We start from the raw sequence: 144,179 nt of genomic DNA, 5'->3' as shown, positions 1-144,179 counted from the left end.
CTTCCTCCCTGTACTGGGTCCCTTCATTTCTTCACTGCAGGCTGCTCTTTAACTCTCTCCTCTCTGTTTTTATGCTGCAGTCTGATGTGACAGGAGAGAGCACAGAGGAGTCCTAGTCCCACCCTCACTTACTGGACTTTGTTCATGCCTATGCTTCAGCTGGGACAAAGATGATGCTGCATCCAGACAGAATTAAGTTTTTGCCCTTTTTATGTTCACTGATTTCTATAAAAAGGTGATAACGATTTTTGTTAAAGGGGTACTACAGCCCTAAGACATCTTATCCCCTATCCTTAGGGGATAAGATGTCTGATCGCGGGGGTCCCGCCGCTGGGGACCCCTGCAATCTCGCATGCAGCTTGCACCTATTTCTGCTGGATAGAGCGATGATCGTGACGTCACGACACTCCAGCCCTGTAGTCATGACCCTTTAGACATGGAGCCATCATCGCTTTGTGCAGCCGAAATAGGTGGGTGCTGCATGCAAGATTGCGGGGGTCCCCAGCGGCAGGACCCGCGCGATAAGACATCTTATCCCCTTTGAATAGGGGATAAGATGTCTTAGGGCCGGAGTACCCCTTTATGCATATTAAAAAAAAGGTTAATGTTTTACCAAGATGTTAAAACATATAAACATTTTTTGAATCTGACAGTACACATTTAAGTAGCAGCTCCCTAAGTCAGTATCATCAAGGGAGGGATGCAGTTACACTATAGATTAAAGTTTTTACATCAGCCTTCTGCTTTTTACTTCTGGGTATAGAATATAGATTTGGTGCAGATGGTACAGATTTTTTCTGTAGCGATTTGTATGTCTCATCTACTTTGCTTCTCCTGTAAATTTTGCAGATCCACAACATGTGGCTGTACCCCTAAATAGATATCGTGATTCCTAATAGTAAGTACAGTACAATTTTATTGCATAAGTCCATATATGTGTCACAAAGAGTAGAGAAATGTGTGAGGAGCTTATGCCATATCATAAATTTAGAAGGAAAACAGAGTTTCCCATCTGAATTTTTCTCTGAAATCACAATGTGACAAATCAGTTCTGTCTTTCTGATTGAATTTGCCTTTGGCTGATAATACATTATAGGAATAGTATGTATGCAACAAGGGACAGCAGCAGACCCCCATCATCTTCTGTGATATTCCATTGTCACTAAGATCTCTCATTCACTTTATTTCCCCTATAGACACAACTGATGTTGTCAAGTTCATTGTGCATTGTTCTGTACCGCCATGTTCCTGATGCTGGAGAATGAGCACCAAGCCAACTGGTCATTTGTAAGCAGTTACGGAAACAGCCATTCAATACAGTAGTAGCAGGCTTATTGTAGGTTGTAGGTTTTTCTAAACAGATCAGGTTGATTTTGTAGGTCTTGATCAGTGGTGTACCAAGGGGGGGGCAGCCTGCCATGGGTGCCCCTCACAAGGGGGGTGCCAGGGGCGGACTGACCTGCCGCCGCAACTACCGAGGATTTGGGGCACTCGTCCCAGATCCCCAGCAGACAGCGGTGCCTTCTCCTGTATGCGTGATACATGCACATACTGCAGCTACACAGAGGAGACGTGACCTTCGCCCCCCACGCAGCACACAGTACAGACGCCGGTGATGTCACTCATCCGGCGCCTGTACCGTGGAGGGGAGAAGACGTGGGCCCTGCAGCTGAGGAGATCGCTGCGTGGGATATCAGGTGAGCATCCTTTTTTTTTTTTTTTTTTTAACCCTGCCTATACCTACAGGGAAGGGGGGGTGCTCTGCATATACCTATAGGAAAGGGAGGGAGAGGGGGGGTGCTCTGCATATACCTATGGGAAAGGGAGGGAGAGGGGGGGTGCTCTACATATACCTATGGGAAAGGGAGGGAGAGGGGGGTGCTCGGCATATACCTATGGGAAAGGGAGAGAGGGGGAGCTCTGCATATACCTATGGGAAAAGGAGGGAGAGGGGGGTGCTCTGCATATACCTATGGGAAAGGGAAGGAGAGGGGGGACGCTCTGCATATACCTATGGGAAAGGGAGGGAGAGGGGGTGCTCTGCATATACCTATGGGAAAGGGAGGGAGAGGGGGGGTGCTCTGCATATACCTATGGGAAAGGGAGGGAGAGAGGGGTGTAGCCCTGCATATACCTTTGGGGAAGAGGGGGGGATGTAGCTCTGCATATACCTATGGGAAAGAGGGGGGGTGTAGCTCCGCATATACCTATGGGGAAGAGGGGGGTGTAGCTCTGCATATACCTATGGGGAAGGGGGGGTATAGCTCTGCATATACCTATGGGGAAGGGGGGTGTAGCTCCGCATATACATATGGGAAAGAGGGGGGTGTAGCTCTCTGCATATACCTATGGGAAAGGGGGGGGTAGCTCTACATATACCTATGGGAAAGAGGGGGGGTCACCCTGCATATACCTATGGGAAAGATGGGGGTTGTAGCTCTGCATATACCTATGGGAAAGAGGGGGGGTGTAACTCTGCATATACCTATGGGAAAGAGGGGGTTACCTGGCTACCTACCTACCTGCCCTTTTACTGTGCAGGACACCAAGTAGAGCATTATTACAGTTTGTGGGCCTATAGATGGGAAGATTGTGTAGAGGAGGGGAGGGCACAGAAAAAATGCAGATTCTGACATGTTTTTCCTGCAGATGTTAAGAGATCCACATGGCGGTCTTATCCGGACGGAGAAGAAAAGGAAAGAGGACACCACTGATCAGAAAATACGTAATTGTGAGTCCCAAAATGTAACTGTAATCACTTATATGGTATACACATCCTGTGTGCAGCTGATATCTACTGCCATATGGTCCTGTATATAATCACTTATATTGTATACAGATTCTTTATAGTATACTGGTCTGTATATAGTGGTTTTATTCAGTACATTATGGCGGTATTATCCAGTTATTGTGTGGTGGTATATATTTGTTCCTTGTATACCAGTATTATTGGTCATGGAAATTTACCTACGTTAAAGTGTTTCTTACATATATAAATTTTAATTTATTGTGTGTGGGATTTGGGTGGAATAGGAGCGTGGCACAAGGTTGACGAGCTGCAGGGCCTAGCAGGGGCCCTTGCCTTTTTGTTGTCAGTCCGCCCCTGGGGGGAGGGTAGGGAGGGGGTGTAATTAAGGGGGGTGCGTGTGTGTGTTTTTTTTTGGGGGGGGGGGGGGGCAAACAAAGGGTCCACCCCGGGTGCCAAATGCTCTAGGTACGCCCCTGAAGACGGTGGGTGAGAGCCAAATATGTCGGAATAGTGGGTTCCAGTGTATGGGGGAAGCATTAAAGAAATTTTGGAGAGGGTTTTAGGATGTGCGAATGAGGGGAGAGCATAAACTAAAGTCAGGTTGTGGATGGCCTTGTATGTTATGGTTAACAGTCTAAACTTAATTTGTTGGGCAATAGGTAGCCAGAGAAGGGGTTGGCAGAAGCAGAGAAGGAGCTTTGAAGACGTGGATTAGTAGTGCTGCAGAGCTGAGGATGGATTGAAGGGGAGAAAAAGTATTTGATGGATGGCCACAGAGGAGGATGTCCCAGTGGTCCAAGTAGGAGATAATGACGTGTACCCGTAGTTTAGTTGAGAAATGAGAGGGGAGGTAATAGAGGTTTCCAGGAATAGAAAATGCATTTTTTCCCCCAAAATCAGCACCTCCCCTGTCCACAGGTTTTGTCTGGTATGGCAGCTCAGCTCCACTGAAGTGAATGGGACTCAGCTGTTGTACATCTTGGCAAAATATTAACCTTTCTAATATACGTCATAAGAAAATGTTATTTTCTTTTTATAGAAATCATGGCTTAAAAAATCATGTCTTGGTCCAAGCTGAAGCACAGGAATGGACAAAGTCCAGTAAGTTAGGGTGGGCTAGCACTCCTCCGTGCTCTCTCCTGTCTAATAGCACTCCTCTATGCTCTCTCCTGTCTGATAGGACTCCTCTGTAGTCTCTCCTATCTGATGGTACTCCTCTGTGCTCTCTCCTGTCTAATAATACTCCTCTGTGCTCTGTACTGTATGACAGTTCTCCTCTGTGCTCTCTCCTGTCTTATAGTACTCCTCTGTGCTCTCTCCTGTCTGATAGTACTCCTCTGTGATCTCTCCTGTCTGATAGGACTCCTCTGTGCTCTCTTCTGCCTGATAGGACTCCTCTGTGCCCTCTCCTAGCTGATCCATCCCCTCTGTGCTCTCTCCTTTATTATAGCACTCCTCTGTGCTCTCTCCTGTCTGATAGGACTCCTCTTTGATCTCTCCTGCCTGATAGTATTCCTCTGTGCTCTCTCCTGTCTGATAGTACTCCTCTGTGCTCTATCCTGTCTGATAGTACCCCTCTGTGCTCTCTCCTGTCTGATAGTACTCCTCTGTGCTCTATCCTGTCTGATAGTACCCCTCTGTGCTCTCTCCTGTCTGATAGTACTCCTCTGTGCTCTCTCCTGTCTGATAGGACTCCTCTGTTCTCTCTCCTGTCTGATAGGACTCCTCTGTGTTCTCTCCTGTCTGATAGCACTCCTCTGTGCTCTCTCCTGTCTGATAGGACTCCTCTGTGCTCTCTCCTGTCTGATAGCACTCCTCTGTGCTGTCTCCTGTCTGATAGGACTCCTCTTTGATCTCTCCTGCCTGATAGTATTCCTCTATGCTCTCTCCTGTCTGATAGTACTCCTCTGTGCTCTATCCTGTCTGATAGTACCCCTCAGTGCTCTCTCCTGTCTGATAGTACTCCTCTGTGCTCTCTCCTGTCTGATAGGACTCCTGTGTTCTCTCTCCTGTCTGATAGGACTCCTCTGTGCTCTCTCCTGTCTGATAGCACTCCTCTGTGCTCTCTCCTGTCTGATAGGACTCCTCTGTGCTCTCTCCTGTCTGATAGCACTCCTCTGTGCTCTCTCCTGTCTGATAGGACTCCTCTTTGATCTCTCCTGCCTGATAGTATTCCTCTGTGCTCTATCCTGTCTGATAGTACTCCTCTGTGCTCTATCCTGTCTAATAGTACTCCTCTGTGCTCTCTCCTGTATGATAGCACTCCTGTGTGCTCTCTCCTGTCTGATAGCACTCCTCTGTGCTCTCTCCTGTCTGATAGGACTCCTCTGTGCTCTCTACTGTCTGATAGGACTCCTCTGTGATCTCTCCTGTCTGATAGGACTCCTCTGTGCTCTCTCTCCTATCTCACAGGACTCCTCTGTGCTCTCTCCTGTCTGATAGTACCCCTCTGTGCTCTCTCCTGTCTGATAGTACTCCTCTGAGATCTCTCCTGTCTGATAGTACTCCTCTGTTCTCTCTCCTGTCTGATAGCACTCTTCTGTGCTCTCTCCTGTCTGATATCACTCCCATGTGCCCTCTTCTGTCTGATTAGAGCATAGCATAGAGTATTGATAGCCAACGCTCACTTATTGGACTTTGTCCATGCCTGTGCTTCAGCTTGGACAAAGCCATGATTTTATAAGCCATGATTTTATAAGCCATGATTTCTATAAAAAGGAAATAAAACTTTCTTATGACGTATATCAAAAAGGTTAATGTTTTGCCAAGACGTACAACATATAAAAAGTTTTTGCGATTCCTGCGGTACTTGGATAATGCGATGCTCGGATAATACGCGGCTGCTCCCGGCTGCTGATCGCAGCCAGGGACCCGCCGGTAATGGCCGACATCCACAATCACGTGGATGTCTGCCATTGAACCCTCAGATGCCGTGATCAATACAGATCATGGCATCTGCAGGAATGCAGTCAGAAATATGGATGATCGGATCGCCCGCAGCACTGCCGTGGCCATCTGATCATCCAGAACGCCGCACAGAGGTCCCCTCACCTGCCTCTACTGCCTTCTACGGGTCTTCTGCTCTGGTCTGAGATCGTGCAGACCAGAGCAGAAGATGACCGATAACACTGATCAGTGCTATGCCCTATGCATAGCACTGAACAGTATTAGCAATCAAAGGATTGCTATAAATTGTCCCCTATGGGGACTATTAAAGTGTAAAATTAAAAGTTTAAAAAAAGTTTTAAAAAATGGGAAAAATCCCCTCCCCCAATAAAAATGTAAAATGTCCTTTTTTCCCATTTTACCCCCATAATGTGTAAAAAAAAATGATAATAATTAATACACATATTTGGTATCGCCGCGTGTGCATAAATGTCCGAACTATTAAAATAAAATGTTATTGATCTACCATAGGATATGGTAGAGAGTGGCAAAAGAGAGTCTGAGAGTGTGTGAATGTCAAGATGTGTAAGGTTCCTATGAGGGTTGGCTAGGTTCTAGAGTCGGGAAGACATTAAAGAGAAGAGAGAATGTATAAAGTTATAGTCAGATGTATGGAGAAATGTGTTTGATTGCTTAGATATGGAACAGATTAGAGTCAAAATAGGGTCAAGTGTATGACCATCTTTGTGTGCGGCCATGGAAGCCCACTGTAAGAGGCCAAAGGCAGAGGTTAGAGATAGAAGTTTAGAGGTTAATATCTGGGATGTGTTGACAGAGATGTTGAGGTCACCAATGAAGATAGTGTGGATGTCCTTTTACCACCCAGTACTACATGCCACATGGGTTATATAGTCATGGATTGTCTCCAGTAATATGATAGATAGTTTTCATTGCTTCCCTGGCTTTAACAGTCCACAGACCATAATCCTATAGAGCAACTCTGGGATGGTATGTTCAGAACATATCAGCTAATTCATCTTATTTGTAACCGTTCCAAAAGCTCTCCTATCTGCATGGTCAATTTTCCCACAGAAACATTTCAGTGCCTAGTGGAATCCATGACATGATGAATTTATGTATATCTGAAGGCCAAACCAGGTCCGATGTACTAGTAGATAGCTGTCTCTAATAAAGTGGCCAGCATTCATGAAGCTGTGTAGTCGAACACAAATCTTTTGCTTAACCACTTCAAGACCAGGCCAAAATAAGGTCTTATCCCCGTAAGGACCCCATTTTTTTTTTCATTTTTGCAGTTTAGTTTATTCCCTCCTCAACTTCTAATAATCATAACGCTTTCAATTTTCCACCTACAGACCCTTATGAGGGCTTGTTTATTGCGCCACCAATTTTACTTTGTAATGACATCAATAATTTAACCACAAAATCTATAGCGAAACCAGAAAAAAAAAATTGTGGGGCTAAAATGAAAAAAAAAAAAAAAAAAACAGAATTTTGTAAATTTAGGGGCTTCCGTTTCTACACAGTTCACTTTTCGTAAAAATGACACCTTATCTTTATTCTGTAGGTCCATACAATTAAAATGATACCCAACTTATATAGGTTTGATTTTGTTTTACTTTTGTTAAAAAATTATAACTTTATGCATGAGAATTAGTAGGTTCAAAATGTCCTCTTTTGACCCCTATAACTTTTTCATTTTTCCATATATGAGAAATAGTGTTGAGCAGCATAGGCCATATTCGAATTCGCGAATATATGGACGAATATTCGTCATATATTCGCGGATATTCGCATATTCGTAATATCCTCGTTTTATTTTCGCATACACGAAAAAGTCCCGCATGCGAAAATTAGCATAAACAAAAATTTGCATATGCGAAACTTTGCATATGCTAATTTTTGCATATGCGAAACTTCGCACGCCAGTCTCACACAGTAGTATTAGAGCCTTCTTTACACCACACAAGCTGGAAGCAGAGAGGGATGATCACTGTGATGTGTACTGTGAAAAAAAAACTGAAAAAAAACCCGAATATTCGTAATTACAAATATATAGTGCTATATTTGCGAATATTCGCGAATTTGCGAATATGCGATATTCGCGAATAAAATTAGCTTTGCGAATATTCGCGAGCAACACTAATGAGAAAGTGTGAGGGCTCATTTTTTGCACCATGATGTGAAGTTTTCATTTGTTTTGATGGGACTTTTTGGTGGGTTTTTATACATTTTTTTAGGGAATACAAAGTGACCAAAAAGTGACCAATTTTGGACTTTGGTATTTTTTTACGTGTAAGCCATTGACCGTGCGGTTTCATTAGCCTCATATTTTTATAGGTCGGACATTTACGCACGCGGCGATAGCACATATGTTTATTTTTATTATTCCATCAAGGAGAAAAAGTCCACGCCATCGGGTGTTCCCACTCAAGTAAAATCTTCTTTATTAGAGCATTGCGGACAAACAGGGAGGTGGAACAAGGCACCAACGTCGGCCCCTTGTTCCACTTCTCTGTTTGTCCCGCAATTTTACTTGCATCAGAACGCCTGATGCCGTAGACTTTTTCATCTTGATGGAATATTGATGTTAGAAATGTAATGTTAATTTAACCCCTTAAGGACCGGGGGTTTTTCCGTTTTTGCATTTTCGTTTTTTGCTCCTTGCCTTTAAAAAATCATAACTCTTTCAATTTTGCACCTAAAAATCCATATGATGGCTTATTTTTTGCGCCACCAATTCTACTTTGTAATGACGTCAGTCATTTTGCTCAAAAATCTACGGTGAAACGGGAAAAAAATCATTGTGCGACAAAATTGAAAAAAAAAACGCTGTTTTGTAACTTTTGGGGGCTTTCGTTTCTACGTAGTACGTTTTTCGGTAAAAATGACACCTGATGATTAGCCGCGGCTATCCCGAACAGCCCGACTGAGCTAGCCGGGAACTTTCACTTTTAGCCGCGCGGCTCAGCTCAGAGCGCGGCTAAAGGGTTAATAACGCGCGGCGCCGCGATCGGCGCTGCGCGCTATTAGAGGTGGGTCCCGGCTTCACTATGACGCCTGGCCCGCCGTGATATGACGCGGGGTTACTGTGTAACCCCGCGTTATATCAGAAGAACTGGACAAAGGATGTACCTGTACGTCCTTGGTCCTTAAGGGGTTAAGAAAACATTCCTTATCTACGGTGGAGAATTATCATCCAGGCTTTTTATAAAAAATTTAATATTTATTAACTATTGACTAAATATTAGTCATTTTTGTTTTGATCAGACTTTTTGATCACTTTTTATTCATTTTTTATGGTATAAAAAGTGACCAAAAATACGCTATTTTGGACTTTGGTTTAATTATTGATATATTTTTATATTTCAGACATTTACGCACACGGCGATACCACATATGTTTATTTTTTATTTACACAGTTTGTTTTTTTAAATGGGAAAAGGGGGTGATTCAAACTTTTATTAGTTAGGGAAGGGGTTAAATCACATTTATTAACCCCTTTTTTTTTCTTTGCAATGTTATAGCCCCCATAGGGGACAATAACATTACACACACTTATTCCCTACACTGATCACTGCCATGCAATAGCATTACATTGATCAGTGTTATCACCGCTCAACTGCTCCTGCCTGGATCTCATTTGATCGTTTTAGACACGGCGATCAAGTTTTTATCACTACGTCTAAAGGTTTAATGCTGGACATCATCCCGATCGGCGATGTCCGACATTAGCCGTGGGTCCTGGTTGCCTATAGCAACCGGGACCCACCGGGTATGATGCACGCTCACCTGCTGAGCGCACATCAAAACTCCGGAGCGGCAGATGGATGTTAATGAACGTCCATTTGTGGCAAGAGGTTAAGCATATTATTTTACAATTAACCCCTAAAGGACCAAGCATTTTTCAGTTTTTGCACTTTTGTTTTTTCCTCCTCACCTTTTAAAAATCACAACCCTTTCAATTTTGCACCTAAAAATCCATATGAGGGCTTATTTTTTGCGCCACCAATTCTACTTTGTAATGAAATCAGTCATTTTACCCCAAAATCTACGGCAAATTGGTCAAAAAATAATTATGCGACAAAATTGAAGAAAAAACACCATTTTGTGCATTTTGGGGTCTTCCGTTTCTACGCAGTAAATTTTTCGGTAAAAATGAAACTTTATATTTATTCTGTAGGTCCATATGATTAAAGTGATACCCTACTTATATAGGTTTGATTTTTTTGTAATTTTGCGAAAAATCATAACTACATGCACAAAAATTTGTACATTTAAAATTGTCCTCTTCTGACCCCTATAAAAAATATATATTTTTACGGGTACAGGTTAGTATGAGGGCAAATTTTTTGCACCATGATCTGAAGCTTTAATCAGTACCATTTTTGTTTTATTCGGACTTTTTGATCGCTTTTTATTCCTTTTTTTATGGTATAAAAAGTGACCAAAAATAAGCTATTTTGCAGTTTGTAATTTTTTTGCGTGTACGCCATTGACCAAGCGGTTTAATTAACAATATATTTTTATAGTTCAGACATTTACACACCTGGCAATACCACATATGTTTATTTTTATTATGTTTATATATTTTTTATATGGAATTTGGGAAAAGGGGGGTGATTTAAACTTTTAATAAGGGAGGAATTAATGTGTGTGTTTTTAAACTTTATTTTTTATTTTTTTTTACACTTTTAGTCCCCTTATGGGACGTTTAAGAGGAATCATTTCATTCCTCATACATATCAATGGGGTTCCATAGATCCCATTGATCTGTGTGCTCTACGCTCGATTGATAAAGCCTGGTCCTGCCAGGCTTTATCATTCACAGCACAGCAGACGCAGTGGAAGGAGAGGATCACCCCCCCCCCCCCCCCCGCACCCCACTGGACCACCAGAGAGCAGTTAAAGGTACCTTTAGACGCCGCCGTCAGCTTTGACAGCGGCAATCTAAAGGGTTAATAGCCAGCCACGGCGATCAACGCATGTTGGCTATTAATGCTGACCCCGATTCAAGTCGGGAGCCCGCACCATACCTGCTTAACAGCACATGGACGTGTATACACATCCATGGTCGTTAAGGGGTAAAAGGGGTACTCCACCCCTAGACATCTTATCCCCTATCTAAAGGATAGGGGATAAGATGTCTGATCGTGGGGGTCCCGCCACTGGGGACCCCTGCAAAATTGCATGCGGCACCCACCTGTGGCGGCAGCATGAGGAGAACATATAGTGGCTGAATGACACAGCCTGGAGTTGGCGGCAACATGAGGAGACCACGTAGTGGCTGAATGACACATCGTGGAGGTGTTGGCAGCATAAGGAGAACATATAGTGGGTGAAAGACACAGTGTGGAGGTGGCAGCAGTATGAGGACACCATATAGTGGCTGAATGACACAGCGTGGAGGTGCCGGCAGCTTGAGGAGACCATATAGTGGATGAATGGCACAGCGTGGAGGTGTTGGCAGCATAAGGAGAGCATATAGTGGGTGAATGACACAGTGTGGAGGTGGCAGCAGTATGAGGAGACCATATAGTGGCTGAATGACATAGCCTGGAGTTGGCGGCAGCATGAGAAGAACATACAATGTCTGAATTACACAGCGTGGAGGTCGTAGCAGCATGAGAAGAACATATAGTGGCAGAATGAGACAGCCTGGAGATGGCAGCAGAAGCATCTGGAGTCCTGAAAGTGACCCGGTGACAGAGTGGTGCGGTGGGTGGCAATACCAATACCCGGTGACGAAGGTGAGTGAAAAGAGGAGAACTTGGCATCAGATGTGTGGCATCAGGCGGATGCAGGATCAGAATAATAGCTGAGGCAGGTAGGCAGAAGAAAATGGTCTCTTTTGTAAGTGATAGTGTACACAAGTAAGTATTGAGGATGTGCATTACGTAAAACGTAACTTTTAATAATAAGCTTACGATAAAATATTTGGCCCCCAAATTTTTTGTCAAACCAAAGGAAAGGTGTGCAAAAAACATCATGTGCCACCTACACCACCAAGTATTGATGTGATGTGGAAGGGAACAACATATGGTCCATTTTCCCCTGTAAGGCCCTACTCTCGCATTACTAATTCCCTTCTTGACAAGTGCTACTCGCCTTAAAGGGGTACTTCAGTGGAAAACTTTTTTTTTTTAAATCAACTGGTGCCAGAAAGTTAAACTGATTTGAAAATTAGGAAATATTAGAGAGGCTCTTATCTCCCAGACAACCTGCCCAAATAACACCTGTACCCAAGGCACCAAAAATTATACAAAATATATAGAAAAATTGGGGCTCAGAGTCATGAATATTAGATACAAATTAATTTATTGATAAGATTTTTGTTTTATTCGGACTTTTTGATCGCTTTTTATTCCTTTTTTATGGTATAAAAAGTGACCAAAAATAAGCTATTTTGCAGTTTGTAATTTTTTTGCGTGTACGCCATTGACCAAGCGGTTTAATTAACAATATATTTTTATAGTTCAGACATTTACACACCTGGCAATACCACATATGTTTATTTTTATTATGTTTATATATTTTTTATATGGAATTTGGGAAAAGGGGGGTGATTTAAACTTTTAATAAGGGAGGGATTAATGTGTGTGTTTTTAAACTTTATTTTTTATTTTTTTTTACACTTTTAGTCCCCTTATGGGATGTTAAAGAGGAATCATTTGATTCCTCATACATATCAATGGGGTTCCATAGATCCCATTGATCTGTGTGCTCTACGCTCGATTGATAAAGCCTGGTCCTGCCAGGCTTTATCATTCACAGCACAGCAGACGCAGTGGAAGGAGAAGATCACCCCCCCCCCGCACCCCACTGGACCACCAGAGAGCAGTTAAAGGTACCTTTAGATGCCACCATCAGCTTTGACAGCGGCAATCTAAAGGGTTAATAGCCAGCCACGGCGATCAACGCATGTTGGCTATTAATGCTGACCCCGATTCAAGTCGGGAGCCCGCACCATACCTGCTTAACAGCACATGGACGTGTATACACATCCATGGTCGTTAAGGGGTAAAAGGGGTACTCCACCCCTAGACATCTTATCCCCTATCTAAAGGATAGGGGATAAGATGTCTGATCGTGGGGGTCCCGCCACTGGGGACCCCTGCAAAATTGCATGCGGCACCCACCTGTTTCTTGTCCGGAAGCGCTGGAGGGTCTGGGTCGCGACCATGGGAACGGAAGTCTGTGACATCATGACTCCGCCCCTGTGTGACGTCATGCCCCGTCCCCTCAATGCAAGTCTATGGGAGGGGGCGTGACGGCCGTTTCTATGTTATGTTTCTATGAGGAGACCATATAGTGGCTGAATGACACAGCCTGGAGTTGGCAGCAGCATATAGTGGCTGAATGACACAGCCTGGAGTTGGTGGCAGCATATAGTGGCTGAATGACACAGCTTGGAGTTGGTGGCAGCATATAGTGGCTGAATGACACAGCCTGGAGTTGGTGGCAGCATATAGTGGCTGAATGACACAGCTTGGAGTTGGTGGCAGCAAAGAAATCTTCTACAATGTGAAGCCAGATGGATAACAAAACTGAAAGCATTAGGACCACTACCTAAATGATAGGTATGATTACAGTTCATTTTTATAATGTTTTGTATGTTTTGCTATTATGTTCTACTTCCATATCACTAAGGTGAAGACAATGCTGATTGCAGCACCTGTAGTGGTATGCTGATATTCTCCGCCTCCATGCTCATTCAGTGAGCGTTGGCTAGACGAAGTACACCTGTTGCACGAAACGGACACCGTCCCATGGAGGCGCCCCCGCGTCTGAATCTCCTGTACCTGCCGTGCATGTTTCGAAAAAGAACTCTGAGCTGATGTGGTGAGTGTGATCTCCTATATTCTATATTTCTATATAGTGGCTGAATGACACAGCGTGGAGGTGGCAGCAGCATGAGGAGAACATATAGTGGCTGAATGACACAGCCTGGAGTTGGCGGCAACATGAGGAGACCACGTAGTGGCTGAATGACACATCGTGGAGGTGTTGGCAGCATAAGGAGAACATATAGTGGGTGAATGACACAGTGTGGAGGTGGCAGCAGTATGAGGACACCATATAGTGGCTGAATGACACAGCGTGGAGGTGCCGGCAGCTTGAGGAGACCATATAGTGGATGAATGGCACAGCGTGGAGGTGTTGGCAGCATAAGGAGAACATATAGTGGGTGAATGACACAGTGTGGAGGTGGCAGCAGTATGAGGAGACCATATAGTGGCTGAATGACATAGCCTGGAGTTGGCGGCAGCATGAGAAGAACATACAATGTCTGAATTACACAGCGTGGAGGTCGTAGCAGCATGAGAAGAACATATAGTGGCAGAATGAGACAGCCTGGAGATGGCAGCAGAAGCATCTGGAGTCCTGAAAGTGACCCGGTGACAGAGTGGTGCGGTGGGTGGCAATACCAATACCCGGTGACGAAGGTGAGTGAAAAGAGGAGAACTTGGCATCAGATGTGTGGCATCAGGCGGATGCAGGATCAGAATAATAGCTGAGGCAGGTAGGCAGAAGAAAATGGTCTCTTTTGTAAGTGATAGTGTACACAAGTAAGTATTGAGGATGTGCATTACGTAAAACGTAACTTTTAATAATAAGCTTACGATAAAATATTTGGCCCCCAAATTTTTTGTCAAACCAAAGGAAAGGTGTGCAAAAAACATCATGTGCCACCTACACCACCAAGTATTGATGTGATGTGGAAGGGAACAACATATGGTCCATTTTCCCCTGTAAGGCCCTACTCTCGCATTACTAATTCCCTTCATGACAAGTGCTACTCGCCTTAAAGGGGTACTTCAGTGGAAAACTTTTTTTTTTAAATCAACTGGTGCCAGAAAGTTAAACTGATTTGAAAATTAGGAAATATTAGAGAGGCTCTTATCTCCCAGACAACCTGCCCAAATAACACCTGTACCCAAGGCACCAAAAATTATACAAAATATATAGAAAAATTGGGGCTCAGAGTCATGAATATTAGATACAAATTAATTTATTGATAAGATATTCGTAATATTTGTGTCTTTTGACCCACAGGGCCCTTGTGGGTCAGCAGAAATACACTGATATATTAAACAGTCTATACATAAAATATTCAATGCATAAAATTTGGCAAATATTATTTAAAACGAATAAAATGCATAAAATGAAAAAACGTTAAAATTATTCGCTAAGTGTCCACACAGTCTGTAGAAATAATGCAGGTAGATTATGTGAATAAATATCTCAGTTGCGGCAATAAATCCAGATGATTTAACTTCAATTATGGTGTCTGTAGATATTGTCTCTAACCGATACAGCGATTGATACAATAGTAACTGGGCAACAGATGAAACAATTTGCAACCTTATATGAGGTTGTGATTTGCCATATTTTATGCATTGAATATTTTATGTATAGACTGTTTAATATTTCAGTGTATTTCTGTTGACCCACAAGGGCCCTGTGGGTCAAAAGACACAAATATTACGAATATCTTATTACCAATAAATTAATTTGTATCTTATATTCATGATTCTGAGCCCCAATTTTTCTATAGATTGTAAATTACTTCTATTAAAAAATCTTAATCCTTCCAGTACTTATTAGCTGCTGAATACTACAGAGGAAATTATTTTATTTTTGGAACACAGAGCTCTCTTCTGAATCACTGGAACAGTGCTCTCTACTGACATCTCTGTCCATTTTAACAACTGTCCAGAGTAGGAGAATACTAGCAAACAGCAAACATATGCTGCTCTGGACAGTTCCTAAAATGAACAGAGATGTCAGCAGAGAGCACTGTGCTCGTGATGTCAGCAGAGAGCTCTGTGTTCCAAAAAGAAAAACATTTTCTCTGTAGTATTTAGTAGCTAATAAGTACTGGAAGGATTAAGATTTTGTTTTAATAGAAGTTATTTACAAATCTGTTTAACTTTCTGGAACCAGTTGATTTAAAAAAAAAAAAAAAAAAAAAGTTTTCCACCGGAGTACCCTTTAAAAAGGGCAGCCCCACTCAGGAACCACCTCCCTATTTCCACCTAGAAACACTGCCATTTTCCAGGGTTTTTAGGTGGAAATAGGAATTGGTTCCTGTGTGGGGCCGCCCTTTTTAAGACGAGTAACACTCTCCTTGAAAAGGTGCAAGGGTACAACTTATTGTGCATTGTAGCAGGTGGAGGTAAAAACTTCCCCTTTAAGGCCCTACTTTCGCCCTATTAATTCCCTTCTTGGCAAGTGTTAGGCTAGGTTCACACTACGGAATTTCTGGACAGAATTTCTGCCAGAGATTTAGCCGGTGGCACTAAGACCGCATGGACTGCATTGCCGTCCCCATAGACGGCAATGCATTTCTGGGTGGAGATTTTGGGAGATCTGCTCAGAAATGCATTGACATCTATGTGGACGGCAATGCAGTCCACGCGGTCCTTGTGCCGCCGGCTTGATCTCCGGCAGAAATTCTGCCCAGAAATTCCACAGTGTGAACCCAGGCTTACTCACCCTAAAAAGGGCAGCCCCACACAGGAAACTCTCTATTTCCACCTAAAAACCCTGGGAAATGGCAGTGTTTGTCGGGGGAAATAGGGAGAGGTTCCTGTGTGGGGCCGCCCTTTTAGGGCGAGTAACACTACCAAAGAAGGGAATTAATAATGTGAGAGTAGGGGCTTACAGGGGAAGTTTTTACCCCCACCGGTTACAATGGACCATAGGTTGTTCCCTTCCTTCATTTAGAGGTCTTTGCATCACATCAATACTTGGTGGTGTAGGTGGCACATGGTGTTTTTTGGACACCTTTCCTTTTGAATGATTTCAAAAAAATTTGGAGTACATATATTTTATGCAAAGAAAAGTTAAGCTAATGCATATCCTCAATATTTACTTGTGGTCTGATGGCGAGGAATGTCTGTAATTGGGGAGCAGCACCTTAAACATGTTTTGCACTATACATATTTGTGAAGTGTTGGTGTAGCACCATGGTCAATGCATCAGGCATTGGTGGGTGGAAATCTTGGCTGATCCATGCCTGATTCATCTTCACAAAAGGTCAGTCTCTCCACATTTTTGTTGGACAGATGAGTTCTTCTTGGGGTTACTGTGGCCCCTGCCACACCCCACACCGGCTCTGATGGTACACTACTGGCCGAGCAGGACACATTTTTCAGGGCAAACTCTGCTAGTTGCAGCCACAAATCAAGTTTGGCTGCCCAGAAGTCCAGCAGATCTTCAAGGTGTGTAGTCATGGTCATGTCAAGGTGTGCCACCACCTTCTGGTTCAGGTCCTGCTCCAGATCTACTTGCTACTGATGAGTTGCTTCACTATGCGGGTGAATAAATCTACTCATCAGCGACTGTAGACTCAGGCTGCTGCTAATGGAGCTGGTATTGCTCCTGCTGCCACCCCACCCCTCCCCAGCAGCAATGGCAGTGGAGGGTGAGCGCAGAGGGACCCACAAGTCAAACCTGCGAGAGCATGGACGATGGCGCAGATAGGCATCGGCCATCTGACTACGTAGTATGTCTCTGTAGTAAGTCAGTTTGTCCTCCCTCTCAGTGGGTGTGAAAAAGGCCCCCATTTTGTGCCGGTAGCGAGGGTCAAATAAGGTGGAGAGCCAGAAGTCATCCTGCTGCCGAATGGTGACAATTCGCAAGCAAGTGAGCAAGCATTGTACCATTTGTGCAAGTGATTTGGAGGGACTCCCTGCCTCCGTCTCCACTGCATACTGCCATTCTGTGTCTGGGTCCTGTGCCTCACCTTCCTCATAACCCTCTAGCTCATCTAGCTGCTCCTCCTCTCCTGTCAGATGACTAGAAAAACCGCCCATCTCGCAAAACCTAAACTGTGCTCACTGTGCCCCTCCTCCTTCTCCTCCAGTTCAGCCCCCACAGGGCTCATTTGGCCATGAGATGTAGGCGCCATGTCTCCAGTGCCCTGACCAGCCATCGTTTCCAACACTTGTTGTAGTAGATAAAACAGTGGAATGATGTAGTTTATCCTGTAATCCTGGCGACTGACTAATAATGTTGCTTCCTCAAAGGGCCTGAGCAAACGGCAGGTGTCACGTCACAGGGGAGTCCCCCTATCCACTTGAATCCTCAAGAAATCGGTGACGGCTTTTCTCTGTTCGTATAGTCGGTCCAACATATGGAGGGTGGAATTCCAACGTGTGGAAACATCGCATATCAGACTATGTTGAAGGATGCCGTTCTGACGCTGCAGCTCAAGGATTGTGTGCTTTGTGGTGTACGAGTGACTGAAGTGCATGCAAAGTTACCTTCCCATTGTTAGGATGTCTTGGAGAGGGAGCACTTCAGAAACTGCTTGACAACCAGCCATGCAGAGCGCATATCTCCGGCCTCCTTGTTGCAGCGCAGACAAGATGTTTTTCCCGTTGTCAGTCACCATGGTTCCCATTTTCAGTTTACATGGAGTAAGCCATGATTCGATTTCTTGATGAATGACTTTTAGCAGTTCCTCCCCTGCGTGACTACGTTCGCCAAGGCAAACCATGTGAAGAACAGCCGCCGTGCCCTGCACATATGATATGCTGGAGGGGCACTGAGACTTGTCTGTGCAGTGGAGGCTGAGGACACGGTGGAGGATGAGAAGGTGGAGTTGCACACTGTCACAAGACCAATAGCCTGAGAGCGTGGAGGCAGAAGCGGCGTGACCTGTCCAAGTTGCGGTTGTTGTGGCTGTGTAGGAATCACATTCACCCAGTGGGCTCTAAAGGACATGTATTGTCCCTGACTGTAGTTACAGCTCAACACGTCGGCACTGCCATGCACTTTGGTACACACCGACAGGCTCAAGTACTGGCCCACCTTCTGTTCCACAAAATTATGCAGGTCTGGTACTGCCTCCTTCACAAAGATGATGTCTTGGGAATCTCCAACTCGGCTCAGCTTCAGGTGCAGAGTCCACAACTTGAAAAGGGAGGAATTGCAGCACCAGCAACTTGGACAGGAACACATTCAGCTTCTGCGACGTTGGATGAGTGGGCGCATACTGTTGTCTTTTGAACATGGCTTCGCCGATGGATTGCTGGCGGAATGACTGACTCGAAGTAGGAGGAGCAGGAGCCTCTGGAGTGAAATAAGATGGGTATGACACACAGCTACCTTCGGTTGAGGTGGTGGAGTCTTGGCTGGCTGAAACAGGGAGTGGCCTGCCATTGGGTGATGCAGCAGGCTGGACCACCACATCGGAGACACGGTTCTTCCCCTTTATGGTGACGCTGCATATGTTGACGCAGGGCCGTGTTGCCAACATTGGAACCCTGGCAACGCTTCACCTTCTGCCGACACATTTTGCATGTGGCCAGGTTAACCTCCTCCGAATGCTTGATGAAAAACTGCCACACCGCCGAGTAGCTGATTTTGCCACCAACAGTCCGCACTGATTGACTGCTACTGCCGCCGACTTTAGAAACCCGTTTCACCACCTCCCGGGAAGGTAGACTGCCGTGAAGCAGGTGGTCTACCCCAGGCCCGTTTGGCTCCAGACTTTCCAACTCTAACACCATGCTGATTGCCAGCCATGCTACCACCTTGCTGGCTCAGCTGCTGCCTCACGGGCAACCTGCAACCCTCTTCTCCTGATGATGAGGAAGCCCTTTCTGCACCCGGCTCCCAAGTTTGATCGGCTTCATCATCATCATCGAGTTGTGTCTGCACATCACTGATGTCTTCCTCAAGTTCCTCAACAGTGTCTGCTTCAGGAGCCTGAATGCTCGCAACACCACCTCCCACGCCACTCTCCTCATCACTACTTGCAGTAGCTGCTGACTGTCCTCTAAATTGTCCTCACTTAATAGTGGAGCTGAACCCACAGCGTCAGATACTTCTGTGGGGGAGGGAACACCATAGGACAGAGGCAATGGGAGGACAGGGACTGCTCGCGGGCCATGCCAACTGAGGGTTGTGTCTGAGGAACCCACCGATTGTTGACTGGGGGTGTCAGATGTCACTTGTGATGAAGTGGATGACCATGTTAACCAATCGATGACGGCAGGTGGGTTGCTGGTCGAGACACAACCGCTAGCCGATACCGGGAGCTCAGGCCTCTCGCTGCGACTCCTGCTGCCACTCGCCCCTAGTCTGCTGCGACCTCTGCCTGATAAATTTAGGCCTCTGCCACTCCCCTGTGCACGTCCTGGCACTTTTCTGCCTGACATACTTAGTGCGTATATGAGAGGAGTACAATACGCTACAGTATGCTTAACCTCTTAAGGGCCCATGACGTACCCGTATGTCATGAGTCTGCTCCCATTCTATAACGCGGGGCCACAGCACTGATCACGGTGCTGCGCGCTATTAACCCTTTAGATGCGGCATTCAAAGTTGAACGACGCATCTAAAGTGAAAGTATGAGAAACCATTTTCCTATGAGAAACCATTGATCAATGTAAAAGATCAGTGTGTGCAGTGTTATAGCCCCCTATGGGAGCTATAACATTGCAAAAAAAAAAAGTTAAAAAAAAAAGAGTTATTAAAGATCATTTAACCCCTTCCCTAATAAAAGTCTGAATCACCCCCCTTTTCCCATAAAAAAAAAAAAAACTATGAAAATAAAATTAAACATATAAGGTATCGCCGCGTGCGGATATGTCCAAATTATAAAAATATATAATTAATTTAACTGCACGGTCAATTGGAACAAAAAAATTCCAAAGTCCAAAATAGTGTATTTTTGGTCACTTTTTATATAAGGAAAAAATTTATAAAAAGCGATCAATAAGTCCGATCAATACAATAATGGTAGCGCTAAAAATCATATGTTGCAAAATTAAAAGAGTTATGAATTTTTAAAAGTAAGGAGGAAAAAACTAAAGTGCAAAAACGGAAAAACCCTGGTTCCTTAAGGGGTTAAAAAAGTATTTGTGTACAACACCAGCCGGAGAGTACTTTTGTCTGGCTTTTCACAGTATCTAGGCCCTTGAAATTTTAACAGGTACAAAATAGTACACCACTTAGACATGTGTATGTGGTATGCACTTATGAGGGGAGAAAAATGCCCTACAGTACACTTAAAAATGTATTAGTGTACAACACCAGCCGGTGAGTACTTTTGCTTGGCCTTTCCCAGTATCTAGGCCTTGAGAGTATAACAGGTACAAAATAGTACACCACTTAGATGTACGTATGCAGTATGTATTTGTGAGAGGAGAAAAATGTGCTACGGTAAGCTTAAAAAAGTATTTGTGTACAACACTAGCCGGTGAGTACTTTTGCCTGGCCTTTATGAGTATCTAGTCCCTTGAGCATTTAATAGGTAGAAAATAGTACACAACTTAGATGTACGTATGTGGTATGCACTTATAAGGGGAGAAAAATGCGCTACAGTATGCTTAAAAAGGTATTTGTGTACAATACCAGCCATTGAGTACTTTTGCCTGGCCTTTATGAGGATCTAGTCCCTTGAGCGTTTAATAGGTACAAAATAGTACACCACTTAGATATACCTATGTGGTATGCACTTATGGGGGGGGGGGGAAATGTGCTACAGTACGCTTAAAAAAGTATTTGTGCACAACACCAACAGTCCCCACCAGTGCTGCAGCACACAGTCACTGTGTACTACAACCAAAATTGCACTCTCTCTCTCAATCTCACTCCCTTCCCTAACAGTGCTTCTAGGCAGTAGGGATCGACCGATTATCGGTATGGCCGATATTATCGGCCGATAATCGCGATTTTGGGCATTATCGGTATCGGCAATTATCTTGCCGATAAGCCGATAATGCCCGCCCCCCGTACCGCCCCCACCGCACCGCGACCGCCACCCCCTCGACCCGCCGCACCGCACCGCCGACCCACCGCACCCCCCACCGTGATGCTAGGCGGTATACCGGTATGGATTTTTTCCCATACCGCTATACCGGTCGGGCCCCTCCCCCACCCTCCCAGTCAATAAAAAAATTAAACTTACCCGTAATGGGGGTGGTCCGGGCCATCCATCCATCGTTCCTGTAGTGTCCTGTGGGCGTTCCGGGTGGAAGGTGGTCCGGTCCGGGCTGTCCTTCTTCTCCCACGGTCTTCTTCTCCACTCCGGGCAGGCTCCGGCCTAGTACGCTGCATAGACGCCGCTACGCCGTGACGTCAGGTGCGTCGCTGCGCACGGGCGTCACTGCGCAGCGACGTCTATGCAGCGTACTAGGCCGGAGCCTGCCCGGAGTGGAGAAGAGGCCCTCCGGAGAAGAAGGACAGCCCAGACCGGACCACCCTCCACCCGGAACGCCCCCGGACACTACAGGAATGATGGATGGATGGCCCGGAACACCCTGACAGGTAGGGGGAGAGAAGCGCGTGGTGGCGGCGGCGGCCTATGGCCCCGCAAAAGCCACTGCAGATCATTGATTTTTTTTTAAAGCGCCTGCTTTAAATCCATGATCTGCAGCGGTGTCGCAGGGGGTTAAATAGCCGATAACTTATACCGGAATATCGGTATAAGATATCGGCTATCGGCCCTAACCTGCACCGATTATCGGTATCGGCCCTAAAAAAACGATATCGGTCGATCCCTACTAGGCAGGATTTGTGCTTGAGCTGAATCAATGCTGTTCTGTGAAAGACACTGTGCAACACACTGCTCTCTGTCTTCTCTCTGTGCAAAAGAACGATGACTTGACTAGGAGGTGAATCACTGCTGGAAAAAAGCTTTTCTGTGCAACACACAGCGCTGTCTGTCCCTATTTATCTCTTTTCAGTGAAAGGCTGAAGTGACTGGCCGCAATATGGCTGCCGATTATATAGGGCTGTGACATCACAGGGGTGACTCGCTGGTGATAGGCTCCATGCTGCATGTGATTAAGGGTCATCCCGCCTACCCAGGATTCCTTGCCCTATGTCCTCACATGTGGATCTGCCATTTTAGATGCCCTGGAGCCTGGACCGCAGTAAATTAATGTGATTGATTTATTACTTGGGCTATTACGGACCAGGCAATACCAAATATGTGTATATAATTTTTAGGGGGGGGGGATAAAAAAAATTCAGAATAGGGGGAAGGAATTGTGTTTATTTATTTATATTTATTTTTTTAATTCACATTTATTTATTCACTTTGTTACTGTCCCACTAGGGGACTTGACTCTTATAATACACTGCAGTACAGATCTGTACTGCAAAGTATTATGCCAGGCAGCTGTCAGTGTTTCACTGATGCACATAGCAGACCAGACTCTGCCTCGGCAGAGCCTGATCGGCTTCCGTAGCCAGGTAACCAGAGGCCGTTCGGGGGTCTCTGGTTGCCATGGCTACCAATGAGACCCCGCAAACGCATTGCGGGGTCTCACTGGAGAACAGAGGGAGCTCGCTCCCTCTGTCACCAGCGATCGGTGCTGCAGTCACATTTAACTGTCAGGATCTGAGCGCAGCTCCACTCTCGACAGTTGCGGCGGATTCCTGGTGATATGTATTTGCCGGCTCCCGCCGCCAATCACCGCCCGCACATCCGCGGCACGTGATCATGAATGGACGTGATTGAACATCCATTTGTGGGAAGCCAGAGGAAAAATGAACGTACAATTACATCCATTTGCGGGAAGAGGTTAAAGTGATATGAAGAGATGAAAATCAGCCGACAAGCAATTGATTGGTCATCCAACTGTACTGTTAGCCAATTTCAATACAAACATTTACAACCACACACAAAAACAGCATAGTATGGCAAAAGAATGGCAAAAAAAATCCAATAACGCAGACCACAAATTTGACAAGATTGATATAGGCTATTTCCATGCAGCCCAAAGTCAGGAAGATGGCTGACATATCTTCATTATATGTGCCATTAGCATTCCATGGATAAGCAGCGTTGTTTGCACTCCTGCCTTGCACCTGAAATAACATTGTAGCTCATATCACTTGTACTTTCCTTAGTGAATACATTTAAAAAAAAAGAATTTGCTTGAATTCCATGTTCCAACGCGTTTCATCTTTTCAGCTCTTACTGGGGTTAAGCCAGGTTCTTCTCTCTTCTTCCATCAGATTGATAGGAGCAAGCACATGCAGGTAGTTTCCAGGCAAAGTGCCAGGAGTAATATTTTCCCAAGGATGATCTGTATTTGTAACGTAATATAAGAAAATAAAAATGGCATACCCTGCATTCTTAGGACAGACAGTCTCTCCTACTAATTTCTGCTCCCTGATCCCAACACTACCTCTCTGATCCCAACACACCTGGTGGGCATGGAGTATTCATTTAACAAATGACCAACTGTGTCTCCTAGGCCGGTATTCAGACTCAGGACTGGAATACAATACAGAATCTGTAGAATAAAAAAGAAAAAAAAGAAAGTTACTGTCTTCAGCACAAAGCTCCTTCCATTTCCTTTGCCTGGCAGCGTTATCAAGTCTGAGATGCAGCAGGAAGAAACCTCGAGGCAGTCAGTGTGTGTGAACGAATTGCTAACATTGGAATAGGATACATTTTTTGTGCCCAGTGGGTACAAAAGAGGTGCCACCTGGCTCTAGACTTGGCCTTTTGAGAATAAAATGGACAAAAAAAAATAATACAAAAACAGGAATAAGGGAACATGCCTTATTAAATTATATTTTTATTACCATTTTTTATGACTGTCTGCCATGTTTATATGAATAGACAAAAACATGATTATTTTGTGCATCTGTCATAAAGCGGAACAGTCTAGTAAAAACTGGGCTCATGCACATGGTAGAACTCTGTTTACGTAGCCTGTGGGTGATATCAGCTCCATAGAATTTTGTCTTTGTATAAGATAAATGAAACCCAGTGCCATAAAATCCCTTTATGCTGGGCCTTGCCCTGGATGTGGGTGCTGTGGTGACTGAGCAAGAAGCTCTATCTCCTAATGCACAGCTACGAGAGGCGAAGTGTGGGAACAGCAGCACCTACATTAAGGTATTTAGGTGCCATAATCAAAAGTAAGGTAATTTAGAAAAATGACAATTTTAAAGGCCCACTTTACCCATAGCTCCCAACTGTCTTAGATCCGGAGGGATATTTACTCTTTTGGGGTGATGTCCCGCTGTCCTGGAATGGCACCCAAATGTCCTGCATATACCTTTAAATGCCTCCTAAGGAGGCACCTGCAGTTAAATGTGATGCTCAATGGGATGTTTGACAGGGGGAAGAGCCATTGGCTCCTTACCCTGTCAATCACTCATTTGACTGTGGCTGCATTAAACCAGCAGACACAAGAGGTCGGACTTTTCCTCTGCGCTCCGGCGCACAAGTGACATCATCAGACGTTGGAGCACAGAGGAAGAGGAAATGAGAGACCACAAAAGCTATGGGGAAAACCAGCAGGAGGGGAGGGGAGGAGAGGGGAGGGGGGAACTGCCACCTACTATGGGGGAACTGCCACCTACTATGGGGGAACTGCTACCTACTAATGGGGGGGGGGGTCTTCTGCCTACTATAGGGGAACTGCTGCCTACTATGAAGAAACTGTTGCCTACTGGGGGGGGGATCTGCTTCCTACTATGGAAGAACTGCTGCCTACTATGGAGAAACTGCTGCCTACTTTTGGGGACATCTGCTTACAACTATGGAGGAAAGTGCCACTAACTATGGAGGAAACTGCTGTCTACAATGGGGGAATATGCCGTCTACTATGGGGGGAATCGTCTGCCTATTATGGGGGAAATCCGCTGTGCCTACCAAATGTAGGGGACATCTGCTGCCTACCTAATGTGGGGGGTATGTACTACGTTCCTTCCTAGCTAATATGGGAGGCTATCTACTGCCTACAAGCTATTATGGAGACTAACTACCAAGTTAATGGGGGGGGGCTACAAACATAGCTTATACAGTATGAGGTTTTTTAATACTGGGGACAGGTCTCTGGGGGATTTACCTACAGTGGTCACCTATGTGATAGGGGAAACTACTTGTATTGTGTTGGAAAAAAAATTTGTATTGTGTTGGAAAAAATCCTCTCTGAAATGAATTGCTGTCTATTGAGGCGGTGTATCTTTGAGCGGTATTAATGGCGGCTTGTTTTGTTGGCGCCCGCTCCAGACGTTGCATGAATAAACCCCTAGGCACTGCATGTGCAAAGATATCAGGTCCTGGCTACCATGACATTTCATCAGTACCTCGTGATAACGCTGCAGGTGGGGGAGATTGGGTAACAGAGGAAACTCCCACTAATCATTTAAATGCTGCAGACTGTAGAATCTAAGGGGTTAAACAGCCATTATCTGAATGGGTTTCTGAAAATGGTCATTGCAACAAAAAATAATTGTTGTAATACACAACTGACTGGGCTCAGCTCCTGAGTCCATTGCATCCCAGTACTATGAGTATATGGATTTAAAAGGATATTCCAATCTAAATATAAAAATAATAAAATAAAGCATACTCACTGGGTCAAGTGTAGCACAGATGCTCCGGTGCTCCCCGCTGCCTCTGTTTACTTACCTCATAACTCTGCAAACACAATGCAGCCTCAGTGATTGGACGATGTGGGGATGGAATGTATACAGAGGCAGTGGGGTGCTTCAGTGATGGACTCAACAAGGTGAGTTATGTCCCCGCTGGCACCAAAACATTAGCAGGAGATCCTTGATTCTGTAAGTTGTGATCTCCATGGATCAGACTTCTTTTCACTTCACATCCCACAGATGTACAACAGGGTTAAGATAAAGGGAATGTGGAGACCAAGTCAACACTTTGGTCTCCTTGGCCCAGATTGTCCCATAACAACCAATCACAGCTTTCATGTTACCAGAGCTTGTTAAGATATGAAAGCTGAGCTGTGATTGGTTGTTATGGGCAAAACCAGACAGTTTGGGTTTCAGACAGATTGATAAACCTGGGCCATTGTCTTGCTTCATTCCTTGATACATTTTTGCAGGTAAAAATTGGCCGCTACCATCAGGGAATATTGTTGCCATGGAAGGACTTGGCCTACAACAATATATGTGTGAAACCAAAATCCACATACATATCAGGATCAAAAGTTTCCAAGCAGAACATTGTCCAGAGCACACGTCCACTGGCTTGTCTATTTTACCTAGTGCACTCTGGTGCCATTTCTTCCAAGGTAAGTGGTGCACACCCGGGTGTCTACATATTGTGGTACTTAAGGGGAGGATAGGTGGGAGAAGTAGTCCTTTGGTAGTAAAATATGGTGATATCACATGGCAGGGTTGGCTTGCTAACCTGATGATCCCCTGTGAAAAGTCATATGCAAATCCGCAAAAATTTCTAAGTCTGTGCACCACCACACTCAACCTTCTCACACCTTTTCATTTTGTATTGTATTGTATCCTGAAGAAGCGCATATGCGCGACATGGTCCGTAGCCTGGATTCTTTCTCTGTGAGTCCGCTCCCCTGCATGTTTTGTACCCACAACTGGAATAAAGCTTTTCCTAATCTGAAGATTACATGGTCAGTGCTCTGCTTTTCTTCTCTCTTGACATGAACTTATATCCTTTTGTCATATGGTTTATGCCGTGATGGGAAGTGCAGGAATAAGAATTCCGGACACTATTACTTGACATCCTGTGCAGAACCAAGCAAAGTATAATCTCTTCAGCACAGAGTGGTAGGTTACAGATTTTAAAGAAGTACTGAGGGATAAGAAAACATGTCCCCTATCCTAAGAATAGGGTATACATTTTAGATCGTGGGGGTCCAACCGCTGGGCCCTCTCCACAATCTCCCATGCGGGGGCCCCAGCAGTCAGCGGCCAGGGGGCGTATCTGACCACCACATGACGTGGCAGCCGACACGCCTCCTCAATGCATCTCTATGGGAGAGTCAGAGCGCTGCATTTGGCAGCCTCCCCCTCTACCATAGAAATGTATTGAGGGGCTGTTTCGGTCACCGCGTCATGCGGTGGTCAAAACGCGCTATTTCGGCAGAACCAAGAGCCCACGTACAGGGGATCGCGGGGGGGGCCCAGATCTGATAAGTTTTGTATCCCAGAGTACTCCTTTAAGCAGATGAGTGAAGTGTTGAAGAACCAGGAAGTAATACAGATTTGTAAATGACTTCTATTTAAAAAAAATCTTAAGCCTTCCAGTATCAGCTGCTGTATGCTGCTCCAGAGGAAGTTGTGTAGTTCATTCTGATCTGATCACAGTGCTCTCTGCTGTCACCTCTGTCCATGTCAGGAACTGTCTGGAGCAGGAGAGGTTTGCTATAGAAACTTACTCATGCTCTGTACAGTTCCTGGATTTTGTTGCAGATCTCACCAGTATGCCTAGAACATATATAATTCACAAATACACAATATACTGCCTTCACCCTCCGCCCATATAAAATAAGACATCAGCATGCAAGACCTTGGTTCACCAGTTGTCTTTTCTTGAATGCCTTTTAACATGTAATATCCACTGCGTACCGTGAAAACCACCTGGGATCACCGAAGAGAAGCCGCCTGAGACACCGCAATGACTTATTGTTCAAAAAACATAAAAGTGATGACAGGTTTCCTTTAAGAATTTCCCCCTTTACTTTGCAACCTATAGACATGGTTCCAATACTGTAACCATAATAACAGTTTACCCTGCAGTAGGACTCAGTATAGTACCTAATATACAAAGTCACAGACATGGGCATACATGTGCTATGTATAAACATACAGTTAGTACACAAACATGAATAGGTTAACACACACATGTGCTCGCATACAAACAACATACACACTTGTGCACATACATGTTTGCACACCTTCCCTGCACCAGCCTGGCTCTCTCCCTCTTAGGCTAGCTTCAGACTACGGAATCTCCAGGCAGAAAATTTCTGCCCGGAGATTCCGAGTGCGGCCAGTGCCGGCTGAATCAGTCGGCGCTAGGACCGCGCGGACACTGCAGTCTCCAATAGACTGCAATGTGTTCCGTGCGGATTTCCGCCTGAAGAAAGAGCACCGCCTTGCTTCAGGCGGAAATTTCTAAGCGGATTTTCTAAGCAGATTTTCCACTTCACAAATTCCGAAGTGTGAATTTGCGAACGGAAACCCATTCACTACACTAGACATTTTAGCAAGCAGAATTTCGGACGGAAATTTTACGACTGAATTTCTGTTGGAAATTCCGTAGTCTGAACCTAGCCTTACAGCGTGGTTGGAAATGGTAGGGGCCGTAGACAACAATTTTGAGCGGGTGCCCAGACTATTGCAAGAGAGTATTTAAAACTGAAGAGTTTACAAATAGATTTCTTAAAGTGATGTATTCCTTTGGAAAGCCCCGTTAAACAGAGCCATGGATAATAGTAAAGGAACAAGTGTGCGCATACCTTTACTTGTTGATTTCATAAATAGTTTTAGATTGGATTCAACACAGTCCTAGTCAGTCTGCCAGGTGAGCGTGTCTAGACAAGCGGCCTGCTCTCCCTCCCTGCAGAAACCTAGAAACCATTCCATAAATCCTCATTTTCTTCTCTTGTCTTCTATGTTGCTAGGAGTAAACTTGCTGGGTCTGTAGGGAGGGAGAGGCTTAATATAGGACAATTGAAGACATTTGAGCAAACAAGTATTAGAATTTTTCATGCTATCACCATCTAGTTACAAACTACAGAGAAATCACATCAAAGAAAGAGAGCCGAAAAACACGTAAAACCCCTGGTTACAATTCTGGAATACCCACACTTAGTGGATGGTCACCCAGTTATTTTTAACTTCATAAAATATACACAAATGACTATTATTACACAAAATGATGTTGGTTTGATAGCTGAACATTTTGGCTTCATGACTTATACCTTTTACAAAATAAAGATTATTTTAAATGTATGGCATAGCAGACAAAGATTATGGAATCACTCAATATTGAGGGGAAAAAAATTTGAATCACCTTTCAGTTGTAGTTAGAAAGGAAAGTGCATGTAGACTTTACAGATCTGTGGAACTTGGCTAATTAAAAGGAAAAAGAGAGCTCAGGTCAAACAATGGAGTATAGCAAAAGATGTAGGTTGCTCCCAGTCAGCTGTGTGCAACATTAATAGAAGTATAAACAAAATGAGAAAAGTTATCAAATAAAAAAAATATACAGGTAGACCAAGGAAGACATCGAAGGGGTGCAGTTGCCCATATCAACCAGATTGTATTTGTCACAGGCCTCTTTAAAAATGAAAGATGCGATCTGATTGGTTGCTATGGGCAACTGCACCACACTTCCTCTGAACAGGTTTTGATAAATGTCCCCCTAAGGCTAAGTTTCCACTTTTTTTTTTCTCTGGCAGTTTTTGTAATACTGGAATACTCATTTTTTAAGCCATAGCCAGAAGTGTATTCAAAAGGAATAGGACATATAAATGAAGGACTTACACTTCTCCTCCCTTATGGATCCATTTCTGACTTTGGCTCAAAAACTGCAATGGCAGTATTCCAAAAACTACCAGAGAAAAAAAAAGTGGAAACTTAGCCTAAGTAATATGCCCTAAAAAGCTCAACTAAATAAATGGGCAGAAACTAGAGTAAATTGTTAGAATAAAATTGGCACTGCAGACAAAAAAAGCCAAACAAAAATCAGCACCAACACCTAAACAGAAGAAAATAAGGTTACAGTGGGCTAAAGGAAAGCAAAACAGGTAGGTCATATGAAATCACCAATTCAATAGCCCACCTGTGAACAGGATCTTTCTTGTCACCTCATTCATGGGTAAAAGGTCTTGACCTACCATCTATGGTTACTACTAGAGATGAGCAAACTTACAGTAAATTCGATTCATCACAAACTTCTCGGCTCGGCAGTTGATGACTTTAGCCTGCATAAATTAGTTTAGCTTTCAGGTGCTCCGGTGGGCTGGAAAAGGTGGATACAGTCCTAGGAAAGAGTCTCCTAGGACTGTATCCACCTTTTCCAGCCCACGGGAGCACCTGAAAGCTGAAATAATTTATGCAGGCTAAAGCCATCAACTGCCGAGAAGTTCGTGACGAATCGAATTTACTGTAGGTTCGCTCATCTCTAGTTACTACCCTGTGTCTCACGATTAAGACATGCTCCATAGACTTACATTCACACAGAGCCAGGAGAGAATGCGATGAGGGTGGACTTTTCCCAGCTCGCTCTCCTGATCGGTGGAGGTCTGAATACTCCAACCTCCACAGATCAAAACTTTTGACGTGTCTCTAGGACATGTCAAAAGTTTTTCCTAGTGACAGTGCCCATTTATATAATACAAAAAGGGGGGCTCTACCACAGGAATAAAGATAGTTGGGAGCTACTTGCAGTGAAAGAAACAAGACTAACTACACTGGGGAATAGGCTAACACTGAGAAAAGTGCACAGCACAATACTTCATAAATCCAACTGAAATAATTTATTGCACAAATGTATTACATAAATACACATAAATGCATCTACAATCCAAGGAGGACATATAAAATCACTTAAAACTGCTCACAAGGAGCATGACACAACCCTGGAGGGAAACAATGAACCGCCCCCGCCCCCCCCCCCCCCCCCCCTCCTCTAGTAGATGACCCCGTTCAAATCACAAACTGATACCTTCTCACCAGTGGTGCAAACAGTACTGTAAATATCTCACAATGTCCATACATGGTACTATCTGATAATGAATGAATAAATGAATGCCACAATATACCAATGCAAGTGTAAGATAGATACTTAGGCAAGGAGGGAAAGATAGTGGACCAGACTGGTGGAAGCACCCCTGAGGAAGTCGCTTGGCGACAGAAAGCGTGGGGCTCCTGCGTGGCCCCATTCACTGTTATACCTTGCATTGCTTCCACCAGTCTGGTCCACCATCTTTCCCTCCTTGCCTAAGTATCTATTTTACACTTGCATTGGTATATTGTGGCATTCATTTATTCATTCATTATCAGATAGTACCATGTATGGACATTGAGAGACATTTACAGTACTGTTTGCACCACTGGTGAGAAGGAATCAGTTTGATATTTGAATGGGGTCATTTTCTGGAGGATGGGGTTCATGGCTCCCCTCCAGGCTTGTGTCGTGCTCCTAGTGAGCAGTTTAAAGTGATTTTATATGTTCTCCTTGTATTGTAGATGCATTTCTGTGTATTTTTGTAATATATTTGTGCAATAAATTATTTCAGTTGGATTTATGAAGTATTGTGCTGTGCACTTTTCTCAGTTAGCCTATTCTCCAGTGTAATTAGTGCCCATTTATAGACATAACAACTTATTGACATGGCCAGCAAACAGTCCACATCTCAGTCCAATTCAAGGCTCCATTTTGCAAAGCTGATCTGTCACCGTTCTATGAAAAAATTTGCACAAGTTTGCACAGACTATTTACTATGGGGGACATGTATCTATGTTGGTGAAGATAGATGTTTTTTGTAGATCATTTTGGTTGGTCTAAATTTGGTGCAATTGCACCAAACTTACTATACTTGTGCAAGGCACATGTTAAATTCCGTGAAAAGTTCTACATTTCTACACAGTTCTATTTCTAGAAAATACAAAAGAGAAAAGGGTGTGCGCCCCTGGATGGAACCTGATGGATGAGATAGTGAAGAGCCCAATCAAAACGCACTTACCTATGCAAGTTGTGCGAATGGAGGCACAACACTCAATGCGCTTGATCAAGAATCCTGTAATCGCGGCTGCTGCGGCTCCCAGCGTCCAGGCGCAAATGTAAATAAAAGGAGATCCAAGAAAATGGAGATGAATCGCGCTGCCACAAGAAGTATATATGGGTAGATTTATTGCACACAAAGGATCCACGCAACGCATTTCAAAGCCGTGCCGGCTTTTTTGTCAGGCCTGACGAAAAAGCCGGAACGGCTTTGAAACGCATTGCGTGGATCCTTTGTGTGCAATAAATTTACCCATATATACTTCTTGTGGCAGCGCTATTCATCTCCCTTTTCTTGGATCTCCTTTTATCTACACAGTTCTATTTGTACACCTGATCTACACATCACAGTAAAAGTGGACACAGGTATTTTGTTCTATTGCTTTGAGGCTCAGATTCCATTGAGGTTTTTTGTCCACCAGCAAAAACTCCAGAAAAACTGTCACAGCTTTTCCTGCGTTTTGTCAGTTTTTCTTGCTTTTTTTTCTTGCATTTTTTGCTCGTGTGTGGAAACAATCATTTTTGTACCCTTTGGTGACTTTTTTCACTGCCTTCAGGTACCGCTCTGTGGGTCAGATGCAGAGCGCCCGGTCCACTGAGTGTAAGGATGTAATGAGTGATGCATAGTATATACATATACAGGGTGGAGAGCATCACTACTTATCTCCGCCGGCTGTATAGTATACAGGGGTGCATAGTGTACCCATGTATACTATACAGGAGCCCAGCAAGGAAAGCATTAACCAATGTTGCTGCTGAGCAGTTCTGGGTTAAGTCTTTGTGCGCTATCCTGTAAATACACCCATCTATAGATGACTGTATATACAGGATACAGTAAGCAGACGTCAACAATTGGAGGCTCCCTGTTACACTGCAGTATGTGCGCACTCTTCAGGGGAGAGCAACAAAAATGTACTAACCTTTTTTTTTCTTTTCTTCTCATTTCAGATACGTGAATGTGGAGGACTACGTCAGATTCGGTGGATTGCGACAATGACCAGCGATTTTTTTATGTCAATAAAAAGATTATTGAGGGCTGTGGGGTAGTGATTTTTTAAATAAAACTTTTTTTCAATGTGTCATGTTTTTTATAATTGAATTTTCAGGCTTAGTAGTGGAAGCCATCTTGTAGACGGAATTCATTACTAAGCCAGGGCTTAGTGTTAGATACATACCGGCTAGTGCTAACCACCAATTATTACCCCGGTACCCACCGCCAAAGGGGTGCCGGGAAGAGTCGGTACCAACAAGCCCGGAGCATCAACAATAGCGCTCCTGTACCTAGGTAGTAACAGGCTGGCGTTATTTAGGCTGGGGAGGGTCAGTAGCAATGGTCCTCACCGACTCTGGTAACGTTAAGCTGTTGCTGCTTGGTTGGTATCTGGCTGACACTGAAAATATGGGGAACCCTATGCGTTTAATTTATTTATTTAAAAAATAAATAAATAAAGCATAGGGTTCCCCATATTTTCATTCTCAGCCAGATACCAACCAAGCAGCAACAGCCTGACATTACCAGGGTGGGCGAGTATCATTGTATCTGGCCCTCCCCAGCCTAAATAACGCCAGCCTATTACCACCTAGGCCCAGGAACGCCATGTTTGACGCTCCAGGCTTCCACTACTAAGCCTGAATATTATATTACAAAAAAGATGACACATTGAAAAAAATAATGTATTTAAAAAATCACTCCCCCACAGCCCTTGTTAACCCTTTTATTGACAGACAAAAACCTCTGGTCATCGTCGCAGTCCACCGAATCTGACGTAGTCTTCCGCATTCACGTACCTGAAATGAGACAAACACAAAAAATTGGTTAGTAAATTTTTTGCGCTTTCCCCTGGGGAGAGTGCACATAATGCAGTGCGTTTCTAAATAGGGAGCTTCCAATTGTTGTTAAACTACAACTCCCATCATGGAGGCTTTAGTTAAACAACAGCTGGAGTTTCCTTGTTTGAGAACACACTGCCAGAAAGGCTCTGTTCCCATTATGCAAAACGCATAATGAGAACAGACCCATACTTACCACCTTGGCTTCAGGCCTGGACTGTGTGGCTCCGTCCCCTAATGATGTCATCACTAGGGGCGGAGTAGTAAAGGTCGCAGGGGGTCTCAGGAGTGAGACCCAGTGCGATCTGTCCTTCTGCCAATCTGTCCCTTGGACTACTACTCTCATCATGGGACATTCTGTGTCCGATGATGGGAGTATTTGTAGCCCCGCATTGCTGAGGGACGGCTCTTGCACATCCCCCGTCTCTATTGTGACTGTTAGGACTACTACTCCCATCATGGACAGACTCCGTCCATGATGGGAGTTGTAGTCAAGGGGCTGAGGTGCAGATCGCAGCAGGTCATTCTCCAGAGACCCACTGCAATCCGCATTTATTAAAGGGGTACTCCCTGAAAAACATTTTTTCTTAAATCAACTAGTGCCAGAAAGAAACAGATTTATTAATTACTTCTATTAAAAATCTTAATCCTTCCAGTACTTATCAGCTGTTGTATGCTCTTCTTGAATTTCTTTTCTTTCTGACCACAGTGCTCTCTACTGACACCTCTGTCCATGTCAGGAACTGTCCAGAGTAGAAGCAAATCCCAATAGCAAATCTTTTCTGCTCCGGACAGCTCCTAAAATGGACAGAGGTGTCAGCAGAGAGCACTGTGGTCAGTCAGAAAGGAAATAAAAAAATATAAGAACTTCCTGTGGAGCATACAAAAGTTGATAAGTACAGGAAGGATTACGATTTTTTAATAGAAGTAATTTACAAATCTGGTTAAAGGGTAACTCATTAAAACACATTTTTTTCTATTGCACTCCTTATGGTAATAAAAATATTTCTAATACACTTTGTTTAAAAAAAATGAAGTTTTCTATGTTTTATTTGTGCTTAAAAAAAGCTCAAGAGCACATATTCCCCCATCTTATACACAGACTTTGGACCGAAGTCCAAACACAGAAAGTGCAGCCTGGAATGCTGGGGGATACATGCGGCTTCACTGCGCTGCCGCCGGCCCCTGTATACGGTGTCATAATTCATCATCCCTGCCGCCGGAACACAGGAGCTCTGATTGGTGAATAGCTATTTAGTTTATTGCTAATACTGTTCAGTGCTATGCATAGCTTTGATCAGTATTATTGGCGATCTTCTGCTCTGATCTGCTCGATCCAATCATCCATTTTAAGTGCCACACTGCTGCATATGCCGTGATCTGTATTGATCACAGCATCTGAGGGGTAAATGGAAGACATCAGCGTATAGCTGATAGCAGCCGGGACCTGCCTTGCATGACGCGAGCACCGGTCAGGTGCTCACAGCTATCACGGAGGGTAGCCATCACGCCCTCTTCCATAGACATGAATGCATGGGGCATGGCGTGAATGTAGAGTGGGTGACACAATTATAACGATCTGTTATGCTTCTTATCCTGGCAGCAGTATGGTGCATGGGCAGAGCTTCAGGAACATGATGACATCACTGCTGCTGCTTCCCCAGGTCTGCTCGCAGCAGGATCCAGCAAAGAAGCAACAGTGGTGACATCAGCGTGCTTCTGCCATGCACCAAGCCTGCTGCTGGAAAAAAAATTGACAGATGAACAGGACCACGGATCGGGGGTAGGTAAGTATCGTTATAATCAGTGTCACCTCCAATACCTGCCTGTACAAACAGGTTAGTGCAGGTTACATTGTTGACAGTTTGCTTTAAAGTGTATGGAGACAAACTGTAATACTACACACATCCTGAGGACAGGTGTGGTGCTGTTTTTGGAAGAAATTAGCTCTGGTGTTCTATTACTGGACAATCCCTTTTTGTGAGCACTCAAATCGCTCACCAATCCATACTAAAGAGCAAATAGCTTAAAACAATCCTACGTTCCACATTAGTTTATGAATAGTAACATAGTTCATAAGGTTGAAAAAAGACCAGAGTCCAACTTATATCCCTAATGAGTCCCTACTGAGTTGATCCAGGGGAAGGCAAAAAACCTTCATACTAGAGGTAAAAATTCCTTCCCGTCTCCAAATATGGCATCAGAATAAATCCCTGGATCAACGTTCGGTCCCTATGAATCTAGTATACAGAATCAGCATTGTCATTACTCTCCAAAAATGCATCCAGACCCCTTTTGAACTCTTTTACAGAGTTCCCCATGACCACCTCCTCAGGGAGAGAATTCCACAGTCTCACTGCTCTTACAGTAAAGAACCCCCGTCTGTGCTGGTGTAGAATCCATCTTTCCTCTAAATGTAGAGAATGCCCCCTTGTTATAGATACAGTCCTGGGTATAAATAGATCATTGGAGAAATCTCTGTACGGTCCCCTTATATATTTATACATAGTTATTAGGTCTTCCCTAAGCCTCCTTTTTTCTAAACTAAATAACCCCAATTCTGATAATCTTTCTGGGTATTGTAGTCCTCCCATTCACCATATTACTCTGGTTGCACGTCTTTGAACCCTCTCCAGCTCCACTATATCTTTCTTGTACACTGGTGCCCAGTACTGTACACAGTATTCTATGTGTGGTCTGACTAGTGATTTGTACAGCGGTAGAATTATTTCTTTGTCATGGGCATCTATGCCCTATTGATGCACCCCATGCTTTTATTTGCCTTGGCAGCAACTGCCCGACACTGGTCACTACAGCTAAATTTACTATTAACTAAGACTCCTAAGTCCTTTTCCACATCAGTCGTCCCAAGTGTTCTCCCATTTAATATATAACCCTGTACCGGATTTTTCTTCCCCATTTGCATTACCTTACATTTATCAGTGTTAAACCTCATCTGCCACTTCTCAGCCCAAACCTCCAAACTATCCAGATCCATTTGTAACAGTGCACTGTCCTCTATTGTGTTTACTGCTTTACAGAGTTTAGTTTCATCTGCAAAGATTGCTACTTTACTATTCAACCCCTCTACAAGGTCATTAATACATATATTAAATAGAACAGGACCCAAGAATGGCCCCTGTGGTACCCCACTAGTAACAGTCACCCAATCAGAATAAGTACCATTAATAACCACCCTCTGTTTCCTATCACTGAGCCAGTTACTTACCCACTTGCACACATTCTCCCCCAACCTGATCCTTCTCATTTTATGCACCAATCTTTTATGTGGCACCGTATCAAATGCTGTGGAAAAATCTAGAGATACGACATCCAGAGATTGCCCCTGGTCCAGTCTGGAGCTCACCTCCTCATAAAAGCTGATCAGGTCAGTTTGACAGGACCGATCCCTCATAAGGCCATGCTGATATGGAGTCATACATTTATTTTTATCAAGATTCCCCAAAATAGCATCTCTTAGAAAACCCTCAAACAATTCACATACAATGGAAGTTAAACTAACAGGCCTGTAATTCCTGGGGTCACCTTTTGTCCCCTTTTTAAATATTGGCCCCACATTTGCCATGCGCCAGTCCTGGGGAACAGTCCCTGTTATTATAGAGTCCCTGAATATTAAAAATAGAGGTCTGTCTATTACATTACTTAATTTCTTTAAATCACGGTGGTGAATGCCATCTGGACCTGGTGATTTGTCTATTTAGATTTTTGTAGACCGCACTGTACTTCTTCCTGGGTTAGACAGGTGACCTGTACTGGAGAGTTTATCTTATCTTTCTGTATTTCACCTGGCATTTCATTTTCCTCGGTGAATACAGTGGAGAAGAATTTGTTTAATATATTTGCTTTTTCCTGATCCCCGTCTATTATTTCTTCCTCATTATTTTTTAAAGGGCCTACACTTTCATTTTTGAACTTTTTGCTATTTATATAGTTAAAGAATATTTTGGGGTTAGTTTTACTCTCTTTGGCAATGAGTCTTTCTGTCTCTATTTTTGTGGCTTTTATCTGTATTTTACATATTTTAATTTTTTTTCTATAGCTTTTTAATGCTTCTTCACTGCCGTCCTGTTTTAGTAATTTAAATGCTTTATTTTTGTCATTTATTGCCCCTTAACATTCTTATTCATCCATATTGGTTTTCTTTTATTTCTGACACTTTTGTTCCCATAAGGTATATACATCTTACAGTGAGAATTTAAGATATTCTTAAAAGTCTCCCATTTAGTGTCAGTTACATTATCCCATTTTATATTGTTAAGGACCTCTCTGAGTTGATCAATCTTTGCTTTCCTAAAGTTCAATGTTTTTGTGGCCCCTCGAGAGATTCCCTTATTGAAGAACAAGTTATAATGTATTTTATTATGATCACTATTTCCTAGGTGTCCTTCTACTTGTACATTAATTACTCTGGGCCCTGTACCATTTGGGAGAGATAATAGTCTTTAGCTATAGTCAGAAACCTGTTTCCTTTATAAGATTCCCCCCCCCCCAGTCCCTAGTTTAAACACCCCTCCACCCTTCTAGCCATCTTCTCCCCAAGCACAGCTGCACCCTCCCCATTGAGGTGCAGCCCGTCCCTACGGTAGAGCCGGTATGCGACAGCGAAGTCGGCCCAGTTCTCCATGAACCCAAACCAAACCCCTTCTTCCTACACCAGCTTCGGAGCCACTTGTTTACCGCCCTGATCTCCCGCTGCCTCTCTGGTGTTCACAATATGGCACTTTACAGTGTAACAACTTCATATTACCAACATCCCAGTACTAAACTTGGAGGCAGGTTTAGCACTTTTTGGCCTTGTAGCACCGACACTTAAAGATGAAAACCTCTGCACAGTACCACAAATTGTTTTTATTTGACTATGCTACAGGGGTGTAAAGTTAGTGTAGTTCATAATGTAGTGTCTGTACCTGTATGTGACGATTTTCTCACAATTCTCATGTGATTTTCACCCCAATATATATTTTTAACAGCATACAGAATGACTATTGTCTCAGATTTTTCCCAGGTTGCAATGTTTCATTCACAAGTGACTTCATTCAGCCTGACGAAGCACCGAAGGGTGCGGTACGGCTCTGGCCTGACATCTGATTCCCCCTGTACCATCTCAGCCTCCCCGTCTTGCTGCCGCCTGACCGCGATGTGACAAGCCCGACTATCCACCTTGGACCCGGTGAGCTGCTCCGCAATTTTTCTTTTTTCTTTAAGTGTAACTATTTGCCTGCTCTGTGCATGTAGCACCACCTGTATTGACCCATGGACTTTCTGTGTTCGGCTATCAACTTGCATATCTGTTGTTTTACACACATTATATGGAAAGGACAATAACAGTGCTGGAACCTTCTCTTCTATTGTGGTTAGTTGAATTTTAGGTATATGTTTTATGTCTTCTCATTCATTCTTTCATTGACTGTCTTGGTAGAAAGACTGAAATGACTGCTAAATCTCTACCTGTTTGGAACACAACAAAAGTACTTTAGGAAAGCTCAAGTAGAAGATGTTCTAAAAATGTTGAGGCCAATGAAATGACGACTAAATTATCACATGAGCTTGTTCTCACAAGCAAAACAAGTTTTTACATATGAACTTTATTTCATACATTTCTTAGAGAAGTGAGTTTGACACTACAAAAATTCTGACATCAGTAGCCTCACGTGTGGTCCATGGTCCACCAAAGGGTTGTACTTAGAAGTTCAGTGCTTCCATACCAGTGGAAAGGTCTTCATTACTCTGTACAGCATCGATTAGGTGTGCATTAAATATGACTGTTTCATGATTTAGGATGATATGATTAATGTGTTATCACAGTCTACATGCCTAGTTTCCCCACATCTCTACTCACAAACAAGTGGTAGAAATACAGAAAAAAATAAATCAGAGTAGAAACCTGTCCGATTATTTACAAATTCAGCATAGCCTCGGTCTTTTCCACCGTTATTCACATAGTACATTTAATTTGCATTGAAAAAGAAACAAATAGACTTTTTTCTCTTTAAAGAAAGATCCATTCCTTTCTATTTATAGCATAAATATCATATAAATCTTTTATTACAATAAGGCCTTTAATTTTTAGAGCTCATAGTATTCAACATAGTTGGGTTGTTTTTTTACGCCATATCAACCACTGGCACAAAGTCCTTAGATCTCTGGAAGGGTCTGTGAAATTCTCAGGGTCGGCAGGGAAATATTAAAAAAGTTGACCCCGATATGGTTTTATTTTACATCTTTAGAACATTCGCCCAGCCATTACCGGGTGTTTATTTTTGGGAGGAGGCAAGTTTTGTGTATTTCAATACGTTAAGAGAGGAATACATACTCCAAAATATCTACATTGTCTGCTGGATGGGAGCATGGCACAAAACTGGCACTCCTGCCCAGCAGAGGAGGAGGGGGGAGGAAGGTTCCTCTTTGCTTTTTTTATTAGCTTTTTTTTTAATCAATACAAAAAATAATTCATTGTAAATATAATATATATTTATATATTTATACATATTTTGAATATATTTACATTTATATCCAACAGCGATAATGCTGCATATGTGCTCTGGTGAAGGATGGAAGGGGCTAGGGTGCTGGAATATATTTTCTCAGAATATTACAAAATTCACAAGAAAGGCAAGAAAATAAGTGTATCAGCCTTGAGTCCTTAGAAATCCACCTCGGAGCAACAGCGTAGCTGGCTTTGCCATGCCTGACCTAGCTTCATGTCACTGACCAGGCACATTCTTCCTGCTGTCTCTTTTGCATTCTTTATCCACTTGGGAGTTAATGCTGCTTGCCAGCCATCTCATACTTGTCGAATTCCAAGAGAAAACCAGTGGATTCTGCCCTATGTTCTCTTCCCAACATGTGTCCACTTTCACGGAAAGGTCCACATACTTTGGCGTTCTGCAGAAGAAGTCAGTGCTATTGATAGCGCTCTTTAGAGCTGGACAGCAGAACGCAAGGTGCCTCATGTATTTACGCTGCCATTTACATTTTGGATTTTGGGGAGGCAGGGTTCATTTGGCATGGGGTCTGGGGAAAACACAGAATCATCACCGGATGAGGAAGCAGAACATGACGAGTCAGGAAAACTTGGAGAATATTGCTCCAACGGGACACTGAGGTCGAGATACTCCTGTAGAGGAGAGCAGAGAACGACATTAGTTTACATATAATGTGCAATACAATTTTATATTTGATTATTGAAGGATATAGGGAATCTGATCAACAGAGACAAATATAACACCAGTCGACTAACCTCATTGCTGGTAAGTGTGAGTATTCGATCCAAATCCTCTACCAGCTGCTTGAAAGTAGGCCGGTGTGAAGGAATGGCATGCCAGCAGTCTCTCATCATCATGTACCTGCAAAAAGAAGGGTGCACCATTGTGAGGTCCGCAAGTCACATTTATTATACAGTACATTCTCAGACCCATAAATTATATGCATGTGCCAAGGATGGTTATATATTAGGATGCGCTTATCATTGAGCCAACAAAGTTTAGTAAAATGATATACAAGGGAGACCGATACAACAGATGTAACTGTGGGTTAGGGCTTACCAATCATCATCAATCAGGATCATTTACTAGTAGACAGACAGCAGAAAAGATAAAAAGAAACTAACCACATGGGGAAAAGTTTAAAGGGGTTATCTGGCTGCACTAAATTATAGGGAAAACAAGTGATTCTCTCCGGTGTTATCAGTGATTTCTTTATTCTTTTGCCTATTCACCTACCTTATGTCTCACTCTCTAATGACCCCTTTTAACCTTAAACTGTAACTTCTAATAATATGGTCAAATTATCGCAGTCTTTGTTCACACTCTCTTTGAATCTGCATCTCCCCTCAAATGAATTCACAGGCTTGTATGTAAATGACTATGTACATTCAGTTGAATTTCACATGATCTATGATGTTCCTTCAGGGGATATTTCTTAGGCAGGAGAAACTATTGTATGACGTTTCCTTCCTTGAGATAAGGGAGTTAAAAGGGTACTCCGCCCCTAGACATCTTAGCCCCTATCCACTGCTGGGGACCTCCGCGATCTCCGTGCTGCACCTGGCGTTCAAATAGACTAAAATTGAGGGGGCATGGCCATGACATCACGAACGGGGCATGACGTCACATCACGAGCCTCCGCCCCACATCGGCAGTCATCCCGTACGGAGCGAAATTGGATGTCTGGGGTGCCGCAGCGGAGATGCCGGGGTCCCCAGCAGCGGGAACCCCACGATCAGACATCTTATCCCCTTTCCTTTGGATAGGGGATAAGATGTCTACGGGCAGAGTACCCCTTTAAGACCATTTTACATTGACAAACAGCCACACAGTAACGAGCGGCAATCAGAAGGCTGCACCTACAATCATTGGGTTGTTCGTGCAGCATTTTAACTTAATCCCTGTCGGCCACACATCCCTAATTTACACAGAGTAATGATATAAATGTCCGCTCAATTGATTAATTCTGCTAACAAACAAATGTTTTTTGCTCATTGGCTGATCACTGGCCCTTTTACACTGAATGTTTATTTAGCCGATAATTGGTTTGTGTGAAAGGGCCTTAAGGGAAAGGAAGTGCCTGTGTAAGCACTGCTGTGATTCCACCCCCTGAAATGAAGAGAATGAGAAATAACTGTGCACTATAGGGGCTCTCAGAGGCTTTATAAGCAATGAGGGCCCTAAAATAACTTTGTCACTATTTTAAAGGGGTTAATCTAACAAAATCTTTGGTTTTATAAAAATCTTCTGAAATGAAATATCTGCTTTAAACATTGCTTAGTGTATACAGAAGCTAAATGGTCCATATAACCCCCAAACATGTAAACCAGACCTAGATCACTGTATGCCTACTAAAGGGAAGTTGATTTATGCAAGAAGCAGTGACTGTGCCATAAACACGAACAATAATGGATAAAGCCCCAAGTGATAATAAGATATACTTTACTGCAATCTATGTCAGTATATGATACATGAAACAGGAACATAATGATAGCTCGCTAAATGAAAACCCCTAGTACGGTCTTATCACAGCACCACTTACAGTTCATTGGTGCAGTTGGCGGGCTTGTCCATGCGATGACCCTCTTTCAGTAGCTTGAAGAGTTCTTCAACAGGAATCCCAGGATACGGAGAACCTCCCAAGGTAAAAATCTCCCACATTAACACACCAAATGACCAGCTATAGACAAAAGAAGAAAATACTATATATTTTCAATATATACATCTTATACAATATAACAAACATAGTATAATCATTACCCTTGGTAAAACAAAATTTAAAGGGGTACTCTCACCCTAGAAATCTTATCCCTTATCCAAAGGATAAGGGATAAGATGTCTGATCGTGGGGGTCCCGCCACTGGGGACCCCCACAATATTGCATGCGGCACCCACCTGTTTCTTGTCCGGAAGCGCTGGAGGGTCTGGGTCGCGACCACGGGAACGGAAGTCCGTGACATCAGGACTCCGCCCCCGTGTGACGTCATGCCCCGTCCCCTCAATGCAAGTCTATGGGACCCTCCAGCGCTTCCGGACAAGAAACAGGGCGGGACAACCGCAATCAAACATTTTATCCCCTATCCTTTGGATAGGGGATAAGATGTCTAGGGTCGGAGTACCCCTTTAAGTGAAATATTTCATACTAAGGTCCATATTATAGAAGTGTTGGATGGACCAGGAGCATACAAGTTGTATGTATATAATGTGCAAACTATGATCTTAAGACTTTACAATGTTAACTATTGTATTAAGCTTTTCTGCTCCCTGATAATGTAAGATAGATAATGTTCATTACAGTAAACATTGCCAGATGAGTCATGAACATTAATGGGAATATGTCAGCTCATTTACACTGCCCTCTCTGAAGACAGCACACAGTAGTGACAGACACGATGATATCAGAGGTGTGTCATTTAGGTGTTAAATTGTTTTGCAGCCCTTACAGTTTATCCCTTGCAGCGCAATACAAGAGTTGTGTTGCCCATTTACGAGCTCCCGCCCTCCATTGCTGATTGACAATTTATTTTATGTCAACCGGGGTGGGGGTAGCCCACAGCTCACAAATGGGCTGGACTCCTTGTTCACATTGTGCTGCAAAAAATAATCCCAAAGCCCCCTTTTAAACAGGTTGATGCACTGTGTAAATGAGAGTCAGTCTCGTAGATGGTTCATGTGGCCCTTTGCTTCATTCCTTCATCACCAGCACATCTCAGCAGCAGCAGACAAGCAATACATTTTAAGCAGCCCAAAACTAACTGTTCAGGTGATGAATACATGTCTGTTTGTTAGTCGGTGACCCTATTACACAGGGTGCTATTGGCACAATCGCTTTGTACATTAGGTCCCTAGGTTCTATAAAACTAAATTGCATTCACATGTACATGACACACTAGTCAAATCAGAATGTATATCAATGTTTTAGACAGTCCACAGAAAGGAGAGCATAAACAATATGATATGTTCTCTTATATGGAAAGTTTTCCGGTTGGGAAAAAATGTTTCATGCGGTTATCCAGTAAGAGTACAACAGAGCAAATTTCTTCCAAAAACAGCGCCACACATGACCACAGGTTGTGTGTGGTATAAAAGTTTGGCACCAAGCATTTCAATGGAATATTGAGCTGCAATACCACACAGAACCTGAGGCCAGGAGTTGTGCTGTTTTTTTTTTTTTTTTTTAAGGAATTGGCTCTGTTTGAATGTCAGGGTGCCTTCAAAATAAGAAAATAATAGATACTCCCCTACCCAATCCTCTGCTGCACCAATGGTGTCCAGGTCCCTGTTGCTCGTACAGGTAACATCTCCAACACACAGGAAATGCCCTCTCAGCCAATCACAAGTTGTGGCATGTCACCGCTGCCGGCAGCGATTGGTTGAGCAAGTGTTTCCTGAAGAAGTCATCTGGAAGCGATGAGCAGTGGGGACCCAGACATCATTGGAACCGCAGGGGTGGGGCATCAGGTAGGTGAGTGCCCATTATGTTTCATTTTTAAGGCAGGTAAATACCACATTGCTCTGTTCTTCCAAAATAGCTTATTACAAATGAAAATTTTTTGAACATTCATTTGGCTACTTCCCCAGCCTCAGATTGTCATTTAGTATAAGTGTACCATGACATCTAAGGCTATGTTCACACGGCAAAATTTCCATGTGGAATTCCGCATGGAGATTCTGCAGCAGCACAGTTCCATTGATTTCAAGGGGATTCTGCTGCACTGTTCACATAGCAGAATTTCTGCACCGGAAACATCTGGCACAGACATTCAAATTCCGGTATCCGCAGAAAGCATAGACATCTATTTCATTGCCATCTATATGACGGCACATTCCCGAGCAGGCCTAGCGCCGAAATGTTATGCGGGAACTCTGCTGTCAGGGGCAATGTCTACACGAAAAATTTCTGAGCGGATATTGTCGTGTGAGCATAGCCTAAGAGAGTAGTAGACCTCAGCACCCATGAGTCTATATCAACCAAATAGACAACAAATGAAGTCCCAACTTACACATCGCTCTGATGAGTATAAACCCGATCAAAAAGTGCTTCAGGTGCCATCCATTTTACAGGAAGCCGGCCCTGGGTAGAGAAACAAAATTATATTTTTAAAACACTGCACAACCCTATTTACAAATAGAGAAAGGTCATCCGGGGATATGTATCAAAGCTATTTTTTTTATTTGATGATCTGACCCACTAGGAATGCTACATTCCAAGGAGCTTGACTGCTTCAGTAACTTCCGTGTATTTGACCACAGCTCCTCAAAACACCTCCTCGCCACAGTCTTGCAGGTAAAAGATGACTTGAGACCCCTATTGTATTAAAGAGGTACTCCGGTGGAAATTTTTTATATATTTTTTTAAATCAACTGGTGCCAGAAAGTTAAACAGATTTGTAAATTACTTCTATTAAAAAAATCTTTAACCTTCCAGTACTTCTTAGCAGCTGTATGGTACAGAGGAAATTCTTTTCTTTTTTAATTTCTTTTTTGTCTTGTCCACAGTACTCTCTGCCGACACCTGATGCCCATATCAGGAACTGTCCAGAGCAGGAGAAAATCCCCATAGCAAATCTGCTCTGGACAGTTCCTGACACGGACAGAGGTGTCAGCAGAGAATACTGTGGACATGACAAAAAAGAAATTCAAAAAGAAAATAATTTCCTCTGTAGCATACAGCTGCTAATAAGTACTGAAAGGATTGAGATTTTTAAATAGAAGTAATTTACAAATCTGTTTAATTTTCTGGCACCAGTTCATTAAAAAAAAGGTTTTCCACCGGAGCACCCCTTTAACTGTGGGGGTCCCAGTGATCAAAGATTTGTCACCCATCCAGTGGATAGGTGATCTATGAGGTTGGAGGGAAATCTTGCTAAAGTCCCCATTGTCTATTAAGATAAAAAAAAAATAACATATACCATCTCTGATGTTGGAAAACATAATTATTGGTGTCTGTGGTTAAAAGGTTCTGTTAATATCATTAATTGATAGAATAACACCAAAAAAATTAGAACCCTATTATAAGTCAATAGAATGGGTCATACCTAGCTAGCATGATTGTAGTGTGAACAGAGCCTTAGATTAGCCCTTAAATCAGTGTTTCCCAACAGAGGGCCTCCAGCTGTTGCAAAACTACAACACCCAGCATGCCCGGACAGCCGTTGGCTGTCCAGGCATGCTGGGTGTTGTAGTTTTGCAACAGCTGGAGTCACCCTAGTTGGGAAACATTGAAGAAACGTTCATACCCTTCTGCTCAACTTACATTTGTTGTTTTCTTATAATAATCTATATTGTTGACATCTCTTGCCAGACCAAAGTCAGCAATCTTCATAACGTTGCTCTCAGTAACCAGCACGTTCCTAGCAGCAAGGTCCCGATGTATACACTTAAAAAAATATATAAAAAAATATATGTAAGAATTACCACATGGATGTCCATACCCTTATTCTACAATGGTACCGCCTAAACTAACCTGGAAATTATAATATAATATTAAATTATATTAAATTAGAATGATAATAAAATTATTGGATAATAAAAAATAAAACAAACTATCCGGAAATGTATATAGGCTAGAACCAACTCTTTAATCTACAATATTGTTTGTAGTTAGTTGGGAGATACTGCTCCTTTATGGAGGAGTAAAACCCCTTTATCAGGCGCTTCAGATCCAGACATACTCGAATCAATGGCAGTGTTTTGTTAGACTTTAAAGCAATTTGTTATGCAATGCAACTGATAACGCATTTTGGGGTTTAACCCCATCATCAGATCAGTGATCTGATGAGGGGATGAAACCCCAAAACGCATAATCATTTGATTGCATCATAAATACGGGTTTCTGGGTTTAACCCTCTCATCAGATTATTGATCTGATGAAGAAGTACAAGCCGGAAACTTGTTAATCAGTTGCCTGCATAATAAATAGTTTTGAAATAAAACGGAACTCTGCCATTGATTTGAGTGTGCCTGGACTTGCAGCACATAAGAGGGTTTCTTCCCATTTTACTCCTGATTGTATGTGGATAGTGTACGGCACACATACACCACCCTACAGCAAAGTGGCAAACCGGGACCTTCTCTTCAGCTACCCTGTTAAAGGGGTAACTTAACTGGAAAACATTTTTTTTTTTTAAATCAACTGATGCCAGAAAGTTAAACATATTTGTAAATTACTTCTATTTCAAATCTTAATCCTTCCAGTACTTATCAGCTGCTGTATGCTCCACAAGAATTATTATTATTTTTTTTTTTCCTTTCTTTCTGACCACAGTTCTCAGAGGTGTCAGCAGAGAGCACTGGGGTCAGACAGAAAGGAAATGCAAAAAGAAAAGAACTTCCTCTGTAGTATACAGCAGCTGATAAGTGCTGTATTGATTAAGATTTTTAAATAAAAGTAATTTACAAATCTGTTTAACTTTCTGGCATCAGTTGATTTAAAATGTACCCCTTAAGCACATATTATACATGCTTCAGATGACTGGCCATTTTTATCCTAGTTCATCTTTTTTCTTTTCAGTTGTTTAAAGGGGTATTCCAGGAAATCATCTGGCTCCAGAAAGTTAAACAGATTTGTAAATTACTTTGATGAGAAAAAAATCTTAATCCTTTCAATAATTATCAGCTGCTGAAGTTGAGTTCTTGTTTTCTGTCTGGCAACAGTGCTCTCTGATGACATCTCTGCTTGTCTTGGGAACTGCACAGAGTAGAAGAGGTTTGTTATGGGGATTTGCTTCTAAGTGCTGTCATCAGAGAGCACTTAGACAGAAAAGAACAACTCAACTTCATCAGCTTATAAGTACTGAAAGGATTAAGATTTTTTAATAGAAGTAATATACAAATCTGTTTAACTTTCTGGAGCCAGTTGATATTTAAAAAAAAGTTTTTTCCTGGATAACCCCTTTAATGCACTAGACACCCTTGTGGTCCTCTTTTTACTCTCATTTCACTAGTTACTGCTTCTTTATGACTGATTTGCTTAGCAGAATGGATCCCAATGATACATTATTAAAGGAATAACCCTACTCGGCCAGCAGTCTTCTATTACAAAACCGAGGAGCCATGAAAAGACAGCCCGCCCAGTGCAGTTATCTGCCTTTATTATACCTTTTGCGATGCCAAGTATTCCATGCCCCTGGACAGCTGATAAGTGCATGATACCAAGTCTTTAAAAGTCATCTGCTCTCCAGGTACCCTGTTAATGTCATAGGAGTATTCCATCTCAACCGGTCGACGGGCCCTGAGGTACTCTCGCAGATTCCCTTTAGCAGCGTATTCTACAATTACATATAGAGTACCTGCAGAGACATAGCATGGCCGATTAAAGATGTTACATAAGTACACATACAAGATTTTGACATGCCATTGACGCTGAGTGCAAGGTGTCTAATAACCGAGGAGCTCACTAACAACCACCTACTAGGTACTTGAAAAAGGCAGACGGCGCTAAACTCACTCATTACATTGTATGCTAATAACAGGACGAAGGAAAAACTGAAAGGCTACAGGAGTTACCATTCCATTCAGAAGGCTGCATGTACTTAGGCTTTACAGCAGGTGGTCATTAAAGGGTGGACTCCTTCTGTTATGTGCTGCTGGGCGTTCTTTCTCCTTCACCTACTAGTGACCTGGCCTAAGTAGTGACCTGCAGCAGGTCCTTTCATGACTAGTGACAAAATTATAGACCTTCAGTTGTTTAAAGCTACTTACCTCCTTGGGTGCATGCACCCAGCAAGTTTATGATGTTCTTATGCTTCCCAATCATTTTCATCATCTCCATCTCAGAGACCAGGTCTGCCAGGTCTTTCTCAGTAGCGTCATCTGTATGGGTTAGGATAGAAATGTAGCTATTATTGCAATACATAACCAATACCTACATTTCAATGCAACTATGCAGATCACAGTTCTACATAGAAAAAAAATATATAAAAAATTATATTTCATCGATCACTGTTTCTGTGGTTAAAAGGCACTGTTGATATCATTCTTGCTGTCATAATTGCCAGAATGACACCAAAAAAATAAGGACCCTATTATAATTGAAAAGAACGTGTTCTACTAGTCATGTCTAGTATGATGGTAGTGTTAAAGCGTACCTGTTATAGTGCAAAAAAAAGAAAAAAAAGTGATATGTTACTCAGGACCCAATCATGTGCATATAATTTTTTTGTGTCTCGGACCTATATATCCAGAGATATAAGCATTTATCTGCTGGTGAGTTACTTTTTCATTGTGCAGGCTGGAGGGGGCGTGTCAGTCTGTCTCCCTCACAGGAGCAAGTCTGTGCAGTCAGCCAATCAGTACTCTCTACTCTGTAACCCTTTCCTCTCTGGTTTTATGCTGTGTCATGTGTCAGAGGAAGATACTTGGAGCTTGCCTGCAGTAATCAGAAGACATTATGGTGAATTCATAACAGGATAAAATGTATAAATATAAGAATAGATCTTTATAAAATTAGTGCAAGGATTTTTTAGATAAAAGTACAGTATTTTTATGAATACATGTTCTATCTGTTTTATCTTCTCCTAGTAAAGCTGGATGCTAATCAGCATAGCTGTCACTATGTGTGTCATTCATCTTTCACAGACTCCTGAATGTCTGATCAACTTCTATGTCATTCAGGAGTCCGAGAAAACTTTGACTATTTCAGCATGCTGGGAGTTGTAGTTTAGTAACAACTGAAGCGGCAGTGTTCGTAAATAACTGTGTTAGAGCAGCGTTGCCTCCAGCTGTTTTAAAACTACAGCTCCCAGCATGTCCCCACATCCTTTATCTGTAGTTTTGCATACACTCAATAGAAATCTCCTATACTGGATACCGTTATGCTTTACGGCCGGTATCCAGTATGCTGTAAAATCTAGACTAGTCTGTCTGGCTAAAAGACAGGCGACCCCTAGTGGTGGCTATTTTGAGCTTGAATTTCAGGTGAAAATGTTAATTTTTTTTAACAGGTGTATATTGTGAAATGTCATATTAGAAGTTATACGTTTTTAACAATGAAAGTGCCTCTTTAAGGTTAGCCCTTAAATCAGCGTTTCCCAACCAGGGTGCCTCCAACTGTTGCAAAACTACAACACTCAGCATGCCCAGATAGCTGTTGGCTGTCTGGGCATGCTGGGAGTTGTAGTTTTGCAAAAGCTGGAGGCACACTGGTGCAACAGCTGGAGGCACTCTGGTTGGAAATTACTGACAGTAGTCGTAGGAAGTGGCATTGTCAAGATCGGTCTGTATGTAGAACTATGTAGCAACAAAAATTATATATTTTCTCTCTTACAATTCATTTTACTACACACAAATATATATATGTTTTAGGGCAGAGTCACAAGTGCTGTATTTTGCTGTGTATCATATGGAGCTCATTTTGATTTTCCATTGACTTCAATGGGAACATTTGCGGCAGCAAAATATGGCCTGTGTGACTCCACCCTTAAACTTTATTTTTAGTTAAAATTTGGTTTTATCTTTTATGTTTATTTATTTTAGTACCCTCTATTTAGTCTAGGCTTTAAAGCTATAACTAACATTTAATATCCCAAATGCAAATCCGAGCTCCTTTCACCTAAGGCTTTTTCCTATTCTGTTGGCTCTGGTCTTTCTGATGGAAATAGCTCAGACTATTTTCACCATCAGACTTCGGGAACTGCAACAGAAGCCTGCTGGAACCCATTATATGTCCCAATATAGTCTATAAGATTTTAGTGGGATTCATTTGAAATTAGACGCAGCTTCCCATTCATGACTCTAGTGTGAACGGGGGCCATAATGGTAATGGGAACAGTCTAAAGGTAGCCATACACTTTCAGCAGTGGTCAGCCAGATGTTTTTTGGTCACAGCTTTCTCTCCTGATCCCCACAATGTTCATGTGTTCTCTATGAAAACAGAAGGGGTAAGACAGCTCTGGTGGCTTATCTCTCCAAGAACAAATAAAAGGTTAAATGGAACCAAGCATCAGATTTTACCATATATAAGACTTGACAACGCGTTAAATATGGTAAAATATTTATCCTCACCGTCCCCAGGGGACGTTTCTGCCAGCAGGGATGGGGAGGATATGAAGTTTGAAAGTCTCCCCTGCCACCCCGTAACTAGTCCCCCTTGGCGGGCAGCTATGCCTACCTAGTCCTGCGGCTATGGCCATAGTGATGCCCCCTCTTACGTCAGATGGAGCAGAGTGGACACACAGGCTGTCAATCACGCCGAGGTGGAGTGGCGTCACTCTGGCCGGAGTGTCACAACTAGGTAAGCAAAGTTCTCCGCCAGGGGGACTACTTACAGGGCGGTAGGGGTGACTTACAAACTTCATATCCTCACCATCCCTGGGGGCATAAACGTCCCCTGGGGATGGTGTGGATGAAGATTTTACCATAATAACACGTTGTCAAGCGTTCTATATGGTAAAATCAAATGCTTGCTTCCCCTATAACAGTTGAAATTCAACATTCTTTTCTTCCCCAACATTATCTGTCGAGTAGGGAAAGTCGTAAGCTGCCAGACACTTAAATGAGAACTCCAGCGCAACATAATTTATCACCTATCCAAACGATAGGGAATAAGTTATAGATTGCGGAGGGTCCGAGCGCTGGGGACCCCCGGGATCTCCTGAACAGGGCCGCAGCAGTCTGCAGGAAGTGCAATTTCATCCCCCAGCAGAAAGCCGCAGCAGACACGCCCCCCTCCATGTATCTCTATGGAGTACATGGAGGGGGCGTGTCAGCCACCGCGTCATGCGGGAACAGAATGCCCCCTTTCCAGCGTACTGCCACGGCACATTCCAGGAGATCCCGGGGGCCCCAGCACTCGAGCCCCCCGCGATCTATCACTTATCCCCTATCCTTCGGACAGAGGGTAAGTTATATTGCACTCCAGATGTCCTTTAAGACAATCATACGAAGTCACTGAAGTAAGTGGGTTTAACAAGTTTGCATCTAAAGTGTATGGAAGCCTTATGGCGAGTTAACGAAATACTCTGGGGATTGAGTATGAAAATGTTTGTCTTGGTCTGGAACAAGTCCCAGTCATGAGATATATGAACAGAAATGTGTAAATGCATACGAAGACCACTTGACTTTTCTCTCTTTGTGTATATGTATTATTTCTATGTTTGTAAAAATGTTGCAAAATATTTACACATGAAAGCCACTGTTCAACACAATATTTAACACGCTGTCATGAAAACATTAAGTTAAATGATATTTTGCCACTAGAAGCCTAAAGTCAGGACACCCCACTGTGTTCCATTCAGGAGGGTCATTTTATTTGGTAGTAGTTAAATAACCATTTCACTAGGTTGCAAAAGTTTAAAGCTCTAGGGAGGGGGGAGGGAGGGAGGTGGGAAGTAAGAAAAAAAAAAGCACTTGCAGACAAGATTAAATGGAAAAAGGCCCTGGGATCTCACTTCTGTATGGTGGCAAAAAGGATTGCATAATTCAAAGCAGTAAAGCTGTAAATTACATGTCTTTCCATAGCTGCTGTCTCTATATCACAGAGAGGGGCAGCAATGCTGTCAGGGCTGCTGATTTATCTGTAGGGTCAGGAATGTGACCTGGTCTCCCCCACTGAGAGGGGGATAAAAAAGCATCACTCCCCAACCCTTTTACCTTTCAGCATCTTTACAGCAACTGTCACAGATTCCTTGGGTCGGTCTTTGTCAATCCCAAGAGCCTCAGCCATGACCACTTGGCCAAAACAGCCCTCACCAAGAGGTTTACCCAGCGTCATTCTACGGATTAAAAAAATATTACGTTAAAAATTGAATATTAAGTCATAATATTTAAACATGACACATAATTATATTAACAAAACTTTTGTAGGAATTAATGGGTTGTATAGAAATTAGTAGTATAGGTGGGTTAAAGAAAATATTAATCAACAAAATTCCCCAGAAATGTATTTAAAGCATACCTGTCAGATCCCCCAAATATATATATAAATAATAATAATGATAATGTTACTCAGTACCTAATCCTGATTATGTACTTCTAATTTTTATGCCTCTGTCACCTATATTTATTATAAAAATACATCTTTTTTTTAGCTCACAGTGTTAGAAATCCTCTCAGGGGAAAATATGTCCCTCCCTTGTGGAGGTGGGAGGTGATTGGTGTGTCTGCTCATGCAGCCTTGTCCATGAATCATCTCTTGTCCATGAGTCATGGACAAGCTTAATGCTGCTGCAGGACTTGTTATTATACCAGTAGGTATGGGGACCCCTAGAGGTGGGATTTTCAGGAGTCACCTTCTTTATTAAATATTGAACTTTTTTTTTAAATAACCATATTACAAAAGTTCATTAATTTTCATCAGTAACAAAATATAAAAAAGTTTTTGGATCTGACAATACCCATTTAACTATTTTATCCAAAAACCTCAGTGCATTATGAGAATGAAGTCCGTTACGGTGCCACTGTACGTGTGTATTTGTTATGGTATTTTATAGATGTAAACATTGAGGGAATTGATAATTTTTTTTATTATTATTATGATGATTATTATTATTATATACTGAACCAGGTTCAAAATCTTAAAAAAAAAAAATTGTACCTGCCTTTCAAATATTCTGCACACTCCTTGGTTATCTGTCGGTCTAAGTTTGGGGCACTGAAGCAACGACTTGTGACTGTAACAGCCAATGGTGACATGTCATCACTTCGCAGCGTAAACAAAGACCACCAGAGAACCATTGGTACAAGAGAAATGGGTGGTGGAAAGTACAATGGTTTGGTTATTTATTTATTTATTTATTTTAAACTTGCTTAGCAAATTGAATGGAGATCTTTTCATTTCCTATGAATTTAAAATCATCAAAAGTTGAGATGTACAAAAAGTATATATACTAAAAAACTAAATATAGTTACAACAAAGCAACTGGAAGTCAGCACTGGATTAGTCTGTTGTGCAGGTGGTCGTCCAGACTGCCACTCTGGATAAAATACAAGAAAAGGAAAGAGTCCACACACAGCACTAAACAGGAAACTCCTGTATCTTGTGCAAAAAGAGCTTTTAACATTTATTGGTTCCTCCCCCAACAAAACAAAAAAACATGCAATGTTTCGGCTACATGCGATGCTTGATAAAGGCTAACATGCAGCCGAATTTTTTTTTTTGGGGGGGGGGGGGGGGGGACACCAATAAATCTTAAAAGCTCTTTTTGTACAAGATATCGGAGTTTCCTGTTTATTGTTGTGGCCTCTTTCCTTTACTTAAATGGTCACTGTCAGATACAAAAACTTTTGATATGTTGTAAAGTATGCAAAACCAATAGGTTTTGCAATTGCTTTCATTAGAAAGTTTTCAGTATTTCATACCGAAAAAGCCAGTCAAACAACTGCCCCCCTTGCCTGCTTGGATACATATTAATCCTGCTGTGTCCATGCGTCATCAACTAGGTCATGGACACACTTTCTTGACTGACAGCTGTGAGCGCAGGGCTCACACCTGGAGGAAAAATCCTCCCACTGTCAGCTTGTGTCCCGCTACTGTCATTGAGGACAAGCTGGGAGTTGTAGTTTTGCTAATGCTAGGGGAGATGTGAGCAGACAGCATACTGAGGAAGGGGGCGGAGACCTGCACAGTCAAGCCACGCCCCTTCCTTTTGTGAGGAATTCAGACTAGTGAGCTAAATTGAAAGTCCAATAATAAAATAAATAAAGGTGCTAGACACATACAAATTAGATGCACATAGTCAGGATGAGGTACTGAGTGATATGTTTAAAAAAAAAAAATTTGTTGGATCTGACGGGTACGCTTTAAATATAATTACAATTACCCTGCAGTAAATGTAAGAAGCAGCCCAGCACTACGCAGAAAGCTAAAAGGCCTAATTTCCCAAGTATGTCAAAGGATTCAATCCTACAATGGGTCTTCTTCAAGTAAGTTGCTTTATAAAAACTATTGCACATGACTGGTGAACAAAGCACTTTGTCCATTGGAGCCAGTCCATGTCTGCTGGAGCCCGCTGCTGTGTGCACAAGCTACTACTCTCCCTACACAGTAATAAAACAGACACTAGGGTATAAATACATACTTGTCTCTTGGGAATTCCCACTTTGGATCATGGGGAAGCTCGTACTCTGACACGTTTGGTAGAAGAACAGAGTCAGCGCTGGACAGGAGCCGTGTAGTGATCCTCACCAGGGGAGTTGTAGAATTCATAGAAGAGCTGGAATCTGCCGACACCTGCAAGTGGAAAGAGGTCTGTGATATGTGTCCTATGACAGCAGAACAAAGTGGAATCTCAAGGCAGCCCTCCATGTGCAAACTAAGCTCCGGTAAGCAGATGTGCATATATCACTCCAGATAAGATCAACTCTTAAAAGAATTAGTCCCCCATACTTCAAAATGGTTGTTAGAACAAATGTATAACCCATAAATCTCTGATCTTAAACTTTCATCTACTTTCTGTTATTTGTTAAGTAGTATTTCAATGCTGGTATGTCATGGTAGAGTTTTCGGACTGTCCAATAACCTGACTGCAACCGAATCACAGCATTTCCTTGAACAGGGACACTTCAAATCAACTGCTGTACCTTGACCTTAGTCCCAGAAGTTAAGCCATACCAATCATAATGCTATGGAATATTCCAGCCATATATCCTAACATCATAAGATGAGAATACTAGTATAATTTTAGACTTTAATAAAAAAAAAAAAACAATATTTGTGTACTGTGTATTTTTAACAGTATTTTTCTGGGTTATTTATTTATTTATAAATTTTTTTGCTCTATTTTTGGCATTCACACTAATAAAATCACAAAACATGAAGGTTTTGAATTACCTGTTACCACTGCCCTTAAAAGAGAAAAATACAATTTCAATAATGGGTTAGATCAGATGAATATCTGAAACCGAACCAAAGTTCTGCAGTTGTACTACTTGGGTATTAACAGAGCTGTAGCTAGCTCACCTGAGGCGAGAACAGAAAATTTTGGTTCGGGTTACCCTTCGGAAAAAAATGTTATAATTTTTTTTTATCTTGACTATATATAGGACCCGCTGTAGATAGGTAGCGTGGCCCCAGTTTCACCCCTTTTACAGGTGTAGAGGAGTGAATAGGTGAAGTGAATAGGTGAAGTGAATAGGTGTACATGGGTGACAGAGGGGTGTACATGGGTGACAGTGGGGTGAACAGGGGTGTCAGAGGGGTGTAAAGTGGTGACAGGGGTGTAGAAATGTGACAGAGGGGTGTAAATGGGTGACAGAGGTGTAACAGAGGGGTGTACATGGGTGACAGTGGGGTGAAAAGGGGTGTCAGAGGGGTGTAAAGTGGTGACAGGGGGGTAGACGGGTGTACATGGGTGACAGAAATGTGTATGGGGGTAACAGGGGTGTAAAGGTATGACAAGGGTGACAAAGGGGTGTAGAAAGGTTTACAGGGGTGACAAGGGGTGTAGAGGGTGACAGAAGGTAGGGGGTTCAGTACCCCATCATTCTGCTGAGGGACCAGGGAGAATCTGGAGTCCAAAGCTGCTCCAGGGGAAGGGGAGGATACAGGAGGATTGGAGCTGCAGCATCCCTGTCCCAACACTATAAACAGACTTCTCTCCCGCCCGTCCTGCACGCCTGAGACTCATAGGTGCGCAGGCTAGGGCAGAAAAATCAAATACTGTTAGCGCCATTTTTCCCACCAGAGTGTCCTGGCACCCTGGTTTGGAATCACTGCTTCAGTGTAATGTGTGCTGGACTCCCTGTGCAAGCAGGTGCAGTGGCCAGGGCCAGTCCAGCCCTGGCCGCTGTGCCCCTTTGCAACAGCGCACCTGAGGCGACTGCCTCCCTTGCCTCATGTGGAGCTACAGCCCTGGGTATTAAAACATTCTTCATACAGTAAAGATAAGTTTAAATGTGGGGAACTTCAGGCCACATAAAGTCATATAGAGCAAGTAAAAAAAAAAAATGTGGCTGCAAAAGTCTTGATGGCGCATTGCTGCTTTTCAATCTTCCGACACAATCCAGGAGGCTTTCACTGTTGGGCAGTTTAGTATTCACTAGTTGTAAAAGGTCCATTCTTAGAACATATGAGGAACTAGCTTCAATGACTTCATCCATATAAGGGAAACTTCATCTGCTGGGCATGGCCATAATAATACCAAAATACTTGCTATTTAGAGTCAAACCTTGGAGGTCACACCCAGCTTCACATATGCTGTCAATATTGGAGTAAAAGCAATTTGTTATGTTTAACATATTATGAGAATAGAATTACAAATTGTAATTACCATTAACGAATACTTAAAAAACAAACAGAAAAAAACATTTTTTTTTGTTTGCATTGGCTGGATTGTCTACAATTATCCCACCCTCAAAAGCATAAGGCAACATTAAGACTAATAATTTTTGGTCGAACTCTTAATTCTTAATATTGCCCACCCCCTATCCCTAATAAAAGTAATCCTATAATTAGAGTATGGGTTTAACCTTTAATGGTGCTGCACCTTACACCCAATTCTATGTATGGTGAAGGGGGAACAAGAAAGATTTCTTGGTGCCCCAAGGAAGAAGTTTCAAAGTGCACTGTTGTGCTCCAATCCCCTCTAGATGAAAGCACTAAAAAATGTATACAAATCACCACTCGCACAGCAAAAATGTATCCCCATTCACACACATGAGCTCTCTCGTATACTGCAAAGTGCTTGTTCGATCCCTGGCTACATGGTACCTACAGCATTATCCACTAAAGGGACACGTGGTCGAAATGGCTGTACAAAATATTAAAAGGCAGGTTGTTTATTTTTCAGTCTAATAATGTTACCCCTCCCACATAAAGTCTTAGGCAACTGCCTACTCAGCCTAACATCATCCTGCATCTGCATATTACCAATAATAGCTACATATATGTTATGGGCATAAGGTATTAGGACAGGATAAACTGCAAGGTGAGGACTATATTTTAGCACTATTAAAATATAACAATTATGAAAAAAATAGAAATGCAACATAATGGGGGAAAATACATAGCCATACAAGCTATTTAAAACAGTAGGTAATGCATGAAAAGGAGCCAGAGATCCAGAGGGGATCTGGAGATTTATATCAGAAGAAGCTAGAACATTAAATGGACACCATTCCCATTACACTAATCCTTGATCTAATGACACCTAACTTTGTTCCTACTTTTTATTCAATAGTTCAAACTATGTAAGAAATAGCACTGGAATGGACATGTTGAGTGTATAGTGAACTGTATGGACTGGTGGTCACTTCTGTCTCTACCAAAACATGATGACATTTATGTCACTGCACATGGTGGCTGCTGTTCGGCGCAGTAAGTTTTTTTGAACTCTTTATCTACTTTCTGTTACCTGGCGGTGTAGAGGAATTCGCTTGCTGAGCTTGTGGACAACCGGTGGCCCGATTAGAGTCTTCTTTTTCTTGGCTCCATTGCAAAAGTGGAATATGGCACAAACTGCAATAAAGCCGATGATTACAAGGGTTCCACCAATGTATATTCCAATTTCCATGTAGTACGGCAAAGAACTGGATTCTTCGGTTGGTTCAATACCTGGAAATGATGTTGAGTGGACAAGTGACATAACGTTTCAGTAAACTTTGTTTATCAATACTCGCCCTAAACTATTTGTACATACATAACACGCACAAGCAGACATACCAGCAGTTAACAGCCAGCTCTTAAGGGGTTATATTAACAGTTAAGCTTAAAACTTCTAAAAAAAAACTTTAATAATTTTTATAAACTATCAATGTATCTTAAACTCTGCAACTAATTCTTTCTCTGTACCACTTTGTAGACCACAAATGCTACAAGCACACCTGACCTGACCTCTGCATCCGGGAACCTAGACATTGAGTGATGCCTGCTTTGTGAGCACAGTGCAATCACGCATGGCTAGTACTGGCATAGACAATACCCAACAACGGGCAACACTAGGCAGTGACTCACTACACTTTGACCTGATTTGACATCAGCCTATTGTTTTGACATAAAAAGCAACTAGATGATCAAACAAGACTGCCCAACTATTGCAGAACTATAGCTATGAGGGAAGGGGGTATATTTAGTTATTTACTCATATGTTTATTAAAATGTTCAAAAACACTTCTTAAGGGTTAAGTCTCATGGAAATTGTTGGCTTATAGGTTTCTACAAGTCTACCATAAACGCACAAGGTTACTCACACATTCCTCCACAGCACAGACTTGTCCAGCAGATGAACAGAAGGTAACTAGTGTTGTTATGGGGGGACATTACCTTGCTATTTCAAGTAGCTGTCTGTCCCCCAAAGTAAAATAGCAGCAGGAAAAGAAAAAAAGAAAAAAACTGAATGAAAAGTCTTAAGAGACTGGACAGTAAAGGGGAGAGGAGAGACCTGTGCACCAGAGATGTTTTGTCTGCTGTGGTCCAAACCCTTTCTTGGAAGTACCAAAGGGGTTAAAGCACAATAGATTGAAAACATCTTGCCCCAAATACATAAAGAACTCATGCTATGCAATTTGGGAACTAGGAAATTAGATGCAGAGGTAAACACCGCTACACTGCTCCATATCCACTCCCAACAGAAGGCTATAGTGGTCAATGTTCTACCAGTGAAACATAAAGCTTTTTCCATAGTACAAACATAATATGTATCACTAATTTTTTCTTGTATCTATACTGGTTTCCCTGGACAGGAGCAGTGTTCATGGATTACCCCAGCAACAGAAGAGGGAAGGACAGAAACCCAAGACAGGAGGATAATACCTGGCAGAACCGTCAACCAGGCAGAGTGTTGAGAAATCCCAATGGAATTTCCAGCTATACAAGTATATTCCCCAGCATCCTCAAAAGAAACATTTCTGACATACAAGACTTCTATCTCTTCATCTGTAATGTTAACACCGGCAGCCTGGAAGAGAAGGATGGCAAAAAAGAACAGAAAAGCAAAACCCCATGAGAAAAGGAGCATGTGGAGTGAGCTCAGGAGATGTCTCAAGCCTTGGACAGGCATGTCTACCTTCGAGGATCTCCTTTGCTTTCCACATAGACCTTCTCCAAAAGACCCAACACACCAAAAGCCACCATGAAAACATTTTGCGAACACAGACTGTAGATTAATGTGCATTGCCCTTCACCAAAAATTATCACCATTTATGCATGCAATGCAATCACAGATCATGGAAAAGGACTGACACCCACACGAGTAAGGATTTCACCTTCTAAAACAAGATAAGGGGGAAGGCAACTGACTACAAGGCTAAGTTCACACATGGTAAAATGTACTGGCAAACTATACGCTCATAATAATCTGACTTTTTTACGCCCATTTTTTGGCTGATTACGGATAGAAATGTACGTGTAAATTAAATACGTAAGTATATTTTACGATCTATTAACTTAGCCTAATAGACTTGCTTTATTCTTATCCAAAAGTATCAAAAATGTAGCTTATAATAAGATGTTTTTATTACATCCATCACCTTCATAAAGTGGAGGCTAAGCCAAAATTTGTAACACGACAACATATCAGAAGGACTCATTAAAGCTTTGCCTCCAATGTGCATGAATGTGAGGAAAGCAGGTTATGATAGAAAAATAAGGAAGAATGGTAACAGAAATGGACTATGTGTGAGGTGGGGTACGGGAATGTTAGGGGACAGCAGGAAGAATTGTTATCTTGTGAAATCCTTTAGCTCGGTGGGTATTTTTCCATGGCCGCATTCAGGTACGGCATAACACCATCTCCAGATTTTTTTTGTCAAACGCCACCTTCGCCAAAAGCACCAAGAGCCAATTCGCAGCCCATGTGCGGTGGCAGGAGACGTTACCTGGTTCGTTCTTCAGCACTGTGAGCCAGGCTGACTTGTTGGCCTCTCCAATATAATTGGAGACTGTACAAATGTATTCGCCAGCATCTGCTTCTGTCACATTGTACAGATTCAGCACCTCAGCACTGGAACTGTTTATTCCTGAGTGCTAAACACGGGCAGGTGACACAGGAAAGAAAACATACAACTGTTGACTATAGGGTGTGGTACCAGTGTCACTACATTTTATAGTCAGATATGCAACATGTTCATTTCTGAAGGCTGCACGATTCTACATCTCATATTGAATATAAAAGTGTCGCTGTCATTCAACAAATGTAGAAAATAGTTAAAAGTTTTGCTTGGTCAGGGTCTGGGTGTTCAGACCCCTACAGACTGCCAGAATGAGCTGGTAGAAGCTCTTAGCAGAGTGCTTTTATCCCTGGCTTGCTGCTCTCCCAGTCTCACTGCAAGAGAAGGGCTCTATAGACATACTATGTCATAGCTGGGGAAAGAAGTGTTTACCTGTCTGAACATCCAGACCCTGACGGATCAAAACTTGGACATGTCTTAATGATGTCAAACATTTTTGGTAAATGACCGGAAAGCTTTAAGCATAAATAAATATAACATACTAAACAGTGGATTTTCAGGACATAACACCATTAATGTGGTTAGGGTCTCGGTTAGCAGAATTATGTGACTTTGCACTCTAGTAGTGTGCCAGTGTAAACAATGAGGAAGAACTCTCTGAACTTTGGTGGTCCTGCAGGTTGGTCCACTCCAACCAAGGCAATCAATGTTTACATCCTATATATGGGATGTTCTTTTTAACTATTACATTTAAACAATAGAAATAACCAGTAGATTGGTAAAGCTCTGTTGACCCTTATCAATGCATGGGTCGATATTGTCAAGACATTTCACAGCACCAATTCCTATTGTTATATTAGTATTTATTAAGAATTTACAAAACAACTTCTACATCTTTGTTTTGTAACAGATTCTTACCTTCAAAACTTTCATATATGGGATCCCGTCAACGCCATACCGACTTCCATTCTTTTCTACATATCTCACCCAACGAATATGGGGCTGGGCATCACTGTATACCTTGCACACAAATTCTGCATCTCCTCCAACATATGCAGTTGCGTTGGCTGGGAGGCCTGCCTGCAGTATCGGCCGATGAGAGGAGCGCTCTGTTGAAAAAGTAAAAGGGGGCACTCTGTGGGGTTATTAAGAAAAAAAAACAATACTATCCCAAACATGAGCAAAGAAAAAAATATTTACACTTAAAATAAGGAATCAAAATATAAAAAACATGAATTATGTATTTGTATTATTTACTAGCAAGTGTGACTAATTTCCAGAATAATTGTTTACCCTTAAAAGGGATCCCTGGAGCCATGGACTGTGCTGTGGCGAATTGCATCCACACATACCCACACAGTACAGTGCCGACAAAGGGAGGCAAAAAGGAAAACTTGTGCTCTTTCCTAGCCAATAAAATATGGAGACAGTTTTTGAGTCCAAAAAACCCTTTTAAAGAAGTGTTGGTAATAAAGTAAACTTTAGAAACTTAAATACCTACTTATGGAGCATTCTTATGATGAACAATGGTCCAATAAACAAATGGAAAACCAATGCAAGTATACACGGGTAGGCAAAAAAAAGAGTAACATTTTAGTTGAGGACCTCAACATAGGATAGCCTCTTTATGTGCATTATAAAGCGTTCAACACAGTTTATTTTGTAAGACTTTGATACATTATGTGTATAAAGTGTATTAAAGGACCTTTGACAACAGATCACACATTTACACCACAAGCATACATGTTCAAAGTTATATATGTTATAAAATAAATAAGGGCAAAGACGCCAACAAAGGAGGGGGGAGGAATAACTCCAGTCTGTAAACCCGTTAAGTTCCTGGCAAGGGTCCCTGAAGCAAGATCAGTGCCAAGCTGGAAGGGAGGGAGATGTGTATTTGTAAGTAATCAGGAGGGAGGAGGGGAAAACTTCAAAAATCTTCAAATGATACCGCCGCAAGGAGGACAATAGAAAACATGCTAGTTTATACAGTCCACAGAAGCAGCAGGGGGCATGGATTTCCAGCCCATATTTCTGAATGCCAAGATTTAGATCACCTGTGGCAGGGAGTGTTCCAATTAACCTGTGTGATTCTAGACTCCACCAAGCCTCACGATGGTAGAAACATGGACCTAAATCTGGGTTACGAGACAACACTCAGACTAATAAATAAGACTTGTTGAGAGCAAATCTCTGGGTTTATCACGTGCCAACCACTGCCAAGTCTTCCACAGAGTCTTGCCAAATGTATCCAATAAACAACTTTTGCTCGAATGCTATCTTTGTTCATTCCATGGTGGTAACTCAACTTTCACAATACAACTGGCTCCTAATTTCGGAGGTTACATTGCTGTCCAGTAAATTATCCAGTGAAAATATTTACTACTGAAAAGTTTTCCCACCTGCAGCAGCTGTCTACACTTGTTGCACAAGAACTATGTTACTTTTCACCCTTTCAATGTTATGAGATGAGTGGAAAAATGCTATAATGTGGATGAGTAAAGGAGATTGACACGTTCTAATTTTAATCTTCCCAACAAATTTTCAAATATTAGTACGACTGATCTTTAATTGCTCTATGTACTCTTCTGGCAAGGAAGGTGTTAAGGAGCGAAGTGTATCCAATCTCTGGGAGCGTCTTACACACACACACACATACCATGTTCCAATAAATTGTTTCACAAACAGACGTCCAGAGAGCAGCCTCATGTAAAGCCAGCACACCTCCCTGGAACAAAGGCGGCTTTCATGCAGGTTGCTCTCCCTGGCACTCTGTGGGGAATTGGTACGCTGACGTAATCCTGGCAGTAACAGCATAAGCACCAACCTTGTTTAACTTGCAGTAAGTTAAAGCATAGAAGGAAAAGAGGGAGGGGGAGAAAAGGGAAAGGAATATTAAAATGATCGCTCCGGATTTGGAGCATTGCTGTAGAGTACAGGAGACTGATGTGTGGTTTCACAGATATATTTATCAAACTTGTTTTTCCTCCTTTGTAGTCACTATAAATGATTCCCTGCCTACATTTTTTACTACCCAATAAGTTAAACAAGCTAGGCACAGTTCACCGAGACCAGACAGAAACAGAGTTATGGAGTAGAATATGATCCTGGGCTCCATAAAAAGATCTCAAGTAGCCCCCTTAAATGTTCCCCGTAAATATGCTGAAGATGCAGAAACATTACACACTATGACTTACTGTCCCTGGATTTTCAGTGGTTAGTGCTGTCTTTCCTTTTGCTCATGCAAAAGACAAGAGTAGAAATTTAATAAATGATGTACGCTAGTTTTCCGGTATGCAAAAGTTGCAATTTTTGTGACATTTGTGACTTCTCAGGTCTCTGGCATCAAGTTTTAAAAGTGACAAAGTCACTTTTTTCCTTTTTGAAGAATGCACATTTAATGCACATTTTTGGTTTACTGCCTGTGTTTGGAGATTTTTGTTGGCAGTTTTATGCCGATAAGGAGTTTACTTGCAATTTTCAATATATACTAGTTTTTGTGCATAAAGATAAAAAAAAAAGTGTAAAAAAAAAACACAATATACCATGTATAAAACAGAAGTATTACATGCAAAATAATGATGTCAGTTTTTTTGCAATCTTTTTTGGTCATTTATGCCACTTGCACCATTTTGTGCCACATTAGTGTTGTTCAATGAACCCCTTAATTGCTGCAATCAATATTGGTTGCAGCATTTAAAAGGTTAAATGACAGGTGCTGCTCCTGTTCGGTGCCTGATCAGAACCTTCACAATGTAATTGTGTGGTGCCAGTTACTATGCCAGCCAGAGGCCTTAATTAGGCCTCTTTGTCTGCCATAGAAAATCTGCTGATACAGTCTGTCTCAAGCAGGCTGTACCAGCAGAGTACCAATCTAACTGATTAATATGCAACAGCATAGCATTGATCAGTATAGGCTTATAAAAAGGAGAAGTCCAAAGGATAGGAGGTAAGTGTCTGATTGTGGTGGGGTCTGACTGATGGTACCTGTACTGCGCTCTCGTCGCCCACGCAGCGGGGCGTCGGCACGCACCCTTCATTCATCTCTCAGGGAGAGCAGAAGATACACAAGCACAGCGCTTTTCCACAGGCAGCAAACAGATACAGGCGGCGGAATGCTAGGACACAAGCCTCCCATAGACTTGAGGGGGCATGGCGTGACATCACAAGGGGGCGTGGCCCACCCCCACAGCATGCACACAGCATTCAGAACTAAATGTTCTAAACGCTGGCCAGTGGAGTACCCCTTTAAGAATGGCATTTTATACTTCATAAGTTCTAACTAAAAGGTGCTCATCTAATGGAGACTTCCCAACATGTGACCATACCATAGAGAAATGCTATGTGGGTGCTATGTGTTACCTGGGGAGAGAAGCATTTCCCCACCGTGGTACATCCAGCTCTTACAAAATTACTACTGCCAGCATGCCCGGACAGCCAAAGACTGTCCAGGCATGCTGGGAGTTGTAGTTTTGTAAGAGCTGAAGGGACCCTGCTTGGGAAACCCTGTCCTATGTAGGGTTAAAATTAGCCCAACCATGAAAAGGAGATAGTGACACGAACACCACCTATCCTAAATGGCACACCCTTACGGGAGGTCATTATAATCTATGTAAGCCCCTGGTAATAGTCAGAAGAACTCTTCTATACACAGTAGTTCGATAAAAAGAGGAGTTAAAAAGGCACAAAAATTCAACAAGAAAACAACCTATGTATTTGTCTAAATATCATTAATTGGCTATATACAGCAGTCACTTACATGCAGCCCTCCCCCTCCCCTCTCCTCTCTGTGTGCAGTGAGAGAAGCTTAGTGAAGATTGCTGTAGATCTTATCACTTACTGCTGCCATTCAAAGCATAACATGATTTATTGCTAAAGGAAGGATGAAAAGACCTGTACAGTGTGTGAGCTGCAGTGTGAACATGCACACAGATAGTGAAAGCAATTGGCTGACAGCCATTACACAGAGCTGCACTGACTTCTGGGAGTTGTAGTCTGTGCTGCAAACAAGGTGAAAAAAAGTATTTAGGAGACAACAGAGAACAAAGGAGCTGCAAAAACCACATGGATACCTACAGTGGACACAGAACAGGTACAGTGGTCCCTCAACATACGATGGTAATTCGTTCCAAACGAACCATTGTTTGTCGAATCCATCGTATGTTGAGGGATTCGTGCAATGTAAAGTATAGGAAGCTGTACTCACCTGTCCCCGCCGCTCGCGATGGTGTCCCCGCTGCTCCCGATGGTGACCCCGGGCCTCCGCCGGTCCTCCGCTGTCTTCTCCGGTCCACTGCTGTCTTCTCCGGTCCTCTGCTGTCTTCCGCAAGGCCTTACTGGGCCTGCGTAGCGACGTCATTACGCCCCTGCGTACGCCCTTCCTATTGGATGACGTGCACAGCAGCGTATTGACGTCATCGGAGAGGGCCGAGAAGACATCGGGAGACCAGCGCTGGACCCGGAGGGCACCCCGGAGCATCGTGGAGGGGTAATTAATACTTACCGCACCACACGGGGAACATTAAGCTGCTATCCGGCAGCCGCTTAAGCCTTTTGCGCTGCCGGATAGCACTTAATGCGATGGCCCCGACATAAAAAAGCATTGTATGTCTCAGAGGCCATCGTATGTCGATTTGATCATATGTCGGGGCCATCGTAGGTCAGGGGGTCACTGTATTGTGGTGGCTTTGGGGCATTTTTATTTTTCTTAACTTCCCTGGAATACCCCTTTAAGCATAATGTGAGTAAGGTGGTCAAAACAAAACTGCGAAGCCTCCTATAACACTATCAAGAGCTGCAATCGTGAGCCCGGCCTAAACGGGTTTCCTGGACAATCTTTCAGCGGCGGAACTATTTCATTAACCCTCCAATAACTCAAGCCACATTACAATCAACGTACAAACGGCAGACGACACAAAGCGGACTTTCACGGAAATTATTTTCATGTTGACATTGTTTAGCCCCACATGAAAGCAGATGTGTCCAAAAGAGAGGAAGACTCAAAATTTACAGATGTATAAATAGATGCGGCCTCAAAAAGCAATGAAACAAACAACACGGAATTCACAAGAGTCAATGGGGGAGATTTATCAAAAAGAGTGTAGAGGAAGAGTGGTGCAGTCGCCCATAGCAACCTATTAAATTGCTTTCATTTTTCACAGGCCTCTTTGAAAATGAAAGAAGAAATCTGATTGGTTGCTATGGGCAACTGCACCACTGAACTTCCATCCTAAAGTGCAAGGCCTAACTAGAGCAGTGTTTCCCAACCAGGGTGCATCCAGCTGTTACAAAACTACAACTCCCAGCATGACCAGACAGCCGTTGGCTGTCCGGGCATGCTGGAAGTTGTAGTTTTGCAACAACTGGAGGCACCCTGGTTGGGAAACACTGGACTAGAAAATAGGGGCCTGGCCTTCATAGCAGCCTGAAAAAGACCAAGGAATCAAGGAATATCAGTAGAGAAGAGTGGCTTTTTTTGGACAAACAAAGGGTAGAGGTTTTAATATATGTACTAAAATGGAACCTGTCACATTAAATATACAGTACAATCTGCAGGTATTATGTTATAGAGCAGAAGGAACTGAGCACATTGATCTATAGTTTTAGGTTCTATTCACACATACTGCATCTGCTGCGGATTTGACGCTGCGAGTTTGACGTAAAATACGCTTGCGGATGTAAGTGCCATTAAAATCAAAAAAGCATAAGCGTAGAGGACAGTCCTCGGCGCTGCTGTAGCTACACTACTGAGAGCCCACTCTTGTCTACGGCAGCTGCGTGTCCCTTTATGCTCACGTGTCAGAAAACAAGATAAGTAATAATCCTCCACATGGGCAACCACCCCTCCACGCCACCGCTCCTGTCCGCTCCCCCGCACAAGATGTATCCCGCTGATTTTCTACATTAATGGTCTATTCACACGTACAGTGTGCTGCAGATTTCAATGTAAACTGAACACAGCTTGAAATCTTGCGCATCAAATCTGTGCAGAATACTGTACGTGTGAATAGACCCTAAAGCTTGAAGATATTTGCTCAACAGACCCGGCGAGTGCTTCATTCATTGTTCTACATGTGCAGGACCATTATAATCAAATGGTATATTTTCTGCAGTGTATTTTACTAGTATCCGCGTATTTCTCGCATTCATGCGAGTTTTACTGCAGATTTTCGCAATGGGATGGGCTTTTATTTTTAAAAAGTTCATTAACACAGCCAGTGGAAGTAAAAATATGTGGGTTCAAATTCGCAGTTGTAGGAGACTTTAATGTGCTGATTTGATGCTGGAAGTAGGTCCGATGCAAGTTTTCTGCAGATTTTCATGCTTCAAATCCGCAGCGGATGCGGTATGTGTAAATAGACCCTTAAGGGTACCAGGGTAATTTATGATTTATTCATGAAAATCTCTTCTCATTTTTGGATACGTAGTCAAGGGGGTGGTCCTAGTCAGTAATTGACAGGTCTCTATAGGCACACTTATACAAAGATGGGTGTCAATCAATTAGCATGACCTCCTACATGACTACGTGAGAATGAGAATGAGCAGGGGTTATCCAGGACTTTTCCAATAAAACTATATATCATTCTTCTCAGCTCCTCCTACTCTTTAAAATGATACCTGCAAATAGGACTACATTTTGTTTGAATCTGATCAGTTCCCTTTAAATAACTCCTGGTAGTCTAGTTTCTTCAAAAAATAAAAAAATAAAAAAAATAAAAAATAATTCTGTCAAAGTAATAATCTTGCTAAGAAATTTTCCCCACTGTTTTTGCGTGCGAGAATAAAATTAACAAGGACATTAAAATCTTTTAGCGTGATGACTTCAGGACTGAAGTGTCCTTAGAAACAAAGGACATAATGTTCTTTGTTACATGTCTAACCCCCCTATGGCAAGAGAGGGTTCAGTTTTAGAAATAATTTGCTATAACCATGTGCAGTGGATTTTCTATATCAATGCACAACATCCTTGGAGTGCCCTTATCCGTTCCTTCACAAACAGGTTTCAAGTGTGCTTGCTCCACCAAATTCCTCTCTGCCGGTGAGTGCTGGAAAGCCGTGCTTAATGCAGTCTGGCTTGGAAACTATGCTCCTTTTCATTTCTCCTTCAAAGATTTTGTGGGAAGTTGACTTTGTTAAAAAGGCTGGTTTCTGCACATGATCCCTGCATAATTGGAACCTTACAGCTCCCCCACAACCCTCTCTTTACCTCCTGTGGGAGCAGCCACGGTGTTATTACAAGTCTTACTTTCTTGCTTTTCCTTCACTTGCCGAGCTTTGGGTTTCAGAGCTCAGCAGCAGGATTTCATTTCCTTTGCCCTAGAAGCACATCGGCAATGGGGCCAGCAAGGGAAGCCTCCCTAGGCCAAGCTGGGACAGCACCAACAACAGGGCCAGAAGCCGGCCTGGTCATCAGAACCTTTATGTCCTTACAGAGCACCTATGAACTACGTCATTTAAGATCCTGCAATATGTACTCCAGAACCTAGAGTCATCCTGGCAAGCACTATACTACAAAGTTTAACATTAATTTCCTCAAGTATCAACTTGACACTTTAACAGAAAGTGGAGTAAATTATCGTAGAATTCTACTCCAGCTCCTAGCTAGTGTAGATTTTAAGTTGTGGTGCATGGGCAATGAAAGATGTACCAAATTTGGCACATCTTGCTCAACTGCACCAACATGAAATGCCAGCCGTGATTTATTCCCCTATAAACTTTTTCTTTTGCCAGAACTCAAAATGGATGAGACAATAAGAATAACAAATAAATTCCAAATTGCCTTACTATCCATAACCACAAACTACTACCACTTGTACACTGGGTACTTTCTTGGCACCCCCTTCCCATTTCACATGAGGCACTAGTCACAATCTTAAAGATGCCTCCAGCTTGTAGAGCTCTGCACAGTCATGTCTCAGCTTCCAGCTCACCTAACCCTTCTTGATGTATGTCAACAACTTCTCCCCCACCTGCCGACCAGGCAAGTCAAGGCAGGACGACACGCACAGAATGAACATCTAGTAATCTTGTCATCAACAATCTCTAAATATGGTCCTGCAGATTCGCACCTCTTCAGCCTACATAAATCTACAGAGCATTGCACTCTCCACTTCCTGCCATCATTAAGACTATCAAGCCTTTATTTTGTATCCTGTCATTTATTGTCTGCATGAAATGCAGGAGAGGTTTAATATAAGCCCCATGTTGGCAGGAGTACCCCAGCCATACACCTGGCCTATCCATTATCATTCCTCTGCGGGAAATCATAACATGCATTATTATGCTGACTGGTTTGACCTACATCTTCCACCATGGTAGTCAAAAAAAATACATGGTCCGTATCACAGTACAATAAAAACAGATTCTAGCATACAGGTTCAGATGGAGGTGAGAGGTAGAGTTCATTGCAGAATATTGTTGTACAAAAACAGAATCCTTGATGGGTCCATAACCCGGGATGGGGGAGGAAAGTTGAAAAAGTTATTACTCTGAAGTGGAAAAGGCAGATCTAGTCTATTACGGCACTGCAAGCAATATGTTGGCAGGTAGGAGGCAGATGATGGAAGGTGTAGTCTGACAACAGCAAGAAAGCCAAAGATTGCATAAGACATTAAGCGTGCTGGATTCGAACTTATAATTTTCATGAAAGCAGGGCTATTTCTTTACCTTGAAAGGGTTTATACGCATGCCAAAAGCCCATCGAGCCACATACAAAGCAGCCCTTTGTGTAAGTTAGAGAGCACGGCTGAATTTTACTAATTTACTGTGTAAGCTATGGCACTACTGGGCCCAGTTTGGCAGGAAGGAGAACCTATTCCTGGAGACTTATTTGGAATTTTCCTCCTCGGCTCCTGGCCGCCCTCTGTGATAGAGTGTCAGGTTTAACATTTGGGAAGTCATAGAATAAACGGGTAGCGAAGCATCCTGACATAACCACTTGGCTCTATTCTAAGGCTGCGTTCACATAAAGGATTATAATCCGATGTGTATTGTATTTTTGCGTCATAAATCAGAGACTGAGCGAATACCCGATTCACATGCCGTTGGATTTCAGAGATAATTTTGCACGGAACAAATGATGAAATGTAAGTGAACTAAAAAATAAAGCAGGGGAGATAATTGAAAACTATAAAATTGTCTGCGTTGCCCATAGAAACTTTCTAATCTTAAAGGGGTACTCCGCCCCTGGCATCTTATCCCCTATCCAAAGGATAGGGGATAAGATGTTAGATCGCCGCGGTCCCGCTGCTTGGGACCTTGGGGATCGCCGCTGCGGCACCCCGACATCATTACTGCACAGAGCGAGTTCGCTCTGTGCGTAATGACGGGCGATACAGGGGCCGGCACAGCGTGATGTCATGGCTCCACCCCTCATGACATCATGGCCCGTCCCCTTAATGCAAGTCTATGGCAGGGGGCGTGACGACCGCCACGCCCCCTCCCATAGACTTGTATTGACGGGGGCGGGCCGTGACGTCACGAGGGGCGGAGCCGTGACATAACGATGCTCCAGCCCCTGTATTGCCCGTCATTACGTGCAGAGCGAACTCGCTCTGTGCAGTAATGATAGCGGGGTGCTGCAGCAGCGATCCCCGGGGTCCCCAGCAGCAGGACCCCGGCGATCTGACATCTTATCCCCTATCCTTTGGATAGGGGATAAAATGTCTAGGGGCGGAGTACCCCTTTAACAAGATGTGTTTGAATTAAGGGGCAACAACTACTACTAGACAGTTGTTTTTTTGTGTGAACAAACCCTAACGCAGTGGTTCTTAACCTTGTTGGAGGTACTGAACCCCACCAGATTCATATGCGCATTCACCGAACCCCTCTTAATTGGAAAATTAAAATATGATTGTTTCAAATTCAAAACATAGGAGGTATATATTTAAGTATATATTTCTACAAAATGAACAAAACCATTAAGAACAAAGAACAAAACCATGAAAACATGATTTGCACACAAAAACATAATGAATATTTACTGCAAATCAGTGTGACTTCTGCTTTTGTCTTTCAGAGACCAGTTCAGAAATGCACGGCTTTACCTTTGCAAGTGCCACTCTCATGTCATTTTCGCAACAATGGCAGTGTTCCCCCCACACTAGGCAGGCAGTGTTCCTTCACATTAGGCAGGCAGTGTTCCTTCACATTAGGCAGGCAGTGTTCCCCCACATTAGGCAGGCAGTGTTCCTTCACATTAGGCAGGCAGTGTTCCCCCACATTAGGCAGGCAGTGTTCCCCCACATTAGGCAGGCAGTGTTCCCCCACATGAGGCAGGCAGTGTTCCCCCACATGAGGCAGGCAGTGTTCCCCCACATGAGGCAGGCAGTGTTCCCCCACATGAGGCAGGCAGTGTTCCCCCACATGAGGCAGGCAGTGTTCCCCCACATGAGGAAGGCAGTGTTCCCCCACATGAGGCAGGCAGTGTTCCCCCACATGAGGAAGGCAGTGTTCCCCCACATGAGGCAGGCAGTGTTCCCCCACATGAGGCAGGCAGTGTTCCCCCACATGAGGCAGGCAGTGTTCCCCCACATGAGGCAGGCAGTGTTCCCCCACATGAGGCAGGCAGTGTTCCACCACATGAGGCAGGCAGTGTTCCCCCACATGAGGCAGGCAGTGTTCCACCACATGAGGCAGGCAGTGTTCCCCCACATGAGGCAGGCAGTGTTCCCCCACATGAGGCAGGCAGTGTTCCCCCACATTAGGCAGACAGTGTTCCCCCACATTATGTAGGCCAGTGGTCTTCAACCTGCGGACCTCCAGATGTTGCAAAACTACAACTCCCAGCATTCAGTCAGTCAGTGACGTCCCGGCGTGCGCTATGTCCCAGCGGCCTGCGTTTTTAAACTTAACGCGGGGCCGCAGGGAGTTAATAGTGATGGGGGGGAATTGCCCCGTTGCTACAGGACGGGAAAACACCGGCTCTGCTCGGGGCCCCAAGCAATTGCTTGGTTTGCCTGTTCTGTTGCGACCTTCCCCGCCGAACCCCCGGGACTGACTCACCGAACCTCTGGTTAAGAACCACTGCCCTAAAGGAATACAGACCCAATTTTGAGACTAGAGTACATATATCTGCCTATTGGAGTGACAATATTTTATTTTAAATAAGTGCACCAGCTTCAGGGGTTGTATGAAATTAGAAAAACAAGTCAACGAAGAAGAGCAATGTTTGTTACATTTTTTATTTTTTTTAAACCCCAGGTGTTCTCAGGAGCAAGTTTTATATTACTCAGGGAATGGACAGCACATTGTTTATTTAGGCTGTGGTTCATCTAGTCTAACACGTTAGGATACATTAAAAATTGGCACATTTTTTTTCTCATTTGGAGCAGAAAAGGTCACAAGCCATATTTAAAAGGGAATTACAGTATATGGGAACAGTAATCTGCTACCCAAATTGCTGCATTAAGAAGGATCACATAGGGCAGTTGTCTAAACTGGGGACATCCAGATGTTGCAAAACTAGTTTTGCAACAGCTGGAGGTCTACAGTTTGGAAACCACTGACATTGGGGGAAACAGTGTGACAAGAAAGGTAATGAATGGTACATGTAGAATTAGTGCTACACTGTTGCTTTGTGTTGACCATCATGGGGCCTGGTGTAACTTATCAATAAAAGGTCCACCACAATGAAGAAACAAGAAAAATAATTTGAATTTTGTTAATGTTTTTTTAAAGGCTAAAATAACTATGCTAGTTGTGCTTTGCACTGACTGGTATGTGTGAAGGAAGCGTTCACACATACCATTCATACTTGCTGAAACATTTATTCCAAGGCTTTGCATGTTTCTGCCGCCCTTTACTGCAATGCCTCAGGTCCAAAAGCCTCCAGTATATAAATATATGGCGCCTTCCATTTCATACATTTCCAGAAAAAAAAAATAACTGCACTACTTCGATGAAAAAGAAGAAACATGAAAACATGTACACCACTCGAAACACTGACACAAATGAACAAGTCCAGATAATAAAAACAGTCCGAGTGTGTTCAGGAGAGATTAATCATTCTATAAATAATAATGCATGCCCCAGAAATATTAATAACAATATTACTTTATTTAGATGGTTCACACAGATTTCGCAGCACCGTATACTCAAAGGGGTCCCTGGCGCTCACAATCTAAATCCTCCTATCAGTATGTTTTGGAGTGTAGGAGGAAATTCACACAAACACAGGGAGAACATACAAACTCCTTGCAGAACATACAAACTCCTTGCAGATGTTGTCCTTGGTGGGATTTGAATTTAGGACCCCAACGCTGCAAGGCAACAGTGCAAACCACTAAGAATATATAACTTAATCCTGAATTTTGAGATGCCTGGTACTTACCTATGACATCAAGGCTATATGTATGATTGATTGACCCGTATTCATTTTCTACAATACACGTGTATATGCCCTTGTCCGACGGCACAACGCTTTCCATGATCAGACTCCAGTGCTGGTTACGCATCTGAGGAGACAGATGGAGATTATAAAACATTTTTAAGGACAACAGTCTCCTCACACCCACATACTACTCCAATATAATTGTCATAAAACCTAAGTAAAAAAAATAAAATAATATTTAAGCAACTAAGAGAACAGAAATACAGCCACATCTACTACAATGAGAATTATCACTATGCACTGAGCATGCAACCACAAAGCGTCAAGCTCTGCTACATCTGTATTCACAAGTCTTCTGATACTCAGACTATAATCATCATTGATACAGAGACAGCACAGTTGTTCTCTATACAATGCAAAACTATACAAAAAAAAATCTGGTGCCCATTACTGGTTCCTAAATGTAATTACAGACCGGGGAACTTCTATCTATCAAGAAAGAATTGCAGAGAGCTGAGAGACAGAGGAATGCAGAGGAGGGGAGCAGGGCTGGGGATGGCATGGAGTGGGGGAAGGGAGAACAGGTATCGCTTTATTTTAATGGAATAACAAGCCTCCTTTCAGAGTATACAAAGTCCTATTCAGCATGGACCTCTGCTCTGTCAGCAGCTCATATTGTGAAATCATTTTAGGGTGATGAGGGACACCTCTGATCGGGGGAATCCAGACTATGCAATGGCTTCTGCATGTCACTTTTATGAAGGAATCCCAAGACTTTCCTAACGCCTAAGGTTTTATGTACAGAACGTCTTAGGTTTTATGAGTGATTCACCCCCCAAAACAAACTGCTTCAATGTGTGTAACATTTTTAAAGTAAAGATTTTTATTAGAGCAGTTCATCCCACCCTTTGACCCAATTTTTCTTTTTTCTAGGATTTGTAAGAAAGAGCATTCACACATATTACTGTATTGGAGATATTGTCTATTTAGCCACACTTAATGCTAGGATTTATTATTCATATGCATTACCTTTTTAGATTTAATACAACGTGTGCCTATAACTTAGTAATACAATTTATTATTGTTGTATGTCAATTCCTTGTATACTAAAGTCACCAATTTTTGTGCAATTTGTTTTTTGCACAACAATGCTGCCACATTTTTTGGGCAGGGCTTAGTGGGAAAGCACAAGGCCTCCACAGCCAGTGTATTTAACTTAATTTACTCCATAAATAGGTACGACTTATACCAGAAATCTACTCTGGCTCATAGCTGGAGAAGTTTTCATTGTCTGGCACAGGGGCGTAGCTGCAGAGGTAGCAGTCGCACCGGGGCCCTGGTGGCTAAGGGGCCCCAAAGCACATCTGCCCCATTAGAGATCAGCAATATAATTGGCATATGGGGCCCTGTGGCAGATTTTGCATAGGGGCCCAGAAGCTACAAGCTACACCTCTGGTCTGGCACATGGACTCCCAAAGTTATTATGAGGCTTGCACCTCCCAATATATTTGGCAAATCTTACTCCTGCTGACTTTAAATTAACATACTCGTGTTAAACACTGGTCTTAATAAATTTCCCCTCATATTCTTATTGGATGGAACGGATGATGAAATTTAGGGCCATACCAAGTGAGTGTCGACAAACAAAAGGCCGGGAACACATTACAATTTTCCGAAGATCAAACCGACAATCTAATTAATCGCCAAACATAGTGTTTTGATTCAGAGATTTTTTTTATCATAGAATTATAATGGAATAAACTTTAAACTGAAAATGATCCCTTTTATTCAGCATCATGGAGCCATAACCTCTATAGAATATTCAACAGTTCTACTTAAATTGTATCTCTTTAAGGGCTCATTCACACGGCTCAGTCCCGTTCATCGACAAACAAGGAATCCAAACAAACCTTGTGCTCAATGGACAACGCTGGGTCCCGACGGATCCCACTCACCTTAATGGATTCTGTTGGGTGTCCGGCATAATAGAGGAGTTGAGCAGAGAAAAAAGTAGGACATGCAGTATTTTTCCTCTGCTCAAATCCCATTCCTTTAAATGGGTGGAGTGATGGAGCACTCTTTAGCGGAGCTCAGTTGTAGGGGGAACCTAGCCTAAGAAAAAGGGCCCATGAAATACGGCAGCTTTCTGTATTCCAAGAGCTCATCTTAGATTAGACCAAAATGATGCATTCATATTCGGTAAACATTTGGCTATTCCCTAAACTGAGCAGAGAGTGTCTGATAAAGAATAAACTATGCAGAGAATAATGCAAAGATAACAAACAATGGTGTTAGTTCTTACTATTTAAAAAACATTACAGCTGTCCAATATAAAGCAAGGGATGTATGGACACCAGCAGGACATACACTGGCATATTTGATGTTCACATGGACTACTATACTAGTAAATCTAAACAGCATAGAACGTTATAGCAAACCATTTGGTCAACTGGTATAGTACTCGTGGACAGATTACTAGAAAGTTCTCCTTGTTGCTATAGCTGACTGAACAATAAGGAATTTGGGCAGTAATAAAGCAGATTACCATAAGGGTAATAGTGGTTAGAAGATTAAATCTTCAACAGAGCGTCAGTAATATTCCATGTTAAAATTGCATTCCAGAGTTTCTTTGCTAATCTCCAGCTAATGGGTCATTTAGGAAAGATCCACCTGTGTCGTTCAGGCATGTAAAATGAAGAAACAGAATCACCCTGGTAGGATGGGGCTCTACATGCCCTCATCCCAGCTTCAGGCTTCCCATTAAACACGTTAAAGTCATTCACTGTCAATCACTAGTGATCCTTTAATCCTGACTCTAGAGCAGAGGAGGCCTAGATGCACACACATGAGTAGCTTTCAACTAGGTGCCAGAAGGCATGTCTGTGGGTTCAAGGCCATATAAAACGGTGATGCATACCCCTGGTCTGCTAAATTCCAGGACGCTCGCCCTTCATTCCAGGGCAGTCATCTCAGCTACAATCAGCGCTGTGTACTCAGGCAATTCCCAGTGATTAAACTGTTTGTTCAGCCTTTTATTTACCTTCATCAACCTGTGTAGAAAGGGCTGTGGCGGGAACGACTTATCGGGGCCAGCAGATGTGGGAACAGAATTCTGTTAATGCTAAACCTGTCCTGAGTCGAAGCAAGTTTAGTTTTTGGGAGGGGCCGACAAAGAAATGCTGTGTCCTGTGATCAAGGATCAAGTATCCACATAAGGCATGGTGTAGGTGGGCACAAACCGCACAAAGATTGTTGGGATCGTATAAAAAAAAAAAAAAAAAAAAAAAAACATGTTTGTGTGGTAGAGGGTGTGATTCAAAGGGCAGATGGAGATACCCTAGGGGCAGATGGCATTAACCCCTTGTATTCGTGACGCCAGGGCGTGGTTTATCCTCAATACCACCCAAAGGTATACAGATAGCTCCTGGGCTAGGCACGGGGGCAATAATGACGGATTACGGATAATGGTAGCTTTACTGAGGGTAGACAGATGGTAAAGTCTATACAGTTCAGCCAGGGCCCAAGGAGGTGAACAGTGACTCAGAGACCTTAAGGGCTTGCTGGGACTTGTAGTAGATATGGTCAATTTAATGCAGGCCATGCTGACTTGACAAATGATGACTGTGACTGACTTGACTGATGACTGACAATACTGAGACTGTAGCCTACTTGTAGCTCATGGCTGCAGACATGATTTGAAGCCTCCAATGGCTCTGGACACTCTCTAGGACACGATTTGACCTCAGCAAAGACTTATTAGGAAAGAGGGAGAGCTAGCTCCACCCAGGGCCTATATGGGAGAGACTAGCAGGGAGCACATAGGTCCCCTCTGGGATCACCTGGTCACTGGTACCTCCTGGGTAACAATCACATGACAAATCACATGGTAAACAGTCCTATAGTGACAACGTTTTCTGAACACATTACATGGTATTATACATTAGAAATATATTTACAGGGGGGGGGGGGGGCAGATGCAAGGGGCCCAGGGGACACTGTAGGGAGGCTGCCTGACAGGGCAGCAGGAGTATGGGGTTACACCTCCCGTACCGGGCCACCAAATTTGCCAAACTACCGTAGATATATTTTTCAATGTTCTGGAGGAAAAAAAAGTATAAAGCTGATAAAATGAAGTGGAATTTCGTTCTTTTTTAATTCATGTTTATACAGTGCTGTGGTTAAATTCAAGCCAGTAGGAAAGTAATCAAACCCATACTTGAAGACGTCAAATAATATAACCAAAGATAACCAAAGCCTGTCCTGGAATGCTTGGAGTTGTAGTTTTGCAACATCTGGAGGTCCGCAGTTTAAAGACCACTGAAATTTAGGTTAAGGATACCTGGATGTTACTTTTCTTTTATACATTTTCCTTTCTTCTATACATTTGCCATGTACACATATTCCCTCTTTAGATTAAAGAAAATCAGCAGCATTTCCAAAGGCATGGCCACAGCAATGAATCTGCACCAGAAGGTGTGGATTTGTTGCCGTAGATTTGGGAGTCCTCTCCAAAATGATTATTTAGTTTGCTGACATCTGATGAAACTACCCAGCATCCAACTCTGCTTTTTGAGTCACTTAAAGGAGTACTCCGGGATAGAAAAACATATCCCCTATCCTAAGGATGAGGGATAGGTGTCAGATCTGGGGAGTCCAACCACTGGGACCCCGCACGATCTCCTGTCCGAGGCACCTGGTTTCCTCCTAAATGGGGCGTGTCAACCAATGCAAGAAGCGGTGACCTACACGCCCACCACATGCATCTCTATGTAGAGCCAAAGCTCTGCACTCGGGAATCTCTGGCTCTCCCATAGAGCTGCATGGAGGGGGATGTCGGCCTGAGCTTCGTGTGGTGATCGACAGGCTCCATTTAGAAGGAGAGCCAGGGCACCGCGCGGAACATCGCAGGGGTTCCCAGCGGTCAGACCCCAGCGATCTGACAATTATCCCTTATCCTTAGGATAGGGGATACGTTTTTCCATTCCAGAGTACTCCTTTAAGTCCATGAGGTCCTACTCTTTCCTGTTTGTTGGTGCTGCCCCCATCTTAATCCAATACAAGGGGGGGGGGCACTGGTCCTCCAATCCTAGTGGTAAAAACAAACCTGCTTTTTTTATACATATTTGCTCTACCTTAACACTAATCTACAGTGTGTCAAGTACTAGCCTTGTCTTAAGAAAATCAGTCTAAAAATAAAGTATGCAATGAGCTATCCTTCAAGTTTCAGCACCTTAGAGCAGTGTTTCCCAACCAGTGTGTCTCCAGCTGTTGCAAAACTACAACTCCCAGCACTGCCTTTGAGCCAGCAGATACTATTATAAAAGGGACATTGTCTACAAATATTCACTTTGTTTTTTATGTCCAGGTATACAAATGGCGTTGTGCCTCATCAGCAAAGAAGAGAAGCAAACACAAGAAGTAGTAAATGGAACAATACTGAAGCACTAGGACACAGGTAAAAGTGAGCAGAGAACACAAAGATTAGAAGAAAAGGTGCATGTCCAACATAGTAATTTACACAGGAGAAAACACACACACACCAGCTGGTGAACGCACACCCAGGAGTGCTTACATATACACTGCAGACGGGGAGGGAGACCAGCCTGTGGAGGGGGGTTCGGCACTTACATATTGCTATAAAAATGTGCAGTGAAAACACACAGGCACCACTGCAAGTACCAACACGCAGCCGTCTAAGAGCTCACGTATGAACTCCAACAGACAAAAGCACATAAAAAAGCAAAACGTACAGTACACAACCCACAGAGCACAATTACAGCATGAGTCAAAGTGTTGAGTATCGCACAGTGTGCTGAACAGACTTCTAAGGTCCATCCACCTCAGCACTGTATGTTACTGCACATAACAATGATACCTCTGTCTGGGCACCTGAAGGGCACTTTGAAACCACATGGATCAGTCTGACACATATAATGAGCAATAAAAAATGGCAATAAAGAGGATAAAGGGTAGAGTGTCATAGGCTGAAGTATAAGCACAGTACAGAATTCTAAGCATTTGCAAGTAAAGAGCAAAGTATTTATTTTTTCATATTTTTTTTAAATATCATTTTAGTTACACTGACAAATTATCAATATCAAAAGGAGTAACAAAATGAAAAAGGTTGGCCCCTATAGCAAAAATCACTTTACCACCCCTCACCCCATACAACACAGGCCTGGCACTTGTTTGCCCCCACATTTCTACATCTTGTAGGATACAAGTATATACCCATATTCTATACCTGAGCTTTGCTCGTTCCTTTGGGATCTAAAAGGCTGACTGTAGGCTAGGTATTTTACTGTCTATAACTACCAACAAAAAATTGCTCCTAGGCTACGCGTTATATAATAATGATAATATACATGCTATACTTACCTCCACCCATCCCCCACAGTTGCCGTGCCAATGCTCCCATTCCTCTGCTGGTCTCTGCTTCTTCCGAATTCTGTGCCATCCTGACTCCAGAGGACCTGCCCACTCAGCCAATCAGTGGCCACAGCAATGTCTGGCTTTAGTCACCCATTGGCTGTGTAGGCTGGCCCTGTGCAGTCAGGGCAACATATAACATATAACTCAGAAGAAGCAGAGACCAGCAGAGGACCAGTGCATCAGCTGGCAACTGTGGGTGACCAGAGGAGGTAAGTATAGCATGTATATTTTTTTTTTTACAACACAAAGCCATGACGCTAAGTTTTGGTTTGCCTTTAAGTTATCTTTCATTCCTGGCAAAGGTTATGGAATTGCCACACTTAGAGGATGCTAATCCAGCTTTTTCATAAATACACAAATCACAGATATGATGACACAAAGCAATATTTGTTTAATAGCTGAACATTCTGGTTACATGAAACGTAGCTCATACAAATGGAAAGGAAATTATTTACTTAATGCATGATGTTTTAAGCAGAGGGAAAAAAAATTGGAACCAGTTAATACTGAGGTGTAAAAAAAAAAAAAAAAACATGGAATCCTTAATAAAAAAAGAAAATTCTCAGAGGTATGGACTTCACTAATGAAGACAGAAAAAAACAAACTAATTTCTTTAAAGAAAAAAAATGCATCACATTTGTCTCCAGGTTGGGTGTGGTTTTGCCGCTCAGTTTCATTGAAGTAAATGTAGCCAAATCGTAATACCACACACAACCTACAGACAGGAGTGGTACTGTTTTTGGGAAAAAATAGCTATATGCCTCTCCAGAAAAAGCCTTAACACACTTTGCTCTGTGGTACCCAATAGAGATGAGCGAACTTCGGCAGTTGCTGACTTTAGCCTGTATAAATTAGTTCAGCTTTCAGGTGCTCCAGTGGGCTGGAAAAGGTGGATACAGTCCTTGGAGAGTCTTCTAGGACTGTATCCACCTTTTCCAGCCCACCGGAGCACCTGAAAGCTGAACTAATCGCTGTAACTTCGCTCCTCACTACCCATTATCACTCTGTGTAATCACTTCATATTGATGGTATAAATAAATGTCCACATTTTCTATGTACATCTGTGCAATGACTGGTGAAGCAATAATTAACATCTCATGGACATTCATCTGACATGTAACCACCCCCCCCCCCCCCCCACCCCCATCATAAATGAGTTGGGAATGTAATTGTTTTCTTCAGGTGTCATTTTTATAGGTTTCATTAGAATGGCGCCAGACAAAAGTAGTGTCATCTCCTTGGACAATGCAGCTTGGTCAGTCATTACTGAATATTACTTTTATCCAATCAACCCACTGTAACCTTAATTTGGTATGTAAATCCCATTTAAATCTGTTGATTTCTTAAAGGACTGTCACAAACACCGCCTTGAATTTTTTATTCTATGTTGTCTTCCTTGGTCTACTTGTATGTTTTCCATGTAAAATCTTTACATTCTGTTTATACTTGCACCAAATTTTACACACAGTAGACTGGGAACAACCAACATCTTTTGGCACGCTCCTTATTTCATTTAATTCTTGAAGGAGTTTTTTAATACCATATAAACTTATAATTTGACTTGTCACAGTATTTGTTTTAAAAATATAAATTACAAAGTGGATTCCATATGCAATCAATTAAAAAAAAATAATAAGCTTTAATATGTCTGGATGGATGTTTTTAAAGGAGTCAGAAGGTTCATCTGTTAAACATTGTTTTGTGTCATATCTGTGATTTGTGTAAAGTGGCGATTCCATGATTTTGCCAGGGGATATTTTGTGTTACCATCCAAAACAATTTAATGCGGTATGATCTTGTGTTCCTCTAGGTTTCACAGTAAGGTCCTAATGTACCAATTACACGTATCGCTAATACTGTTACTGTTCATATTGTTAGCAACAAATATACATCCAGTCTACTGATGCTAATCAGGATTTTCTTATGTTTCCATGAAGACGTCTTACTCAAAGAAGAGATCAAAGCCCTACATTATTTAGAACAGAAGGCATTTTAAGTCCAAGGGACATCCTGATTATACAAGCATGAATATATTTTCAGCTTCTACACTTCCTGGGCATCTGAACAGCTTGTGAATAGGAAGTTACCATTTTTGTTATTGTGACTACAACTTACATGCTTCGCGAGCCATTTCTATCTAGTGGATCCAGAAGCAAAAACAAAATATTTACCAAATGTTTCAAACTACTAGGCAGACTTGTTTGGCTAAAAACTAAAGCAGTATGCCATTGCATCAAAAGCTGAAAAATCTAAGTATATAAAGCACAGGCAGTGCGGTTGTGTAGAAACAGCATGTACTGTGTGGTGTATACAGCATCTATGTGTTTTTTGTTCTCTGAACAGTCACCTGCTACGCAGAGATGTCTGCAAAGTGGGACACCATGGGACACCTTGGCTGTACAATAATAAATATTGTTCATAACAAATATATATAGTTAGTTTTTTTTTCTCTTTTTATGTCTCTTCCCGTCTTATGGTTCAATGTTTCTTAAAGGGGTACTACCGTGGAAACCTTTTTTTTTTTTTTTTTAAATCAACTGGTGCCAGAAAGTTAAACAGATTTGTAAATCACTTCTATTAAAAAAATCTTAATAATTCCAGTACTTTTTAGGGGCTGTATACTAAAGAGAAATCCAAAAAGAAATGCATTTCCTGTGATGTCCTGACCACAGTGCTCTCTGCTGACCTCTGCTGTCCATTTTAGGAACTGTCCAGAGAAGCATATGTTTGCTATGGGGATTTTCTCCAGTTCCTAAAATGGACAGCAGAGGTCAGCAGAGAGCACTGTGGTCAGGACATCGCAAGAAATGCATTTCTTTTTTCGATTTCTCTTTAGGATACAGCCTCTAAAAAGTGCTGGAAGGATTAAGACTTTTTTTTTATAGAAGTGATTTACAAATCTGTTTAACTTTCTGGCACCAGTTGATTTTAAAAAAAAAGTTTTCCACGGTAGTGCCCCTTTAAAGCCCCAAAAATCGGGCACCTTCTAAACAACTCCATGTTGTCCCATTATAGCCAGACAGAGTGCCAACACACCCAAACACTACATCATATCTGAAGCTACTTCGGCTATTAAGTGTAATTGCCTTTGTTAATGACTCTGTTGGTCTGATAACTGCCCTGCACCTGGCTCTTTTATTATCCACAAACAATAAAGTATTTCTTCTGACTATGGAAAATAAAAACTATATCTTAATAGGACTGCAATTTACCTCAAAGCAACCATTTAATCCGCAACAGTCAAGTCATTGACCAGTAATTTCATCACATTTACTTGTTCATGCAATCTTCAAGAAAAGGGGCTGTGTATATATATATACACACACATACATACACACACACACACACAGTAATCCCTCAATTTACAATGGCCTCAACATGCAATAGTTTCAACATACAATGGTCTTTTCTGGACCATTGTAACTTGAAACCAAACTCAACATACAATGCTACAGACAGTCCAGATCTGTGAAACATGTCAATGGCTGGAAGAACTGACCAATAAGAATGGGCCTTCACTGGTAAAACACCTGTATTCCTAAAGTGCATGCACTGAATTCCTGTCTGGTAGCGCCCCCTACAGTACAGGGAGGTACTAATGTGGATTAGTGGATTAATGTGGAGGTACTAATGTGGATAAGTGCAAGATAATGCACCTGGGGCGTAAAAACCCTCAGGCAGAATATAGATTATTTGACGCAGCCCTGACCTCAGTATCTGAGGAGAGGGATTTAGGACTAATTAATTCAGAAGACTTAAAGATAGGCAGACAATGTAATAGAGCAGCAGGAAACGCTAGTAGAATGCTTGGATGTATAGGGAGAGGTATAAGCAGTAGAAAGAGAGAAGTGCTCATGCCGCTGTACAGAACACTGGTGAGACCTCACATGGAGTATTGTGCGCAGTACTGGAGGCTGTATCTCCAGAAGGATATAGATACTCTAGAGAGAGTTCAGAGAAGAGCTTCTAAACTAGTGCATGGATTGCAGGATAAAACTTACCAGGAAAGGTTAAAGGACCTTAACATGTACAGCTTGGAAGAAAGAAGAGACAGAAGGGATATGATAGAGACTTTTAAATACATAAAGGGAATCAACATGGTAAAGGAGGAGAACATATTTAAAAGAAGAAAAACTACCACAAGAGGACATAGTTTTAAATTAGAGGGGCAAAGGTTTAAAAGTGATATCAGGAAGTATTATTTTACTGAGAGTAGTGGATGCACGGAATAGCCTTCCTGCAGAAGTGGTTGCTGCAAATACAGTGAAGGAGTTTAAACATGCATGGGATAAGCATAAGGCTATCCTTCATGTAAGATAGGGCCAGGGACTATTCATAGTATTCAGATTATTGGGCAGACTAGATGGGCCAAAGAGTTCTTATCTGCCGACACATTCTATGTTTCTATGTTTCTATGTTTACTACATGTTCTGTACTACCTTTAACCTATGCCACGGTTAGCTGCTCCTTTGGCCACCAAGTAAGGGTGACTCCATTTTACTCTTTTAGGACATTGCATGTACTGTACAGGACCCTGAAGAAGCTCCTGTCCTCTACATAGACCAGTATTTCCCAACGAGGGTGCCTCCAGCTGTTGCAAAACTACAACTCCCAGCATGCCTGGACAGCCTTTGGCTGTCCGGGCATGCTGGGAGTTGTAGTTTTGCAAAAGCTGGAGGCACCCTGGTTGGGAAACACTGAAATAGACAGTGATTTACAGCTCCCAGCAGATCTTTCTTACTTTTATATGTAAGGATTTGCTTTATCTATATTAGCTATATATTTATTTTTCTTTAATCCTCACATTTTCCTATTTTTGGATGACATTTTGGTGGCTTCAGAACCAATTACCAGGTTTCCATAGAGTTCTGGTCCCAACATACAATGGTTTCAACATACAATGGTCGTTCTGGAACCAGTTAATATTGTAACTTGAGGGACCACAATATATATATATATATATATATATATATATATATATATATATATATATATATATATATATATATCTTTGTATAATGTATGAAATAGCTGTTGTTGCTAACCACAAGCTCGCTGCTATTGACTGATCTTATTAGATCTATAGTTTGGGTTGAATTGACTGATTAACACAAAAATCCATACCCAGGCGAGAGCACTATTATACAGTCAATCCACTAAAGTGGCACATAAAACGGACAAACTACTGGTAACAGTTTTGTGACAATTTACAAATACCAGATTTTTTCCCATTTTTAAAAATTATATTTCAACAAATTTTGAAATTGTTAAACATAATAATATACAAAAATAGATAAAAGCCTTTATATTTTAACATTATACAATGCGTTCGGAAAATCTTTAGACCTTTTTACATTTCATTGAGGCCTTGTTGTAAAATAAAAAATGTCAAACCCCCCCCCCCCCCATTAAGCTGCACTCAGTACCACAATAAGAATGTAAAAACATAATTTTTGAAATATTTGCAAATTTGTTAAAAGGGAAAAACGAAAACTTTGAATGGACCGTATTTAGACTGTGCACTTTCCAAATGCATCGCACAGTCATGTTACATAAGCATACTCGAGTTAAAGGGGTATTCCAGGAAAAAACTTATATATATATAAATAAACTGGCTTCAGAAAGTTAAACAGATTTGTAAATTACTTCTATTAAAAAATCGTAATCCTTTCAATACTTATGAGCTTCTGAAGTTGAGTTGTTCTTTTCTGTCTAAGTCCTCTCTGATGACACCTGTCTCAGGAAACGCCCAGTTTAGAAGCAAATCCCCATAGCAAACTTCTTCTAAACTGGGTGTTTCCCGAGACAGGTGTCATCAGAGAGCACTTAGACTGAAAAGATCAACCTTAACTTCAGAAGCTCATAAGTACTGAAAGGATTAAGATTTTTTAATAGAAGTAATTTACAAATCTGTTTAACTTTCTGGAGCCAGTTGATATATATAAAAAAAAGTTTTTCCTGGAATACTCCTTTAATGTGCATGACACTGTAACAGCAAAGGCGGGCTTCACATGCAGTATTTTGAAGAAAAATGGTGCAAATCTTTTCATTATATTTTTTCTTAGTAATTATAAAACTAAAACAGTACTTAGTAATCATATTAAACTGAAAAGAGGCACATTTATGTCTACCTGGTCCTACACATTTACTGTTTATAAGAAACGTGGAGGCTTTATAGGGGCTATGGCCCCATTGGTATAAACTTAAATAGAGTATTTTACATAAATGTAGTAAAATCTTGCCTTACTTTGTACCCGCCAATCCGATGTTCTTGTTTGAACTCCTTATTGTTCTTTAGCCACCTCATTGTAGGCTCAGGGTTCCCTGCGGCTGGGCATCGTAACTTCACCGTATTGGCAGCTGGAACAGCATGAAGTTTTTTCTCCATTTTCTCAGGATTGGTCCAGTAAGGAGCCTCTGTAAAACAGAGAAGATTTTGTATTTGTGAATGGTGTAATTGATATGGGGTGTACACGAAGAAAAATAACATGTTCTGCTTGTAAAGTCAGAACAGGCCTGGGAACCCCATTGTGGTGGATGGCCAAGACCAATATAAACTAATGTACAAAACAGAAGCGCACAGCCGCAGACTTACTGATATTATTGTTGTCATTGATGACATTTTCAGAAACATCAGTGTCGTTGTCATCTTCATCGTCTCCTGAAGAGCTGGCTTCTGAAACAAAAAGAGCAATGTGAACTGTAAACCGAAATCCTATGGAATTCACATTAGAATAGCAATTGGCGTTACATCCCGAAATTGGACATTGGTTGCATTTGCGTAGTCAAGTCTAACAAATATCAAGACTTATGGAGTAGAAAAAGGACTTCAAAAGAACCAGGATTTTCGGCACTGACCACGGAAGGATAGATGGAGCCCAGGTAAAAGAATCAAGGTTTAATAGCAACGCGTTTCACCGCGCATGCGCGGTGAAACGCGTTGCTATTAAACCTTGATTCCTTTACCTGGGCTCTGTCTATCCCTCCGTGGTCAGCGCCGAAAATCCTGGTTCTTTTGAAGTCCTTTTTCTATTCCATAATTCTTCAGGAAGGCTGCAGACTATAGGATTGTGATCCTAAAATCACACGCGATCAGCTTTGTTGTGTATGCCACTACACAACTCAACAGGGTGAGCACGGAAATTTTCCTTTTCCCTTTTCCCCCCCCTTGCGCTGGCTATACTCCACAGGGAGCACCTCTCTTCTTTCTCTTTTCAAATATCAAGACTTGTACAGGTACATTTTTAGAAAGCTGTGAGGCACAGAAGTAAGCCAATACCACATGCAGGGATTCTAAAATTCTTCCACCCACACAAGCTTTGGTGGGTCTTCACATAGTTCATAGGTATCCAAAAAGGAGGTAAAAGGGTCAAATTACTAAAAGGTGTACCGAGTCCAGGAAAAGAGCAGAGTCGGAGGGCTCATTTATCTATTCAATGACAAATTGTCAAATCCAGCCCATTGTTTGCAACAAAATGTCGATGACATACAGAGTATTATGGTCTGATAGGTTACACCTCTATTCTCCAGTCACTCACCTGTGACATTCACAAGGAAGAAATGTGCATTGCTTTGGCCGCCTTTATGCACTGCACAGGCATACAGCCCTGAATCCCTGAGGACCGTCTCGTTTATCAGCAAGTAGTTCATGACAATCACCGTCCTATTGCTGGATTCTAATTTCACCCCATCCTTAGTCCAAACCACCAGGGACACGTTGTTGTAAGGACAGCGCAGATCAAGAGGCTTACCGGGGCTAACGGTAAATACATCCGGCTGGGAGATTTGGTATTTGGTTGGAGGTTCTGCATGAAAGGATAGAGGAAAAGCAGCAGAAAAGGGGAAGACACCAAATGTCAATAAAGCACCCACAGCAAAATCGATTCTCAGCTAGAAGTGCAGGTCCTACTTGCTGGTGTACAAGCTATGCAGAGATATTAGTGAGGTTAAACAAACCATGCATTATAGTAGTAGCAACACCAAAAGCTCCAGGGTAAAGACACACAATCCACCGCTAGATTTGGTAAACTACAACCTCCCTCATTTCCAGGAACTTAACATGGGTGCAACTTGTACAGCTGCACAGGGGCCAAGAAGGTGAGGAAGCCCAGTAAAGCAGTTTCCTACTATTAATATTTTACATGTAAGTGATTGAGTTCATGACTTTTCTAGCTCATAGTAACTGATAGATTGTCCATGATAGGGCTAAATGGGTTCTTTATGATGGGCTGGGGGAGAGCAACGGGCCCTCTTCTGTGTCAATCCACGAGCATTTCATACCAGTCATCTGCAACCAATGAGGCCACACATTGTACTTACACTTTGGGTGCATATTGGGAAACCAGCCGACCAGTATGCTGACTGAAACCACAGTATATACCAGTCAGATCAATTTATTTTAATAGATCAAGCATTACCCAGAAGTGACTACATTTGAAATATATGCAAGCATATACTGTTTTTTGTAGGACCCAAAAGTATGGTTGTCTGCAATTTTGAGTCCCACAAAAAAAAACTAAAAAAAAAAAACAAACTAATGGAATCTGGAACTTCTGAATCAATTGTAACATTCTGAAAGATCCTTAATGAAACATGTCACACCACAGATTTTTTTTTATTTTTATAAAATTAATTTTACAAAATCCAACGTGTTTAGGATACAAGCCATTGTTCAAAGCATAATAAGCATTGTACAACAAAAAGAGAGAAACACAGCCGCACATCCACCATTTGTATTTTGATCTACTTGTTTCTCAGAATAAGTTCAAAAACTAACAGGTTGTTAGTATACATTTTGATCAAAAATACAAGCCCACTCGCCACGTCAAGGCCACCTAGTCAGAGGGCTGGGAGAATGGCAGGGAGTACATGGTAGGTGTTCCCACTTGTGTGGTGCTCTGTGGCAACCATTCTTTCTGTGATGCTTTATCTGTGGGGTGATGTGACACGGAGCAAGGGGCTTGGTCGGGCAGCAGTGCGGCTGCCTGGCCACTGGGTCGTTCCCCCTGTGGGCTTGGTGTCACGGAGGCAGTGGTTGTCGCCCGGTGCTACGCCAGTGGTAGGTTAGGGACCCACTCTGGCTAGGTGGCCTAGACGTGGCGAGTGGGCTTGTACTTCTAGATAAAAATGTATACTAACAACCTGTTAGTTTTTGAAATTATGTTGTACATAATTAGCATTGTGCTATAAACAAAGACTTACGGCACAGTGGTTAGCAGTGTTGCCTTGCAGCACTGGAGTCCTAGATTCAAAATCCCATCAAGGACAACATCTGCAAAGAGTTTGTATGTTCTCTCTGTGTTTCTTCCGGGTACTCCTGTTTCCTCCCACACTTCAAAACATACAGATTTTTTTCAAATCAACTAGTGCCAGAAAGTTAAACAGATTTGTAAATTACTTTTATTAAAAAATCTTAATCCTTTCAGATGCTGTATGCTCCACAGGAAGTTGAGTAGTCATTTCCCGTCTGACCACAGTGCTCTCTGCTGACATCTCTGTCCATGTCAGGAACTGTCCAGAGCAGGAGAGGTTTGCTATGGGGATTTGCTCCTACTTTGGACAGTTCCTGACATAGACAGAGGTGTCAGCACAGAGCACTGTGGTCAGACAGAAAAGAACAACTAAACTTCCTCTGTAGTATAAGCAGCTGATAAGTATTGAGAGGATTAGGATTTTTTAATAGAAGTAATTCCCAAATCTGTTTAACTTTCTGGAGGCAGCTGATTTGAAAAAAAGTTTTCCACCAGAGTACCCCCTAAAGACTGTGAGCCCAAATGGGGATGAGGACCAATTTGAGTGTACATCGCTGTGGAATCTGTGTGCATTATAAAAATAAAGAATTATTATAATTATTATTTCTTAATTTCAGAGTGCATTGAATATTTGTTCAACTTCTATGGTGTAACACATTTCTTATACGATCTTTAACGTTACAGATTTGCCAATTGCCAGATTTCAGCGCCAATTTTTTCCTAAAGATCACTGCCTTGCAAGCAGCCTATTTTGGACCCTCCATATACAGGCGGCAATGAAGGAATCAGATACAAAGAATAGGTGAGAATTATGTTCTTTAATATTGACATCAATGGATGCATTGGTTGTACATTAGGTATACATTGCCTTACAGGTCAGACAGTTTTCCGACTTATACCACAAGCTTACGGCTAGTTTCAGATGTAACCCTAGCCGTATCTGAACAGTGCCTTTGTAGTGTATCATATCTTGACTACATATTAGAGCAGATAACTCCCCAACCCCATAGAACAACCAATGTGACATAAACAAGGGCATTTTCCCCTACAAAAACGTATGCGGTACAAAATAGGCCAGGTTAGCATACAGAAGTACATCAAATTTTGATTAAAAAAATTAATAATGATAAAATATATACTAGAATGATAGCAGAAGTGCTAGGAACATCCAGGGTGATGCAGTCCCAGATTGATTTCTCCATATGACATCATTGCACAAGTTATCAGTCCTGTTGAGCCTCCTGCTAGCACTTTACTTAAGTGACCATCTGTTTTGGTTACGAGGGCAACGTAATGAGAAGCTGGTAAGGATCATCTTTTTGGTTCAAAATTAAATTGACTTCAGGAATCTGCCTGCTTTAGCTATACTAGGTTACATATCTGAGGGCTGGGGCGGTTTTCACTTACAGCTATCGTGTCGACATTAACCCTTTATGGTAGTAAAAAAAAAAAAATTGGCGTTTTTTTTTTTCTTTCATTAACTCCAGCTGACACAAGAGAAGCTCCCTATAGACCGTGGAATTCACTAACGCCAAGAGAGAATTGTATTCCCGATTTGCAGGCATGCCCATAGAAGGAGATAGTTGAGAAGCTGACTCCTTCAGACAAAAGTAGGAGGAAAAAAAAGGTATAGGTGCTCTCTGTGAATGGGGGGGATAAACCTTTAGGGCAGTGGTCTCCAAAATGGCGGACCTCCAGAAGTTGCAAAACTACAACACCCAGCATGTCCGGACAGCCGTTGGCTGTCCGGGCATGATGGGTGTTGTAGTTTTGCCACTTCTGGAGGTCCGCCATTTTGGAGAACACTGCTTTAGGGTCTCATGTGAAAGCATAGAAACAGGATATATTTTTTAGCAGGAAGTTCCATACCGGACTATAACAGTAACTTTTGCAGCAAATACAGAACACTTTTTCAGACAGAGGATTTTTTGTCCCGTTCTCCTGTCATTTTTTTTTCCAGCACATAATGCAAAATAAAATAAAATAAATAGTTAGATAGATAAATAAAAGGGATTTAAAATCCTCATTTTGCTACCGACTAGCAGTAAATAAACAGCAAAATCTGCAGAAATTGTACTGCATATTTTCACTGTTTCCCTTATGTTTTTTGGGAAAATTGACGGAACGGAACGGATAGTACAGTATTGTATTCCACTGTGGCTGTTGCCTATGCAAGGGAAATCAGAAATAAATTCACCTTGGGTGAGTGTACACTAAGGCTAGGTCCAAACGTCGGAATTTCGGTCTGAAACTCCGCTGTAGCAAAATCCCATTGGTGTCAATGGAATTCCACTGCACAGTGAAAACTACGGAATATCAGCGGCGGACATTCCACAGCCAAAAGAATGGTCTTGTTCATTCTTTAGGCAGAATCTTCTCTGCAGACTTTGCAGTCTAAGGGGACGGCATTGTCCGCGTGGTCCTAGCTCTGACTGATTTTGCCTCGCTGGAAATTTTGTAGAGTCAACCGAGGCTAAAAGTTAAAGGGGTAATCCACCCCTAGATATCTTATCCCCTATCCAAAGAATAAGGGATAAGATGTCTGATTGCAGGTGTCCCGCCGCTGGGAACCCCCGCGATCTCTCCTGCAGCACCCTGTGTTATCTGTTGCACGGAGCGAGATGACGGGCGATACAGGGGCCAGAGTATTGTGACATCACGGCCCGCCCCCTTGTGATGTCACGGTCCATCCCCTCAATGCAAGTCTATGGGAAGAGGCGTGGCGACAGTCACGCCCACTCCCATAGACTTGTATTGAGGGGGCGGGTCTGTGACATCATGACCTCTGTATCGCCCGTCATCAGACACGGAGCGAAGTTCGCTCCGTGCAGCAGATGACACAGGGTGCTGCAGGAGAGATCACGGGGGTTCCCAGTGACGGGACCCCTTTGGATAGGAGATAATATGTCTAGGGGCAAAGTACCCCTTTAAGTGTTCTTGAAGGATGTAGTGTTCTTGAAGTCTGCTTGACTTCTAAGAGCATCTACTGGGTTCTACTGTGGTGTCCATCATTTTGAGGGGAAGAGCTGCATGCTGGACTCTTGATGTTAAATCGGACAGAACCAACAGAGACTCTGACCATCATGTGAACAAAGCTTTACATGGTGTATACAAACACACAGTCTTGCCATGTTCTGTAGAAAGGGAGAGGTTCCTTAAAAGTGACTCTCTAGCTAGTAGAGGAGACTTCTGTCTTTAAGGTCCACATGGCGATATAGGTTGTCCTGATGGGTCTTGCTTTGCCTTCCAAATGATTTCTTATAACACAGATCTTATATCTTGCTGGCCTGCTCAATCCACATTCCCATTTTTGTCTTTTTCAGGCATATGAATAGTAAGTCAGGCTTCTTGCAGCCTTGCAGAAGGGATATAACTGTACACGCTGTACTCGGTCATGGCTGGTCTACTCTCAATGCAAAGCAAGACAAGACAACTATACAGGTTCTCAATGTTTACATAAGGGTGTTTACACAGGGATGGGTTCTGTGTCTCCACCGGTAAAACTATAGCCCCCGCGTACAAGTACAGGCACAGACCCTAACAGGGCCATTAAGCTGAGAAGAAAAAGGATGTCATTTTGAAAATGACTTGATTTTCTATGACTTCATACTTAACGATAACTCTCTACACACCCACACAGAAGGAGGACGGCCATTTTGAAAGATTTCCTAAGAATGCAAACTATCAGTAATGATCGACATCAGCGCTTGCATCATGCCTTAGTAATGTCAAACACTATCTGCAAATGAACTGGCTAACAAGAGGTTCAGGCCATAAGGTGGGCACTAATATGATTGTGAAAGACCATCTTCAACAAGCAAAACTCTATGTACTAGCTTAGAGGGGGGTTTTCCAGTTTCATGTAAATAAAGCTTGTGATCTAGTTTTGCAACATTCCATTCACATTTTCTTCCAATACCACTTAAAAGATCTCTGTTCCCTGTCAGCGAATGATATGTTTTAGTATTTTCTGCACCTAAGATCCCATTTACATCACACTTTCTGAGCACAGTCGGTATATGTCAACAACCTATCGCACAACATGTTCCTAGCAGGCCCCTTGAATTTAATGGACCAAAGGTAGCATAATAGGGGAAGTTTTATTAAAACCTGTGTAGAGTAAGAGTGGTGCTGTTGCCCACCGCAACCAATCAGATTGCTTTTTCAGAGGCCTTTTAAAAAAAATGAAAGAAGCTATCTGATTGGTTGCTATGGGCAACTGCAGCACTCTTCCTCTACAAAGGTTTTAATAAAACTTCCCCATAGTGTCCATGTTAAGTCAGTATCCTGAACATTTACAGTTTTTGGCCCCACAAATTTGAGAAATTAACCTAATATAGTCACTTTCAGACTCTTTAGTTCATTAATGTCAATGGGAATACTGTACCTTCTACATTGTCCTATGGACATTACCAACATAAAGACTCGAAGCCTGCAGTAGACTCTACTTCAGAACTATTATTTTCTTCTCTATATTTGCTTTCTGTTTGTTAAAAATTTTAAAATTTGTTGCATGGATATGATTTTACAATATCTATTCGACTCCAAAAAAACACTATTGTAGGGAATACCAGAAATATGTTGCGGACTCGGTATATACAGCCAAACCTTACTGATGGGTTGCCTATGTATACTGGCAATGTGTTCAGAAAACGTGGCCCCTAATAAAATTTTCACCAATAGGAGTTTTCTACAATTCTATCCAGTCGAGGCGATCCTACGATGATCTATATACAATAGGAACACAATTGTCTCTCTCCTGCCCAAATCAGTTGCTACAATGTATTCATTTAGGTCAAATGTATCAGGTTGTTTATAGCTCGCAGTGAATTGCCGACACTGGATATAATGTAGCAAAGTCTCTTCTGTGAAAAGTATTTGGTCTGTATAGGTTCTTAGGCTCCTTTCACACTATGAATTTTTCCGTTTACAAACTTCCGTCACATGTTCCGTCACTACAGCTGCCAAACCCGGCCGTTACAAAACCCCTGACGGCCGTGACTAAGTTGCATTGCAGTCTATGGGGTTTCGTAACTGCCCGTTTGCACCCGTATATGCTCATAATTCATTACGGGCGTTATACAGTGACGGGACATCGTGGCGAAAAAATTATTGCATGCACGGAACTATTTCACAGTGTGAAAGCAGCCTTAGCCTCTGGAGGTGACCAAAGAAAGTTTCTATTCAGTAAAGTAAGCAGAGCTCTTGAAATACTAGCCCTCATTTACTAAGAATGGAGCGTTTATCTTGGAGCGATTTCAGGTTTACTCAGTGTATTTTTCACTAATCTGTCGCACGTCAATTTCATTTTGTGTCGCACGGGTTGAAATTTGTGTCGCACGCTAAATTGTGTGAAAGGGAATGGCCATGATTGATCAGTATTTTTATTTTTTTTAATGGTTGGGGCTGCCTTGAAAAACTTATTTTTGGTTGCAATATACCCCGATACCTGTTGAATTGTAATTGAAAAAAAACATTAAAAAAAAAAATAATAATAATTAGATTACAATAAATATAATCCTGATCGGGATGTATCATGTAGAAATTTGAATTATAAACTAAAGGTTAATAATAAAAATAGGTAATTAAAAGATATAATTAAATACATTTCCCCCCAAAAAATGGGTTTAAACAATATACAAATGTCTATAAAAAGGTTTTCAACATAAGCACTCCATTTTAATTACTTTACCGACTGCTCAAAGATGAAGAGTTTTGGTTTCATCAAACTCACACGTTTTTATGTGTATTATTATATTTTCTCACACACTCGGAGCGATTTTTTCGTTTTGTCGGGAACACACCCCTTTTTTTTAAACCACGCCCCTTTTGTTGGGTTTTAAAACCACTCGGAGAGATGCTGGTTCATATCGGTAAAATGTGTCGCATAAAGTGTCGCACAGCACAGTTGGAGTTGCACAACCCGACAAAAAGTGACGGGATTACCTTAGTAAATGAGGGCTACTGTGTATTAAAATACTTTATAATAAACTTTGTGATTATGTTTTATATAAGTGATTTTCAAACCATGCATCTCCAGCTGTTGCAAAACTACAACTCCCGGCATCCCCGGACAGCCAAAGGCTGTCCGGGGATGCTGGGAGTTGTAGTTTTACAACAGCTAGAGACATGCTGTTTGGTAAACACTGTTTTATATATATACAATTGGTTCAAGTTCGGCGCCAGTCAGGTGCCATACGGAAACTCTGTTTGCTTGTCGTACTTGATCGCCTTCTCTATAAAATGATCATTTTTACAAGAAACAAAGCGCAATAATGATGAACCTTGTATTAATTCTTTTTTATTAGACCTGTGTTTTGTGTACTGTGTGCATGGCACATGATCTTGGCCTTGGCACATGACCACCATGCAGTCACTAAGGTGACTGCATGGCAGCTGTTCTTGGAGGATTGCGCCAGAAATACTTTGTATTTGCCAACAACTCCCTTCTATTTATATGTTCTACAGTACAAACTAGATATTTTAATAAGCTTTGGAAAAATGGACAATTACAAAGTCTTATCATACTGTCTGTGTCTGAATAAGGATTTGTTCTTGTGTTTGGATTCAGACGCAGACAGCTAAGGACAACTGTGGGTTGCCTATGGTAATGTACGGTATGGTATGGTAATGTATGGTATGGAATGGAATGGTAATGTATGGTATGGTGGTTCCATAGACCAGTAAGATAAAAAAAAAAAAAAAAAAAAAATGGTTTTCTCAACACTATAAAACATTTATATTCCCATTACACCCTCTACGAATCCTTGCTGATTTAGTATATATCCAGAACATGTTGTCATTTTGCATACTGGGCACCTTAAAGAAATTTATATATTTAATTTTTTTATGTACTTTTTAACAACAAAAACTAGAAATTTTAAATAAATAAAAATAAAAAAAACAACTAGATTTCTCATTTCCAATGCATTTCTGGCTTTGGTTTCCCCCCCCCCAAAAAAAACTAAACATGAACACTCAGTTTTTTGTGGTGTGTTTTGGATTTTTGGGGGGATTGTCTGACATTAGACCACTCTGCTATGACACAGGGTAAGCTCGTGAGCCTGTGTCATAGCAGGGGAGCGGGCACAGGGCGTAAAGGTATGCCCTGCGTCCTTAAGGGGTTAAAGGGGTACTCTGGTGGAAAACATTTTTTTTCAGCTGCCTCCAGAAAGTTGAACAAATTTGTAAATTACTTCTATTAAAAAATCTTAATCCTTCCAGTACTTATTGGCTGCTGAATACTACAGAAGAAATTCTTTTCTTTTTGGAACACAGTGCTCTCTGCTGACATCTCTGTTCATTTTAGGAACTGTCCAGAGTAGGAGAAAATCCCCATAGAAAAAATCCCCATAGCAGACAGTTCCTAAAATGGACAGAGATGTCAGCAGAGAGCACTGTGTTCCAAAAAGAAAACAAATTCCTCTGTAAAAAAGTTTTCCACCGGAGTACCCCTTTGTAGTGCCAAAGCCAAGAATGGATACTACTATCCCCAGTCCCAACAGGGTGAACAACCATTCATTAGAATGCCCCCTTGCCACCACCTTCATCAATTCCTAACAGGTACTTTCTATTTCTCTTATGGCTCTCTCAATGACACTCTAGAGCAGTGTTTTCCAACTAGTGCACCCCATGTATTGCAAAACTCCAACTCCCTGCATGCTTGGACAGCCATAGGCACGTAGGGAGTTGTAGTTTTGCAACAGCTGGAGGCACCCTGGTTGGAAAATACTGCTCTAACAAAACTACAACTCCCACTACAACTATAATTCCCTGACAGCCACAGGCTATTAAGGCATACTGAGAGTTGTAGATTGGCAACAGCTGGAAAGGGTCAGGTTGGTAAACACTTCTTTAGAGGGTAGTCTACTAAACCTTTCTCTCACCCTGGTTGTTTTCAGGACCAATAGAAGATATTTTCTAAGTAATAAAAAGAAAGCTTAAAGGAGTATTCCAGGAAAAAAAACTTCTTTTTTTTCATATCAACTGGCTCCAGAAAATTAAAAACAGATTTGTAAATTACTTTGATTAAAAAAAATCTTAATCCATCCAATAGTTATTAGCTGCTGAAGTTGAGTTGTTCTTTTCTGACTGACAACAGTGCTCTCTGCTGACACCTCTGTCTGTCTCAGGAATTGTCCGGAGCATAAGAGGTTTGCTATGGGGATTCGCTCCTACTCTGGACAGCTCCTGAGACAGGTGTCATCAGAGAGCAGTTAGACAGAAAAGAACAACTCAACTTCAGCAGCTGATAAGTACTGAAAGGATTAAGATTTTTTTAATAGAAGTAATTTACAAATTTTTTTTACTTTCTGGAGCCTGTTGATATATATAAAAAAAATAGTTTTTTCCTGGAATACCCCTTTAAATTTACAATTCAGGAGAATTGATTGCAGCATGTGTGTACCTCTGTAGATACTAACTTAAGTCTACTATTATCACTGCATATGAAGGTATTGATAATACTGAGCTGGATTTATAAAAAAAATAAAAAATAAAAAAACTTTGTCTTCTTGAGCAATCTCAAGTCCAAGCTGTCAGGTTTGCTCATCAATCAGCTGGGATGCACATCTTAAGCTATTTTTATTTTGCTTCTGGTATAACTTCCTTTTAAATCCCATAATAACACTAGCGTTCACCTCATATCCTGATCTACGTTCTTTAAGATAATTATCTGATTCTTTTTTTGGGGTGGGGGCTTGAATGTTGAAATAGGAACCTGAGCACAGTAAAGATCCTGGCTTTTTCTTGAATGACTTCTAATATCATGAGCTGTGATGTCGGTGGATTTCGGTGTAACAAAAATGGTACATTACCCTACCTGACCAGGTATATACTCATGACTGCACTGCATGTATGCAAAAATAGCTCTCCTTTTGGAAGCTGCTATGATCTGTTTCTACGTGCATGGAAATTGCTGTGTACAGTATGGCTGGTCTCTTATGAGCCCCAACATACACATGCATACCCCTTGGAATGAGAAGAGGGAAGAAAACCACTGCCAGACACCCCTGGTGGTAACTTGTTTCCCCGAGAACAATAGGATGGGGCAAGACAAAAACCAACAGGTCTGTCTATTTTCAACACCAACATCTTGGGAGGCAGTCAGGAGGCCAAAATGCACATCATATGATCAACTGGTTGGACCAAGACAGCAGGTTTGGCTGACTATAACCTAATGTATGTGCCCAGCTTTACAATACAGCAATAGAAACGAGTGGTCATCTAGTCTATACTAACCCCTTGTACAATGCTGTACAAGTAAGCTTTATGGCATAGTAAAATTAAGTATTCTTCAGGTGTTAAACCTACCATACCACTAACCACCAGGGACAGTAGGACGGTGCATGCTGTTGCACCCCTTTCCATGATCCATAGGTTACTTCTTGTACATTAGGGTTATATGAACAGGTTTCCATTGCCTATTAAATAGATACGGCCACATTGGCAACCACTGGCCACTTTTATAGAACATATGTGTAGAAAGAAGAGTGGTCCCGGCACCAACTACCTGCTGCTGTTCAGACCGTGACACTTAACAGGAGGTTTGATGCTATACCTGGAAGTCACACCTGTAGCCTGTCTGGTGGTATACACGCTGTGTAGTGTAGTACAGTCCGCTATTATTGGAAGAACAGAAGCGGAGCACTCACCAGGTTCTTGAAACAGGGACTTCTTTAATTCACTGGAATAGTGAAAATGGGCTTACAGACAGGGGAGCGGATGGAACACATGCGAGGGTATGCAAGCTGGTGACAGACCGTTCTCGCGCAGGAGCGCTTCGTCAGGCCGATACATCGGCCTGACGAAGCGCTTCGGCGTGAGAACGGTCCGTTGCCAGCTTGCATGCCCCCGCATGTGTTCCATCTCGCTCCCCTGTCTGTAAACCCATTTTCACTATTCCAGTGAATTAAAGAAGTCCCTGTTTCAAGAACCTGGTGAGTGCTCCGCTTCTGTTCTATAGAACATATATCTCATATCTATTGTAGTCAATTACTTCCTAAAAATCTGCTCCAAGTCACACTGGAGGCCATATTTATCTTTATACAAAAGATGATAGATCAGCAATATAGCATATAGAGCTGTGTTATCTAAAGGAAGTGGGTTTCTGATGTTACTTGACTATTCAATGACTACGTTCACGTTTATAAGAACTGAAGTAGCTAAAAGGGTTATAAACACAGCTTTCCGATTCAGAGTTTGTTATTTACTAAATCTTCTCGTCAAAAGAAATGTAGCTGCTGACACACGTCTAGAATATGTAGAGCGTCAGGTTTTCCAGAAACTGTTACAAAACATAAAAGGCTGCAAATACTGAAACAGTGAATGTGTCAAAAAAAAAACTAAAACCTGTCAAAGACGTTTTTGCGTCTTATAAACTAATGAATTATCACTAAGATATCAGTGGCATATCAGAAGGGGTCAAAGCTGTGGAATCTGTAGGCGCTATATAAATAAATAAATAAATCAGCTTCGGGACCCCCACAGATGACAAGAGTAAAGGGGGAGGAGTACTGGTGTAGCATTGCCTCCCTTTAATTTTTCCTCTTTGCGGCTCCCAGCTTCATACATTTTACTGGGCGATAATGACATTTCCGGCCACCTGGCTGTGCAGGGGAAAACAGTAAATGGCGCAGGCCTTTCATTCTTATTATTAGTAGGGGTCCCAAAGGTCGGAGGCCCCTCTGATATTCCATATTCATATGCTATCTCTTGAGATGGGAAGATCCCTTTAATGTATATGTGTGCGTCATATATATATTATATATATATATATATATATATATACAGTACAGACCAAAAGTTTGGACACATCTTCTCATTTAGAGTTCTCTTTATTTTCATGACTATGAAAATTGTAGATTTACACTGAAAGCATCAAAACTATGAATTAACACATGTGGAATTATAGACATAACGAAAAAGTGTGAAACAACTGAAAATATGTCATATTCTAGGTTCTTCAAAGTAGCCACCTTTTGCTTTGATTACTGCTTTGCACACTCTTGGCATTCTCTTGTTGAGATTCAAGAGGTAGTCACCTGAAATGGTCTTCACTTCACAGGTGTGCTGGTGTGGAGGAGGAGGTGTGATGGTGTGGGAGTGCTTTGCTGGTGACACTGTTGGGGATTTATTCAAAATTGAAGGCATACTGAATCAGCATGGCTACCACAGCATCTTGCAGCGGCTGCTATTCCATCCGGTTTGCGTTTAGTTGAACCATCATTTATTTTTCAACAGGACAATGACCCCAAACACACCTCCAGGCTGTGTAAGGGCTATTTGACCAAGAGGGAGAGTGATTGGGTGCTGCACCAGATGACCTGGCCTCCACAGTCACCAGACCTGAACCCAATCGAGATGGTTTGGGGTGAGCTGGACCGCAGAGTGAAGGCAAAAAGGGCCAACAAGTGCTAAGCATCTCTGGGAACTCCTTCAAGATTGTTGGAAGACCATTTCAGGTGACTACCTCTTGAAGCTCATCAAGAGAATGAGTGTGCAAAGCAGTTATCAAAGCAAAAGGTGGCTAGAACCTAGAATATGACACATTTTCACACTTTTTTGTTATGTCTATAATTCCACATGTCTTAATTCATAGTTTTGATGCCTTCAGTGTGAATCTACAATTTTCATAGTCATGAAAATAAAGAAAACTCTGAATGAGAAGGTGTGTCCAAACTTTTGGTCTGTACTGTGTATGTATATATATATATATATATATATATATATATATATATATATATACACACACATACATATACACATACATATACACACACACACACACACACACACAATTTCTCTTCTGGCCTCCTAGATGATAGGTAACCTGACTACCTTATATAAAAGCCCCCAAAAATGATGTAAGAATGTAAAAAAAAAATGCATTAATGTAAGAAAAGTTGTCAATTCAGTGTTCTTGTATCTAAACCTTGGCACAATAGGAAAGTTGGCAGCACAACCTTAAGCCGAAAACCACTGGACAGTAAGTGCTACAGGTTCAGGTGTGGTCCCTTTTTCAGATGACACTCTAAACAGGCCAGACAGCATTGCTCCCATACCTTTTAAAGTTTTGCACATGAGACAGATTGACAGCCTGGAATTCAAAGGGCAAGAGATAACTATATATTCTAATGTATCATGCCTTCAGGAGTCCACTGTAGGGTAACTTCACTGGTGCTCTTACAAACTATCCCCTCTGGGCCAGGGTGCAGTCAGGCCTTGGAATTCTCAAAAATGGGCAGATGAGTGATGACGCTTCTTGACATGTAACCTAGTATAGTCTGATACCTAACAATATAAACGGTGTGCAAAAGGCATGTGAAAATTGTATATTCAGCATATATACCTTTCCTGTCCTCATATAAATGAGACTGGCTTGAGACAGCATTGTCTTAAAAGGGGTACTCCGCTGCTCAGCATTTGGAACAAACTGTTCCGAACGTTGAGCAGATGCCGGGAGCTCGTGACGTCACAGTCACGCCCCCTCATGACCTCACGCCCGCCCCCTCAATGCAAGTCTATGGTAGGGGGCGTGACGTCAGTCACGCCCCCTCCCATAGACTTGCATTGAGGGGGGCAGGGCGTGACACCATGAAAGGGCGGGCTATGACGTAGGGGTACTCCGCTGCTCAGCATTTGGAACAAACTGTTCCGAAAAGGGGTACTCCGCTGCTCAGCATTTGGAAATAACTGTTCCGAACGTTGAGCAGATGCCGGGAGCTCGTGACGTCACAGTCACGCCCCCTCATGACCTCACGCCCACCCCCTCAATGCAAGTCTATGGGAGGGGGCGTGACGTCAGTCACGCCCCCTCCCATAGACTTGCATTGAGGGGGGCAGGGCGTGACACCATGAAAGGGCGGGCTATGACGTCACGAGCTCTCGGCGCTGGCTCCAGCGTTTAGAACAGTTTGTTCCAAACGCTGAGCAGCGGAGTACCCCTTAAACAATTCATACAATATAGTTGAAAGTAAGAAAAGACGACATGGCTGACAATATTCAGTGTTGTCTGTAGAGAAATATATTAAGTTATTCTTGGGGCCAAATACATTTTCTTCAATGAATACAACCCAATAGCAGAACTGGAGCTTCCATTAACTTAATCTTTTTCATCTATATCTTATTTTAAATTTGGAAAATTTTTTGCTATATCTTACCTTCTGGTTCAACGGTGGTGTCTTCCACCCGGCTGTAAGAAGGACGGGCGATTGCCAAGCCAGCCAGGAACAGGCAAAGAAGTAGCAGCATGCTGTCAGTGTACCCACCGCCTGTTTTCCCTGAGCGCCACACCAAGAACAACCCCATCTGGTTGGCTGTGAGCAAGCATGAGACGTAATGACCACTATGTGGTCCTCTTTCCTGTTTGGGAGATCCTGTAAGAGATTAAGAGGAACGTTAAAATGGATTTGCCCATTCAATTTTTAAGCCTATTATCACATCTTAGATTAGCAGCAGCCAATGTAACCTTCACATTATTGTCTCAGAGAAAAGATGCTGTTAATGTCCTTTGTTAGCAGAGTTTAATTTCAATGGGTTTGATACATGAGGGTCCTGATCAGTGACTTATCTTTGTAGGCACACGCATACAGAAATAGCTGTCAGTCACTAATTAGGACCGCCTACCGGACTCCAAAGCCCAGAATGAGCAGAGGTTTAGATGAATACTGCATCTTTTCCCACAAATATTTACATCAATCAATCGTGCTGCCTATAGATTACACAGTATTTTCATTGTGACCTTTAAAGGGGTACTCCGGTGGAAAACTTTTTTGTTTTTTAAATCAACTGATGCCAGAAAGTTAAACAGATTTGTAAATTATTTTGATTAAAAATGTAAATTAAAATCTTAATCCTTCCAGTACTTTTTAGTGGCTATATACTACAGAGGAAATGTTTTTCTTTTTGGATTTCTCTTATGTCATGACCACAGTGCTCTCTGCTGACCTCTGCTCAGGACAGTTTCTAAAATGGACAGCAGAGGTCAGCAGAGAGCACTGTGGTCGTGACATCAGAGAAATCTAAAAAGAAAAGCATTTCCTCTGTAGTATATAGCCCCAAAAAAGTACTGGAAGGATTAAGATTTTTTAAATAGAAGTAATTTACAAATCTGTTTATCTTTCTTGCACCAGTTGATTAAAAAAAAAGGTTTCCACGGGAGTACCCCTTTAAAGGTCACTGATGAACTGTCTACTCACATGGCACCCCTTTTTTTTGGATGCAGTGACCCTATGTGACTTGTCATATCAACAATACACTTAACACCATCTACAGACATATGAAATAAGCAGTAATGTATAAATGTTGATTTTGGGAATGACAGTAAAAGCAAGCCCTTCCTAGATATTTTCTAGAAGACAAGCAGATTTAAAGTGGCACCATTGTTGTGATGTGCTGCCGCCAGAGCTGGGGTACTCTACCAATGATCTAGTGTGCCGGCCGCTAAAGGGTATTGCCATTTTAAAACAAGTACTCTATGGAAGAAAGACAAGAGTTGTGTACTTTTTATATTATCAGTATTAGAGAATCTGGTCCAACTTGATATTTATGGTTTATGTTGAAGACCAGAAGGTGATAAACCTGTCCTTAAGGAACCTTAATAGATTTTGTTTTGGGGATTTCCCTAATGCAGCACAACTCATTTACAATCAACAATTAATGATTTTTACTATTGAAAATCGTCAAGACGTGGCATGTTGGGGTTCACGGTTCCAGACTATAACTAGGCTGCTTCGACTATGAAAGGTTGAGTCCTTGAAATCCAGTCAATGTTTATGATATCAAGAGAATAGAATGTTAACTATTAATAATCGCCATTACATCTCTATTATAAGTCTACCTTATAAAAACCGGTTGGAATAAAAATTCTATATTTCCCTTTCTCCTTTCATATTTGGCAACAAGCAATTGAAAATAACCCAAATAATTTAATTTAGACACCAAGATACCAACCATAATAAAACTAATACTTCAGTCTTTAAAATAAAAATTATTCCTAATTTCCATGAGCGCCGGAGAGTGAGGAGATTTTTCCCATTTAATCCACTTTTATTAGGGTGGTAGAACACAATTCTGCAAAGCAAGCAAGCAAGCAAACCACATGGAGAATAACTTTACTGCCACATCTCCGTGATAAAAATTCCTTCGCTCCAAAAATACAGATCTTCATTTGTAATATGGAGATGTGGCAAGACGTTTTCATCCCAAAATAAAATGTGGTTGGCTTTATTAAATATGAATCGAAACGTTCCAGGGGAAAAGGACAGGAGAGGAGACTCTACTATATCTTGTAAAGTTCCTAAATACTCAAGCAGATGCTTGACCCTAATAGGATGCAGGAAAAGGATGGGTGTACAGCTAGAATCAATAAGCAAGGACGGCTATAGTGGAACAGATCACGGGGGACTCATAAAGATACAGGACAGAAACAGCAGGTATAGGCAGCCTACACAATAGGAAGTCTTAATAGTTCTGCCGTTACAGTAGTTTTAAGTCAAACTAAAAATAACCAAAAAGAGTCAAGATGCTTAAACAGGTCAATCTAAGAACACGTTTATGCAATTTATTTTGACTTACATGGAAAGTAAAGGCAGTGCTTATTTCTATATGACATATGTATGGATGTGGAACTTATACTAAGGAATCCATCATTGTAGACACAATGGGTGGCCATGGTTCTGAAATTATAGGGTATGGAAGGAGGGGTAAGTCCATCCATTCCCTCTCCACAACCTATTCAATTGTCTATATATCAATAATTAGCTATATAGAGCAGTTTCCCCTCTTTGGTTGTCACTTAAATGCATGAAGTGAGGGAATTACATAATCCAGCCATCCGCCGTGTCTCTGTCCATGTCTCTCTCTAAAAGCAGCCCCTACCCTCCTGAGAGACACAGACCATGTGGTTTCTGCCCTGCACCAATGAGTCATGCTTTCTTTAGTGCTGGGAGGTGTGAGCAGCCTCAGCCAAACACACACTGAATCTCTCTGCTCACAGAACAGAAGGGTGGGGGCTGCTCTCAGAGAGGGAGCCGGACGGCAGTGATAGAGCTGCAATGGCTGCCGGGAAATAGTATTAATGCTGAAAGTGGAGGGAAGGATGGCAAAGAATATCAAGCAGCCAAAGAAGACAACAGGGGCCAAAGTAGCCGTGCATCTCAGGTAGGATCATTTACAGGGAACATATCCAGGTAGTGTGGGGGCTTTGGAGCTTTATATTATAAAATATATATATATATATATATATATATATATATATATATATACACACACACACATTTAAGAAAAAGAATTCTAAAAGCCATATGATTATATACCGAATACCTTGTATGTAAAAACCATGTTAGTAGTAGGCATAGAACCTACAATGCATTTACATGCATAAAAAATAATGACTCTGCGGTGGCAAATCACGGTGTGAAGTGTGTCATTGATCAGGAATTCTCGTTAGACAGTCTGAGCAAAGGTTTCTGCCCAACAAATAGAGTCTGGACTTGTGTGAGAGCAGTTTGTTTGCAGAACCTACAGCCGTTTTCTATCTCGCATTGCAGAGTTTTTACAGCTGCATTTTCCAACTCGCTCCCCCCCCCCCTCCATTAGTAATACAGAGCATCACTTTCCAGAGAGAGGGTGTATAGTTACCTTTGCGTAAGTCTGTGTAGATGTCAAGTTAAAGAGAAACACTAAATACATTGTACGTAATACATAATGTAACACATGTGTATGAACAGACCATGCATTTATTCAACGACATCTAATAGGAATAAGAAGAACATAAATAAAAATAAATGACAAAAACTATATTTTTACTGGATATTTTTTTAATTTTTTTATTTTTATAAAGAAACCACAAATCATCTTTTTCAGGAATGCAAATGATAAAATCTCTATGCACCTGGATTTCCCAAACTAGAAAGCAGCTGTATATTTAATCCTGCACTGAATAATGGATGGATACGGGCACAAGGAACTATATAGGGGAGAAGTTCATCAAGGTTTCTGCAAGTTCTTTCAGGATGTTTCATATCAACAAAATGGAAAAGATCTTCTACGTCAAAACATAACGAAAAAAATTAAACGAAAAAATGTAAAAAAAAATATCTGCAGGCACTTTTATGGGCAATAGCAAATTTGGAAACTATTGATCTTAGTTAAGTTGGTCGCTTGTTACATTAACTTAAAAAGCCATTGGTTTCAATAATTGAAAGAAAAATTATTAATCAGAGTTTTTCCCAACCAGTGTGCCTCCTGCTGTTGCAAAACTACAACTCCCGGCATGCCCGGACAGCCAAAGGCTGTCCGGGCATGCCGGGAGTTGTAGTTTTGCAACAGCTGGAGGCACACTGGTTGGGAAATACTGCCTTGTCATATGAGCCATAATATGCTCCCCCCAATAGCCGGTTCAGACAAACTCACATTACCATCATCCCTTATCCATTATGTTTTTGCCACTTTATATCCTGTACAGCGCTAAAATAAGAGGGTGATTTCTGACCGATACCACCAGTAGAGATGAGCGAACTTACAGTAAATTCGATTCGTCACGAACTTCTCGGCTCGGCAGTTGATGACTTTTCCTGCATAAATTAGTTCAGCTTTCAGGTGCTCCTGTGGGCTGGAAAAGGTGGATACAGTCCTAGGAAAGAGTCTCCCAGGACTGTATCCACCTTTTCCAGCCCACGGGAGCACCTGAAAGCTGAACTAATTTATGCAGGAAAAGCCATCAACTGCCGAGCCGAGAAGTTCGTGAACAATCGAATTTACTGTAAGTTCGCTCATCTCTAACCACCAGGATTGAGAGAAAAAAAATCGGGCTAAGGATTGCCACTTTTCATGGGTTTTTCGGAAGCCTAAGGTCTCGTTCACATGGCCGAATTTCCAAGTATAATCCAGCAGAAAAATTCCACCCAGAAATTCTGTTTCAGCAGAGTCCCATTGTTTTCAATAGGATTCTGCAGCAATGTGCACATAGCGGATTTTCCGCTGCTGAAAGATCAATTCCAACCTTAGCAGAAAGAATTGACATGTCAATAGTGATGAGCGGCATTGCCCATATTCGAATTTGCGATATTTCGCGAATATATAGACGAATATTCGTCCTATACTCTCAAATTTTGCGTATTCGTTATATTTGCATATTCGCGTATTCAAGGAAGAAAACAGTAAGGGGGTGGGCAACTTTACTATTGGTTGCTAGGGATGTTGTTGGTAACCTCTGACAAATGTATTTGCATCATTCTAATTGGCCCTCAAGTGAAAAGAAGGAATATACGAATATTCACATATGCGCATATGCAAATTTGGAATATATAGCGAATATATAATGTTAATCCTTCCAGTACTTTTCAGCTGCTGTATGTTCCAGAGGAAGATCTTATCTTTTGGATTTCTTTTCTGTCTGACCACAGTGCTCTTTGCTGACACATCTGTCCATTTCAGGAACTGCCCATAGCAGGAGAAAATCCCCATAGAAAACTGCTCTGGACAGTTCCTGAAATGGAAAAAGGTGTCAGCAGAGAGCACAGAAAAGAAATCAAAAAGATAAGAACTTCCTCTAGAACATCCAGAAGCTGATAAGTACTGGAAGGATTAACATTTTTAAATAGAAGTAATTTACAAATCTGTCTAACTTTCTGGTACCAGTTCATTAAAAAAAAAAAAAATTCCACTGGAGTACCCCTTTAATAGATGACATGCAATTTCCTATAGATCATACTTTACCATTTTGCGTTGCACAAAAAGTAACCCAAAATCAACGAGGAAGACTTCTGATTTAGACATATTTAAAGGAGCTCTCCAGCACCTAGACATGAAGTTCACTTAAAGGGGTACTCTGCCCCTAGACATCTTATCCCCTATCCAAAGAGTAAGGGATAAGATGTCAGATCATCGGGGTCCCGCTGCTGGGGACCCCGGGGATCGCTGCTGCAGCACCGCGCCATCATTACTGCGCAGAGCGAGATCGCTCTACACGTAATGACGGGCAATACAGGGGCCGGAGCATCGTTACGTCACGGCTCCGCCCCTCGTGACGTCACGGCCCGCCCCCGTCAATACAAGTCTATGGGAGGGGGCGTGGTGGTCGCCACGCCCCCTGCCATAGACTTGCATTAAGGGGACGGGCCATGATGTCATGAGGGGCGGAGCCATGACATCACGCTGCTCCGGCCCTTGTATCGCCCGTCATAATGCACAGAGCGAACTCGCTCTGCGCAGTAATGATGGCGGGGTGCCGCAGCGGAGATCCCCGGGGGACCGCGGCGATCTAACATCTTATCCCCTATCCTTTGGATAGGGGATAAGATGCCAGGGGTGGAGTACCCCTTTAACTCCAATGAGAAACTCTGCTTTTGCTTGGGGTTTTATGTATTATCATGTTAATAAACACATGGCACACTGATTTTTACAATGTTTACAATAGGACAGCCGGTGTTATGATGTATGCAGTTTAGAAGGGAAAATAGGAAGAATGTTTATATATAAACCGAATAATAATTCTACCCGTAGACAATACACAGAACTAGCCCGGCATCTAATGTTAGAGAAAACACGGATTAAGCAAGACAGATTTTTTTTTTCTTAGTTCGATACGTTTGTTTTCCTTGTGAAAAAGGGATGCCAATGGCTTTGTTACATCTATAGAGAGGGTAAGGAGTGAAGCTATAAATCATTTTGGGTGGCTACATTCACATGACCGCTAAAAGGATCTCCATCCCGAAAAGTAGTTGAGCGGACCAAAAAGCAAAAACAAAGACTGCATGTCCCATATTTTTCTACACTAAACTCCCCTACAATAACGGATACCCGACGGTCCAAATTCAAGTCAATGGGATCCTTCGGGACTCGGCGGTGTCCATTGTGCAAAGGGTTCGTTTGGCTCCTTTGTTTTGCGTCAAACGGACCCTTAACAGGTCGGGGCACCACAATAATGTGAATGTATTATGTAATGTACTATACAGATAAACCATTCAGCTGCTATGGTGTACTTAGAGCAGTGTGCCTCCAGCTGTTGCAAAACTATAAAGGCTGTCAAGAAATGCTGGAAGTTGTAGCTTTGCAACAGCTGGAGGCACACTGTTTGCAAAACACTGAGTTAGAGAAAGGGGCCCTATGGCTGGTCCTATTCTTTTTTTTCTACTTAGCAAAGAGAACCTGTACAAGGCTATCCTCTTGTTCAAGGGCATGAGGCATTGGCCCAAGGGTCAAGACATGGAGGGAAAAAGAAACACCTTGCCCATCTGATCTTAGAGTAGGTGTTACCCAACCAGGATGCCTCCAGCTGTTGCAAAACCACAACTCCCAGCATGCCCGGACAGCCTTCGGCTGTCCGGGCATGTAGGGAGTTGTAGTTTTGCAACAGCTGGAGGCACCCTGGTTGGGAAAACTCTCTTATAGGAAAACCCAGCACCAGAACAGGGATTCCCATAGTGCAAAGGCATCAGATTGCCCAGTCGGACTAACATGATAGATTATCTCATTATCATTATTATGGAGAATATTATCAACAATTCCATTTGGGTGCCTAATTTAGCATCTGTATTCTGAAAAATAAACATTCCATATAGTAGACACAGATCTTATATGTAATCTCTCGCTTTTACATATTCTGATATGTTATATGTGACTGGTTTTAGGTCTTAAAGGGGTACTCTGGTGAAAAACATTTTTTTTTTAAATCAACTGGTGCCAGAAAGTTAATCAGATTTGTAAATGAAATCTATTTATAAATCTTAACCCTTCCAGTACTTATCAGCTGCTGTATGCTCCAGAGGAAGTTTTTATTTATTTATTTATTTTTTTCTGTCCGACCACAGCGCCCTCTGCTGACACCTCTGTCTCAGGAACTGTCAAGAGCAGGACAGGTCTGCTATGGGGATTTGCTCCTGCTCTGGACAGTTCCTGAGACAGACATAGGTGTCAGCAGAGAGCACTGTGGCCAGACAGAAAATAACTTTAAAAAGAAAAGAACTTCCTCTGGAGCATACAATTATAAATTAAATCCATTTAAAAATCTTAACCCTTCCAGTACTTATCAGCTGCTGTATGCTCCAGAGGAAGTTCTTTTCTTTTTAAAGTTATTTTCTGTCTGGCCACAGTGCTCTCTGCTGACACCTATGTCTGTCTCAGGAACTGTCCAGAGCAGGAGCAAATCCCCATAGCAGACCTGTCCTGCTCTTGACAGTTCCTGAGACAGACAGAGGTGTCAGCAGAGAGCGCTGTGGTCAGACAGAAAAAAATAAATAAATAAAACCTTCCTCTGGAGCATACAGCAGCTGATAAGTAATGGAAGGGTTAAGATTTTTAAATAGATTTAATTTACAAGTCTGTTTAACATTCTAGCACCAGTTGATTTAAAAAAAAAAATAATGTTTTTCACCGGAGTACCCCTTTAATTTATCTAAGATTTTAAAGTTATTTACATTGTCTAAGAGCGGGTAAAACTATAAAGAAACAACCCTAACTCATCTGTTAAGTACACCCCCCCCCCCCCCCACAAACACACACACTCCAGTGGTCTCTGCTGGGATGACATCACACATATATCTCATGTGACCACTTTAGCTAATCAGCGATGTCACCACAAGCCCCAGACCACCCCTTTAAAGGGTTACTCCGGTGAAAAAATGTGTTTTTTTTTTAAACAACTGGTGCCAGAAAGTTCAACAGATTTGTAAATTACTTCTATTAAAAAATCTTAATCCTTCCTGTACTTATTAGCTGCTGAATACTACAGCGGAAATTCTTTTCTTTTTGAAACACAGAGCTGTCTGCTGACATCACGAGCACAGTGCTCTCTGCTGACATCTCTGTCCATTTTAGGAACTGTCCTGAGCAGCATATGCTTGCTATGGGGATTTCCTTTTACTCTGGACAGTTCCTAAAATGGACAGAGATGTCAGCAGAGAGCACTGTGCTCTTGATGTCAGCAGAGAGCTCTGTGTTCCAAACGGAAAAGAATTTCCACTGTAGTATTCAGCAGCTAATAAGTACAGGAAGGATTAAGATTTTTTAATAGAAATAATTTACAAATCTGTTCAACTAATAGAAGTAATTTACAAATCTGTTTAACTTTCTGGCACCAGTTGATTTTAAAAAAAAAAGTTTTTCACTGGAGTACCCCTTTAACATGGACATGCCGCAAAGAGTTAAAATACAAATTCTGCTCTACTGCACTGTATATAATATATGCATATTACACACACATATACATCTTATTAACATTCCTAGGCATAACAAAACATCATGTAAGCTTTACCGTTGCCAAGTTTTTCCCCCGTCAGCCAAAGCTTGTATTTCGCTCACAATGCAGTTAGTTTTACACTCATTTCTCCTGTTGCACCTCCACTATATACACAAGCGTTGGTATACATAGAAGAAGTATACACACCTCTCCTGAAGCCCCCAGCCTTTACCATGGAATACTTAAACATTCCCCTATAAAAACAACACTTACACAAACATTCCCTTTATACAATCTCCTGCTGAAACTTGCTGCCTCCATAAAAACATATTTATGGCTTGTGCCAACAACTCAGACTGGAACCATTTTTTAACTTTCTTGACATGAAGGATTTTTTTCGCCTTAACTTAAAGCTCTGAAAAAAAAAAAAAAAAATACAAAAAATAGACAAAGAGGCCCCTGAGCAGAAAAATGTAAAACGTATATACTGATAAAAGCTCAAACATAAAAGACTACTAAGGGCAATGTATAAAAATGCCTTTGGACATACCTGTGTACATGGAGTGGCTTTTGGGGATATGGGAGAAGTACTGGGGATATTTTTGAAAAACATTCGTTTCATACAGTAAGGCCAAGTTCACACTGAGGAAGCTTCATACGGAGCTTCCTCAGGGTGAATTTAGTCTTACTGTATTCCTCAGGGTGAACCTAGCCTTGGGGTCTATTCACACGGCAGAATTTCCACTTGCGGAATTCCGCCTCAAATGAAAGCCCATAGACTTCTATGGGATTCCGCACTCCCATTCACACTTCTGAATTCCCGCTTGCGGAATTCCGCAATATGTCTTATCGCGGGGGTCCCGCAGCTGGGGCACTGTCATGCCCCCTCCCATAGACTTGCATTGAGGGGGCAGAGCCTGACATCACACGGGGGCGGAGTCGTGATGTCTTCCTTCCCCGTGGTCGGGAGCCAGAACCTCCAGCGGTTACGGAAGCAGATACGGTGGGTTCTGCATGCTATATTGCGGGAGTACCCAGCAGCAGGACCCCCACAATAAGACATCTTATCCCCTATCCAAAGGATAGGGGATAAGATGTCTAGGGGTGGAGTACCCCTTTAAGCATTGAAGTTCAGCTCCATTCACATTAATAGGGATATTCTGCAATATCAGATTCAGCCATTGGACAGTCCATTGCAGACCCTGTTCTCTTATCTTGGACATACCCTTGAAATGGTGCTAGTGAAAGGAATTGTCCCATTAGTAGGACAGGCCTAGCAAAGATTTTATCTTGGGTGCAGCTATCCTCTCCCTTGGGCAGAACAAGGACAAAGCAGCAACCAGATTTTTTGGTCACAGACAACAACTCCAGATTTTTTAGGCCTCCTTTACATATATTCGTCATCATTTTTTTTTCCCCCTCCGGCGCTGCAGAAAATGCACCAGAGAGAAAATAAAGCATGGACTGATCCCATTCATTTGAATGGGGCAGTTCAGAATCATCTGGAGTCTCAGTTTGGGCGCTGGATGATTGGACTTGCCGGACTGGCACAGACATGGGAACGCATCTTGCTGTATTCCCCCATCCGGTGATCACAAACAATGGACGTCGGGTGATGGACATCTGATGCATTTCTGGCATCAGTTGTGGCAATTTTTGCCCAGTTTCCCAGAGCCGGACGCTGCATATATGTAACTCTAGCCTTACAGGCTTTACCATGGTTACTGTACTTTACATAGAGACATTTCTTCCAGTACAGTAATGCAGGCCATACATTTCAGGTCCTTTTCTATACTCTCCACGGTGCCTGAAGAAGATCCTTTTATTTGAACCGAAACGCGACAAGTTAATATGGATGGCCTACACGATATGGTGTGCAATTTTTGTTTCGATGTACAAGGAAGGAAATCTATTTTTTGGCAGTGGCGGCTGCTGATTAAAAAAGATCACTCTCTAGCCATCCGCGTGCGGATGGCTAGAGAGTGATCTTTTTTTAATCAGCAGCCGCCACTGCCATAAAATTGATTTAATTATGCATCCTCAGAGAACCGTATACTGTACATTCATAGTGATATCTATGTGTATATGGATGCATTGACACAATAATCTGAGCACTGGCTGTGTTTTTAAATCACAAGTCACCCCTATTATCCATAATTTTAAGTGATTATAATAAAGTACATTGATCCCTCAACATACAATGGCCTCAACATACAATGGTCTTTTCTGGATCATTGTAACTTGAAACCAGATTCAACATACAATGTACAGACAGTCCAGATCTGCAAAACATGTCAAGAACTGACCAATGAGAATGGGCATTCACTGGTAAAACCCCTGTATTACTGAAGTGCATGCACTGAATTCCTGTCTGGTAGCGCCCCCTACAGTACAGGGAGGTATTACATGTTCTGTCCTCCTCTTTACCTGTGCCACAGTTAGCTGCTCCTTTGGACACCAGGTGAGGGCGGCTCTATTTTACTTTTTTAGGACACTGTGTACTGTACAGGACCCTGAAGAAGCTCCTGTCCTCTACATAGAAAGTGATTACAGCTCCCAGCAGATCTTTCTTACTTTTATATGTAAGGACTTTCTTTATCTAAATTAACTACTTATTTTTCTTTAATCCTCACTTTTTCCTATTTTTTGAATGACATTTTGGTGGCTTCAGAACCAATTACCAGGTTTCCATAGAGTTACAGTCTCAACATACAATGGTTTCAACATATATTGGTCGTCCTGGAACCAATTAATATTGTAACTTGAGGGAACAATGTATATATTTTTTTAGGGGGGGGATTTCTAGTTTAGGGTTAACCCCTTGGGGAGGGGGGGGGGGTCACTCCTAAAGGTTGTTTCCATAATTTTTTGCCCTGAAATCCTCTGTGATTTTTGTTGGATAGCAATTTCTATAATAGGGCACCAAGCAGAACACAGGGACACACGTCCCTATACAGGTCCTATGCACAGTTCTGTTATGTCGTATGAAACTGTAGATTTAAATGTATTAAAACACAATCCTTGTTTTGTAGACATCTATTAAATTATATAAAGTAATCCATTAAAAGGAATACTGTAATTGAAGTCCATCTAAATGAATACACGAGGGTTGTACTTTAACCATCCTTTAGGACTATATGGAGAGTTAATGAATTTGTCAGATGAAGAACGTATTATTTACACGGTCAGGGCACAATAGAAGGAACTGTTCCCAGTCCACCGAAACATAGACTAAGAGCAAGTTTATATTGGAGACGTGTAGTAATGCCCCAGTATAACTGCATGGAAGGAAAATGAGGCAATTAATTCTAATTGTAAGAACCTACCCACATTCCAACCGCTAAGCACACATACACACACACCTCCACAAACACACAACATGCTTCAGCAGACTACCACAAAAGGCACAAAGACCTGTGTGTTACAATAGTCAAAAGCCTCTTTTGTGAGAAGGTGAAAGGAAGAAACGTTTCGGAATGTAAGTGCCCAGGTGGTTGTGTTTGTTGACCGTCTCTGGAGACTTGGCTTTTGTAAGCTATATATGTAAATAGAACTTTATCTTTCAGCTTTCTCCTTGGTCTTATAGAAACTAGGGAGAGATGCTTTGTGAAGGACATGAATTCAGTAAGCCAGATTGCTAGGCTGTTTGCCATGGTAAACAATGATGAACTTAAAAACGCCATAGCCACAAACATGCACAAAGGAGCTGAAATGGAAGTCACCTAAGACCAACATAACCTATCTCAATAGACAAGATGTATTGTTGTTTTTTTTTACTATTTATCTTGAATTTTCCAGGATTATCCAAGTCTGGTGGGTCTCAATAAGATCTGCTAATCTCAGCACTTTCACTATTAAAGGGGTACTCCGGTGAAAAAAAAATTTTTTTAAATCAACTGGTGCCAGAAAGTTAAAGAGATTTGTAAATTACTTCTATTAAAAAATCTTCATTCTTCCAGTAATTATTAGCTGCTGAATACTACAGAGGAAATTCTTTTCTTTTTGCAACACAGAGCTCTCTGCTCAATCACGAGCACAGTGCTCTCTGCTGACATATCTGTCCATTTTAAGAACTGCCCAGAGTAGGAGAAAATCCCCATAGCAAACATATGCTGCTTTGGACAGTTCCTAAAATGGACAGAGATGTCAGCAGAGAGCACTGTGTTCCAAAAAGAAAAGAATTTCCTCTGTAGTATGCAACAGCTAATAAGTACTGGAAGGATTAAGAATTTGCAAGTCTGTTTAGCTTTCTAGCACCAGTTGATTAAAAAAAATAAAAATAAAAAAGGTTCCACCGGAGTACCCTTTTAAGATGCTAAACATTGGTTCACATGGTTTCCTGGGTTTAAGGGAGGTTCATATAGCTCCTCTGACCTTTGTGTATCAATGGTGGCGGACTGTAGTCATTCAAAGCCAGAAACCAAACTTTTCACATTCTCTGAGGTATCATGACCTACATGTATCCTGTAGCCCAGCGCACAGAGTCCATAAGGGCAGGTCTCCATATTACTGACCCTCAGGGGCTCTGTATGCTAGTCTATGGTGCTGTATCCCATCTAAAGCAATACCTTACTAGATAACATTTGTTTAATATGACATGGACATTTTAAAATGCCAGTGTTTCTATATGACTAGGGGAGAATAAGAACTTGCTGAGATGAATTTATTGATTTATTAAAAGGAGAAGTACCACCGGGAAAAACGTATCCCTTATCCAAAAGATAGGGGATAAGTTTTAGATTGCGGGGGTCTGACCGCTGGGACCCCCTGCGATCTTCTGTACAGGGCCCCAGCTTTCCAAAGTGGGTGGCATGTCAAAGCCCCTAAACTCTATGGGAGTGCCAGAGATAGCCGAATGGCTCTCCCATAGAGATATATGATGGGAGCATGGCGGCCCCAGCTTTGTGTCATCGGAAATCCTGCGATCTAAAACTTATCCCCTACCTTTAGGAAGTTTTTCCCCCATGATATATCTCCTTAAAGCCATGTATAATAATTTTATGACATACAAAAGCCCTATTTTGTGCAACATTTGCACTACTCATTATACTTTCCCCCAAAAAAGTGCCCCAGGCTATGGCAGAAGGGGGTATGGTTACACAGGGCCGAGCAGATTTTCTAGAATTTATGCCAAAAAGGAATACATTGTAGCTAAAATTTACAGCAGGTATGATACAAGCAACTCATCAACATCCTAAATATAAATTTCTCTTTTTTTTTATTTTTATTTTTAACAAATATATTTTAAAACAGTTACAGAAAATCTGGATTAAAATTAGAAAGAACATTAATGGCCATGCAGGAAAAAAAGGATTAGAATGTGACTATGGGGTCACTAAAAACACCGTAAGAGTGAAGCAGCTAGTGAAATGTCATATCAGTTATCTTCCCAGATGACATTACCATACCCATTTCGTTCACTGTTATTTTTATGGAAAAGGAGGTGTCTATAACACATCTGGCACCACTAATCTTGTGGGATAATAAAGTTTGGACAGGTAAAATCTCCAAGACAGGATATCGCCATGCATATCAGACTGGAGACTGATCCCATTAAAGGGGTTATCCAGGAAAACGTATATAATATATATATCTCAACTGGTGCCAGAAAGTTAAACAGATTTGTAAATTACTTCTATTAAAAAATCTTAATCCTTTCAGTACCCTGAGCTTCTGAAGTTAAGGTTGCTCTTTTCTGTCTAAGTGCTCTCTGATGACACGTGTCTCGGGAACAGCCCAATTTAGAAGAGGTTTGCTATGGGGATTTGCTTCTAAACTGGGCGGTTCCCGAGACACGTGTCATCAGAGAGCACTTAGACAGAAAAGAACAACCTTAACTTCAGAAGCTCATAAGTACTGAAAGGATTAAGATTTTTTAATAGAAGTAATTTACAAATCTGTTCAACTTTCTGGAGCCAGTTGATATATATAAAAAAATGTTTTTTCCTGGATAATGCCTTTAACATCAATGGGCCATCCAACAAAAATTTCAGAGTGATGGCTAGCCATGAAAAGATGTCCCAGATCAGCAATGAGTAGCAAGACAAGTAATCCTCCATTCCTTGCAACTAAAGAGGTAGCAGATTTTTGACTGGAGGTGCAAGTGGTCAATCATCCTTCATTCATTGAGAAAAATAAATAATCTGCTTTGTGACTGTATTTTTTGCTACATTTTCTCTTTGTTGGTATGACACAATACCATGGCATACTACATCCCCTCGCAGCTTTATGCAAAGAAAACGTCTTTGTTCTGAAGAACATCCATGTGTAACAGTTAAAGATCAATGAATTGTAGTTTATTCTTCTTTACATGAGTAAATTATCAACATGTCTATTGACTGTAAACGCCTTATGAACTATATAATACGGTAGTAAGTTTTTGTGATGTAGAAATGTGTAACTGTTTGACAATTTGACCCCATAGTCATAGCCTAAGAGGTTGATGAAGATGGTTGCAACCTGATGCTGTTTTATTGAGGCAGATAGCAAACATAGCCTATGTAAACATATATAGGAGCCTTGGCAAATACATCTTTGTGTTGCAATAGACACAGTAATATAGTATACAAGGCTGGGTTCACACTACGTTTTGTCCCATACGGGAGCGCATACGGCAGGGGGGAGCTAAAAGCTCGCGCTCCCGTATGTGACCGTATGCGCTCCCGTATGCCATTCATTTCAATGAGCCGACCGGAGTGAAACGTTCGGTCCGGTCGGCTCATTTTTGCGCCGTATGCGCTTTTACAACCGGACCTAAAACCGTGGTTGACCACAGTTTTAGGTCCGGTTGTAAAAGCGCATACGGCGCAAAAATGAGCCGACCGGACCGAACGTTTCACTCCGGTCGGCTCATTGAAATGAATGACATACGGGAGCGAATACGGTCACATACGGGAGCGCGAGCTTTTAGCTCCCCCCTGCCGTATGCGCTCCCGTATGGGACAAAACGTAGTGTGAACCCAGCCTTATTCGGTTTTCGAAAGGCTTAGAAAGAAAGCATTGTTTGTGCCCCAGTTGGATAAAGTTTATTAAAAAACAATACTATCTGACTACAGGAATAATGGATAAGTGAAGCAAATGCACAGCCCACCCCCATTTCAACAACAAGATATATCTTAATATATCTTGGCTACATTCACACTACTGTTGCGCCCCGTCAAGAACGACTGTCAAACTTTTTTTTTTCTTCTGGAGTTTGACGGCCATCATTTTGATGGGTCGCAATGGGCAACAATGGGTCCTGATGGACGACATTATAGTCAATGGGGTCCGTTGGGCGCCACTGTTTTTCAGTGAGAATAGTGGGAGAAAAAGACAATAATTTTTTTCTCCCACTATTCTCTCTGGCGGTCCCAACGGCCGTCACACTACCGTGTCATAACGGTAGTGTGAAAGGGACTTTAGCTAGTTGCACCCATTGATGGTGTCATTTACAGGAGTATACATACTATTAAGAACGTGAAACATACTATACAGAAAGATCTAGGTCAGTGCTCTCAAACTGTGGCCCTCTAGATGTGGCAAAACCTCAACTCCAAGCATGCCCGGACAGCCGTTTGCTGTCCGGGCATACCGGGATTTGATGTTTTGCAACATATTTGAGACCACTGATCTGGGTCATATTTTATCTGCTATTGTATACAAGTAAGAAGTATTCCATCATCCCAATAGTGAGTGATGTTCCCATTGGTGGACTATGGGCTGTGATGGCCTACATCTCCGAAGCAATTTTTAAGAAAGGGAAAGCTTCGGATAGTAAATGTAGTTTATATGACTATTAGCCCCTAAACACAATAGATGACGCTTAAACACAAGCAAGTTTCACAGACTCGCAGGCCTTTTGCGTTCAGGAATTGTAAGCACAAGGCTAAATTACTGGAGGCTACGTGAAACATGACCCTGGTCTCTGAAGACTGTGCTAAGGGAAGGTTACTGGGTCTACAGGTTGAAAAGGTTGTTTGTCCAGTGCTTGCAGATTTGGATTAATATACATCTAGAAACGTGCACTTGTTCCGGGGAACACAAGCTGGAAGATCCAATTCAATCCAAAAGAGTGAAAGATAAGCTTTATAGGAGTATAAGGGATTTCACGTTTTATATCCGATAATGCGTAATCAGTATTCTAGTTAATTTATCTTAATTTTTAATAGGCTTAAAGGATTACTTCTTTCTTCTGCACAACTATGACCCATTCATTGTCAAGTGTTTTCTAATAATTGAATTCTCTGTATTATACACAACAATAACTCCCTTCTACTAGCGCCTTACATAACTAAATGCAGGTTTAAAGCTGACACACCACTTAAGTGCAGCGGAAATAGCCACTTTCTAGGGTGAACCAAGACTAATATCTTTATGATCTCACTACTTTCTAGAAAAGTGAGTGGGCAGAGAGTAGCTCCACCCTAAAAACATGGTTTCCTGTTGTGAAAGAAAATGCACTCAACCCCAAGGCCAAACTCAGGGGTACAAAAACCCCTAATAACTCACCATAGCCCTTAATTTAGATTATTGGTGTCCAAATGATCATATAGTAGGAGGGATAGTGGCTGCCAGGCAATGACAACATCCTGCGTTTAAAGAAATAGGAGCCAGTGTGGAAAGTGGCCAGTGCAGTTACTCAAGAATAGTGAGGAGATTATCAATTTTGAATTCAATTACTGCCGAATTTCCCCCAAAATTTGAATTTTAGTTAATCCGTTTTGGATCCCTTATGGTGACATTAAATAAAAATTTTGGATGCCTCTTTGGTATCAACCAGAAGGGTTAGGGTTAGTGGCCCTAACTCTAACCCTACTATCCCTATGGTTAAGGCTATGCAAGCTTGACATTAAGGGCTCGTTCACACCAGCGGATCCACAGTATATTTTACACTGCGGATCCGTCGACGATAGACCCCTACAATGTGCCTGAGAAGTGCCTGCTCGGAGCAGCATTCCACCGCTACGAGCAGACACATTGTGGCTGTTTTCGGCCAGCTCAGAGAGCAGGGGAAGCGGCCACGATTTGTGTGAGTACACCACGCATGCGTGTGGCGGCTAGCACATCGCAGTAGTGTGTCTGCTCTTGGTGGCAGATTGCCGCTCCGAGCAGGCACAACTGGAGGCACACTTTAGGGGACTATCGTCGGTGGATCCGCCCTTGTGAACGAGCTCTAAAGGGGTTATTCAGGATTAGAAAAATCTGTCCCCAGGTTGTGTGTGGTATTGCAGCTCAGTTCCATTAAGGTGAATTAAGCCAAGTTGTAATACCACACACAACCTGGGACAGACATGGCGCTCTTTTTGAAAGAAATTAGCTGTTTTTCAACTGGATTCCTGGATAACCTCTTTAATCACGTTATAGTCATTGGAGGCTTCAGAATAGAAAACAGAAAAAAATCCAGCAGCACAAAAAAGCTTTCCCTTTCTAATAAGTATATAATGGATGCAAAAGTCCAGAGTTCCTATTAACTGGCTAAATCCCATAGAAAAAGATTGACAGCATTCATCTTGGTTCAAAAGGGCTTGCAGCTTTGGTGGCATCCCAAATGCAAAAAACAAAATTTCTACTCTTTATGCCCATAACTGTTAAATTGTTGCGGTTGTTGTTTAAAAAAAATTCCATTAAGCTATTAGCACCGTTTTCACTATTTGGTTGTTGTAGACTCAGACTCTCATAGACGACTTTTCATTGTAATCAGGGCACTTTAAATGCAGACCAAATCTAATCTAAAATGTATTTTGGCAAATTCTCCTGTCCCCCCCCAAGTACCATGTGTCATCAATATACTGGTGTCTTCTTATGTGGCCTTTGGACAACCTCATGCATTGGGGCTCGAGTGTGACTACTACATCTGCACCATCTATAGCTGCGTTCCTGCTTGTTGCCACATTTACAAACAGCTCCTCATATTTTTTTTTTATCTTTGAGCGTCTTACACTATGACATGTATCTTCAAAGTGCCCTTATTATGGCTGGAGACCCAATGTACCTGGAGACATTTCATATCTAATAAAAGGGATTGGCAGAAACGTGAACGGAAACTTGGAAACCAGAAGAAAAATAAAACAAATAGTTTCCTATGGCTTCTTTCCTATTTTGATGTTCATGCATTTGTCTTCGGTTTCACGCATCACTGTAGCCATTGACTAAACAACATAAGCTCGTGTTTTCATATGTTTAGCAGTGCACACCAAACGGCACAGGCAAATGGGCCTTGTAATGACGAAAACAGATCGAACGAAAAACCTACTAGTTAGTTATTAAGGGCTTTCCTCACACCCTGCTGCTTGGCATCCATTGCTCCGTTACATGTTCCACTATGGAATAATCTACAGAAGTAACAATGAAATAAAAGTGCCAGACCCTGCATTAGTGGCCAAAAGAACAAAATAAGTATGAATCGTAAAGTTCTAACATATAAGCACTCAACACTTTGTACCTTATACCTCCCTAGTATTCGGCTTGTGTAAAGACTGCAGGTGCACATGATACTCTATACTGACAAGATGTCTACTAGTACAGTAGGACTACTCTAAAACAAGGCCTCTTCCAAGGCACCCGTCGCTGCTTGCCGACTGAACCCAATTACATTTCTGGCTCTGCGATGCCACGCCATTCACAATCGCCATGGCAGCTCTTATTCACGCAACTGTAAATTTTAATTAACTACACAAAACCGTACAGCCATAAGTGGTAAATAGGCTGCTGTGTTTTTCTATTGTTCGCCTCACATGGAAATGATTCTTAAATGTTATACAAAACCTTTCAAGGCTGAGTGAGCCAGTTCCTCAAATGGATCCAAGTGAAGAAAGAACTCAGATTTCTAGCGTCCATATGTAACATCTGCTGGAGCAGCCTGAGACACATGGCAGAAACATACCCACATCAATGTGCTGGCAACCGCTACGGCCCAGAGAGTAGAAGGCTGTGTCTCATACCATGGGTAGAATACTCGGCATCCAATACTGCTGAGCTTCTTTATACCGCAGGCAGCTTGTGTCCGGGACTATTGGAGATCATTAGATTCAAGAACTGCTTCACCGCATATGTGCACAGGTTCATAATCACTTCATTAGGTATTACACACAATATTGTTATTACCAGTGTCGCTAATTTTAACCTTTAAATGTATTTATTTATTTACTTATAGTAACCTATATTAGACAAAAGCCATAAAAAGGGTTAAAAAGGGTTAACAACAGAAAGTTGTACAGATTTGTAATTTACTTTTAGTTAAAAAAAATCTTAATCCTTCCAGTAATTATCAGCTGCTGTATGCTCCAGAGGAAGTTGTATAGGTCTTTCTTGTCAGACCACAGTGCTCTCTGCTGCCACCTCTGTCCGTGTTAGGAACTGTCCATAGCAGGAGCTAATCCCCATAGGAAACCTCTCCTCTAGACAGTTCTTAACACTGACAGAGGTGGCCGCAGAGAGCACTGTGGTCAAGCTGGAAAGAAATACAAATCTTTCTCCGTAGTATACAGCAGCTGATAAGTGCTTGAAGAATTAAGATTTTTAAATAGAAGTAATTTACAAATCTGTTTAACTTTCTGGCACCAGCAGCAGTTTAAAACATTTTTTTCCTCTTGGGTACCCCTTTAAAAGCAATCATCTATCCACAGGACTAGCTGATCACTGGGGTTTCGACCACCAGAATTTCCACCAATCACAATAAAGGAGGTCAGTAGGGCCCGAGTGAAGGAAGATGCAAAGTGCATTGTTAGCCACCACTATATTTAAAGGGGTACTCCGGTGGGGAAAACAAAAATTAAAATCAACCGGGGTTCTCCGGTGCTTAGACATCTTATCCCCTATCCAAAGGATAGGGGATAAGATGCCTGATCGTGGGAGTCCCGCCTCTGGGGACCCCCGGGATCTTGCACGTGGCACCCCATTTGTAATCAGTCCCCGGAGCGTGTTCGCTCTGGGTCTGATTACCGATGACCACAGGGCCGGCGGCGTGTGACGTCACGCCTCTGCCCCCGTGTGACGTCACGCTCCGCCCCTCAATGCAAGCCTACGGGAGGGGGCGTGATAGCTGTCACGCTGAGCATGCTCCGGGGACTGATTACAAAAGGGGAGCCGCGTGCAAGATCCTGGGGGTCCCCAGCGGCAGGACTCTCGCAATCAGGCATCTTATCCCCTATCCTTTGGATAGGGGATGAGATGTCTAAGCACCGGAGAACCCCTTTAAAACAGATTTGTACATTTCTTCAATTTAAAAATCTTAATCTTTCCAGTACTTTGGTTGTCCGGGCATGCTGAAACTTGTAGTTTTACAACAGCTGGAGGCACACTGGTTGGGAAACACTGTTCTTACTTGTGGGTAGGGAGAAACGTTCAGTCTCGGGATAAGCCCTTTACAGCAATTCTGTAACAGTAGCCATACACAATAAATGTTAAACAACCATTGGAAAAATGATCGTCAGGTGAATGACTGTTTGGTCAACACAGCTATACACTTTGTAGCCCATATTGGCCAACAGATACTTGACGAAGGATGAACTATCTTTCTAGAAACATTCTTTTCCAGAAAAATGAAGGGTGGAATGGCAACTTTTAGAGGAGAAACATGGACAATTTGATTTCTGACGGCTAAACGACCATTTTGGTTGAAATCATCCAGATTCAAACAAATGTGTATGGGCATCTGAATATACTCGGTTAGGGTCACAAAAGGTGAACTAACATTTTAACCATGTTAACTCCAATAGATGAAGGTCATCAGCACTTTACGGGAGATATTTGCTCTTAGGCCTGATATCATATCAGAAAGCACTGTTTGTAGTTTGTGATGTTTTTACATTCTTGTTAATGTTAATATAGTAGATTTGCATAGATAAGCATAGAGTGGTTTCTATGCAGACATTTTTGAGTTTTTTTTTTACTATGTTTTAAGTTTGGGGCTTGGAAATCTGGTCACACATTAGAAGTAAATTTGTAGCATTACTGCTTCTCTCCAATAGACTGCTGATATACTGTATGCTGGTCATACCAAAGCCTCTAAAGCAGTGGTTTTTAACCCCCAGGGGTTCGGTGAGTCAGTCCCGGGGGTTCGGGAGGTTGCAACAGGACAGGCAAACCAAGCAATTGCTTGGGTCCCAGAGCTGGCCTGGGGCCCCGAGCAGAGCCGGTGTTTGCCCGTCTTGTAGCGACGGGGAAATTTCCCCCCCCCCCCCCCCCCATCACTATTAACTCCCTGCGGCCCCGCGTTAAGTTAAAAAACGCAGGGCCGCCGGGACATAGCGCACACCGGGACGTCACTGACGTCCCGTGTGTGCGTCCATGGAAACTAAGGCGCCGAGGACCGGAGGATAGAGAAGGAAGACGACCCGCACTGGCCAGCTTGGTAAGTGACCAGCGGCATGTCATCTTCGGTGCTCCGACCACCGGTCCCGAGACCTACTGCTATAGCCGGAGCGGTGGTCGGAGAACTGAAGTGGGGCAGTACACAGGCATACAGCCTCCAGCCATTCACTGTATATGGCTGGAGGCTGTATGTCTGTGGGGAAACACTGCCTACATCAGTGGTCTTCAACCTGTGGACCTCCAGATGTTCCAAAACAACAACTCCCAGCATGCCCGGACAGCCGTTGGCTGTCCGGGCATGCTGGGAGTTGTAGTTTTGCAACATCTGGAGGTCCGCAGGTTGAAGACCACTGGCCTACATAATGTGGTGGAACACTGCCTGCGCCTAATGTGTGGGGGAACACTGCCTGCGCCTAATGTGTGGGGGAACACTGCCTGCGCCTAATGTGTGGGGGAACACTGCCTGCGCCTAATGTGTGGGGGAACACTGCCTGCGCCTAATGTGTGGGGGAACACTGCCTGCGCCTAATGTGTGGGGGAACACTGCCTGCGCCTAATGTGTGGGGGAACACTGCCTGTGCCTAATGTGTGGGGGAACACTGCCTGTGCCTAATGCGTGGGGGAACACTGCCTGTGCCTAATGCGTGGGGGAACACTGCCTGTGCCTAATGCGTGGGGGAACACTGCCTGCGCCTAATGCGTGGGGGAACACTGCCTGCGCCTAATGCGTGGGGGAACACTGCCTGCGCCTAATGCGTGGGGGAACACTGCCTGCGCCTAATGTGTGGGGGGAACTGCCTGCGCCTAATGTGTGGGGGAACACTGCCTGCGCCTAATGTGTGGGGGGAACTGCCTGCGCCTAATGTGTCTTAATGTTTTTTTTTCTTTTTGTGCACCTATGTATAAATATATACTTAAATATATACCTCCTATATTTTGAATTTGAAAACATCATATTTTCCAATTAAGAGGGGTTCGGTGAATGCGCATATGAAACTGGTGGGGTTCAGAACCTCCAACAAGGTTAAGAACCACTGCTCTAGAGAAATGATTTGAACAGTATCATACATGTGGCACCATTCTGTGCAGCCCCAAGTTATATGTCCTGATGCATTGTCTTGTCTGCCGCAGGATGTTCAGAAGATTTAGAGAGCACAGACAGTAAGCAACGTTTCCGAAGCAGCTGCACCATTCTATTGTCCTACATATGATACTATCGGCCACTGAAACCTAGTTACAGGTCAAAGTCACATTGCATCTCTATCTTACAGCCAATGAAATACAAGGAATTGACTACAACAGGATATGATGCTTCTTTGTGAAGACGCGGCATTGTGTGCTGCCATATTTCTTAGACGGCACTAAATAAGTTGATAAGATTTCTAAACCAGGTCATTTCCAATAAAAAATTACTAGATAAACTGAGGCTCCTATACACCATGTATAATGGTGTTTAACCTATTGGTATCAAACACTTCCACCCTGGAATAAGACTACAACCCCCAGTGCGACTGAGTAATATGAAGTTATATCAACCTTTTTTCCACGTATGGGCCCTTCCAACTACCAAGGATATCGTGCACAATGGTAGATCAAGATAATATAACATTGTGTGCTCGCTTTGAGGTCCGATCTCTTTGTACAGCACTACGGAATATGGCAGCACTATAAAAGAGCAATAAATATATAACATATCCGAACCATGAACAATATCACAGCTCTGCCATTTGCTGTGTTGGATGTGAACTCTTTGCATACGCTAGACATAGGGGATCAGAGAATATTTTTTCTGATAATGTTATTTTTTTAAAGAAAATTCCTAATTGAACTGTTTTTAAAACTGCAGTTCCATGTACTTTGCACCAATGTGTGATCCCGTGGATTCACATTGAAGGTGACGACTTCTACCGTATGTGCGTTACAAGGAGTTAGCCTGCATATTGTTTTTTTATTAACTGGCTTGGAATAGTCTGTAACTGCTACCTTAAACGTGCACCCGCCTCAGACTGCCCTAATTGCTTATACTTTTCCCCACTCGGTTCGGGGGTCTGTTTTATGTCAGCCCCAAATGCCAGTTCCATGTCTACCAAAGAGCTGAGCTCCAGTGTGAGGCTGTCAACCTGCCAGTGATTAATTACATCCAAGCCCAGGCTGCTAAACTCACACCAGCCCAAGCTGGGCCTGCAGTCACTAGCACCGATTCACTGCTTTCTCTCCGTCCCCCTGCCTGTGCATACTGGACAATGCCAGAATGATTTGGCTAAACTCAAGAAATGAGACCAGGGAGATTTGGCAGGGAAAAGTGCCAAATACCTTCCTAACAGCAAAAGAACTGTGACATTAGGCCTCTTGTGGGGTGGTCTGGTGAATTATAATAAGATCATATTGTGCTGGTCATAGAATTACTCAATACATCCTCTTGTTCCTTAGTGTCCATGTTAGCACTAGAGCAAAAAACAACAGTAAATTTATTAGCAAAATATGAAGGCATTCCCACAATAAATAACCCCCCCCTGCAGAACGGACGAGTGTGGACACTAGGCTCATTGTTTAGCATCAGCTCGCAAAAAAAGTTATTCCCAAAAAGGTTATATTATTGTAACCCACATGTTTTATTCAATGTCATACATTGTAGATTTATGAAATCTCTGTCCTGACAGCTGTGAAGTGTTCATATACAAGAAGAATTATCCTTCTGGACAAAACCCATGGCCAGGTAACCTTATTGACTTGGTTATAGTGAAGGCCATAAAAACTGTATACAGAATGTACTTAAATGGAGGAGCAGTGGAGCATTGAGGAGGAGGATGCGCGGGCATGGTAAGTTACCTGCACATCATCTTCAGTGCTCCGACCACCGCTCCTCCGGTCCCGAGACCTACTGCTATGGCCCATGCTATGCTAGACCAGAGAAGCAGTGGACGGAGCACTGAAGTGGGGCAGTACACAAACATACAGCCTCCACCCATACACTGTATATCGCTGAAGGCTGTATGTCTGTGGGGGAACATACTGCACCTAATGTGGGGGAACTATTCTGCCAACCGAATGTGGGGGAACTACAACCTTTTGCACTATTACGACTTGCTAAGCTTAAAACCGGCCCTGGTAGGACATGCTCCTCCTCCAGACCTCCCCTGTAACATGCGTTGCATATTAAAGGGACAAATGGCTACCTACCGATAGTTTCGATTCAAATACAGATTGTTCTGATTTATTATTTTAAACTTGCACACAGCAAATGTGTTCACACAGAGCACCGGACCTGGGCTGGTTTACTGAGTGCAATTCACATAGAGATCATGAGCAAATTGTGCAGGTCTGTTTATGTATGTGTGCATGCAAACAAGAGTGTATTTGTGTGTGTGTATATATAGGTTTGTGCTTTAGGGTGCACACCCTAATGCAATAGGCTGCGCACGCCTATGCTTGTGACTGTTACCCAGAAGGTACCAGTGACCCCGGTGATCCCAAGAGTGACCTATGGACTCCCTGCTGGTCTCCCCCATATAAGCCCTGGGTGCAGTTAGCTTCTTTCTTTGAGCTCTGCCCTTCTTCTAAGCTGAGGTCCAGTGCAGTCGTGCCTAGTGTGTGTGTCCAGAGTGTTGGAGGCCTCAAAGTTCAGTCCTGCAGCCACCATCAAGTCAAGTAAGCTAAAGTCACAGCTTTATGAGTCAAGTCAAGTCAGTCCCTGTCATCTGTCAAGTCAGCGTGGTCTGCATTCAATTGTCCAGTCCTACTACAAGTCCCAGCAAGCCCTTAAGGTCTCTGCGCCACTGGTCACCTCCTTGGGTCCTGGCTGAACTGTATAGACTTTACCAACTGTCTACCCTCAGTAAAGCTACCGTTGTCCGTAACTTGGCGTCGGAGTCTTTATAGCCCCCGTGCCTAGCCCGGGATACAGCGGTATACCTTCCGGTGGTTATAGGCTAAACCATGCCCTGGCGTCACGAATACAAGGGGTTAATGCCATCTGCCCCTAGGGTAACCACATCTGCCCTGCACCACACACCCCTCTACCACACCACTAAGTTCCACAGCATGTTGTCCCTCATCTATATTGTTAAATATAGGAATATTTTGACACAATGCTATAGATCATTGTCACACTTAAACTACATGGAAGTACATAGACCTGCTGGCACCACGTTGGGCTGTATGTCTACATCCTTTTTTTGATATTTTTCAAATGGACAGCCTGATGAAGACCTGTATGTAGCCTTAGAGGAACGATACCAGCACAAATGTATGGACTCCTTCCCATTCTTCAATCACATTTGCCATCTATCCTACAGGTGCCACATAGCACGTTGGATTCCAAAGATCCAGTATGTATAATCTGGCATGACCATTTACTGCCATCTGAGATGGTGTCGGATCGATATCCATATGTGAACCCAGCTTAAGTGGTGCTGGCTGGCACAAAGGTACCCATATTACCGGGCAAAAGACCCAAGCATGTGACCTTGATGCCAAATTCTAGAAACACTGCAGCATGAAATGATCAAATTAAGTATCCAGAAGGAAAAAATTCTTAAAACACAGGAGTACTTTTCCAAAAATAGTACAGGCATTTACTGCAACTAATGTATAAATGTAATATATGTATAATGTATATAATGTATAACTAAAATAACATGCACCAATTTTGGTGCTAAAGGGTTCTTCAGGAAAAAAAATTTTTTTATTTGTTTTTGTATTTTTTTATGTGTAGGATGAGGTGTTGTCCCACGGGGCTTCAATCACTGGGATGGCAACAATCTTAAGTAGTTAGAAGATAGGAGAAAAGTGTTGTTGCTAGGACAACCTTTAAAAAAAAAAAAAAAAAAAAAGAACAAAAACTCAGAGTAAAACAATGTTAGCCTAAACTAAGGCTTGATCGGTCTTTTATTAGTTGTTCCATAAAGGGGTACTCCGATGGAAACCTTTTTTGTAAATCAACTGGTGCCAGAAAGTTAAACAGATTTGTAAATTATCTCTATTTAAAAATCGTAATCCTTCCAGTACCTATTAGCAGCTGTATTCTACCGAGGAATTATTTTCTTTTTGAATTTCCTTTTTGTCTTGTCCACAGTGCTCTCTGCTGACACCTCTGTCCGTGTCAGGAACTGTCCAGAGCAGCATAGGTCTGCTTTGGGGATTTTCTCCTGCTCTGGACAGTTCCTGATATGGGCATCAGGTGTCAGCAGAGAGCACTGTGGACAAGACAAAAAAAGAAATTCAAAAAGAAAATAATTTCCTGTGTAGCATACAGCTGCTAAAAAGTACTGGAAAGACAAATATTTTTTAATACAAGTAATTTACAAATCTGTTTAACTTTCTGGCACCAGTTGATTTAAAAAAATAATAATAATAATAATAATAATCCACCGGAGTACCCCTTTAAGCTCATGTATCATACCAGTCATGTCTTATATAAGTTTTGCCTGGAGTGGTATTATTAATGAATGGGTGGGGGTGTGCTCTTGGGGGGGGGGGGGGCTGATGGGTCTGAAATGATTTGTTGCACATGGTTGGGTCCACATGGCATGTTTGCTGTGCATTTTTATATGCATTAATGTATTAACCAAAAGCCATGATCAGATACTGAAGAGAAGGAACATAGAAGAAAGCGTCATATTTCTCTTATTTGGATCTGATTCTGATTTTGAATACAGAATAAAGAACACATGCAGGAAAAGCAGCCCGGCTCAGTCTTAGGTCATATGCACACAGGATAACTTGTTTAAGAAAATGGCAGCATAAGAATAGTTGTACTGAAAGAAATGTCCATCAGCTCACAATCACTAATAGTTGATTGGTGGCTTAAAGGGGTAATCCACTGGAAAACTTTTTTTTAAATCAACTGATGACAGAAAGTTAAAAAGATTTGTAAATTACTTCTATTAAAAAATCTTAATCCTTAATGCTCCACAGGAGGTTCTTTTCTTTTTGAATGTCCTTTCTGTCTGACCACAGTGCTCTCTGTTGACACTTCTGTCCATGTAAGGAACTGTCCAGAGCAGGAAAGGTTTGCTATGAGGATTTTCTTCTACTCTAGACAGTTCCTAAAATGGACAGAGGTGTCAGCAGAGAGCACTGTGGTCAGACAGAAAGGAAATTCAAAAAGAAAAGAACTTCCTGTGGAGCATACAAAAGCTTATAAGTACTATAAGGATTATGATTTTTTTAATAGAAGTAATTTACTAATTTATTTAACTTTCTGTCATCAGTTGATTTAAAAAAAAAGTGGAGTACCCCTTTAACTATCTTGTGCTGGGTTCACATATAGCAGCATTTTGTTCAGTACTTGGGGCGGTATTTTTAGCCAACACCACAAATAGGTCCAAGGTGCAAATCTTTCTATTATAGTTTTGCTCTGCGTTGGTTCCACTACTGGTTGGGGCTCAAAAATACTGACCAAAATAATGACTAAATACTGACCAAAACAAAGATGAGGTGGAGGACAGCACTGGGCACCATTCCGCTGTGCTCGTGGTCACCTGAACTGCCAATCTGGGTATCAGTACAGCAACGTTTCGGCTCCATGTGATCCTTTATCAAGCACTTGATAAAGGCTCACATGGAGCCGAAACCTTGCTGTATGTAATCAATAAATCTCAGCTCTTTTGCACATAGACCGGAGCTTCCAGACTGGTGTTGTGGCCTTCGATTTCTTGGTACTGACAAAAACACAACCCAGCCATAGTATTTAAATTGTGTATAGCTTTATTGGCTCATTTACCAATCAAAATAAGCAAAAAAGCTAAAGTAGAGTCACACTTTTGGAAATAGACCTCCATTTAAATTGCACACTTCTATCTAAGGCCATATACCTCCCAAATGAGTAAACACAATGCAAATGACCTAAGCCCACCCAATGTAAACAGCCCTCCAGAATGGGATGGTATAACTCAATTAGTTTATAAGGGGGGAGTGAGGATTCTAGCACCTGGAGACCATTACTAGAGATCTGTTTATTTTATTTTCACTTTCAGGATGAGATCTTAAGGGAACCAGAGCAATTTACACATCCCAGTCACTAATCCATCCCTCACACCTCTCCCAATCTGGCCAGTCGGATAGACCTGAGAAGAAGGGGGTGGGGGTGTCAGGGGGGGCCCGAGAATCCATAGTTCAGCTAAAACATATAAACAAAATGACTGAGATTTCAAGCAGACACATCTTTCTCCTTATGGGACTTAACACAAGACACCTCAAGCCAAGGAGACTTCATCTTCACAAATCTAGGAACAGCACAGGAATGTCAATGATCACATAGGGATGAAGAACTCATGTATACATTATAAAATATACATACACTAGGTCCAATCCCTGTAGACATAGAGTATGTTTTTTTTCCCACCAACTTGACGGGAGAAGATGACTATAGAAAGAGGTCCACTTGCGGTGGATTTGTCCAACACAAATTCTTGGCATCCATAGCAAAATCCATGTCAGGGCGGGTTCACACTACATTTTGTTAATACGGGAATCGGATTCGGCTTGGGGGGGGGGGGGGAGGGATTGAAAAGCGGTATACCACCGTTTTAGGTCCGGTCAGAAAACCGGATACGGGTCAATAAGGAGTCGATTTCTCCTGTTGGCTCATTCAAATGAAAGATCGGGGCCAGGGCCGGCTGGGATACGGTAGCGCCCTCTTTTCAATCCTCCCCGAATCCGGTTCCCTTATTAACAAAACGTAGTGTGAACCCACCCTGACATGGATTTTGCTATGGATGGCAAGAATTTGTGTTGGACAAATCCACCGCATGTGGACCTCTTCCTATAGTCATCTTCTCCCGTCGAGTTGGTGGGAAGAAAAAAAAAAAACAAAAAAAAAAAAAACTCTACGTCTATAGGGATTGGACCTAGTGTATGTATATTTTATTAACAAATACCCATATTAAACAAAATGTAGTGTGAACCCACTCTTAGGGTATGTTCACACTACAGAGTGTGAACGGAATCTCCGCGAGCGGAGATTCAGACTGGCAGCCGGCGGAAGGACCGCACTACGTCGTCACCATTGACGGCTATGCAGTGTTCGCAGACTTCCGCGCAAAGAATGAACATGTTCTTTCTTTGCGCGGAACAATTTCAGTGGCGGAATTGTACGCCGCTGAAATTCCGCAGTGTGAACGGGTCTCGCGGAGACCCATTCACACTAATGTTAAGTTCACACTGCGGAATTCCGTAGTGTGAACATACCCTTATAAATGCAGATTTTGGAGCAGAATTGCTATAGATGTCACTCATGCTACATTGAAAGGCAGAGGTCTTAAACTGTGGCCCCTCACACGTTGCAAAACTTCAACTCCCAGCACGCCCGGACAGCCGTCGGCTGTCCGGGCATGCTGGGAGTTGAAGTTTTTCAACGTCTGAAGGGCCACAGTTTGAGACCGCTGTTGAAAGCGGTGAAATCTGCATTACAAATTCGCAACAGAAATCGGCAAGCTTCATTGATGCAAGTAAATGGATGAGATTTATCAAGACCTGTCCAGAGGAAAAGTTGCTGAGTTGCCCATAGCAACCAGATTGCTTCGATCTGATTGGTTGCTATGGGCATCTGGTCAACTTTTCCTCTACACAGGTTTTGATAAATCTCCCCTAATAGCCTTGTGGGAAAAAAAAAATGTGGAAATTGATCAAAACCTGTGCGGAGGAAAAGCTGACCAGTTGCCCATAGCAACCAATCAGATTGCTTCTTTCATTTTTCAGATGCCTTTTCAAACAGATAGAAGCAATCTGACTGGTTGCTATGGGCAACTGGGCCACTTTTCCACTGTGCAGGTTTTGATAAGTCTCCCCAAAAGTCTTCAGCATGCAAATGAGTTTGGAAAACCTCATCCCATTTCCAGGTACTATAATCCACTGCAGATTTTACATGTGCAAATCTGCAGGTAAAATCTAGAGTATTTCCTCCATGTGAAACTATTCTAAATCCACACACAATTCTCCACTGCAAATACGCAGCAAAATTCCCACATGTAACATTAGATGCACAAAAAGTTCATAAAATCCAAATTTAACATCAATGGCAGTAGGACTGCGGGGACGTCTCATAGACGGCAATACGGTTGGGTGGAATTCTACCCCAAAAAAATAAACATGTGCGTTCTTTGGGCAGACGTCCTTTTCCGCTAGCGGAATTTCTCTGAGGCTAATTTGCAGTGTGCACAAAGCACCAGAATCCCACTGAAAACAATGAGACTCTGCTGCAAGCGGAATTTTGCCGGCGAAATGTCCGCAGTGTAGACTAGCCCTTAAAAGGGGTTATCAAAGAATAGAAAAACAGAGCTAATTTCTTTCAAAAAACAGCTTCACATCTGTCCCCAGGATGTGTGTGGTATTACAACTTGGATCCATTCACTTCAATGGAACTGAGCTGCAGAACCACACCACACCTGGAGACAGACAGGGAGCATTTTTTTTTTTAAAGGGGTTCTCCGGTGCTTAGACATCTTATCCCCTATCCAAAGGATAGGGGATAAGATGCCTGATCACGGGAGTCCCGCCGCTGGGGACCCCCGTGATCTTGCATGCGGCGCCCCGTTTGTAATCAGTCCCCCGAGCGTGTTCGCCCAGGGTCTGATTACCGGCGACCACGGGGCTGATGGCACGTGACGTCACGCCTCCGCCCCCGTGTGACGTCACACTCCACCCCTCAATGCAAGCCTACGGAGGGGGCGTGATAGCTGTCACGCCCCCTCCCATAGACTTGCATTGAGGGGCGGAGCGTGACATCACACGGGGGCGGAGGCATGACGTCACATGCCGTCGGCCCCCATGATCGACAGTAATCAGACCCGGAGCGAACACGCTCCGGGGAATGATTACAAACGGGGTGCCGCGTGCAGGATCACGGGGGTCCCCAGCGGTGGGACTCCCGCGATCAGGCATCTTATCCCCTATCCTTTGGATAGGGGATAAGATGTCTAAGCACTGGAGAACCCCTTTAAATAAATTAGCTCTGTTGTTCTATTCCTTGATAGCCCCTTTAAAATATCATCCTTTTCTTCTTCTACAAATCAGGGCATAAACTCTGCAGAAAATCCGCTACATGGAAGGCTGCTTCTCCCCATAACTTTTGTGTGGCATTTTTTTTTACTTGACAAGAATGCCACAAAAAAATGTTGCCTCATTTTGCACTCCCAAGATGCAGTTTTTGTAGCATTTATTTTCTTTGTGTAAAATAAGTGGGTTTTAGTAAAGGTGTTGCATCCCCTGCAGCCTTTTCAACCACATTCTGTTACAATTTAGAAAAACTAGCCATAAACTCTTGTAAGGGTATGTTCACACGACAATATTGTCAGTTGAAATCCAGCAGAAAGATTCAGCTTGGAAATTCCTATTTTTTTTTTTCAATGGGATTCTGCTGCTCGTGCACATGATTGAATTTCCACCTCAGAAATCTCCTGCTGCAGAAATAAAAATTTCTGCGGATTCTAATTGGAAATCTATTGCCGTCTATGAACACTGCGTATTTCCAAGTGGTCCTAGTGCCAGTATATTCTGCAGCCCTGCAGGATATATTCCACTGTGTGAACATAGCCTTACAAATGCAGATTTATTTTTTTTCTCCCAGAAGCAGCGCCCCTGTAGCATTTGGGCTCAGTTTGGAACTGCAGCTCACTTGAAGCGAATGGGTCGCCTAACTGCAAATTCTGACAAAGTCCACAGAGAAGGATAATGTTGTATATGAACTAAAATCACGCCCCTTTTGTAACCTTAGTCTAGTGTTTCCTAACCATGGTGCCTCCAGCTGTTGCAAAACTACAAACTACTGAGAGTTGTCGTTTTGCAACAGCTGGGGGCACGGTGTTTGGGAAACACTGCCTTAGTCAATCATTGATTTCTTTTATTGTCTTTTCCAATAGGTCATTGATAATAGAGACAATGGTAGACCGGACCGCTGTTTCTTTGATCTCCCCTCCAGTCTTGAGGCAAGTACTTCTTTATCTCTCAGATGAAACTTGGTGCTGGAAGTGCTTGATACATCACATTTACACATCTTTTGGGCTACTTTTCATTTTCCTGCCATCGGGACGCTGCAGCTTTAAACAATTTTGAGATGATATCAGATTTAATTGAGACATTGTAAGAAAACAAAGAGACACAAGGTTATTGTGCCTCTCCACCCTCATAAGGCATTGTTTTCTTTAAGTGACGACATTAGCACAATAAAAGTCTTTCAGCTCAAGAGCAACAATTCATCAGCTGCCTTTGTATAATGATCCCCCATGCTACTGTCTGCAAGACAACTGCTCATTTGGGGAGGGAGGCGTACGGAAGATCAATTTGGGGAGAATCGTCACCTAGTTTTAAGTCATTTTCACTTATAAAATAAAAACTAAATAAAAGAAAAACATCCCTTTAGCTTCATTTGTCTTTTTTTGGAAAAGCATGGTAACATCATTTATAGGCGCTAGAAAGGCTCAGTTCCGACATGTGGTTCTGCGGCTGGTCCAAAACTAAAAATCCCAGCATATTGGTGGATATTTAGTTTTCTCAACTAGAAGTTAGCTCAGGACTTTCCAACCTTTAGTTCCTCAACTGTTTGAAAACTACAACCCTCAGCATATTGGTAGCTAAAATGGAGCTTGATGGTCTCCAACCTGTGGTTCTCCTCTTATAGCACAACTACAACTCCCATGATTCTGGTGGTTACTTAGCTTTCTCAACTCAAATGGAGCTCAGAGGTCTCAAACCTGTGGTTCTCCAGCTGTTGTAAAACTACAACTCCCAGCATATTGGTGGCTGTTTAGCTTTTCAAACAAAATTGGAGCTCAGTGATCTCCAACCTGTGGTTTTCCTCCTGTTGCACAAAGTACAGCTCCCAGGATTTTGGTGGCTATTTAGCTTTACCAACTAAAATGGAGCTCAGTGGTCTCAAACCTGTAGTTCTCCAGCTGTTGTAAAACTACAACTCCCAGCATATTGGTGGCTATTTGGCTTTCCCAAGTAAAATGAAGCTCTAATCTCTTCATCGCCTTCATCCTTCTGATGCAAAACTACAACTTTGATGATCTTGGTGGCTAGTTAGCTTTCCTAACTAAAATGGAGCTCAGTGGTCTGAAACCTGTGGTTCTCCAGCTGCTGTAAAACTACAACTCCTAACATCCCTGGAAGCCAATGGCTATTCAAGCATGCTGAGAGTTGTTGTTTTGAAACAACTGGAGAGCCACAGGTTGAAAAAAAAAGTGATGTACTGAATGGAATTTTAGCAGCATGTCAGAAGGGGACAACTGAGGAACTTATATGGACTTGGAAAGAGTTTTAACTACTTAACAGACAGCCTCAAAGCAGGGCCCCTCCACCTGTGGAATCAGGGGCCACGATCACGCTGTGAATTGTAGCCCAAAGCCAACCCATCCGATGAACGTAGTCAAAAGGTAATAGCTGCCAAAGCCGCCATTGAAACCATTATTGCCCAATGTCAATTAACCGAGGATCTTTGAGCAATGTCAGAGCCAGGTTTGAGGTTTCCTTTCTCTCAGAGGCCATTCTTAGCACTTCAAGCAGCCCTAGAAATTCCAATTATAAGAACATCCCATCTCATTAAACCAGCACCTTCTTTTACACAACATGCCCCTCTTTAACATAGCTATCTCTAAAGTTCTTTCAAGTCACTGTGTAAAAAGGGGTTTAACCCCCTGCTCCACTATTAATCTTAAATCCCAAGAAGGCAAAGCGCCTTCATCGCCTTTAATTGTGCTTACAAATCCCATATAGAATTTCTCATTTTAGTTCCAAAAAGATCTGGCCTCCTCCTTCTACATCCCACCAAAGATATCAATTCTAAAGCTTTGCAGAGATCACAAAATGCGTCTAATCTGCATTTTAATTGGCAGTGTGTGAAGGCATGGGAAGGGGGGGCTGCCTCTTCTCGGCCACTCTACTTCATCAAGAAGCTTTTGCATGCCCAATAAATGTTACAATGCGTCCAGAAAGCCTCTGCAGCCATTACATACACTTCACTCTACAGGTTAAGAATGCAAAATTTCACACAACCTTCCATCCGTACTCCACAGATGCCAGAACACAATGTACATTCATCAGGCCCCGCACAATATAGGTTTCATACAAAAGATCTAGGGTTTTGCTTTTCTCCAGCAAAACACTGGGGTCTTCTGGTTGGTGGGGCCTGAGAATTACTTTAATTAGCTAGCACTCCCTCCAAACACTTCAAATTGCAGCATGAAAGGACCATTACCAACCCTGTAGGAATCCAAACACTGGGCACATTCTAAGCAGAAGAATTGGAGTCATTGGCATATGTTTCTCAACTCCTGAGGTGCATCAAAATTGAGTCACTCCAGTGTTTAGATTTCGGGAAGGCAACCTGCAGCTTCTCTTATGGCTGTTTATCTACAATACTCAAGCTGGCCAAAAGACGTCAAGATTCCTTCTCAGTCCAACCAGATTCCAATGTTCATTCCCATTAGGTGAACACTTTTTACTGGAACAGAACCGACCCCTGTGGCCACCATAGACACGACAACTTTTAGACTAGGGCTACACTGACTTTTTTTTAGTTAATTTTAACTCTTAAGCTACAATCGCAGTACAAAGCAATACATTGTTTTTGTAGGCAGATTTGTTGACAACAGTCATCACTTGCATAGTTGAAAATCAAAAAGTTGCACTGTAGCCTTATTGGTCAGGTTGCTGGCTATAATCTATATAGGTCTTTAGGCTTATAGTACAAGAGCATTTCATTGAAAGCTAATCCTATACTACATGCATATAAGGAAAAGTATACGGTTGACACAACTTTCACCACTGGAGTACCAAGCAAATTGTTGAGTTGTATGCAAATTTGTTGACAACAGCCATTACTTAAATAGTTAAAAATCAAACAATAGCACTGTATAAAGTTGGGCTGTAGCCTTATTGGTCAGGTTGCTGGCTATAATCTATGGACCTCTCTAGGTTTATGGCGGAGTTTATTGAAAGCTAATCCTATACTACATGTCTATAGGTAAAAGCATAAGGTTGACGCAACCTTCACCAAGGGAGTTCGCTTTGGAGGGTAAATAGTTAACCAAACGGTGATGGCCAACTTTCACCACACAGAAGAGGAATCCTTTGTTACACTGAAGAACATAAAAGGCCTCTCAGAGAAAATAGGTTTACACTACCAGGGATGTGACATTCCAAGCAGGCCCCAGACATGAGTGAAACCATACAATTCTCCCATACCTACCCCCAGACTGTGTAAATCTGTCACTAGTTAAAGACAGTTTTATAACCAGTCAGGTCTAACCTATTCAGGGCAAGGGACTTTTCATTTAACTATGAATTAAAGAATGAAAAAGCTGCAGCGCCTTAAAGCCTTTAACCCCTTCTACCCCAAGCAGAGAAGCACAACGCTGACAAAGAGAAAAGGCATATTGCAGCGTTAACAATATTCAAGAGGTGCTGCAGCAGCAAAGCTTCTTTCGCTGGCCACGAGCGCATTGACTTATCAATTACTTGCACTTTGTATTGTCTTTGCATTTACGGGAAAGAAAACATCAGCTAGACAGGTTCAGAAAATTCTGATTTATTCCCAATTCTCATCCTGTCCTATACTTAACAATAGGCTTAGTGGTATCTGGCATGTCACACGGAGGCACATTGGACATACTAGTAGTAGTAGTGAAGCTTAGGAACAATCACGTGTCTGTGAATAAAATGTATCATGACAAGGTTAGAGGACACTTGGTTCATTCAAAATCCTCAAGTCTACCGGTGTCTTAACCAATAGCGGAAACTGGTTCTCCAATTTTCTAGGATAAAATACAGATCATATCCAAAAGGGGAAACACAGTAAATCTAAAGCAAAGTCTTAGTACAATGACATAAATCCGGAACTGCCTTAAACTATTGTCCCATTTTTCGACAATTAAGACTCCTCATGTCACCCACGTGAAACAGACAGTGACTAATCATACCTAGGCTGCACACAACTGTCACACCACTACTACTATTAGTAGTAGTTAATATAAGAATTCACTGAAAAGTGTTCTCCAAACAGTGCGCCTCCAGCTGTGGCAAAACTACAACTCCCAGCATGCCCGGACAGCCAACGGCTGTCCGGGCATGCTGGGAGTTGTAGTTTTGCCACAGCTGGAGGTGCACTGTTTGGAAAACACTGACCTAAAAGACCCATATACATGGAGCCATCACCAATAAACGATAGGCCGCTAAGCAATACTGATGCAATTGCAATACTTCTCTTAACGCACTCTGCAACAAATGACAGCAATTTCCACCAACTGGTCCGGTTTACGGCTATAGGTTACGCACACTATAGGTTACGCACACGTGGTCAAACATTTTAACTCTATCGCCGCCAATCGATCAATAATCCCCGTAATGCAAATGGGCCTTTACATATCCACAAATAAATTGTTGGGAAAAGTAATAAAAAATAAATATATAAATAAACTAACTATGTTAACTGGGCCTTTACATATCCACAAATAACTATTTGGAAAAGTAAAAAATAAATAAATAAATAAATAAAAATAAATACATAAATGAAATAAATTTAAATTTTTTTTAAAAAAATTCTACGTAACGTATAACCCTTCCATGGCCTCGTTCTTGTATAATATCGTCTCTCACAACTTTAAAGCCATAAATCTACGTACTAGAAAAAGGGTCATTCTTGATAACACTTTTGGCCAATGGCCCATAAGGGGTGACAAGTAAGATGCGACAGCGCAATTGACATTTTTTTTTTGGCATTACCTGCGAAGACTGTGGTGTAAAAAGATCCCCCTGTCTTGCAGCAGGCGTGTGCCTGGCAAGACGAAACACAGAGGTCTCAATAACTCTCTGGGGACAGATTCCCAAGTTCAGTTCTAGCAGTGAAAAGAAGTAATTCCCCCTCTCCGAGACATGGACATAGGGATCCCCAATGGAAGCACAGTCCGGGGAGAGTAATCCTCAAGCAGCAGGACCCAACAGCAAGTAGTGAGTGAGGTTAAAAGAAGGGGAAAGAGCCAGATCCCCCATCCAGGGTGAATGAGTGAGGTCAGCTCAAGTCCTGTGTTCTCTTTTTTTTTTTTGTCTTGGAAGATGCAAGAGTCTCTATTAATCTTTGAAAGTAGCAATCCAAGGTGCAACAATCCACAGCATCAGCTCATGCATCCCCGCAAACACCAGTGCAAATGTATCAACTCCAAGGAAAAACAATAAACAAGCAACATATGTAACAAAAAATATGTGAACTTCCAAAAGTGAGCAGAGAGGTGAGGTGCAGGCAGTGCAGCCTGAGTATGAAGAGCAATGGAAAGTAGAGGAGCCTTTTCCCTCCCCCTCACTCTACATGCACATTCCCAGCCCTTTCCTCCTCCCTGGACACTCCTCTCTGTCTGAAACCTGAACTTCTAGTCCTCCCCTTGCCCAATCCTCTGTCCACGCTTTTGGCTTTTCCTCTGCATCCCTCCCCTCTTTTCTTCCCTCCTTCTTTCTGTGTTCCAGAGTTTGGCACACATCACTGCACAGAGGGATGGTTTGTTTGTATTGGAATTACTATGCTATGTGCGCTCTGGCTCTCTTTTTCTGTCCCTTTCTCTTAAGTTCTCTTTTACCTCTTTAGGGTCTATTCACACGTACAGTGGGGGACATTTATCATTCAATATAGACGTTTTTTTCCGTCTCTCCTTGGCGCTTGAATGTCGCAGTTATGTCAATTTAGCGACTTATATGCGACTTTTTGAATAGACGTTTCCTAGCATTTTGCGTAGCAGTACAACGTTTTCTGATTTAGACACGCACTGCACCCTTATTTATCATATGCGACATTTGTAATAAGACGCAAAATATTGCGCGCTAACCCCGATTTGTAGGTGCAAAAGTACGCATACCAGAAGCACACGTACAAAACCTCTCTACCCTGCGCAAAACAAACAAACGTGCACAGCCGCGGGGAATTCATTATCTAAGGTAGACAAAGGGGATAAATTACACGCTGCTAAGCAAAAAGTTAGAAGGAAAAACGACCGGTAAAAAAAAGAGTAGGGTACACTGCTAATGATAAATGTCTCCAGTATTCTGCGCAGATTTGATGCGCAGGATTTCAAGCTGTGTTCAGTCATTTAGTTTACATTGAAATCTGCAGCAACAAATCTGCGCAGAATACTGTACGTGTGAATAGACCCTTAGGGTACGTTCACACGTACGCAAATTTGATGCGCAGGATTTTCTGCTGCAGATTTCAATGTAAAATAAATGACAGAGCACAGCTTCAAATCTGCATTTACAAATCCTGTGCATCAAATCTGCGCAGGATCCTGTATGTGTGAACGTACCCTTCATATACGAGTAAGGGTACGTTCCAACCTGGCGTATTTTGCTGCGTATTTTATATTGCCATTGAAGTGAATGGGTAGGAAAATACGCAGCAGCAAATACGCAGCAAAATATGCCAGGTGGGAATGCACCCTTAGGCTGGGTTCACACCACGTTTTTGCAATGCAGTTCCCATGTCAGGTTTTTGATAGAAAACGGATTCCTCAAAACCGGACTAAACTGTATCAAAACGTGTGTACAAATTTTAATCCGCATACGGTCGAAAACCGTATACGGTTTGCAAAATGATGTCCGGTTGCATCAGTTTTTTAAGAAAAAAAACTTATACATTTTTCACTCCATTATGAAGAAAGTTTCACTTGTTTGATTCAAATTCCAAGAAAAAAACTGTGCAAAGTCAAAAACCGTACATAAGGTTCTGTACAGGTTCCCATTGACTCCCATGTTTTAAAAAAACGGATAAGTTTCAATACGGTTTTTCACCTGGACCAAAAACCGTGGTAGGCTACAGTTTTGGGTATGGGAAAAAAACCTGACATAACCGTACAGGACACAACAAAAAAACGGACACAACAAAAAAACCGACACAACAACAAAACGGACACAACCGGTTGCATTGTTTGGCACACGGTTTTCAATGGAGAGTCAATGAAAACGGTTTTCTATACGGTTCCATATGGTTTTCAAATTGAAAACGTGCACGGGAACTGTATTGTAAAAACGTGGTATGAACCCAGCCTTAATGCACCCCAAATTACGGGCAGATAAAGACCATCTGTGATATCATAACCGACGACGCTCGGGGTATTGCATGAACGTTAAAGGATGGCGCTGCCTAAAAGCCCCAATAAATACGCTCGACTTCCTGAACTGTCCTCTTCTGTCAAAAAGTTACAAAATATCTATTCAGCTATTAGTTCTGTTTCTGGGAAAGCTGGGTGACATCTAATATAGCTGATGTTATGGCTCCTACAGAGCTGAAAGGCAAATCTAGTTATTCTGATATGATAGAGAGCCATATATTACTATATAACTAGGCAAATGAATGAATAATCACCAGTATAAAAGCAGTTATCATCCAGCTTTCCCAGTCACAGT

The 144,179-nt window shown here is 42.2% G+C and overlaps 1 protein-coding gene across 2 annotated transcripts; it reads right to left on the bottom strand.

Moving 5' to 3' along the window:
* Positions 1-39,567: 39,567 nt before the first annotated feature.
* FGFR2 (fibroblast growth factor receptor 2) lies at positions 39,568-142,057 on the bottom strand. Of its 2 annotated transcripts, none has more exons than XM_056529743.1 (18): positions 141,516-142,057; positions 103,483-103,698; positions 88,610-88,876; positions 87,667-87,747; positions 87,319-87,488; positions 74,640-74,763; positions 62,228-62,418; positions 60,174-60,318; positions 58,771-58,976; positions 55,504-55,655; positions 53,078-53,199; positions 49,190-49,300; positions 48,587-48,777; positions 46,743-46,865; positions 45,490-45,560; positions 43,029-43,166; positions 41,242-41,347; positions 39,568-41,118 (listed from the first exon to the last, which is right to left on the bottom strand). In XM_056529743.1, the coding sequence occupies exons 2-18, from the start codon at positions 103,628-103,630 to the stop codon at positions 40,951-40,953; spliced, it is 2,514 nt and encodes an 837-aa protein (XP_056385718.1). In that variant the 5' UTR covers positions 103,631-103,698; positions 141,516-142,057; the 3' UTR covers positions 39,568-40,950. The 2 variants fall into 2 exon arrangements, with proteins under 2 accessions (XP_056385718.1, XP_056385719.1); XM_056529744.1 differs by having other exon boundaries at positions 58,777-58,976.
* Positions 142,058-144,179: the final 2,122 nt, after the last annotated feature.

This window comes from Hyla sarda, chromosome 7 (genome assembly GCF_029499605.1).
Source record: "Hyla sarda isolate aHylSar1 chromosome 7, aHylSar1.hap1, whole genome shotgun sequence".
Classification (NCBI taxonomy): Eukaryota; Metazoa; Chordata; class Amphibia; order Anura; family Hylidae; genus Hyla; species Hyla sarda.
This window is presented reverse-complemented; position numbering and strand designations above follow the sequence as displayed.

Bases quoted from the DNA above. Each gene is read 5' to 3' on its own strand.
- FGFR2 (XM_056529743.1), bottom strand. From the start codon at position 103,630: ATGGGGTTGTTCTTGGTGTGGCGCTCAGGGAAAACAGGCGGTGGGTAC. The intron at 53,200-55,503 runs GTATGTATTTAT...TTTAATCCGTAG, and splicing joins TGGGAATTCCCAAGAGACAA to AATGACGCTGGGTAAACCTC. The intron at 41,119-41,241 runs GTTAGTCGACTG...TCTCCTCTACAG, and splicing joins TCACACTTACCAGCAATGAG to GAGTATCTCGACCTCAGTGT.